This window comes from Mus caroli, unplaced genomic scaffold (genome assembly GCF_978045245.1).
Source record: "Mus caroli unplaced genomic scaffold, Mus_caroli_1 scaffold_4, whole genome shotgun sequence".
NCBI classification, from domain to species: Eukaryota; Metazoa; Chordata; class Mammalia; order Rodentia; family Muridae; genus Mus; species Mus caroli.
Window position 1 is genome coordinate 33,120,556 of NW_028227259.1, and position 121,896 is coordinate 33,242,451.

Consider the following 121,896-nt stretch of genomic DNA (forward strand, 5'->3'; position numbering starts at 1 on the left):
GGTAGAACACGCCTTTAATCCCAAGAGACTGAGGCAAGGAGATTTCTGAGTTCAAGGACATCTTGGAACAAGTCCCAGTTCCAAGCATGGTGGTACACACCTTTAATCTGGGCCACACCTTCTTCTGGAGACCCATATAAGGACATTGGCAGGAGAACGGTTCACTCTTTTCTCCTGGTTGCACTTACTTGCCAACACATCTGTTGGGACCTACTTCTACAAAAGACCAGAAGAAACAACTAGCCTCATGGGAATAAGCAACTACTAGATTCTTGGACTTCCCATCCACAGCTGCCCATTGTTGGGTTAGTTGGACTACAGACTGTAAGTCATCACAACAAATTCCCTTAATATATATATAGAGAGACGCTCCATAAGTTCTGTGACTCTAGAGAACCACAAGACATAAGGTTTGTTCTGTTTCATTTTTAATTTATTCTGTAATTATTATTTAGTTCTTCTTGCTTGTTACTATACTGTTTTGTTTTTCAGACAGTGTCTCACATAGCCTGCTGTGGGGCCAAATGTACCTTAAACTTATTCTCCTGCCTCTGTTTCCCAATGCTAAGTGCTCAATGTCAGGCCTGACACCGTGATGGCCAATTGTCTTCTCATCTTAATGTTACTTTTTATAGTTTCTTATCCAGTTGAGGTCTGCCCTACCAAGCATAGCTGTAGCCATTTTGTTCCATGCCTGCCAGTCACCGATACAGAAAATAACTCGACTCAGAGCAAGGTCGTGCTGACCACATCCCCTGTTCTGTTCTGTGTGAGGTTTGCTATTCCACAGAGCTTTACATAGGACCCATCAAGTTAAAGGTCAACATGAACTGTTACGTCTAAAATGGCTTGAGTCAGAGCCGACCACTAGGCAGTACTTCCTGCACCTGTGTATGAGCTCATATTCAGTTGTGGTGTTTTCTTTTATAAGCTGGCCCTGGATACATGTTTAGAGCTGTGGCTCAGGCCCTGAATTCCAAGCTACAGCCCTGATTGATCAATCTTAGGGTGTGTGTTCAATAAACCATCCTAGACTGACTGAGATTAGTGTTTGTGTAATTTGTGGGGTGACTCTTGTACCCCAACAATTCCCTGCAGAAAGCTCCAAATCTGGTCCCATTTACTGCTTTAATAACATAAGCATAGTTGTTTCCAGGCTGTGTCCGGTGATTCAAATGTCTTGAGTCTCTATGCATTTGTTTCTATACATGGTTTCAGTTAGTTCTCAGGGCTTCTCATGTCTTCAGTGCCTGTCACATCTATATGGGGAGAAAATGTGAGGTCTCAGATGACATCTTCTAGAGAGCATCCTTCCTCTCTCACCAGCTACCTCGAGGCACCGAACATCCAGAACCCTTACATCCTCAAAGGTTTTGCATGCCTTTGAAAAAGTGTCACAAGTCACAATTTCACAGCCCTGCAGCACCAGTATAACAGTCAGAGTGACTGTCATTCACTTCACTCTACAGGAACAGCCAGCTTTTTCCAGGTCGCCTCCTATGCTTTAGTCTCCACCTCTGTGTGTGTGTGTGTGTGTGTGTGTGTGTGTGTGTGTGTGTGTGTGTGTGTGTGTGTGAAGAATGTCAGGTGTCTCCTTTGTCATTCCCCACCTTATTTCCTTGAGACAGAGCTTCTACTGAACCTGGAAGCTGCCTGACCCTCAGCCAGGCTATAGTCAGCAAATGCAGCAATCCTCCTGTCTCTAGCCTCCTCCACCCCAGCACTTGGGACAACTGAGCCCTCTCTCCAACCCCTCATAGATTTTTATTTTAAATCAATTTGTTGAGGATTTAGATTGAAGTATTTGCATGCCTTTGAAAAAGTGTCACAGGTCACAATTTCACTGCTCTGAAGCACCAGTATAACAGTGCTCAGGTCGAGAATCAGACATTTCCAGCTCCCGAGACACCTGCCCTGGGCCCCACTCAAATAGATGTCTGCTTTGCCAAGGATAGTAATCCGATTTATAGATTGGCATGAGCTGTTGTTAGAAGTGGTCAAGGCTATGTTCTCCTGGGTATCCTGCTCTACCTTTGTGAGATCTGTATTTTTTTTCATTCAACTGTGCTAATTCCCATGGCTGTGTGATCACAGCCTACATGAGCCCTGCTTCCTTGGTCTCAAACAATCTCACTTGAAAGAAAAATTTGGGAGAAATGGCATCTGTGCTGAACATATACAGGTTTTAATCTTGTGACTTATTCTCCCAAACAACTACAACAATGATTTACATTGTGTCATGCATTAAAGTAGTGTCGAGATGAGGTTGTGTGTATGGAAAGGTGTATGTGGGTTCTTTGCAAATATTCTGCTTTAAAAACAGCACCAAGTCAGTGCATTCTCCTGTTAGTCGGGCGAGCGCCTTGCTTCAGCTTCCCAACTGCTGACACTGCAGCAGGCGTGCACCACCATCTTTATAGAAGGGACTTGAATCTTCACCCACAGGAGGTCTAGATACCAATTCCCTGTAGGCACCAAGAAACAAATAAAAGTACCCATTGTGTGAATATAACCAAATGTATATATTTTCATTATATTGGACACTTGGATAGGTTCATACTTAAAGCTATTATAAATATAGGACTTTATCCTGCTTTAAAATGTACGAGATGTAATTTTTAGTAAGTGCTTTTCAAATATTGTAAAGAAACCAATTTCAATTAAAAAAATAAAGTCTGAATTTCCACATAATTCTATGGATATATATTTCATGCATGTTTCGGAGAAAAGCCATGGCTAAAATTGGACCTTCAGCCCTTCTGGCAATGGGCATAGAGCTTCATTGTCGGAGGTGGTGTTCTGTCAATCAGGGGCAGAGCAGAAGGCAGGCCTTTGTTCATCCTAGCTTGATGCCTGGCTTGGTGGCCAAGGCTGTTTTATGCCAAGGGCTCATAAAAATCAATTCAAATCCAGGCAGCACAGCATGGGAAGAGGGAGACAGAAACCTGCACACTGCCATGTCACCCACAGACCTGCCCTCCAGTCCATGGAACAGGCCAGCCATTGATACCTGTTTGCCACCACACCACTCAGCATGTATGGAGGATGTTACCTAGGGGCCTGCCAGCGGAGTGGCCATAATATGAGTATGTGGTAGGTGGTCATACAGGGGAGAAAGAAAAGAGGAGTGGCTTGAGCAGTGTGAAGAGAGATGGAACTGGGGACTGAGGGTGAAGAGGAGAGGCCTGCTGTGAGTGGCCAGCCCTGCCACCTGGGGCCATGGTGAGGGCCCAGTCCATTCCATCTTTGCTGTGGACTGGGGGTGGTAAAGAATATGAAAATATCAAGGGATGTTGAGGACTTTAGATAGGGTTTGAGAAACTTGGGTAGGGATGTTGAAGACTTTAGACAGGATTTGAGAAACTTGGGTGGTGAATTCAGGACCATTGACTGGAGGGAGGCTGAGATTCCAAACTGAGGGATGATCTCACAAAGGAAGAGATCAGAAATTAGGTCTAATTTCTCTGACAAGTGTGCTACGGGTGCAAAGGAGGATCCCAGTTAGTGACCCAGGACTCTGAGGGCAAATCCCTCCTTTCCGTTACAGAGGTGGAAGGGACAGGTCATCACTGGCGGTGTGAGCTGGAACCTGAAGCAAGGCCTGTTGGAGCTTTGGAAGGGCTTAGGAATAAGTTTGAGGAGAGGTTCCTGGGTGCAGTCTAAGGCTGCGTCATATAAAGGCAGGGAAAGGAGAGAAAAGGAAGGAACCCAGGAATGATGGAATCTCCTTTTTAGTAGAGGGGACTGCTGGAGACTAGATTAGGTGTTTTCTATCTAAAGTAATGGCTTTGTGGATTGGTGTAATTGTTAATCCCAAGTAGGTGACCTGAGGGGTGGACAATTGGACCTTAGAAGATGAGACTCTATAGCCTTGGCTGGACAGGAAGTTTAGAAGAGCAGAGGTATTACTTTAGCCAGACAGATTGCATCAACATATGAAATAAGCGCAGATGTAGAGAGAGACAGAGAGTAGTAGGTCAGAAGCCACGCCCTGGCGCAGTAAGTGTGGGCCAGCCTGGAAACCCTGAGGTAGCACGGTCGACGTGGGTTGGGTAGAGAAGTAGGTGTCAGGGTCAGTCCAGGTAAAGACAGAGATGTTGTGGCTAGGTAGCCAGGGGAGTAGAGAAGAATGCAGCCCTGAAATCTAGGACTGAGAAATGAGAGGTTCCTAAAGGGATAGTGGAAAGAAGTGTGTAAGGGTTAGCCACAACAGGATGGAGGAACCACTGGAGAATTAAGAAGGTGGAGATCTTGAACCAGGCAATAGGTCTTGTTGGGTTTTGTTCAGTGGCTGCTTTTCCAAAGGACCCAGTTCAAGCCCCAGCACCTACATCACAACCATCTGTATCTCCATTTCCAGGGATCCAGTGCCTTCTTCTGGCCTCTGCAGGCACTAGGCATACAGGAGGTTCACAGATCTTATAAGGGTCCATGATTCGCCGAAGAATGATACCCTGGACTCAAATAGTATGTAAACACAAAGAGTGTTTTATTCTGCAGAAGTCCAGCATGCTGGGGTCTCCCATTACCAAGACAGAGAGACAACCAAGTGAGCTTGCAGGACAGATTTAAAGCACATTAGGGAATTCTGGGGTAGGTGACCTTTATCTTGCTCCATCTCTAAGGATATTCCATTACCAGGGTGTGGGGGCTGGAAACTGCTGCTGACCCATTGTCCTTGCCTCAGGGCAGGGGGCAGGACCCCTTCTGAGGCCTGGACTTGCGTCCTGGCCATTTGAGGCCTGTTGTAGAGCCAGCCTAGCCTTCTCAATAGATTATATTCAGGCAAAACACCCATATTCCTAAACATAAAATAAAATAAACACCATAGATTTTATGAGAAAAATACATTGACAAAACATGTCAAAGTCTAATTCCCCTGTCATGTGCCATCTTAAAAGTGAGGGGTAATTATTTGGAGAGATTTGGGAACTAGTAGTGTATGTATAAGAGCTCTATAAACCTAGAAGAGATGTATGGCTTAATAGGAAATAAGAGAAGATAGACTTCAGTTTTCAAAGACAATGGCAATCAGTGGAGGCTCAGTCATGTCCAGTTTTCTACTGCTCAAATATATTTCAGGATTCCTTGCTATATGCTATGAGCGAAAATAAATGTGGAGATTTTATCTGAGTCTGGGTGAGATGCAGGTTCTGGTGGCGAAGGTTCTGGGTAGTTTTCTCTTTTTTCTCCAATTTTTCCATGTATGTGTACATATGCATGTTTTCATGTATATGGACACGTGGGTGCAACTTTAATTTTTTTCTAAACCTTTTTTTTAATTGTATTTATTATTTAATGTGAATGCTCTGCTACACATATGTAAACCTGCCTGAAGGGGGCAGCAGAATCCCCCTATAGATGGTTGTGAGCCACCATGTGGTTGCTGGGAATTGAACTCATGACCTCTGGAAGAGCAGCCAGTGCTCTTAACCCATGAGCCATCTCACCAGCCCTCAAAACCTTCTTTGAATGATGGTTTTTCAAATGCTTTAACTTCCTTTCTAGCCCGCCACCCATCAGAGGTAGTGGAAAAGAACAGTTATTAGGGTACAGGGGAAGTGGACCTGTGTAGAAATGGTTCTTGTGAAGCAAATCCCATCTGTGTTGTCATGAATTCAGTGGTTCCGTTCACAGGTCAACAGTGGCAGCTCGATCCACTCAAAAGCACTACGCAGATACAGCAGCAGTCAGTTCAGTAGTGTCTGGACAGCGGTGGCAGGACCTATCAGGAACAGCGAGGCCTCAGCTGAATCGGCAGGAGTCAGCAGGAGGGACTCGGACTCGGACTCGCCGGGATGCTACAAGTTCTCTGCCCTGCCTCTTTCAATGAAGCAAAGACCAGCAAAGGCACAAGCCCAATAAGCATGGTAAAGCTAGCAAACCCCTCTTAAAATCCATCCAGTCCTATTTATACTCCCTCCAAACATCATCATGTGTCCTCCCGGGTCTTGCCTCACCAAGTGTCTTCCCTGAGCATGTGAGTCTGACTCATCTGACATCACTCACTCTGTCAATCGACTTGAGTCGGAGGACTGCAGCATCCCACCAAAGCTTTGTGGAGTCCCGACAAGTAGAACTCCACTATGAAATGTAAGGTGCACATGGGTATTGTAGTGAAAACTCCTTCATCACGTGTCCGTTTGTGTGCTTGCTTTAGCAGAACATCCTCTCTCCTGTGTCTGCTTCAGTGAAATGTTCCTTCACGAGTCTACCTTAGTGAAACGTCCTTTCACCTTCAGGAAAACACTCCTTCACGTGTTCGTCCCAGCAAAACACCATCCAACACAATTGACTTTCCAAAGTACCCTTAAGTTTCCGTAATATGAAATGAAGAGAAAAGAAGAGTGAATAGAACATGTCTGGTTTTGTTTTCCTCTGACAGCGGGATAGCCTGGAGTTGACCGTTTCAAGTGGTGAAATTACAAGTGTGTGCCATGCCTCTGCTTCTTGATAAACACTGTGGGGCAACGCAAGCAGCAGGGACTTTTCTGTGATGTATCTCTTTATACGACTTACAGAGACATGCCATACTGACTCAGAGTTGAGAAATGCACCCTGGGAATCCTAAGATAACTACTCTGTGCTTCTCCCTCAGGATGCCTTCCAGGACATGGTGGTAGGTTCTGTTTCCATGACAATGGGGCCAGCCAGGGGAAGCAGTAGAAGATGGCAGGAGACAACAGAGACTATCCTGGGTCAAAGTCTTTGTGAAAACCACAGTAACAAAGCTGTAGATTCTATTTCTTTCCTGGCAGGCCATTGCAGATGTCTCAAGGGCTGGGGCTCTCTGTACCTTTGCAAAGGTACGGACATGAAAAGCTTGGTTTAAAGTCTGATAATATTGCTTCCAGGCTTACCTGGCATTCTTTTTTTTTTTTTTTTTGTGGTTTTTCGAGACAGGGTTTCTCTGTGTAGCTCTGGCTGTCCTGGCACTCACTTTGTAGACCAAGCTGGCCTCCAACTCAGAAATCCGCCTGCCTCTGCCTCCCCGAGTGCTGGGATTAAAGGCGTGCGCCACCACGCCCGGCTTACCTGGCATTCTTATTTCTAGAGGTAAACTCAAAAAGCAGGGATTTCTCAGGTAACATTGTTCCTATAGGCCTGAACTCCTGGGTGACATGAATCTCCATCATGAAGGTACCCATGGTTATAATCTGTACCTTTCTGTGAGGGACCAGAAAATATTCACTAGATGTACCAGGAATAAGCAGATTGGACTTTTTTTCCTTCAGAATTGAGTTTCCAGGCCATCCTTTTTACTTTGCCCCAGTTCCTGAGGGCACTTCCCAGACTTTGGTTCTGCAGTGTTCTGCAACAGATTCACCAGCAAGGAAGTCTCCATGTAAGGATGGTAACACCACACAGGCAGAAAGCACACAGGTCTCTTCCCAGCACTCTCTGGTGTCACTGATGTGCATCCGGCACATTAGGTACCATACTGAGCCCAGAGAGGAGGGTTTGCACAGTCCAAAGGCACACATTGTGCCCATTGATAGCTTCAGCCAGGTAGAAGTCAGACAGATACAATTCACTGGGACAAGTCTGAGGAGGAGGAGGCATGTTTGTGACACTCATAGGAGATTGGAGGGTTCGTCTTTCTGAAGCTGGCTCAGCTCCACAACCTACGAAGACCTGGCTACAAGGGGCTAAGTCTTAGCTTCTTTTCCTATTGCTATGATAAAACATCTTAACAAAAGCAACTTAAGAGAGGGAGGGGTTATTTTAGATCATAGTTCAAGTCTGTCAAGGCAGCAGGGCCTTGAAGCAGCTGGTCACATTCTATTCACAGTCAGAAGATGGCATTGAAGGCATACTATTTCTCAGTCCCCTGTCTTCATTTAAACCGTTTAAGATCTCAGCCAGGGAATGGTACCACCCAGAGTGGGCAAATCTTTATGTCTCAATGAATGCAATCAAGATAATTTCCTACAGACATTCTCAGAGGTCCATCTAAATCCTATCAATGTGTCATTTAACACTAGTCATCACAGGTTATACAAACCCTCTTGGCTTCTATAACAAGCTGTAGCATCATGAATCTCCCAAGACTAGGAAACATAGCAAATGTGCATCCTACAAAATTGCCTCAGAAAGCAGGTTACACTAGGGAGCTTGGGCCTATAAGAATACCAGGTTCTGACAGAGTATTTATACCCAAAGATAACCGCAGATGTTATATTCCCTAACATGTAACAGTTTTCCTAGAGAAAAGTCAGCCATGAGCCAAACAGCTTATGGTATGTTGGGGTGGGATGGGAGGTGGGGGGAGGCCCTGGAGACTGAAAACATGAATCCTGAGCCTTCAGCCAGTAGAGGGAGCCATGCACCCTTAAGATCAGGGGAGCAGTGTGCATATGTGTGTCTACATGTATACACAGGTGTGCTTGCTGATGAATCCAGTGATTGACACCGAGATATCTTCCTCTATCACTCTGCACCTGTTTCCCACCCCCAATGGGCTTTATTATTTTATCTATCTGCCTATCTATCTATCTATCTATCTTGAGGCAGGGTCTTTCACTGAACCTGGAGTGCTTCATTTCTGTTAGATTGGCTGGTCAGCAAGCCTCAGATCTTCCTGTCTCTGCCCTCTATGCTGGGATTACAAACGTGCTCCACCGTGCCCGGCTTTTAAGTGGGAGATGGGGATCTGACCCTGGGTCTGAACGCTTTTATGGTAGGCAATCCCCGGACTGAGCTGGCTCCTCACCCAACATTGAATTCTTTGCTCTCATGGCTAAACAAGCCATTCGATGCTGATGTCAGTCAGTTGTGTTGGGTGTTTTTTTTTTTTCTCCCAAACTCCTGTCTCTGTTCCCCCTCATTACATCAGCACAAGGCTGGCAAGTGATCTGACCCCAGCATATAGCATGTGATTAATATAGTGACTGAAAGGCTAAGTATTTGACCCTGGTCCTTACGAAATCAAAATTTAAAAGAAAAGGTGTAGTCACTCCAGAAGGGTTTGTGGCAGCTGGAGACCACTTGGTCTACCACTCATCAGAACAGCAATGAGCTACAAGGGAAGAAATGGCCAAGAAGGCATAGGTACCAGCATGCAGGCAACTGTTGGTGATCAAAGATGTGCCAAGCTACAAATGTGGATAGATGGATTGGAAACTATCATTGCAGTAGATGACACTGAGAGATGGCCTGATGCTTATGATAGCACAGCTATGGCAGGAGCAACTGAAGCTGTTAAAGACCATACACTGGGAAGCAAGGACAATATAAAATCCAAGATTACTCAGTAATCCAGGATTATTAGATTTTATTACATGGATAAGAGGATGAGAGAAGCTGTAGATGTGGAAGAATATGAAGACTGCATTGGTGGAGACAGATGGTTGTACCCAGATACCTAGTAATAGTGTGGAAAGCTAAAAGTGACAAGGGGTAAGGGGCAATTTTGCACATTGGAACTTATGCCTAGATGGCACGACCGTGGCTGGTTGGCTACAACAAGCGACCTCAACCTTTGCCAGCTAACTGCACAGATGCGTGAGAGCCTGATTGAGGTCACAGGAGGAAAACAGTGACTACTGAAAGTGATGGCCATCACCCCTGTATGGTTTCATTCACCATATGACCCGTATGGCATGGTGAAAGGACAAAGGGAACCACTGAGAGCTTCGAGGAGAGAAATTGGGCTGGAGAGATGGCTCAACAAAGGTTAAGAGCACTGATTACTCTTCCAGAGGTCCTAAGTTCAATTCCCAGCAAACATATGGTGGCTCACATATATAAAATAAATAAATCTAAAAAGAGAGAGAGAGAGAGAGCATGCTACCCATACCTGTGTTCAACTTTCGTTTTAATTTGGATTAGCTATTATTCTAGCAATATACTATGTAAGACACCACACAATATGAAGCACAAGCATGCAGAAATTATTATTATTATTTCTGATTATCTTGTTTTTGGAGACAGAGTCTCACTCTAACCATAAATGACTTGGAACTCACTGGGTACCTCAAGCGTGGTTCTGAATTTTAAAGAATTCATACAACCTCTAGACGTAACCACTAACCATACTCACCAATATGAACAATTTCTCTAATAAAGAGATTCCTGTGTTTATGAATTGCTACGAGAGAATAAGCCATCAGTTACAGAGAACCATACACAGAGTGCCCCAGACCACAGCACAGAAAGAAAGAACTGCTACTGAGTGTTCCTGATTGCAAGCAATGGCAGCAGAGAAAACAGACTGTACATCCAAGGAAGTGCACATGTAAGGGGGGGGGGTGGATAGAGATAAATCTGGTCTATTAACTCACACTTATATACCAGAGAACTGAACACACAGCTCCGCCTTTGATGGTACCCCTGTGCTTACTTGCAACTTTTCGTGGAAATGACAGCAAGGAGCAGGGAACAGCTACCATCAAATAAGAGCCAGATTCAACCACAAAAGGCAAGAGACACTTCATTCAGTGCTTTGAATTGCAACCTGTTCAGGACCAGTAAGATGGCTCGGAGGGCCACGGCTCTCACCTGGCGAGCCTGACATCTGTATTTGTCCTGGAACCCACATAAAGGTGGAGGTGAAGAACTCGCTCCGTACAGTTGTCTCTGCCTCCACATGCAGGACCATGGCACAGGCTCCCTCGCTCACCCACTCCACACAACGGAAAATAAATAAAAATTAAAATTAAAATAATCCAATACCCCAGCTTCAGAATACGCTCAATGTCATACAGCTGAGACACAGAGCCATGCCTGAGCCTCCCCTCCCATAACTTGTTTGCTCTCTGCCTGGATCCTCTACCTCAGTGGATCTCACTCCTCCAAATGCTGCGACCCTTTAATACAATTTCTCATGTCGTGGTGGTCCCCAAGCATACAATTATTTTTGTTGCTACTTCATACCTATAATTCTTCCACTGTTATCAAGTGTAATATAGATATCTGGTATGTAGGATATCTGATTTGATCCCCGTGAAATCATTCACAGACCCCAAAGGGTCGAGACCCACAGGTTGAGAAAAACTGCTTAACTGTCTGGGCACTGGCTCATCACTTCCCAGAGTGGTCTATTCCTCAACTCTTTCTAACCCTCTCCATTGAGACACTACAGAACAGACCTCATTCCTCTCCAGCACAATAGGCATCTATAAAAACCAAACGACCCCTATGACAGCTCCCATAGCACGCCATTCAACTTGTCTGGGGAGAGAAGGCACTGGGAGAGAAGCCAAGCCCTCCCTGTCTTAGTTATGGTTAGCACTGCTCTGCAGAAGCACCGTGACTAACAGCAAGTTGGGGAGGAAAGGGTTGATTTGGCTTATGCCCCCATAACCATAGTCTATCACTGAAGGAATCAGGACCAGAACTCAAACAGGGCGAGAGAATCTAGAGGCCTGCTAAGGAGGGGTGCTGCTTCCTGGCTTGCTCAACCTTTCTTTTCTTTTTAAACTTTTTATTGATTCTTTGTGAAGTTCACATCATGTACCCCCAATCCCATTCATCTCCCCATCCCTCCATATCCACCCTCTGCCCTTGCGACCCCTCCCCCCAAAAGAAAAGCAAAACAACAACAAACAAACAAAAATCTCACAGTGGAAGCTGTTATATGTCACACAGTATACCCTTTTGTCCACAAGTCTTTACTTGCAAAGGTTTATCGCAATGAGTCATTTGTTCTGGTTCGAGGCCTCTGGCTTCTGTTACTCTGTCAATATTGGATCCTCATTTGGACTCCTCTCAGATAACCTGTTGTTGCCCTGTATCATGGAGAACCTTTGGTTCTGAAGGACTGGCCCTTTTACCCACTCCAGCAGTTTACAGATGAAGTAGATGTTGGGGTAAGCCAACTCGAAGCCCTAGATTTGGGCCTGGGTAGCAGCTGACTTGGTCAGCCTGCCAGCTCTCCTGGGTCATGGGGGCCAACTCACCCATTTTGCCCACAGTCTGCTTTCTTATAGAATCCAGGACCACACGCCTAGGGGATGGCCCTACCCACAATGGGCTGGCTCCTCCCCTAGCAATCACTAACTATGAAAATGCCATATAGGCTTGCTTAAAGCCTGATATTTTCTCAACTGAGGCTCTCCACTCTAATGTCTCTAGCTTGTATTAAGTTGACCTAAAGCTAGCCAGCACAGTTCCTAAAAGAAAACATACAATGTTGGTCTTTCTGAGTCTCACTTCCTTTTTTTTAACAGGATAATCTCCAGTTCTGTATATCTTCCTGGAAATGACAACATTTTATTTTACTTCATGGTTGAATAAAAATCCTTTCGTATATTACTGCATTTTCTGTGTCCATTCAACTGTTAAACTGACAGACTGATTCTGGGATATGGCTCTGTGAGCAGGGCAGCAATAAACATGGAGGTGGAAATGTCTCTGTGCTGTGCTGACTTGGAGTCCTGAGAAGACGCTCGGGAATAGTAGAGTTGGGCCATATGCTAGATCTATATTTAGTGGGTTTTCTTTTTTTGAGGACCCTCCAGACTGATTTCCATAGTGACTGCATGAATTTACATTTGCACTAAGAGAGTGCAAGGCTCCTTCTTCTTCACCAGCCCCTGCTTCCTCACCAGCAATTGTCTGTGTCTGTGCGTGCATATGAGTGACTGTCTGTCTGTGTCTGTGTGCCTTTAAGTCTCTATGTGTGAATCCATATCTATTTGTCTATGTGTGTGTTTGCTTTTCTGTGTGTGTGTGTCTGTCTATCTCTCTCTCTCTCTCTCTCTCTGTATCTGTCTGTCTGTGTCTATCTGTGTGTTTCTCTGTGTGTTTGTCTGTGTCTATCTCTGTATATGTCTGTCTATATGTATATGTGTATGTATCTCTGTGTGTCTGTCTGTATATATGCCTGTCTGTCTGTGTCTTTCCTTGGCAAATGCCATTCTAACTAGAGATAAAATACCCTAATACAGTCTTGCTTTGCACTCCCTGATGGCCATGACTAGAGACAAGGAGAGGAAGGGTATTTGGAGACGGAGGGAAACATGATGACATGGGTCGAACATGGCCACCTACAAGCCAAGGAAGCACTCAGGAGAAATCAGCTCTGATAACACCTCAGGCATGCGGCCTCTAGCCCTGGACTTCTGCATTACAACAGAACTCTAGTTCTGCAATTCTTCTTTGTGGCAGCCTCAGGAGACGGTGACACAGCTCCCACCCCACCACCTGATACTACATAGTGTAGAAGCAGCCATAGAGACCACATGAAGTGTGTGCACAGAAATGGACCCTGAGCCATCGCAGAGTCTCTGTGAGAAGAAGTAAAACCTCACCCCAGCCACCATGAGGCAAGTGGGTCCATGCAAGTGAAGACCCCAGCAGGAGAGCTGGGCCCTGAGCCCCTGTGAGGAGGGAGCCCAGACTCTCGGGGGGGGGGGGGTAGAGGGTTGTCCTGCTGGGACCTGTAGAGAAAGGATGCTGTGTCCAGTAAGGGAACTGAGGAACCTGGAGTGAGACAAGAGACCCAAGATGCTGCTGCTTCACCCTAATTCCACTGTGACAAAGGCCACCCAGTGGAGAGCAGAGGGACAGGAGATGAGGGGGTAAATACAAGCAAAGCAACACATGAAAATGTCATCTGGAAACTCGATTTCTGTGCTTTAAATTTTTAAATTCTAATCTAAAATTTCAAACAAAAAAAAGGGGTGTGTGTGGGGCGGGGGACACAACATCAGGCCACATGTACTAGAAGAAAACAAGCCCCATTAGACACTTCACCTTGGCAGTAGCCATTAGTTAACAAGAATTGTAAGAAGGCCCAGGCTGAGCGCATTAGCTGAGAACCTTCTGTGTTTCCAGAACTTTCTTGTGAGCCAATCTCTTTCTTCCCAATGACAACTGTGAGAAGATGTTAAGGGCCAACCTTTCCAGAGGAAATAATGAAGCATTTGAGTGAAAAGATGGAGCCCTGACTTTGACCTGAACAAGGGTTCCTCTTCCTTAATGAGAGGCCCTCCCCGCGGGAGTGGTGTCACTCACAGGAGAGCTCTGGAAAGCGCCTGCTTTCTTCCTCATTGCTCTGTGGCAGGAGAGTTTGAGGTAGTTCCCTTAGGCCAATTCAAGTGGATCCAAGCTGTGGGGATAATGACCAGGAAAAGGCTGGTGAGATGGCTCAGCAGGAAAAGGTGCTTGCCACTAAGCCTGAAAACTTGGGTCCGATCCTCAGCCAGACTCCCACAAGTTATCCCTGACTTCCACACACTGGAGTGTATGCAACCCTCACATATAAACATCTACATATGAATACATACATACATACATACATACATACATACATACATGTCATAGAAGATAATAATTACCAGAAGAGGACAGCCTGGGATGTAGCATGTAGCAGGTGTAACATAAGCAGGTGTCTGCCTCAAAGTGCCTTCCCAGGAGCCTTGTTTTGGGGTCACACAGGGAAGCATAGGGCAAGGAGGACAGGCTCAGAGGCAGGAACTCAGGGGGTTTAAGCAATTCAAAAGATTGTCACTAGCTAAGAACAGGATTGGTTACCCTAAAGAGCAAAGCCGGGAGAAGAGATATCTTGAATTTACTTGGTGCCTCCCTGCTGAGCACATCAAAGGACTTCAAGATAATTTTTCCTACACTTCTCAAGAAGAAGCTGTTTGGTTTGGGACCCCAGGACAAGGGAGCATATTTTACATATCAAAGCAAACCTGGCTCCAGGTTCTCCCAGCATCCCTCAGCCCCTCAGTCCCTACCTGGCACACCCTGCCCCCAACCCTGAACTCTCCAGCCCAGGGGCTGGGCTGCCTTCCCCCAGGGGCTCATCCCTACATAATCCAGACATTTTCATGCATTGTCTCTGTCTCTCTCCCACCCCCGTGTCTCTGAGTGTGTCTCTCTGTCTCTGTTTCTCTCTCTCTCTCTCCCCCCCTTCTTCCCACCCCCATCTCCCTCTCTCTTTTTCTTCTCTTCTCTTTCATGTACCTTTTTCTCTTCCTCCTCCCTCCACCCCTCTACCCCTCCACCCCTCCACCCCTCCACCCCTCTCCCCATGGTGACTCCCTGGTCTCAATTCTTGGGGCCAGTGAACTTGCCAGAGAGCAGCTTCCCAATCAACCTGCCTGTAACATAATCTAATCTGGGTTGAATTGGCTCATTTCACCGGTGGAGAAACAACCTATCAGCAGCCACTGAGGACAATTTCACGTCATCTGCTGACTACCTTAGCTATCAGAATAGCCAGCACAGTGTGACAATCTTTCCTGGTTTCCAGAAGGTCCTCACATGTGTCCTTGGCAACACCCTGGGGAAACATGCAGGTAAGGCTGGCTCCATTTTCCAGAAGGGTAAAGCAGAGGCCGAGAGCCTAAACTAACCAACCCTCAATTAGGGGGATAGGCCCTTAAGACCCCTAGTCCTCGAGGAGAGACAGGACTTTGGCTCCGCACAGGGGTCTTTCTGCGCTCCTTGGTGTGTGTGAGTGCTTCTCTCCCCCCCCCCCCCCCTTAAATAACTTTTCCACATCTGTTTCTTTCGTCTTGCTGAGATTTCTCCTGCCTTTTGATTCTTTAATTGGCAGTGAAAACTGACCTGATCTAGACAGCAAGATAACAACAGGCCCACTTCTCAGTCTTGGCTTCCTATACCCATCCCATCTTCCCAACCTGAACACCTCAGTCAGCCACATGTCACCAAAGCCTTCTACCGGCAGCATCACAAGAAAAGCCACCTTCCCTGAATGGGCGTCCCTCTTCCCTGCTGAACTTGTTTGTGTGGCTAGTGGCCTCCCCTTGGTGCCTGCCAGTCTCATCAGGAAGAGCTGAAACTCCCAGCTGGATTATTTATTTATTTATTTATTTATTTATTTATTTATTTATTTATGTTTTCTGAGACAGGGTTTCCCTGTGTAGCCCAGGCTGTCCTGGAACTCACTCTGTAGACCAGGCTGGCCTCAAACTCAGAAATCCACCTGCCTCTGCCTCCCAAGTGCTGGGATTAAAGGTGTGCACCACCACCGCCCAGCTTCCCAGCTAGATTTTAATGTTGGTAAAGCACCTAGCACAATGGTGGTGGCCATATTTATATTTATTACAGGCCAAGATATACCAGGCCCCATCTACCCTAATCCATACACCGGGGCCTCAGCATTGGGAATGTCTCTGTAACAGGAAAGACAGTGATGCCCAACTTGGGTCATCTGCAAGGGGAGATCCTAAGACACAGTGGTATACCAACGGGAGGTAGAGAACCGTGTGCTTGAGAAGGAACTCCATCCCAGGCAAATAAGCAAAGCCTTTGTCTTAGGAACAGAGAAGGGCCAGGGGCAGGTTGGGTGGCTCTCCCATTCCACAGAGGCTGAGCCTATAAAGGTCCTCCTTGGGCCGGTTATTGTTCCACCTAGGTGCTCTTAAAGGCTTGACCAGGCTAGCTTTCTCTATTGTTGCCTACCAATTCTGAGCTACAGCCAGAAGGCCTTCTCATCACCTCCCATACCCAGCATGGCTTCAAGATCCCTTACAGAGAGTCAGGGTTCCCTGGGTTACAGACACACACCACTATGCCAGGCCTTTGACATGGGTGGTAAGAGTCCAAATTCAAGTTCCCATGCTTGCATATCAGTCTCTTGGCCAGGCAAGCCACCTCCAAAACCTCAGAACTCAATTTTTACTCCAGTTGGAGACAGCAGCTCAGTGTTTGGGAGTTACGGTTCTCTGGGGTGAAGGCTTCTCTCGCCTAAGTTTTATCAGGGTTGTCTGCTGTTCATCATGGGGCTGTCTCTGGTACCCACAAGAGCAGCTCATTTCTGCCACATGTGAAAACCTTTGTCCAAGGATGAACACTTGTCACCTCTGTAATCCTCTGAACCCACTGGTCTTCAGCACCCCAACAGCAGAAGGTCACCCCCTTCTGTCTGCCTTCTTTCCCTGGGAAATATTCTTACAGCATCTTCTCAGGCACAGCTGTCCATGATTAAAGTAAATAAAAACCACTCCTTGATTTTGCCCTTCATTACGGTCATTTATGTTCTGGAACAAACTGACACTGGAGGATGTGGGTCACCCAAAGGTCCTCGAAGGAGTCCTCATGACCCTCTTGGGGGGTCACGGGGTCAAAACGACTTTCAGAATTATGATAAGACATTGATTCTTCCCTCTTACTTTCTTTTGAGCATTGATTGAGAATATAAGACTTGTCAGAAGTGAGACAGCATGCCAAAGCCGACCTGTGAATCCAGCGGCCTTCTGTGCAGCTGCCTGTTCAGGAAATATGAAAGGCTGAAATGACGCCACATCTTATTTTTGTGGAAAACAATGTATTTTTCATAAAATATATATTAGTGTGCAGTGAGTTCATCATTTCCAACAATTTTTTTTAATTCTGGATTAATTTTTTGTGTTTATTGTTAGTAAATGTAGCCCACATAAGCAAAAGCTCTTTGACACACTCAATAATTTTTAAGGTATGCACAAGGTCCTAAGACCAAAATGCCTGGGAACTGCTCTATTGGGAAAATCGACTTTCTTTCTTTCTTTCTTTCTTTCTTTCTTTCTTTCTTTCTTTCTTTCTTTCTTTCTTTCTTTCTTTCTTTCTTCCTTCCTTCCTTTCTTTTTTCTTTCTTTCTTCCTTCCTTCCTTCCTTTCTTTTTTCTTTCTTTCTTCCTTCCTTCCTTTCTTTCTTTCCCTCTCTCTCTCTTTCTTTCTGCCTTTCTCTCTCTCTCTCTAAGTATGCACACATGGTCTTGGTTTTTCCTTTTTGGTTTTTGTGGGGGGGTTGTTTGTCTTTTGGTGATGGTGTTTTGGTTTTTGGTTTTGTTACTATCTCTAGAATGTTATCAACTGTACATATTAATGATAGCTGATAGCCAAAGTAATTTCTAATTTACAAAGAAAATTCATGGCTGGAGCACTAACACATGACTGTCACATACATATTTTCTGAAGAATACATATAACGGCGCAGCTGAGCATACCCCTTTATACTTTTGAAAGTGACAAAATTACATATCTTCAGCCATGTGTGGTCGAGCCTGTCAGAAATCCCAGCTCTCAGAAGGTGGAAGTAAGAGGAGCAAAAGTTCTCAGTTATCCTTGGCCACACAGCAAGCTCTAGACCAGCCTGGGCTCTGATGAGACCTTGTTGCAGACAGGTACACAGGCAGACAGGCAGGCAGGCAGGCAGATGGACACCCTCAGCTGTTGTGTTAGTTTTCTCCTTAGCAAGGCAGGGTTTGTTTTGGTCTGAGGGGCTGCAGTCTGTGCTGATAGAGAAGGCAGGGCATTGCCAGCATCATTGTGCCTTTAGGAAGTAGAGAAAGGGAAAGCCCTGGCGCTCATCTAACTCTCCCCCCTTCTCCCCGTTGGTCAGCCGGTAGGATGGAGAGCACAGACTGAGGGTGAGTCTTTCCCAAGTTAACTTTCTCTGGGAATTCCCTCACAGATGCAGCCTGAGGTGTGTCTTCTCGGTACCACCAAATCCAGTTGACAGTGGAGACTAGTCACCTCACACACCTCCAAGCCAGAGCTTCTCCAGAATACACAGAACATTAATCCCTATAAAACACATACAAAGTGCTCACAGTGTCTGACTGTAGAACTACATAGCCAGTATTCTATATTCCTTGGAATTAAGTAATCCATGGCTACTAATTAACTATTAGATTTTAGCCTAAGGTTTTAAACTACCTAAATATCATGATAAAAATATATTTAAGATTACATCTACAGAATCCTAATGCCATCAGTGTGAAAGCTCAGAATTGTTTACATGTAGATTCACAGACACATACAGCACTTGGAATAGCTTTTGTGACAGAGCAAGAGTGCATGGAGGGACTGGCATGTAACTCAGTGGGCAGAACAGTTACCTCAAGTGCACCAGTCTCTGGTGCTACCTGATTGATTGATCGGTTGGTTGGTTGATTGCATGTTGAGCAGGAGCTTGACTCCAGAACCTTGTACGTACCAGGCTGGTGCTCCTCCGCTAAGCTCCAACCCCAGCCCAATGCTTAAGGCCCCAGGTTCCATCACCAGCATCTCAAAAAAAAAAAAAAAAAAATTGTACTTATTTTAATGATGATTAAAACCGTTGCAAAATGCACCAGTTTTGAGGTCAGGAGAGGTTTTCCTTCCCAGTAGGCATGATTGCCTCGATTGATTTGTGCCCAAAACAGCCACATAAACAGCTGTGAGATATAGGCTGCTGAGGCTGGCTTTTGCTGGATATATCTACCTCTAATCCCAGTCTAGACCTATCTCCCTGACCTATCAAGACAGGAAGCACCAACTGCCTCACAGCTGTGCCACTGCAGAGAGAGCTGCTCTGCACACCCACTTTTTGTCACCGTCATGGCCTTGCACTTTAAAAGGATCAGCCCCAGTGTGATGGTTTGTATATGCTCAACCCAGGGAGTGGCACTATTTGGAGGTGTGGCCCTGTTGGAGTAGGTGTGCCACAGTGAGTGTGGGCTTTAAGACCCCCATCCTAGCTGCCTGGAAGCCAGTATTCTGCTAGCAGCCTTCAGATGAAGATGTAGAACTCTCAGCTCCTCCTGCACCATGCCTGCCTGATGCTGCCATGCTCCTGCCTTGATGGTAATGGACTGAATCTCTGAAGCTGTAAGTTAGCCCCAATTAAATGTTGTCCTTTATAAGAGATGCCTTGGTCATGATTGTGGGGCCGTGGAGTGTGGGAAAGAGGGGAGTGAGAGAGAGTGCCTGCGACCCATCAGAGTTCAATGCAACACTTGGCCCTGGAGATAAGGGAAGAGGGCAGAGGGAGAGGGGGGTGCTGGGTGGTTCCCACGCAAGCGAGAGTCCTTCAGAGACAGTCTATGGTTTTAGAGCTTTAATGTAGAAAGGCAGGGGGAAAGAGAAAAGGTAGAAAGAGAGAGGGAGAGGCTGGCCATGGCCATGAGGAGAGAAGGGGGAAGAGAGAGAGAGAGAGAGAGAGAGAGAAGGCTAGAGAGTAAGAAAGCTTAAAGAGAGTGAGGAGGGGCCAAGCAGTCCCTCTTATAGTGGGCTTGTTATCTTGCTGTTGCTAGGTAACTGTGGGGAGGAGTCTAGCCAGAAGGCCAGAAGCTTGGGACATTGTCTATGTGACTGCTAGCTACATGCCTCTCTTGTGGGGACTATGGGGTTGGTAACTTCGTCAGGAGCCAGGGGTCCAGGAGACATGATTGAACACCTTCTGTCCCATGTAGGTGGAAATCACCACCCATCGGGTACCACCAGGGTTCAAGACCTCAGCTCAACTGGAGACCAGGCTGTCTGTGCATAGCCCATTGCCCCACACATGATGTCTGTTCACAGCAGTAAAACCCTAACTAAGACACCCAGTAAATCTCCCACAAAAGTCACTTCTGCCAGGTGTTTGGTCAGAGCAATGAGAAAAGTAACTGAGTCTAGGGGATCACTCTGAAGGCCAAAGAGAGACGGGCCTCTCACAGCAGCCCTCAGGTGAGCATCTCTGGCAACAGTTATCTGACTCTGACAGGTGACTTCACCATCAGACTGACTGACAGGCCCCTTGGCAAGACCCCAACAGTCACTAAAGAACAATGGTTAAAATACACTTTCAAGCAACAAAATCATGACTCATGATTGGCTCATCATATAACAGGAACACATAGCAAGCAAAACCATAATTTACATAATTTGGGTCAGAGAGAAATCCTAAAGTCAGAAACTAGGACTACTGAAAAGGATTTGCTAACAGAGGCAAGACTGCTTTCTTCCATGGGACCCAAGTCAGGTTCACTGCCGCAGACCCTCTGGGCCCCTTTGTCTGCGTGGAACGGGTCTCTGGGGCAGGTGGACAAAGCATCAGATGGGATGAATTGACAGACAGATGCACACAGGAGAGGTTGTATTGGATCTGAATGTATTTTGTCAAGTGGAGCATCAGACTTTTTATGCAGAAGACAATAAGGAAGTTGGGTGACATACCCACAAGTTACAAATGAGGTAACCGGAATCTTACATAAAACAGAGGAATGCAAACACAGAAGGTCTAATGGAAACCACCTGGGATAGAATTCATTGTTAACAACTGGGATCAACAAGGGCTCCACCTAAGATTCACTTAATCTTGGAAGCCAGGGTCAAGGGCTTCGTGCCCTTGCCATAGTTCCTATTTTAGTCTACTGTATAGTCCACCTTCCCCTTAGGCCATTGTAAATATGTGTGTATGGGTATAACTCCGCTATAGTTCTAAGTATCTATTCTGGTTTCTCCTTCAGTCTGAAACTTCCTTCTTCCTTAATGATGGTAAACTCCTGTGTAAGGGAGTGACTTAGCTTTTACATTCTTACTGAATTCCAAGCCCATGGTCTTGCTCAAGGACGTTCTAGGACTGTCGGAACACTAAGGCTTTAGCTATGTCAGAATTCAATCTTAAAAGGCACTTATAATAGGATAATACTGAAAGAGAGCACGTGGATCCATACACTAGACTAACTCAGGAATGGAAAATTAATGTATGGGTTAGAGAGAACGCCAGACTCCAGGAGGAGAGCTTCCTTGAAACTTTTTGCCTCATGAGCAGCTTTTAGGCATCCCTGCCTGACAAGCTGACTTGACCGGAGTGCTGTGGCAGTTCACTTTTTTTCCAGATAACACTCATTTGCTGCCCTATGGCAGATGTCCTTTACATCACAGTTTGTACCCCACCAGTGGGTTTCTTTCCTTGCTGAGCTGAACTATCCAGAGACAAAGAATAGTGCAGGTTCTTGGGAGCTGGAGAGATGGCTTAGCGGTTAAAAGCACTGACTGCTCTTCCTGAAGTCCTGAGTTCAAATCCCAGCAACCACATGGTGGTTCATAACCATCTGTAATGAGATCAGATGCCCTCTGCTGGTGTGTCTGAAGACAGCTATAGTGTACTCACATATAATAAATAAATAAATCTTTGGGCTGGAGTGAGAAGGAGGGAAAAAAAAGAACAGTGTAGGTTCTTAACAACTGGAGGACCTAGTGATAGGTTATTTCTCTGAGCTAAAATGAGTCAACTTAAGCCAGATTAGATTATATTAAAGGCAGGTTTATTGGGAAGCTGCTCTCAGGTGGGCAACTTCATTGGCCCTAAGGACCAAAGCCAGGGATGGGGAAAGAGAAGGTAGGGGACAGAGAGAGAAAGAGAGAAGGGGACACTTGTGCATAGAGAGAAAAGGAGAAAAGAGGCAGAGAGAGAGAGAGAGAGAGAGAGAGAAGGAGGAGGAGGAGGAGAAGAGGAAGAGGAAGAGGAAGAAGAGAAGAGGGGGGGGGAGAGAGACAAAATGTCTGGATTGTATAGGGAAGGACCTGTAGGGAAAGGGCAGTCCAGGCCCTGGCTGGAAAGTTCAGGTTTGGGGGTAAGATATTTCAGGTAGGCACTGAGGGACGCTGGGAGAACCTGGAAGCCAGGTCTACTTTGGTACATAAAATATGTACCTCAGTCCCTTGCCCCCCCCCCCCCAGCCTCCTTCAGAAAACAAACACCTAGAAAGCCTTGTCTAGAATTCTGGGTCATGTCTTTAAAGATCAAAAGACACTAATTTCAAGAACATGGCATGGTGTTAAACCCAGAGGCTCCATGCAGTATCATTGCAACATGGAATTTGTAATGCGTTCCTTTCTGTCACAGGGTCCCGAGCAGCCTTTGTAGCTCAGTGTATATCAGATTCACCGTATCTCAAGTGGTCACTATGGTTCGCAGCCTGAGAGCAAGTACCCAGAAACAGCATCTCAGCCCAACAGAAGAAAACCCCACCCAGCATTTTCCATACTTAAAAGCCACTCAGTCTTTTTCTGACAAAAAAAAAGTGAGTTAAGACAGAAATGTCATTTAAAAATATAATCTCATTTTTTTAATTAATGAGAAAAAAATGTGCTAAGAGAGTGGAAAAATAAGTTAGACAAGCCTGCTCACACCTGTAAATGCAGCATTTGGAAGGTGGACACAGAAGGGTCCAGAGTTCAGGATCAGCATTTCTAGGGTGTTTGAGGCCAGCCAAAGCGATGTGAGATTCTGTCCGCAAAAAATAAAAGAGCACGGGAGAGATATGATGCCAAAATATTTGCTTCTTTCTGAAGAAGAGAAGTGTGGACTTTTTTTAAAAAAATGTATTCTCTATAACTTTCCCTCAGCAAATAAACCTAAGAGTATAATAAAGAGAAATCAATAAAATACAACGGTGAAGAGATCCCATTTTAAAGCTGCCAGACTGGGTTGTATTTACTGTGAGCAAATTTTAATGCAATATTACGTGCTCCCAGGCTATTTATGTTTCTAGAACATTCTCTGTAGTTATTCTTCAACCATGAGAAGAAAGGCTCAGAGAATGAAAACAGAATGTTCTCAGAGCGACATGGCTGCCCGTGAGCTTCCTCACACAGGTCAAATAGCACTGAGGGTCAATGTCCCGCTCTTGAGCACTATCCTCCTTGGTAGACCATTCTGGCCTAGAGTCTGGCCTCTAATCTTACCTAGATCCCTTCAGGTGTTAAGCATCTACTACAGGAACTGTTTTATTCCCCAGTACCCTGTCCTGTAAGCCACGGGATAAGGTACACACCCAAGGTCCCGCACAGAAGCTTGGATCCACACCAACTCCTTTCTCATGGAGAATCGGGCCTCCAGATAGAGATCAGGGTTACCGTGCACTTCTGCACACTGAGCGCATCATGAACCACCATGAATTCTTGCTGGGAGTTAGATCTGAGGGGTCTGAAGCAGGAGGACCATAAATTCAAGACCAGTCTGGGCTAGTAAGATCACGTGTCAAAGCAACCCGCTTCGTGGTGAGTCCCAGTGTCGGGCACCTTGCCAGCTGTTAAGAACATTTCTCCTTTCATGGCAAAACCACCTCTGCTCTTTTCCAGCCTAGTGTTCTCTTTCCCCACGTTAAGTCAATATGGGACTGTGTGGGACAGAGTTTGGCACACATAAAGACGCCCTCAGTGCTGTGTTCTTTGTACAAGAGAACCCTCTGTATCAGAATGAGAGGGCGAAAGCTTGTGTGTTTTCCCGTGAGGAATGGTACCCGACTTCTCCAGTCGTCGTCAGAGAGGCTTTCTCCGGAAGCAGACGGAGCTGGCGCAGAGACGCACAGCTAGACATTATTCTGAGAGAGAATCTACACTGGAGCTCTCCACCGGGTCCCTGCCCTCAGAGCTCAGGGAACCCCAGGGCTGGGGGAGATGATAGGAGTCAGAGGGATGGAGGACACCAGGAGAGTGCGATACCACTAAGAAGGGCTGACCTACACCCCGTTTCCACCCAGCCAGCAGCCCAGTCTGGGGGTCACCTTTTCTGGAGTGAGTTTCACAGTAAGGATGGAGTGCCAGCATGAGGTGGCTCTGCAGCCTACATTGTATAATCACCAAACCTAAACTGAATTTGATTCTCATAACCCACATGGTGGACAGAAAAGCTCAACAGCTGCACGTATTCCCAGGCGTCCACATGTGCACCACAGCACGTCTTCTCCACACACAAATAAGCATTTTTTTTTTAATTTGAGGGCATATATGATTAAGATACATTGCATACACATATGAAAAATTTCAAAGAACAAAGTTTTAAAAAATAGCAAGTGGTCCAGTGTTGGTTAGTTTTTGTTTGTTTGTTTGTTTGTTTTATCCATTTGACACAGCTAGAGTCATCTGAGAGAAAATGTCTCTATCCAAGCCCATGGGGCATTTCCTTGAAGTATGTATGTCAATGGAACAGACTAGAGCCCAGTCAGACAAACCCACACACATTTAAGAAACTAATCTCTAGCAAGAAGCAAGGAGAACTCAACAGGAAGTGGACAGTGTTTTCAACAACGTCACTGGGGCGAATGGGCATACTCATGCAAGAAAAAGAAAAATAGAGACACGGGTATTATATCTTCAACAAACATCGATTCAAAAATGGACCAGAAGCCAGGCAGTGATGGCACACACCTTAAAGCCCAGCATTCTCAAAGCAGAGGCAAGCGGATCTCTATATAGACAGGCCAGCCTATCTATATAGATAAACAAAACAAAACAAAACAAAAAGGACCATAAGTGTAACTGTACAGTCTACAAAGTCATGTAAAATATTCAGATTGCTGAGGTCTGGGAATGGCTGCACAAACCACTCAGATACCAATCTCGGTTAAACAAGGCTGATTTATGGAGCACCCCCCCCCCCAAAAAAAAAAACCTGATCAATCAGGGGGGCAGTATAGACTTGGAAACTAAACTGTGACCCTTCATGTTTCTTAGAGCCAGCTTATATAGGCAAAACCCACAGTGAGCCCATGTGCAGGAGCAGGAAGTGCTGCCCAGTGGTCGGCTCTGACTCAAGCTATTTTGACAAGCTAGACAGGACAGTTCTAGCTGACCTTTATCCTGATTGGTCTTAAGTGGATCTCATGGTTGTGGAATTTCTTAGGACTAAGAAACCTCAAACATACAGAACCTAACAGGGTATATGGTCCACATGACCTTGCTCTGAGTCAAGCTATTTTTTTCTGTGTCAGTAACAATATGAAATGACTGTCAGGCATGTAACAAAATGACTACTGCTATGCTGGGGGAGCAGGCTTCACACAGGTGACTATAGGTGAGTGAGTTAGTGTGTTAGTTAGTGTGATGTTACAAAATACCTGACAGAAGTTAATGAAAAATGGAGTTTATTTTGCCTCTTAGCTTGAAAATTAAATTGTGGAAGGGAAATAGCTAGTCACATTGTTGGGCTCACAAGAGAATACATACACACACACACACATATATATTGTATATGAGTACACTGCTGCTGTCTTTAGACACACTGGAGAGGGCATCAGATCTCATTACAGATGGTTGTGAGCCACCATGTGGTTGCTGGGAATTGTACTCAGGGCCTCTGGAAGAGCAGTCAGTGCTCTTAACCGCTGAGCCATCTCTTCAGCCCAAGATTATATCTTTATTACTGTTGTCATTTCTCTGTCAAAATACCTGACAACCACCCTGGAAGGAAGAGAAGATTTATTTGGGCTCCCTCTCAGTTTGAGGAGATGCAGTTTATCAGGAAGGAAGGCGAGGCAGCAAGAACAGCTCCTGTTGCCACAAGAGTGTGAGACAACTAGTCACACTGCATCCACACTGCGTCCACACTGCATCCACACTGCATCCACACTGCATCCACACTGCATCCACACTGCGCTCACACTGCACCCACACTGCACCCACACTGTGCCCACACTGTGCCCACACTGCATCCACACTGCATCCACACTGCGCCCACACTGTGTCCACACTGGGTCTACTGTGTCCATACTTCATCTATACTGCATCCATATTGTGTCCACACTGCATCCAAGTTAGGAAAGAGCGAAATGCTCCTAAAAAGTTTTTCCTCCTTTCTCTGGCTCATGAAATAGCACCACACACACTCAAGACAGGTCTTCCCTCCTCAGCTAAACCTTTCTGGACACTCTCTCATGGACTCCCCTAATGTGTTTCCAATGGCTCTGAGTGCATTCAAATTGACAGTGAAAATTAATCATTCCATTAAACTAGTCAGAAAGTAATATATTCATTAACACTTAAAAATACAATAAAAATTTACAAATAGGACCAGAGGGTGGGTTTCTTTGCAATATTCTCAGCTCCTCAGGGATTAGTGAGCCAGCGTGCTGTGGGGTTGTGACAGGTGCAGGGCAAAAAGATGATGAAATACCTCTTAGCCCGTGTTCTCTGCGGTGCTTGTCGGAGTTGCTTTCCCCCCTCATTATTATTCGTGCTATACCCAAGTGGATTGTGTTGATGGAGAAAAGATTGTAAAACAAAGCTTCATTATCCTTGTCTGGATAATGCTGGCATTGTGAGGCTCCGCAATTTCTAGGTTCCTTAAAGTCAGAACTTTAAGAATCTCTGTGTGCGTGAAATAAATAAATGCAAGTTTGAAGTGGATCTCAAAGACCGGGCTAGAGCAACTAGATTCTTAGCAACTGTGGTTCTTCCAGGATGTAGGGTTCGAACAGTCTGATTGGAAAAGAAGGTTTTATTTCAAAATTGGAATTAAAAACAAATATAATAAAGAAAAGTGTGTCATAGTCTAGGGGGGATTTCTGGAGTGTTCCTCAGCATTTCAGACCGTGTTGACACGCTAGAACTAAGTTTGCTGTTTTCATCTAAGCTCCCACCTCCAGCCCCCTCTGGATCCCCTCTCCTGTGTCTTTTGTGTCAGGCTGGGTGGCCTGGGTCTCATTTCCCACTGCCCCTGCTTTTGTAACTGATTGCCTCTTTGTTTGCTTGTGCTTGTTTATACTGTCGACTGAATGCAGGACCTCACACATTCTAGGCAAGAGCTAACTCAGCCCTTGACTCTCCCGAAACCCCATCTCTGCAGATCCTAAGATTTCTCTCCTGTTTTCTATGTGCATTCTTCCTCTCCCAATATCCATCTTTCTGCTTTCTTGTCCCTGTTTTGGCTCCGGCTCTGTGACACTGACCTAGATACACAGGTTTGACTCTCTGCTCACAGCTATTTTAATGACTAAATAGAGCTCAAGGTGTTGTCCATATAGGGTTGTTGCTGAGAAATGTGGAGAGAGAGAAGATGAAAAGAGAAGGCCTTCTCTGAAGGTGGGCACTGTGCAGTGTTGGCTGTCCTGCAGCTACAGACCAGGCTGGCCTTGAACTCACAAAGCTCCTCCTCCTTCTGCTTCCCAAGTGCTGGGATTAAAGCTGTTTCCCACCACGCCCCCCTCAGAGGAAGAGGACTCTCACTTAACACAGAGCCTCTAGGAGTCCTGGAGACTCCCTTTCTCAGAAGGAAGCAGAGGAGAAAATGTTGAGATGGAAGGGGAGAGATGGTCTGGGGCCAGTGGAATGTCAATAAGCTGTCCAGGAGTCATTTACAATTTGCTCTGGAGGGGATCTCCTGGGATAGGAGGAGGGGAAGCAGAAGCAGGAGAGGTTGGTTTGGTGTCAAGCAGGCAGCCTTTAGAATTCTGCTTCTGCTCCTAAGCAGAGTGGGGGTGACTTCTGGGCGCCCCAGAATAAGATGAATTGGTAAGAAATGAGTACTGTTACCTGCTGGGTGAATCTGTAAGGATCGAGGATGTGTTGTAAACTCTCTGACCCTGCTTATAGCTGGAGTTTTAGAAAGCCTCAAATGGGTTTCTTATTCTCATTTGTTAAGGGTATTTCAAACCTAGTGTATGAGGACTTGCTACACCCAGTAGCCTTTGGGATCTCTGGGGTCTGGCCCCAAACTCTGCCTAATCTCCTCTTTCCACCACCTTCATTCATGAATGGTCTTGACTTCCAAGCTTTGGGGAAGTTCTCAACCACCTCCCAGACATCTCTAGGTTCCCCAGTCCACAGCTTGTACTCCTTTATCCTGGACTTAAGGACCAATCAGGTCAACAGCCACCCAGGTGAAACTCAAATCTAGCTCCTCCATCCCACGGTGATGGTTTCGGAACCCGTTTCTTCTGGTTTCCTCTACTTTTATCTGACCTTATAAATGAGCTGAATAGAAAGCCACACCAAACAGACTTTTGTGGCTATTCTTACGGTGTCGTATGTTTGTTATATCCCTCCCGTTGTTCTACAACTTGGAAGACATTAATAATAGTTACACTTGTGAGTGTGCACTGTGTATGCTAGGCAGTGGGCTGTGAGTTTCACACGGATTTCCTCATGAAATGCATGGTGATTGTGGGAGGGATATGAGGAAGCAAAGAGTCAGGACGGGCTTTGCCAAAGTCAAGAAGCTGTCATGTGACAGGAACAAGGATTCCAATCCAGATATAGGGGACTCTAAGTTCTAAATTTCTTTTTAAACTCTAAAAATCAAGTACTGAGGGTACGTGAAACCTCAGGCTTGGGTAGGATCTTTATCAGTGTTGAATGCTAACTAGCAAGCAGGAGGGGGGGTGGGGGGGTTGGCTGGAGATTAGGAACGCAACTGAAAACTGCAGAAACTATTCTGGCCACTAGAGGGCTCCCTCCACCTTAGGCAAAATTCATCAGAGCCCCTCATTGCACGGAGCTAGCTGGGTGTTCCAGAGGGGCGCATTTTGCAAAAATTTCTCTGGACAGTTTGGGGAGACTAGACAGGGCCTTCAGCTGGAGCAATTTTACACACACACACCTCTCTAGTATTAGGAGTGTTTTGAGGATGGCCATCTAAGCTTGTCTAGAGGTTCTTTGCTCAAGCTCACTACCAGAAAAAAAAAAAAAAAAAATCCACTCTTAGAGTGGAATTGGAGACCAACCGGGCGGTGGTGGAGCACGCCTTTAATCCCAGCCCTTAGGAGGCAGAGGCAGGCGGATTTCTGAGTTCGAGGCCAGCCTGGTCTACAGAGTGAGTTCCAGGACAGCCAGAGCTACACAGAGAAACCCTGTCTCGAAAAACCAAAAAAAAAAAAAAAAAAAAAAAAAAAAAGAAAGAAAGAAAGAAAGAAAAGAAAAGAAAAAGAATTGGAGACCAAATGTAGTAACCCCGCACCCCCAGGGGCACGCCTGTGTGGCCCTAAACGCATCCAGGAATGGATCACAGAGCACATGACCCAGTGGGACCCACACTTTGGAGGATTGGAGCTTAAGGTGCAGGCTGTACATTTTGTTAAAATTCAGAGGATCCTGCTCCCTCCACTCGAAGTTATAGAGTATGATTTTCTTTGAAAATAGCCTTAGAGAAAAGCACTTCAGGAAAGCAGCCAAGGGACTCACATCCCCATCTCCACCCCCGGAACTGAGGGGAAACCCTGGAAAGAACCAACTTCTTCAACAGCAGTTGTAGATCCCCAGGAATCCAGGGGCGGGGGCAGTATTAATGCTGCATTTCCACACGGGTTTGCAACACCATTGGGGTGACATCAAGTGAAGAGATTCAAGTTCTGAAGCTATATTTAAGCTGTCACAATAATGACAGACTAACACGGAGCTCAGGGAAAGGCCTGAGCCATAAATTAGTTAAGGAAAAAGAACTGTCTCGCTCCATTTACAGGATCGTTTGTGGTTAAGTCAAGTGTGTACTAAAAAGGTGAAACTGGACAAGGTGTGGCGGTGAACATCTGTAATCCTACTACTCGGAAGGCAGAGGCAGGAGGTTCACTTCAAATTCTAGGCTAGCAGGGGGCTACCTAATAAGACCGTCAAAACAACAGCAACTGGGAAATAAAGATGGTGGTGCTGATGTGAGATGAGTTTAAAACACACACACACACTCTTTTAAAGGAGATGTCAAAAATAGGATAGGACCTGGGCGCTGGACGTCGACGACCAAGCGCTGCTCTGGACAAAACGGTGGCTTCGATATCTCAAGAGAAAGCAGGTGCGAAGTGAGGCGCCCAGAGTGGCCGTTCCCTCGGTCTATGAGAACAGTATTCCTGTACTGACCACCCTCGCCCTCTACAGTCTGCAATCCCATCAGTCTCAGACTCGGTAGGACGCTAATCCGATGGCGCAAGTGGGAACCCGCAGCCTCGGAGAGACCCCGCCGCCGCATTGTTTCAGCCCCTCGGGTGGGGTCTTGCAGGGGGAGGGGAGGCGATGTGTCCTCCGGGGACGCCCTATACCCTCCCAGGGGACTCGAGCCATACCGCCCCAGCGCCGGGGCTTTGTGAAGTGTCGCTAGTTACCATGGGACCAGAAAGGAACGCTGAGAATGGCGCTTAGATGGATGGGGGTTGTCGAGGTCCTCGGGCTATGCCCTCTGTCCCTTCTCGGACCCCGGGCCTGCAAAAGGGACTGTCGGGATTTGTAGTCCCAAAGGCGGCGGCAACGCAGAGGACGCGGGGCGCTGCTGGTCCCGCCTCCGCCTAACCTGCTAGCTCGAGGTGGCGAGCACTTGGGGCGGAGCCCTCGGATCCCTGATTGGCCCAGGCGGCTCCCCGCCCCCACCCTGGTCCCCACCCCCGCTCGCCACTCGGGACTCCTGCTCCAGGCGCGCAAGGCGGCCACCGAGAGAGCGCGCTAGCAGCCGCTCCCGCCCCGTGCAACCGCAGCTACCGCGCCGCGGCGAGACCCAGAAACCGACCGACGGACCCGCACAATCGCAGCATCCTGGAGCAGTGGGTGATGGCAAGGGGAGGGTGGTGGGTTTGATCTTCCCGGGCTGCAGCATCCACCCCTCTTTCAGTTTCTCCCTGAGGCTCACAAAAGGGAGGGAATTGGGTTGCGCCTTAGGCTCCTCCAGCCGATGAAAGAGATGTTGAGGATTCGGGCAGATCCGGACTAAGGTGGGGCGCAAGTCTGGGTCTTTGTAATCCCACAGAACTCGGCTTGGTGCCTTGCGACGCCTAAGGCATTAATGTGTGCTGGAAAGATTTACAAATAGCTAGAATAAGGAGGCAGCTAAGTTGAAGGGGTTCACGCCTAGCACCCAGTAGTCGCGCAGCCGTAGCTGGTCGACGTGCAGTAAATGGCTAAAAGGTGGGAGTGTAGGGGAGTGTTTCTCTGGTGGCCGGACCTGCCCTCTTGTGCGTCCCTGGATCGCCGCGGTCCCTAGTTCCCACCCACTGCGCCTCTGGTCTGTTATCTGCCTAACGTGGTCCTAATCCCGACCGTTTGTATCCTCTGTCCCTAAGCAGAGCAGAGGCCCTAGAGGCACCTGCCGAAACCACAAAGGCCTCTGCATCTGCCCAGCCCCTGGCGGCGCGGCACTAGGTCCCTCCGCTGGAGCCGTGTCGCCTAGTCTGCCACGCAGCATCGATCTTGGTGGGTGAGGGATATCGATGCCCCGGGCCTGGGGAGATGGCTGGAACAAACGGGCGTGGAGGCCTGGATTTGAGCAGAAACGGGGAGATGGGTGGGGACAGGTGATCGAATCTGGGGGAGGAGGCGGTGGTTTGGGAAGGGCTGACAATTGGGTGGGAGGCGGGTCTGAAGCATCGCGCAGGTGGCGCGAGGCGAAGCTGCTCTGAAGAATGAAGAGGGGCGGGGAGATGAAGGGAGGATGGAGACCTCCCGGGTTTGGGGAGAGTAGACAGGCATGGGAAGGGGACTGAGGTTGTACAGGGGATGGGTCTTCCTCATGAAGGGGGTGGGGAGGTTCTCCATTGGGGTAGGGCAGGCAAGCTGAGGAGGGGAGAGTCTTCGCCTGAAGACTCTAGCTTTAGGCCAGTCGCTGTTTGGGCTTGGTCTGGCTGGGCGTGGTCCTTGGACTGGGCCAGGGAGCTCGGGTGGCGGGTCCCCGACAAGGCTGGGCTGGCTCGTCTAGGAGCTTTGTTTCTAAGCTTGGAACCACCAAAGGGGACTCGTTTAGGATTTTATGATAATCCGCAGCGCCCCCCGGCGCGCCCTGTTCGCACGGAGCTGAAAGGCTTTGCCTAGCGGCAGATGCTGCCCGGGAGGCGGATGGGGGGGGGGCGTCTCCCGCCCCGGAGACCCTGAGAACAATAGCCTGCATAGGGTCTACCCACGGTCCACGCAAGACCCCCCGCCCCAGAATTCAAGTGTGAGGTGTACTGGTGCAGAAAACGCTCACCGAGAAACCTCAGAGCACGTGCTGTCTCTGGGATTTGTCTTAGGGCACCTGGCACCCCTGGGAATTCCGAGTGGGAGTCGCATGTTTCCCCCCAGGCTGTGGAGCCCGGGGACAGCCGCCTCCCCCAGCTTCTGGTGTCGCTGGCTGCAGCGTCTCTTGTTCTCCGCACGCTGTTGACGAGTTTAGATAGTGGCGCGGAGCAGCACGACAGAATGCAAGTCCCAAAGGCCTAAGGTCTCGGCGGTGCAAAGCAGGCTTTGTCTGCCCAGACCGCCTGAGCCCAAGTCTAGGAGCTGCTATGCTTCTTAAATGAGCCCACGGGGCTAGTGAGGTTTGGGGTAAATTGGGGAGAAGCCTTAGTTGTCGGCAAGGGCGCGGCTCTTGGTTTTAGAACTTGGAACCAGGGATTTAAAGCTTCCGTTTGTCCGTGACCACACCCAAGCGTATGGGCTTCCTTTGCCTTCCCTCATATCGTCCGCTGACTTACAGTGGGATGATGATGATTTAGGTGGTGGCTGCTCACCCATAGGAAGGCTAATGAGCAGAGTCTTTAGTCTAAACGCCTTCTCTGTTGCTGAGTGTCTAAGCACCTTGTGTGTCAGCAGCAGCGCCCTGATAAGTGAACAGCCAAAAGCGGTAATTCTTCTGGGTTTGTTTGTTTGTTTTTAATTTTTTCCTTTTTTGGTAATAATTGTGTGACTGATAAGCTAAAGGTGAATCTTTGGCATAAAGTTCATTTATCGCTGATTTGCAAAAGCAAATCAGACATGTTTTTACAGCCAAAGTGAAAGACTAGATGTCAAACTATAGACCTGATGTTCTTTAGATTTGCCGTCTAGTTAACTGATGAGCCATTTGCATTAAAGTATTATATGATTGCTGGTCATTTCGCTGGAGGTGGATGGTCATCCGCCTGAGGACTGCTTCTTTCAGGACCTAACTAACTATAGGAAATGGGGAATTTAGAGATCATTGGTTTTAAAAGGTAATTTGGGAAGAAGATGTTTCTTGGAACTTAGAAAGCTAGTCTCCAAACGCTAGCTGGAGTGTTTAAGCACAGTTAAATCACAGGGTGTATCTAAGTACAGTTTCATTAAACCTTAAACAAAACAAAACAACACACACATCTGTATATATCCCCATGTATTTATATCTGAATATGTTCATCCAGGTATATGGAGACTAGAATTCCAACATTGCAAAACCACAAATCTGACAATAGAGAGCTTTTCTTGGGAAAGGATTTTTTTTCTTCTTTTCCTTTTCCCAAAACGAAACATTTTGAGAACCATTTTATTGTTTTGTTCTTTTTGTAATAAACCTATGAGATTTGGTTTGGTTTTGGTTTGTTTGTTTGTTTGTTTTGAGACAGTGTTTCTCTGTGTAGCTCTGGCTGTCCTGAAACTCACTGTGTAGACTAGGTTGGCTTCAAACTCACAGAGATCCACCTGCCTCTGCCTCCAGAAAACTGGGACTAAAGATATGTGTCTCTACCTCCTGGCTCCAGTATGTTGGGATTGGGTGGGTTTTTTTTGTTGTTTTGTTTTGTGTTTTAGGCAGTAGAGTTGAAACTGGCTTCAAACTTGCAGCAGTCCTTCCTCAGACTCCCTAGCATCAAAATTATAAGCCCGTTTCTTATTGAGACCCCTAGAAAATAGAACCAAGGAGGAGCAGAGACATGTGTGTAGTCCTTTCCCCAGAAAAGGATTCCTAGGGTGCCATCCTTAACTCTCATTTCCATGAACCCAGAGACCTCAGTTAACTACCCAATTTTGTAGTTGGCCTAGGAACCCCAGGGGTGTTTTTTAGCACGGTCTCGAGGTGAGTCTGGCTTTGGTCTATGTGCTTGATCCCCACGGGCTGCATGCTTCTGGTTACATGGGTTTACACAGCTGACCAAAGTTAGCTTTGGAAACTGGGTGTAGCCTTCATCCGGGTTCTCTTCTGGGTTCTAGTCACCTCTCTCCACACTCCTGCCTCTTCAGCTCACTCTGCACTCGACTCCTCTGATGGGGACTTAGAGCCTCTGAGCCCATGGGCAAAGGCAAACCATGCTCAGGGATACTTTTCTTTTGAAGTAGCTCCTAGAAAAGCCGTAGAAGATGGCAAGTGTAAAACTTGGGAGATTTGAGACCCAGGCTCTCTTTTTCACATAACAATAACTTCCAAGCTTCTGATGGGATCCGGTATCTTCCCTCTTACTCTATAAACCACTGTTTCAGGAAAGAGAGTTGTGGGGATCCTTTAGAGAAATCACCCAGAGCACCTTGTCAGTGTGAAATACTGTAAAAGAAATTAATGCATATGAGAGAGAGCAAATAAAAACATGCGCGTTTCATTATTTTTTTTAAGATATTTGACTTATTGCACTGCTAGCGAGTGAATAAGACTTTATTAAGATTGCTCCGAGAGGTTATATAGGAAGACAAAGGTTGGAATGCTAAGTAAGTGTTTTATAAATTTGATATGTACATATGAAAGCTGCTGTCAATCTAATGGGGTAAATCCAGGAGGATATGTTTATCATTTGTTCCTCTTCAGTCCTTGAAGCTTGGCTAGCCCTCAGCATCACTAAGTCTGTGAAGGTCTGGCTTGTTTCCTTAACTCCTTCCGTAGAGACCTGTTCCTATAACCTGGGCTCAGAGTTAGTGTCATGGTGGGGAGAACAGACCCTTAGCCTTTTCCTATCTGTCACCTTAGGTGAGTGTCTTTCAGGAACTATAAGTGTGGTGGGTACAGTACATGCCAGAGAATGAGGTGACTTGGTGGGTGTGTAGACTGGAGGGCAGTGTCTGGCCTGGGATAAGTAGCCCACAAAAATGATATCACTGCCATCACATCACGCTCCCCCCCATAATCTGTGCCCACGAGGCAGCATTTGAACCCCCATTTGGTCTCGTTCCCTAGAGCAGGCTCGTTTCTCTAGTGGGACCACAGACTGTGGCTAAGACTCCTTTTTGAGGCTCCACCCTTGCAAATAGCAGGAATAGCATGTCTGTAACACACAGCTGCCTTGAGCAGCTGAGAACTTGGAGAGTTTAGGAATGTTCCAGAAGTGCACTGATCTCAGGTTTGGTGACCTGAGCTTATATGTGGGGTAGCCTGCTGTCTCATACATACCATCCAGAGGAGTACTTGAGCACCTTTTGGTGAGGGCTGTTGTTCTGGTAAGTGAGATGTCCGGCCATGCTTAGTTAATGGTGAAATGTTGAACAGCCTAGCTCTAGCTTTCCAGCTAAGACCCTGTGGCTAGGGAGATGGCTCTGTTGGTAAAGTGCTTGCTGGGCGAGTGTGAAGGCCTTATTTTGGATCCATATAAAAGCTGGATGTAGTTGGTAACCTGGGGAGACAGAGACAGGTTGACTCCTGGCCAGCCAGTCTGGCTGAAATGGTGACCTTCAGCTTCAGTAGGACTCTGTCTCAGAAAATAAGGTAGAAACCCATAAAGGAAGATACTTAGCACTTACCTTTGCACACCCCCACACATGTATGCATATCCATCCAAAGTATATGTGTTCACATCCACACAAACATGTACACACACACACATGCACATACACACACACCATATAAAGAAATGTAGGGGCTGGAGAGATGGCTCAGCAGTTAAGAGCACCGACTGCTCTTCCAAAGGTCGTGAGTTCAAAACGCAGCAACCACATGCTGGCTCACAACCATCCATAATGAGATATGATGCCCTCTTCTGGGGTGTCTGAAGAGAGCTACAGTATACTTACATTATAATAAATAAATAAGTCTTTTTTTTTTTTAAAGAAAAAAACCAGAAACATAGATCTCATTGAACTGTTAACTTTCCAAACATGTTGGAAGCATTTTCTCTATACAGCAGTCGATCCTTTGATTGTGCCAAGTTTACAGTGAGGCCACACAAATAGAAAGGGTCTCTCACCCAGAGAAGGGAGTGGTCGTCGTTGCTCAAACCTCAGGGGTCTGTTTAGCGCTTGTGTTATCAAATGGTTTGGGTGTTGGCACACCTGGTCATTTGTAGGGTAGGCCGATGAGTTAGAAATATGGGCCCGAGCCAGAAGTTCAGTCGTAAGCTAAAATTGCTGCTTGTTTTTCCTCAGGGATGTCAGCCTGGCTTTTTTCTTATTTAACTGATTAGATGAGTGTTGTTCTCATTGTTGAGGAACGTCTCCTTTGAGTATAGCCAGCTGATGGGCAACTTAGGTGATGAGCTCAATGTGTGGACATGGTACCTAACTGTGGCGACACAAAATTTGACTGTCTGGGTATATAGTTTACATTTAACGAGCATTTTCACGGGTACCGTGACACAACCTGTAATCTCAGCTCAGCGCGTGGTCAGTAGACAGGAGAATCAGGAGTAAGGTGATGTATCAAGTTCAAGGCTAGCCTCAGCTGCATGAGACCTTGTCTCAAAAACAAACAGACAATAGAGACTACAGAGATGGCTGGTGACTAAAAGTGTTTACTGCTCTCGCAGAGGGCTGGGCTGGTTCTCAGCACCCACACTGGACCGCTTACAACTCCATATCAACTCCAGCTTCAGGGGATCGGATGTCCCTGCTTGGCCTCCAGGAACATCCGAATGCACACACATAGAAATAAAAATAGATAGATTTTTAAAGAAAACAGAAAATAAACATAGTAAATTGAATGGCAGGCTCTGAGATTGCACGGAAGTACACTTCACCATGTTTAGAGTGGAGTTTGTTCCTTTTTTGTCATCCCTATGTCTTCAACACCAAAGTACTAGCCAGAGTTAAGCACAGCCTGGTTGATACTGATGGAGCATCTGGCTGACCCATTTAGGCAATATTTCATGGAATCTTTCCAGCCACTGAGACCTCTGTCTCCTCATTTAAATTTGCAGTCATTTGAGCTAAATGAAGTTAAGGTTTTGTGAATGGCCAGTTTCTCTCAGGGAGGAGAAGAGAGCATCCTGAATTGGGCATTGTCACTTCCCGCCCCCTGACATCTGTCCAGTTTCATTGCTTTGGCACAGTGTTCTGGGGCTGTCACTGTCTCATATGTGTGTGTGTGTGTGTGTGTGTGTATGCATTTCTATGTGCATGCATCTGTGTGTGTGTGTTTGTGTGTGTGTGTCCCACATATTAGCAGTACCCAGCACTCAGTCACACCACCTTTGTGTCCCACCAGGGTCCATTTCCAGCCTGTCCCTTTGTTGATTTCAAATCCGCCATTGGCTTGCAGGAATTTCTCCGGCCTGGGGTCTTTATTCTCTCTCCTTTGTCTGGTCTTGTGTTTCCCTTTGTCCTTCTTCAGAGCAAGGCACTCTATTGATTGAGAAGCTGCCCTCCTTTCTCCTTTTACTAATTTAGATTTCCGTCCTCGAGGATTGATGCGCTCATTTTGCTCTGCAAGCCAAATGCCCCTCAGATTTTAAAATCAAATCACTTATTTCTAGCACGTACAGAATCCCCCTCAGCTTAGTGAAGTTACTTGGATTGGCCGAAGTTTGCCGAGTTCCCAAGTGGCAAAGCATATTCATATGCTCTGGTGACTTTGGGAAAAATAGGTAGAGTGGCTAAGGGCATATTTAAAATGCATATGTCGGGTCCCTGGAATGGAATTTGGGTTGTCAGTCTTAGTGCCAGGGACCTTTAACTCATTAGCCATCCATTGCCCCCAAACTCTTTGTTCTTGAGTAAAACGTAACACCTTAGGCTGTGTCTCTGGGTCCACAGTAGCCTGTGCTGGGGGCAGGGGTTATGTAGGGGAGTACAGTTACATCCGTAGTAACTGAGCGAGGTTTTCTTCTCTGTGTTTGTTTTAAAATAGGACATCACTATGTAGCCCTGGCTAATCTGGAACTCTCTATGTAGTCCAGGCTAGCCTTGAACTCAGAGATTCACCTGCCTCTGCCTCCCAAGTACTGGGATTAAAGGTGTGTGTGCCACTGGGTCTAGCAATGACTCTTAAATAAAGGGAAGCTATAAGTTTATGTTAGTTTCTTTCTTTTTTTTTTGTTTTTTGTTTTTCGATTATGTTAGTTTCTTGAATCAACAAATCTGTCTGATTAGAGATCTGTCTTTTCAAATCTCTAATCCTAGATGGTGCTAGAGATGGAACCAACCCTAACCCTGAGCCACCTCCCCAGAAAACGTGTCCTAGTCAGGCCTAGTCAGCAAGCTGGTCATTAAAGAGTTTGAGAGAGAGTTGGCACGACGTTGTCTGAGGTGGAGTTAGAGAGATGGTTCAGTGGTTAAGAGCACGCATACCTCTTCCAGAGGTCCTAAGTTCAACTCCCAGCACCCACATGGCAGCTCGCGGCTATCTCTTAACTCCAGTTCTCTGAGGTCTGTGCTTTCTCCTGACCTTCACAGGCACCACATGCATGCAGTGCACAGATGTACATGCAGGTAAAACATTCATACACATACAAATAAATAATAAAGCTAAAAAAATTTGTCCGAGGTAACCAGTCAAGACCTGCAATAAGAATTTGGAAGGCAGAGTAAAAGCTGATTTTTATCAATACGTTCTATCTAATGATACTATCTTTTACTGACAGATAGTGCCTAGAATTGGCCACCGTGAGAGAAACGAGATGATCTCTGTTCTGTGGAGAGATGAGGCAGCTCCGAGGCTTAGGCACATTCACAGTCTTTGAGAACGCAGTGCCATACTCAGGAACAGGAGTGAATGCTGGCACAGCCTGGCAAGCTCGATAAGACCTTGGCTCTGCTTGGAGCCAATGTTCGAGATGGACTTGAACTTCCTTTCTCAGGAGTGCCTGTATTTGCTGAGTGCCTATGACAGGCGCTGGTCCCTCGAAATGAGTTAGCACATGGGGAAGAGAGATGGATGGAACATGCCCATTCAGCCCCCTGAGCCTCTTTCTTTGTGAACTAGGGATTGTTCACATCGTCTTCATAGGTTTGAGGGGCTAATGAGATAAGGTGCTCAGAGCTGGAGGGGCTTTGTAAGTGTTTAGCAAGTGGAACTAATGGTACTGTCTAGGTGGTAAGTTGAAGACTTTGAGATGTGGAAAGATGGAGGTGAGTAATGACAGAGGGCTGGGATGCAACTGGGGAACAGGACTCATTAGAAGTTTGGTGGTGTGGCTAGAACTCCACGGCGGCCTTCTTCACTATGCAAACCCTCCCAGGAGGTGTTCCAGTCAGTCCTGAGTTGCTCTCCCTGCGTTGTGTTTGTGAGAACTTAATGTGTCCCAAGTCCTTTTGGGAAAGCCCCTGTGGCATCCGGCCCGTGGGCGCTGAGTTTCTCTCCACTCAGGGAGGCGATGTCTCTTTTTCCTACCCTCCATCTTCGTAAACATCTTCCACAGAAATCATCTGGGGAGCCTGGCCATTTCCCACATGCTACATGGAGGAAGAAGGTCCTTTCCATTCACCCACACCTGTCACTTGAGTCAGCTCATCGTATGCTTCCGTGCCAGCTCAGCTCTGTCACACCCATGCTCTTCGGTGCCTCTGACACCGCTGTAGGCTCCAGATTAATCCCATGAAACAGTTGTAGGATCTGGGCCCTGGGCCCCCTTCACACTGGTTCTGTTTCAGCCACTGATCATGAGCAGTGTGGACAGCCTTGACACTCACCACCCTCACTCCTCTGTCTTGATGCCTCCTGATCCCCAGACCTCTTTTACTCTTCACCCTACCACTAAAATACATCCCAGCCCCAGAGCCTGTTTTCTTGGCTTGCCTAGGCCAGTCTGGAGCTTCCATATTTTCCTATTACTGCTTAAAGTTTGCCCTGAGCAGTCAAGGAAAAGCTCAAAGCTGGGGAGCCAGGCCTGGCCTGGAGCAGCAGTCTATTCAAAGGCCTTCTAGTCTCTTGATTGAGACGTGATGTGAATGCCATAAAGTTGGCCCGAGTGTAATTCTGTGGGCGTCAGTATGTTCACAGGCTGGCACAAACACCACCATATTTTCAGTTGCTCAAGAAGAAACTGCAGGCCCAACAGCACCCATTCTCCGTCCCCCATACATCTCCCCTCTGCCTCTGTGTCCCCTGCAACCATTCGGCCACTTCTGTCCGTGTGGTTTGTCCATTCTTGGCATTTCATACAAATACAGCTACAGAGCACTTGGGCATTTGTGTCCTTGGAAGTCCCGTGTTTTCATCCCTGAACAGTACTGTAATGTCTATACTCTGGTTCACAGTACATACTGCACCCCCTTTTTGCTTTAATATAAAAACTATAAAGAAATTTGGGAAATTTCATACTGTTAAATAGTTGCCCACCAAGCGTGCTAAGGCTGGAGTGTAACTCAGCTGTTGAAGGCTTGTCTGTCATGTGTGAGGCCAAAGAAAAGGGGGAGGAGAAGCCCAGTTATCTGGTACCACACTCAGAAGGACGGCTCATAAGACATTTGGACCTCTTTTTGTACAGAGCAGGAATAAATCTTACAGTTGAATTTATCAAGTAGATGATGGGTCAATGACTGACATCTAAGTAGCTCAGCTTTAAGGAGGATGGTTTGTGGTGGGCTGGCTCCATTTGCTTTAGGCCTGTGGTAAGACAGAATTTGTGGCAGCAGGAACACATGGCAGGGGAAGTGTTCACCTCAGCAGAGTGACAGAGAACATAGGGAAGGACAGGATAAGTTCATTCATGGAAGGCCTGCTCCCAGTGACCCTCTTTCCCTAACCAGGCCCACCTCCTAGTCTTCACCCCCTCTCAATAATGCCATCAGATTAAGAACCCATGAACTGATGGGTCATTGATGTACAATCATGTCTCCAAAGCCCCACCACAGAGCAATTCATTGCTGGGGGCCCAAGCCTTCAACAGGTAAGCCTCTTGTGGAGAACACTCCATATCCCAACCATAACAAATTGGATGTGGAGGTAGCAGCTGGAGGATGCTCAGCTGACTTCTGTGTAGAGCCTGCAGCTGGTAGTGTGTGGCTGTGCATGGCATGGCCATAGGGCTGCCACCAAGAGGACCTACTTGGCTGCAGGGACCCAACCTATGGCTTCCCTGACCTGGTGTTGGGATGGATTTGGAAGGGGAAGAGTTCCAGCCAGAGGGATGGATACGAGGTACCCACAGGTCCGAGAAGCTGGTGGGATCGGCGTGGCTGGGAAACATTTACTTGGGCAGTGGAGAGAGAGAGGCAGATAACCAGAGTGGTTGGAGGCAGCTGAGACCACGGCCATTACACGGCCTCCGTTTCCCCCTTGGCTCTTCCTTGCTGGCATCTATCTACTTTCCAGAGTCCAAGGCTGCTAGGCATGAAGAGTAGGCTCGAGAGGTGAATTTAAGCAGCTCTAGGCTTCATCTATATTCGTTTATACACGCCCAGCCATTGCCCTGAGTGTAGACTGCCTTCAGCACCCTCCTTCTCCTGCGAATTAAACCCAATGACAATATGTGGACAAGCTCAGAAAACTTTTAGTGTCTGTGTATGTTTGAGAAAATCCTGTGCATACATGCAATGTGTTTATTTCCTGTCGACTTGTATTACAATAACGCCACACATTTCTCTTTCCCCTGGGAACCTTTGTTAGGTCTTTTGTGCTCCAAATAGCTAGCAAATAGCATGAAACACGTGGCTTCTCCTTGACTATAGACTCTTGTTCCAAGGTAAGATGTAGTGATTTTGTGTTGTTTTACATTTAGGCTAATCTTGGGGTCATCAGAGCATATTATGACATACAAGTTGTATCATAATTGGTATGGACCACAAAAAAGTCCCTGTATGGAAAAGAAAGCAAGTCCAGAGCCTAGAAAATGTACCTTATCTTGTGTGTGTGCTCACATGCATGTGTGTGTGTTCAAAACTAAGTAGTAGTCAATGACTATTTACAAGGACCCAAGTGGGTAGGCGAGTATTTGCACCCATGTTGTCACTGAGACGTCTATAACACAGTCCCCTGTCCCCTAGTCACCATAGACTGAAGTGCTAGCAGTCATGAGATTATTGAAGGCAATGACCTCGCAGTATCCATTTGAACTCTGCCATCACATATATTAAAGGCCACCATGTGTGTCCTCACGCTTAGATCTTGGCTTGCCATGTTTATTATTCATGTGTGTGCTATGGGGCAAGCCACTTAACCTCTCTGAACACAGCGGCCCTCATTCATTGCAGTGTTGCTATGAGAACTAGAAATTAAGTGTTTAAATTAAGCCCTACATCCTGAGATTCAGTCAGCTGCAGACTGTATTCTACATATACACACGTCACTATAGTTTACTACATATACACACGTCACTATAGTTTACTACATATACACACGTCACTATAGTTTACTACATATACACACGTCACTATAGTTTACGACATATACACACGTCACTATAGTTTACTACATATACACACGTCACTATAGTTTACTACATATACACACGTCACTATAGTTTACGACATATACACACACGTCACTATAGTTTACGACATATACACACACGTCACTATAGTTTACGACATATACACACACGTCACTATAGTTTACTACATATATACACGTCACTATAGTTTACTACATATATACACGTCACTATAGTTTACGACATATACACACACGTCACTATAGTTTACGACATATACACACGTCACTATAGTTTACTAGGTCTAACAACCACTTAAGCGGTGTTAAAATTATATTACAAGAGTATAAGTAATCTAGAGAATACTTATTGTGTAGTTGTGCACTTAGTGGGTGAGGGTGAAGGGTGTTTGTGTGCCTATGGAAGTTAGAGGACAATTCACAGTCGGTGGCTCTCTTCTGCCATGGATCTGAGGGATCGAGCCCAGGTCCTCAGCCTTGGTAGCAAGCACCTTTCCCCACTGAGTCATCTTGCCAGCCCGAATGTCTAAAGTATACAGGAGAATGTGGAAGCATCCTATAGAAATATTAGGCCATTTGTTAATAAGCTACTTTGGCATCCTCACATTTTAGTATCTTGGGAAAGGGGGGATCCTGGAACCAGCGTCATTTGGAGTTAACCAGATGACAGCATAGAAAACATACGGTCTGAGCTCAAAATCCAAAGCCTGGAGAGGGTAAGTAGGTCACATAGTCACCATGTAACAAACGTGTGGTAAGAAAATATCACGAGAGAGGAGGAGATCAGGAAGCTGGTGAGCTTCATCTCATTGCCCTGGGATAGCCCCCATCAACCGTGCATGCCAACTGGCGTTCATTCACTCACTGTGCAAATGCACACATACAAGCTTCACTCTAATTTTGGAGGGTTTTTTTTTAAGATTTATTTTATTTTTAAATTATGTGTATATACATATCCATGTCTCTACAGCCCTAAGTTCACTGTTTTAATGGTTAATATTCTTTCTTTATAAAATGATGAATCTTCTCCGTATGACTCAGTAAACATGACCACCCTCCCTGAAGTGACCAGTACGGTGTCTCAGTCCCTAGTCACTCCCTGCGAGTGTCAATGTGTGTACCTATAGGTAGGAGGGCAGATCATCTTTGTTGTTACTCATTTGTGAAGATGAACAGTTTGCTGCAGATGTCAAGGGGCCTGCGCTGGGTTTCCGTTTCAGTGAGATACTGCTTGGTCTGGTAGAGATCACTTACATATATAACATTCAAAGGGATGATGGCCACCACGGTTTATCCAACGGTGGCCCACTGATGGGCATCCCATCTGCTTCTGGTTGTTTAAGTTTGACTACCAGCAGCCTTGCTGTGGCCCTCTCTGTAGCTGTGTCTCCAGGTTCCAATGGCTTTGTTTCTGTGCTTAAAATCCTAGGGGTAGAGCCACAGGTCTTTCGGAAATCTTTTTTTTTTTTTTAGGATTTATTTTATTTATATGGCCACACTGTAGCTGTCTTCAGACACACCAGAAGAGGGCATCAGATCCCATTACGGATGGTTGTGAGCCACCATGTGGTTGTTGGGAATTGAACTCAGGACCTTTGAAAGAGCAATCAGTGCTCTTAACCACTAAGCCATCATCTCTCCAGCCCCTCAGAAATCTTAATAGAGATATCTCCTGACTTTTCCAGAAAGGTACAACACTTCATATCTCCATCAGCAGTGTCTGTCCTCATCCTGAACCCACACTCTCAACTCCTGGTAATGTCAGAATCACTTCATTGTTACTTCTGCTCACATGCCCTTGACCGCTGCAGAGGTTGGACATTTAGATTCACTTCTGCCTTAGGATTTCATTGCTGTGAATAGACACCATGGCCAAGGCAACTCTTATAAAGGCAAACATTTCAATGGGGTTGGCTTACAGTTTCAGCAGTTCAGTCCATTATCATCATGGTGTGAAGCACGGCAGTATGCAGGCAGACATGGTGCTGCCAAAACCAAGACGAAGGCAGCCAGGAGGAATCTCTCTTCTATAGGCAGCTAGGAAGAGGTTCTCTTCCTCATTGGGCACAGCTTGAGCATAGGAATTCAAAGCCCACTCCCACAGTGATGCACTTCCATTTCAACAAGGCCACACCCACTCCAAGGCCACACCCACTCCAAGGCCACACCTATTCCAACTAGGCCACACCTACTCCAACAAGGCCACACCTCCTAATAGATGCACTTCCCGTGGGCCAAGCATATTCAGACCACCATAGCTCCTATGTGCATTGTCTCAGACCTTTTCTCTTGTTTGCATGCGCTGTTCTGATCAGTATGGTAGAGCACAGAGCTGTTATATGACCAGCACGTGTTTACCCAGACCACTTAAATCATTTATTTAGTGACTTTATTTCTGTAGCACCGTCTCAGTTTCTTTTCCTGTGGCTATGATAAAGTACTCTGACAAAATGAACAAGGAAGAAACTGTTTGAGCTCACAGTTCAAGGTGGGGACATCTAGGTGGCTGGAACCTGGAGCAGCTGGTCACATCCCAGCTGCAATCAGAAGCAAGCAATAACTGTGTGTGTGCTGTTTCTTTTCTCCATTTGTACAACCCAGGGTCTCTACCCAGGGAAGTAGACTCACAGGCCCATTTTCCAGGCCACACTAGACCAGTGGTTCTTAACCTGTGGGTCTGGACCCCCACGGGGGTCACATATCAGATAATCCTGCATATCAGATATTTACATTATGATTCATAATAGTAGCAAAATTGCAGCTATGAAGTAGCAACAAAATAATTTTATGGTTGGGGGTCACCACACTATGAGGATTAAAGGGCTGCAGCAATAGGAAGGTTGAGAACCACTGCTCTAGACTGTCAAATTGACAGTTAACACTAACAGTCACAGGTATCTTTTACTTTATCAAGTTAAAAATAAAGAGTATACAGTATCAGAAGGCTGTCCTGCCCTTGATGGCTTAGGTTTCCAGATTCAGTTACAAAGTGTCCCTGCCCCTTGGTAGGGCTTCTTGTTCTGTGATTGTTTGTCTTCTAGTATTTTTAGTGTTTTGTGTTTTACATTCAGATGAATTCCAAATGTATACTGTGTATACTGTAAGGTGGGATGCAAATTTAGTATCCGTCCTGAGAGTGGCCCGTTACGCCTCTGTTGGTGGCACATAGTGAGGCTTTCCTCGTTTCTATCAGAGTGCGGTGGCCTCTATCCAGTACCCTGTTCTCCACTGACTCTATAGAGACCTGACACAGTGTGCTTTTAGGATTTACATTGGTAGTCCTCTTTTTTTTTAAATTTTTTTATTAGATATTTTCTTCATTTACATTTCAAATGCTATCCTGAAATTCCCCTATACCCTCCCCCCTGCCCAGATCCCCTACCCACCCACTCCCACTTCTTGGCCCTGGCGTTCCCCTGTACTGAGGCATATAAAGTTTGCAAGACCAAGGGGCCTCTCCTCCCAATGATGGCCAACTAGGCCATCTTCTGCTACATATGCAGCTAGAGACAAGAGCTCTGGGGGTACTGGTTAGTTCATATCGTTGTTCCTCCTATAGGGTTGCAGACCCCTTCAGCTCCTTGGGTACTTTCTCTAGCTTCTCCATTGGTGGTCCTATGTTCCATTTGGTAGTCCTCTTTAACAGTCCCCTATGTTAAATATGCTCTAGAATATCTCCCTAGAATATTTCTTCTCCATGTTTTGAGGAGGTTTTATGCTTTTTTTCTTTTCTTTTTTCCCTTGGAGGCCTTTCCACCTTACACTTGAATAAGTTAGAATTTTTACTTGAGGTGGCTTTTTAGAAAACTTTTCAGAATTTATTATTTTGACTACTTGCCTTTTGGGGGTGGATTTATTGATGTAAAGAATGGTGTTCCATAATCATGAATTTCCGTTATTTTGGGGAACACACCCCAGGAGAGCACAGCTTACATATAATCTTTTGACAGGTTGATGTACCTTGTTTGCTAGAACTGTGTTTATTCCTTTAGTACCTCAGCATCTTTGTTGGAACAATCCACCCTCCCCTGGAGGTTCTGTTCCAAGGCTTCCTTCTGTGTCTTGCCATGCGTGTTGGCTCTCACACCGGTACCACACTGCCTGGCCCTGTAGTTTATAGTAAGTCTGTAGATTAGCATGCCTTCCAGTCAGTTTATCACTGCCTACAAATGGCCCACTGGGACTTTGATTGCAATGGGGTAGATCTAGTGATACGCCTGGGGAGAACTGACTCCTTGCTAGCAAGTCTTTATAATCCCCATAAGCATTGTGTTCCATTTTGTTTTTCTTGACTCTAGGGTTCAAATACTATAACTTTTCATTGTATAGATTATATATATCCTGTTAAATGTGTCTCTTTTTAAATATTTTGTAAATGAGATGGACACATTTTAACGTTGAAACTGATTTCATTCTGTCAGCTTTCAAACTGGCAATAGATTACTTGATTATCTCAACAGAATAAGGCCAGCTGGTACAAGCCAGGCATGGAATAGATTTCGTGTGGTAAAGGGATAACAGGTGACAAATACTGGAACAGCATCCCTCTCCTGGGAAGAACACCTGTGATGGGAAGGGGACAGCTGGGAAGAACACCTGTGATGGGAGGGGGGACAGCTGGGAAGAACACCTGTGATGGGAGGGGGACAGCTGGGAAGAGCACCTGTGATGGGAGGGGGATAGCTGGGAAGAGCACCTGTGATGGGAGGGGGACAGCTGGGAAGAGCACCTGTGATGGGAGGGGGACAGCTGGGAAGAGCACCTGTGATGGGAGGGGGACAGCTGGGAAGAACACCTGTGATGGGAGGGGGACAGCTGGGAAGAGCACCTGTGATGGGAGGGGGACAGCTGGGAAGAGCACCTGTGATGGGAGGGGGACAGCTGGGAAGAACACCTGTGATGGGAGGGGGACAGCTGGGAAGAGCACCTGTGATGGGAGGGGGACAGCTGGGAAGAGCACCTGTGATGGGAGGGGGATAGCTGGGAAGAGTACCTGTGATGGGAGGGGGACAGCTGGGAAGAGCACCTGTGATGGGAGGGGGACAGCTGGGAAGAGCACCTGTGATGGGAGGGGGACAGCTGGGAAGAACACCTGTGATGGGAGGGGGACAGCTGGGAAGAGCACCTGTGATGGGAGGGGGACAGCTGGGAAGAGCACCTGTGATGGGAGGGGGATAGCTGGGAAGAGCACCTGTGATGGGAGGGGGACAGCTGGGAAGAGCACCTGTGATGGGAGGGGGACAGCTGGGAAGAGCACCTGTGATGGGAGGGGGACAGCTGGGAAGAGCACCTGTGATGGGAGGGGGACAGCTGGGAAGAGCACCTGTGATGGGAGGGGGACAGCTGGGAAGAACACCTGTGATGGGAAAGGGACAGCTGATGGATGACCTAGGTGGGCATGTGGTATGAAAACAGGTGGGTCATCAGAGTGGTGATAAGAGTGATGATGATTGCTTAGGTGCAGGGAGGGAGGGAGGCAGGCAGCTGAGTCAGGAAAGAGCCAACAGAAGTTTCCCAGACAGGCAGGCAGGCCTCATCTCCCCACCGGAGGGAATGGTACCAACCAGGCAGTGCACTCCACCTCACAGGAAATAAGACACTAGGAGCCATGTACAACCAGACCCAGGACCAGGAAATCAGCACATGACTAGGGATCTGGGGTCTGTCTGTCAGGACAAGAATTGTATAGCACTGTATCAGGACTTGTCTAGCAGCAGGTGTCCCAGTCTGGAATCTAAACTTGGATTCTAAACTTGTCCTTAGTCTCAGTCCAGGACATCCTGGGAGTCAGAAAGCAGCTGCAGGCACCAGGAAGACTGGCCAACTCTTCCGGGAGGTCAAGGGAGATAGATAAACACTAATTGATAAGAAAGAATTCGAGTGTCTGCCCATCTATCTGTTCAGGGTTACATCTCTCCTAGCAGGAACAGTGAAGGAGAGGAAGTGCTGGTGTTAGGTATGTGTGAATTACACATGCAGAGACTCACACCTCTACCCCACATTGTACTGACTTTCAAGGTACAACACATTCATCTCATTTGATGTAGCACGTTCATGCTCAACACATTTTTATAACCCTGCCCTTGTCTGGAAGGGAAGGCTCTGGAACACTGTAAGGTGTCTCTCCCTTTCAGATTCAGACACTAGGAAAAGCCTTGGAACTCCATTCTATTACTTACCTCTCCCCCAGTTTGTTCACGGAAGGCAGCAGCCTGCCCTGGCACAAACTTCTGTCACCTGTGTTTTTGTGCTACTGTGCCCTAGGCAAAGCTATTGCTGATTCTTACAATAGTAAGAATGCCTGCACAGCCAGATGGTGAAGCAGGGCTGTGTCCATTGTGACAGTGCCTCCCTGTACATATAACTTTTATATAATTTGCTATGTATATTATATATATATATATATATATATATATATAAAACATTTTAAAGAATTATTTTGAGAGGGGTCCCATGTCACCCTCAACTGTCCTCAAACTTACTATGTCGCCTGGGATGGCCTTGAACGTCTTACTCTCTTGCCCTCACTTCCCCTGAGCATTGGTATTCTAAGCATGTGCTGCCATGCCTAGTTTTGTGATATTCTGAGGGTCAAACCCAAGGCTTTCTGTGTGTACTCTATCTAGTGGACAACATCCCTGATTCTCAGTCTTTATTTTTTTTAAATTAAGATGCCTTAGTTAGCATTCTAAATAATGTTTTCATTATGACATTTCCATACTTATATATTATTTTTCTTTGTTCATAATCGCCTTATTATTCTCCTTTCATGTTATATGTGAGTGTGTGCATTAAAATGTGTGTGCACACATGCATCCATATGTGTGTGAGGGCACACATTGCATGTGTGTGTGCACGCGTGCATGTGTGTGTGTCTCAGGCAGTCTTGAACTTGCTGTGTAGCCCTGACTGACCTCAAACTCATGATCCACGCTGTCTGCACCCCCCACCCAGGTGCTGGGATTTCGGGCGTGTGTCCCCACACCTGTCATAGAGCTTGCGGGCATGTGTCCCCACGCCCGTTGTAGTGCTTGCTTTTCTCATACACCAGGACATTGTTCCTTTTCCTCTGTACCATCAGAACAGATGTAAAATGGAAGCTCATCTTGATTTGCATTTCTTTGAATATTAATAAAGGTGAACATGTTTTCATTTCTTACTAGCCATACGTATCCCCTCTCCCAATATCTTGGCTGCTCAGATTCTTCACCTCTTCTCAATTGGAGTTTTTCTGTCTCTGAAGATTTAAAAGCAGTCCTATAAATTGCAAATGTTAGTCCTTTATTACGTGTTGGAAACCTGTCAGGGCCAGCTTTGATTCATTTTTATGGAAAGTAATTTGTTGTATCTTTTGCAGTATTACAGCTTCCCAGTATCCTACAATCTTAGCTAAATCAATCTTATTTTTCTGTTTTTGGGTTATGCAGTGAAAAATCTCAATTACGTTTATAAATAATACACTCTGGTTTTCTTCTGGTCCACTTTATTTTTTTATGTAAAATGTAAATATAATGATGTCACTTCTTTGCTCAAGACACGGATTGGCAAACCTTCCTGATGCTCTGAGAGTCTTGACTCCCCTCTCAAGCTATGTCTGAAGCGTCAGAGGAAGTGATCCCCGCCCTTTACATTCCCATACATGGCATGTGCGGTGAAAGCGTGGGGCCAAATTGCCTCGGGGCTCCTGTGTGGAATTCCATTCCATAGCCTCCCCCACGTCCTGGGAAGCTGAACACCCACCAAGGTTCAACTCAGAAACATTTCTGAGAGGGGTCCTCCCCTCCAGTCAGAGCTAAGTGTGTGCCTACCTTTCTCAGTGCTGGCATGGCTCTTCCGGCTCCCTTCTCAATAGGAAATGTCTGACTATAAACTTCTGTCAGTGCTATCTGTCACCTTGTACACAACCACCTTGGGTGTTGCTTTTTGTTCTACTATGATAAAAATACCCAAAAGAAGCAAGGGAAAGGAAATTTTATTGGGCTCACATATGGTCTGGCATTAGGGCAAGGGCATGGTGGAGTGTGGGGCACTGGAGCACCAGGCTGCATGCTCTCAACTCACACATCAGGAAGCCAACTGCTCAGGCAGGACGCTGTTGGCTATCACCTTCAAGGCCCACCTCACAGTGACCCAGTTCTCTAGAATTTCCACCTCCTAAAAGTTCCAAAATGGTGCCACCAACCTGGATACCAGGGACTAGTTATCCAAACACATAGGGTGGGGAAGGGAGTGTCGGATCATGGTGGCATGGGGGTGTTTCCATCAAACTCTAATTCCCTGCCTCTGTAATCTGGATTGTAATTTAGCAGGCTCAATATTAGAGCAGTGTAGAGAGCCAGGCACCAATTAGAGGGTGACTATGTAAAAGCAGTGACATTGTTCAGGGAAGCATTAGGGGTAGTGCCTGAGCACCACGGGACAGATGAGGCGCATGTATTTAGTAGACAGAAATGAGTTAAAAATGTTTGAGCACTGTGCTGGGTTTGAGGTGTCTCCTAAATATTCTACAAGAAAGAGGGGGAGGGGAAGGGGGAGGGGGAGGGCGGAGGGGGGAGGAGAGGGAGAAGGACAGGATCAATATGTTAGCCCAGACCTTTGATTCTTATATAATTGTTTAGAATTACTCCTCCTCTTGTCCCTTCTCTCAAATCATGTGACCTTGCCTGGTTATTACTGCCACATTATCTGTCAAGTGAAATTAGCATACAGCCAAGGCCAGCCGTGGGGAAGGTTTCCTGACATGCCGGATACTAAGAGTAGACTGAGGGCCAGCTCTCTGTTCTCTGTCACCTCCTTACCCTCATAGGTTAGTTGCCATCCCCTAATTGATCTAAGGGATTTCAAGAAAGAAAATAAAATTCAGCTTAAAAAAATTTTTTTAAAAATTGTATGTATTTCATTTTTGAGACAGATCCTAACTATGTCCCTGTCTATTCCTTCCCTACAAACATTTGATTCCTTCCTCCCTCTGCTGCTTCCTTTTCTGTTCTGTGGAACACTTAATTAAGTCAGTGCGCCTTCGGTCCTGATTGCCGTAGACATGGAAGCAGCTAAGAGATGCTAAAATCTCATCCATGACCATATCCTGGCTTCTGTGCTAGCTGCTGCCGACATCGTGTGAGCTGTGGTCACAGAGTCTCTACTACAGACTCTGAACTCCGGGACTCTACTCCATGTCCTGTCCCATCTCTTAGCCCCAAAACTACAAATGTTCTTGCCATACCTGCTTCTTCAGAAGGTGAGAGAATGCCTGCTATGGTCTTCTCCCGAATCCTTGACCCACCACTGGCTCACAGGACTCTCAGTGAGGAGCCTTCTGGTCCATTTCTGTTGGCTGTTCTTATGGTCACCTTGCAGAGTGCCACCATGCCAGCGTGTAGTCAGCAACTTTATTTCTCTCAGAAGGATAAAGTGAATTCAGTAAGGCTCAACTCTCAGGGGGCTGCGGCCCGGCTCCTAGGACTTCACTCAGCTCTCCTCAGCCGCAGCAAGAGTCATGCCGTTTACCTAAGAGGGCTCTTGTAAAGTAATTGAGGCTGACATGCAAGGGGGCTTAAGAGGTAGGATGCACTGATTGTGATGATGTCACTTGACAGCCACAGCCACATGCTCAGAGGGGTGAAATCCAACCTGATGCTCCTGGCTCTACCTCATGCTGAAACCCACTCCATTTCCCCTCACACACCCTCTGGGGCCTTGACATTTTACTCCCTTCCTGTTTACATCCTTCTAAGATGGGTGCCATACTGATTTCCATTTGTTTTAAATTTTAAATGTTTAATGAAATATATATATAAGAATTCAGAAAATGCACATGCAATTTAAAGATTAATCTGAAGTCAGTGTCTACGTCATTTGCACCCAGGTATGGTACAGGAGGTCTTGAGGAGACCGCCACAGTCCCCTCTCCCACTCGACAGAGACAACTACTATCCTGATTTCTTCACTGGTCATTGTGCCTCAGTTTTTCTTCATATTTCCCCACAATATACCTAACCTCTCTAGTTCACTTTTGCCTAGTTCGATCATTATATTAATGGATTCATGTGTTCATGTCTAGCTTGTCCCTCTATTATTGTTTGCATGTATTGCATATGGCTATAGTTCGTTCATGCTAATTTTCAGTCTAAATGAGAAAAAAATGCAATTCCTTTTCATATTCCATTTCAGTCTAAATCTAGATTTTTAAAAAGTAGCCTGGAAATTTTGGGTTTTAAATTATATGTGTGTGTGTGTGTGCGCGCGCGCGCGCATATATACATATACATAGACATCATCCATTAGTGTATTGCCTGCACGTATGTCTGTGTGAGGGTGCCAGATCTCCTGAGATTGGAGTTCCACAGGAGTTACAAACAGTCGTGAGTCATGAGCTGCCCTGTGGGTGCAGGGAATTGAACCTGGGTCCTCTGGAAGAGCAACCAAGTGCTTTGCCATCTCTCCAGACCTGTTTGTTGCTGTTCCTGCTTATGACTTTCTGCCCTCATTCAGAGCTAGGTCTCAACTTGAGAAGAGTCTTTGCCTGTTCCCCCTTGGCTTGGGAAGTCTGTCCCTCCACGCTGTGGCTGGAGTCTGGGAAGCAGCCATTCTGGGGGTATCTGAGCAGCAGCTGCTTCCTTCAGAGGGTGCTGCTGAAATTCTTTCTGGGGTCTGGAGACAGCTGTCTGGGGGCCTTGGAGAGCTCAGCAGAGCTAAAGAACCCGCCAGAGAGCGGGGAGGGGATCGTCGGGGGCATGGGCTGTAGATCCCAGAGAGTGGGGAGGGGATCGGGGAGGGGATCGTCGGGGGCATGGGCTGTAGATCCCAGAGAGCGGGGAGGGGATCGTCGGGGGGGCATGGGCTGTAGATCCCAGAGAGCGGGGAGGGGGTCGTCGGGGGCATGGGCTGTAGATCCCAGAGAGCGGGGAGGGGATCGTCGGGGGCATGGGCTGTAGATCCCTGGCTGGTTATGTGTTCTCCGTCCAGTTAGTCTCAGGCAGGGGCTACTGTCTTTGTCCCCCATGTTTACACACCTCTATCAGCCCTTCTCTGGGGCCTGGGGAACCAGGCTTGTGAATGTGCAGTTTCAACACAGTGATGTTTCTTGAGAATACTTAAAAAGAGCCAGTGTCTGCCTACATGTGCAGGGCTGTACCCAAAATGTACAGGGTACCCATGGGCATCGACACACAGTGAAGTTAAACTGTTCCAGTTTATCCCACCCTACCTTCAACACACACACACACACACACACACACACACACACACGGGGAATGGGGAGGGAGGAGAGGCGAGAGTCTTGAACTCTGGCTTCTGACAGCTGCCAGTTTCTCTCCCATGCCTTACAGCTAACCTTGCTAAGCAAGTGCTCTGTGATCCCACCTCTTCCCACCAGCTTACAGCTAATCCTTGGGAATGTAGCTCCTGTTCTCAGCACACTGCTGCTGCTAGCTCATTAGGGCCAGCCTCACTGAGCCAGGCCAATCCTGGGGGATTAAAACCTCTTACTTGATTTTAACCTGTTAAGGACTCAGTGCCCTTGGATTCACACAGGCCTTCCTGAGTGACTTGTGACTTGATCTCTTCCCTGGCCTAGGGGGGAAGGAGGCAGCTGCCCTTGGGTGAGGTTTGTAGCAGCTCCCTTGCCCTGAGTTAGTTTTAAAACTTTTTCAGAAACAAAATACCTGGTCCAGACATCATATGGACATCCTAGGAGCAGGGGCTCTTCCTGAAGAGCCCCATAGGGGGCTGACTCTAATTCCAGCCACCTTGGGACTTGCCTACCTTCGTTGTAGCACAGTGACACAGGAGGACAGTACTGTGGGTGCCCAGCTTCAAGCCCTGTGCCAGCCCTTACCCTAAATGCTAACACACCATCTGCAGGCCCAAAGCTTCCTGGCCTCCAGGTTAATGAAAGAGGGCCTGGGGGGGGGGGGGGGGAGTCAAAGGGCTCTTTAGGAGCCAGCCTGCACTGTAAGTAAGTCTGTGCAAAGGAACCAAGTGTCACATGTTGGATATAAAATTTGTCACAGTTTCTTTCTAATTGATGTGTCCAGATACCCTCTTCTGCCTTTCTGGTCTTTCTTCATGACCAGATCCCTGGTGTCCTGGTTCCCAGCTCGTTATGGAGGTGACTGAGTCTCAGAAGAGCTGCCCCTTGATTGACCTTCCCCAGCTTTTCTCCCCATGGTGAGATTTTGCTTGAAGGATCCCTCAAAACATTTTACACGAACCTCCCAAATGACCCAAATGAGGTCTGTCTCTCAAGCCAACTATCCTGGGCAGTCACACTGGCCTGGGGCTCCTGGGAAAGTCCAGGCATCTGAGAAAAGTGACAGGGATAATGACGTTTGTTATGGACAAACCTGTGGCACAGTTCAGAAGGGGCTGCTGGGTACCTGGTGTTGTGTTTTATAAAAATAAAGAGGGGAGGAATGTGTTTGGTGGAGGTGCAGTCAGGTGTGGGGAAAAGGGGAGCCTCCACAGGACCCGCCACACAACGATGGAATGATACAGTATAGAATGGAATGTATTCAGGGCATGGGGAGGGGAGTTGAGAGGGTAGTAGAGGCAGAGAGAGAGAGAGAGAGAGAGAGAGAGAGAGAGAGAGAGAGAGAGAGAGAGAGAAGGAAGAAGAAGAAGAAGAAGAAGAAGAAGAAGAAGAAGAAGAAGAAGAAGAAGAGGAGGAGGAGGAGGAGGAGGAGGGAGGAGGAGAGAGGAGGAAGAGGAGGAGGAGAGAGGAGGAAGAGGAGGAGGAGGAGAGGCTGGCTATGAGCATGTGGAGAGAGAGGGGAGGGGAATGGAGGGGGAAGGGGCGGGAGGAAGAGAGCTAGGAAGCAAGAGAGAGCAGAGGGGGCAAGCAGCCCCCTTTATAGTGAGTCTGGCACACCTGGCTGTTGCCAGGTACGTGTGGGGCAGAACCTAGACAAAATGCTAACACCTGGATAATAAGAAAATGAGCTCTCATTGACATACAACGGGTTTGTAGATTCCTGCTGATTTGTTGGGGAAAGAACTCAGTCCCAGGGTAGGTGATGTTTGTTTGTGGACCATCAGGGAAAACAGATCATAGGAGTGGGACTTTTTTCCCCTCTCCTGATCACCTGGTTGCCATTGGTCATGACACTAAAGGAATGCTTACCCATGATGCCAGGATTTGTTTGATGACCGCGTTGAGCCCACAGCTCTCCTGTCATTGGCTGTATGCTTTATTTGTATGTCCCAAGTATTATTCTACAAGATTTTAGTTTGGTGCTAGAGATTGAACTCAGGGCCTCCCATACACTAGACCACTGAGCTATACCTCCAACCCCATAAATATCATTTTAAATCTACTCAATAGTTGATTAAAATTTTAATGAATTAATTAGAAAATTTTACCATTTTATATTAGTTAAGCACTTTTTTTTTTCTTTTTAAATTTAGAAATCAGTTTACTTACAAAATATTGGGGCTGAAGAGATGGCTCAGTTATTAAGAGCACTGGCTGCTCTTCCAGGGGTTCGACTCCCAGCACCTATGTGGCAGCTCACAACTATCTGTGCCTCCAGTCCCAGGGCGTCTGATGTCTTGTTCCTAGTGTTCTTAGCCAGGAACAGGCAGGATCTTTAGCTCTGCTGGGCTCTCCAAGGCCCCCAGACAGCTGTCTCCAGACCCCAGAAAGAATTTCAGCAGCACCCTCTGAAGGAAGCAGCTGCTGCTCAGACACCCACCAGAATGGCTGCTTCCCAGACTCCAGCCACGGTGTGGAGGGACAGATTTCCCAAGCCAGGAGGGAACAGGCCAAGACTCTTCTCAAGTTGAGACCTAGCTCATGCCCATGATACACAAACAGGCAAGCTGGCCATATACAGTATACAGTAACTTACCATTTTTAATTTATCAACTTATGCTCGGCCTTTCCCACTTGCTGCCAACTTCCCCTCTGGTTTTCCTGATCTGTTGAAGGTTTGATTTATTATGCATTTAACTCAAAAGAAGATCCTGTTCCCAGAGGCTCCAGGGTGCGCTGTCAGCCCTCCCAACACTCCCTCTTTTTGGTGATTTTCAGTGTCAGGACCAAATCAAGAGCCTCACATCCTAGGCAAGCTCCCCCACTGCACTGTACCCCCATAATCTCACCCCCGCTGAGAATGGCTCTCCCATGGAGAAAGCTGCTAAATGCTGTCTCACTGTTACTTTCTTTTGTGCTCCTCAGAAGGAAACTAGCTGCAGGGTTTCTGCTCATTTTAATCTGAAACAACTGCTGAGGGTTGCCCTTTGCCTTTTGATCTGTGACAAATGGTGACTACTTAGCACCACCCCAGCCAGCCTAGAGTGTCAGCTTCGAATCACACCAGCCTCACCTCACCCCTTTAGGTGTCACCCAGTTGGGTTGGCTTAAATGCCATGGGAACTTCTTGTCTATTGTTTTGATGTCCCAGGGGCAAGTTATATGACAACTCACAAATCCACATTCTCTCTCTTCTCTCTCTCCTCTCTTTGTAAAGCAGAAGTAGGCTTTATTAATAATCATCACAGAGAAAAAAATGGAGAAATTGAGAAAAAGCAAGAAATCAAGGAAAAAGTCAGAGACATCCTTCAGAGTGGGCGGGGTTCTCAAGAGAGGAAAAGAAGCCACCATACACTTTTGTGGGGAATCTCACAAAAGAGGATTGTGAGCCAACCAGTGACTGTGAAAAATAGGAATGTCTTAAATGTCTTAAAAAGCCAATGCCACATTCACGGTGAGACCCTTGTGTAGGAAGGAGCCCATTGCACCCATGTGCCTGTGCAGCCTCCAGCTGAGCTGTTAGGTGGTGGGGGTGTGGTAGAGGTGGGGGGGTGCGGCAGCTGTGTGGGACAGACTGTGCAGGCTCCCCTTGTCTGGCATCTCTCCACAGGCACAGGGAACGGGAGAAGGTGATGACAGAAGTAGACAATTCCAAAATGCAGGCTTGGGTTTGGCATTTCCTTGGCAGAATACTGCCGACTTGGAGGAGTCCAGGGTGTGTGCTTTTTGCCCATGCATGCTGCCTTAACCTTGACTGTCTCTGTTGAGCAAGATGCTCCCGGTGCGAGTTCTGCATTAGGAACGCCCGCCTACGGTGGGGCTTCTGATATTCAGCAACACTGTTGCTGGAGAGCGGTAATTGTTGCTATTTTGAACCTGAAGAGGCTTTCTCTGAAAGACCTCCCTTCCTGCTCATGGTGTTGCCTCCCTCCCAGGAGGCCCTTATCCCAGCATGGCACATCCCCTTAGAATTTAACCCTGTACTGGCTAAGGAAATACAGACTCCAGCCACAGAATCAGGAAGTCTGGGGATGCAAGCTGTGTAGATAAATGTTGGCACATCAAGATATGCACCATCTTGCTGTTGAAGGCCTCGCTGCTCCTGAATGAATTTTAGAATTCTTTAAGAGGCCTCAGTGTGCAGGGAGCACTACGCTGCCCCTCCTGGAGAGTCCTCCTTTGTTGATGAAAGTTCAGAGGCTGGAGGGAAAGTCACCGCACACCGATGATCTGTGCAGTTCCGGAGTCTGTGCTTTATTCTCGATAGTGACTTTAATTATGTGACATTTTTATCATTTCTGCCTGAGAGAGCCATGTGTTCTGAATTATTTTGCCTGAACAGACAAATTGCTGTCTGATTAAAATTTTTGTTGTTGTTAAATGCATGGGCCAGAAGTCTCTAAAAGAGGTGACATTTCTTTTGGGGCCCAGTTTGTCCCTTAATGGTGATTTAATTATAATGCGCATTTCTGTCTCATGTGATGCTAGTCTGTTCAGACTGTCAGAAGGATAAAAGCATTGATTTGGCGATTTGACAGTTCTGAAGCCTAGGGGTGCTGAGGTCAAGGTACCCACTGATTCCATATTTGATGGGGGCTTTATTTCTGGCTTTAGGGGACAAATGCCATTATGTTGTTTATGTTCACGTGGAGGAGAGGGACACTCCTGTTTCTTCTAATAAAGATACTAATCCCATTCGTAAGGGTTTCACCTTGTAACCTAATTACTTCCCAGAGGCTCCATATCTAAGTACCATCCATATTCCTGGAGATTTGGGTCTCAAGCTTGGAGGAAGACACACTGTGTGCACTTTACAGTGTGTAATAAACCTGTGAGCCAGATATGAGCTCTTGTGTATGCAGTTGCAAGTGATTGGGGAGTAAACTAGGTGATCTGGTAAAATCAATGCTAACATCTGTACAAGGCTTCTGTTCTGAGAAGATGCTGCCTAGATCTGCGGTCTCCACCGGAGCAGAGGGGCAGACGAGCCAGGAGCATGGACGGTGTTAAAGAGCAGATATTACAGTTGCCTTCCCTTCTGGAGACTCTCTAGAGGACAGGCACATCCCCACAGACTCCATTCTGTCCCAAACCCTTCCACATGCAGACGGCTGGCAAGGCTGTGGACAGATGCCAGGAACACACTTCTGTTTAGTTTAGCAGAGAAGAGCAGGGCGGGCGAGCTGTAGATACAGGTGCTAATGATGTTCCGGGGGAGGTGAGAGGCATAATGAACATCAACAGCCAACAGTAGAGGGGTAGAAGAGCTTGGCATCTTGGTGACACAGACTTGGAAACATAGACCTGTGGGAGGACACTGATGCCACGAGGCTTTCTCTTTCCTGTCATCAATAAACAGTTGGTCTCACCCATGTCAGCTCCCGGTCTGAGAGACTGGCAAAGGCACCCAGTTTAAACCAGTATCTGTCAGTGTTTTATCTCTTTTCCTTTCAGTTCCTCTGTGAAGTGGATACTCTCCCTCAAGCTGTAGGAAGACAGTCCAGTAAAATGGAACAAAATTAGAAGCGAATACAATGTTGCTTTTAAAGAAAGTCTCCAAATGTATGAACAATGAGTGTATTCAGCAACCTCGCCTCAACTTTATCCCAACAAGACAGAGCAGCAGATTAAGGGTGTTCCATAGTCTTGGTCATCCCCAAATGCTGAGCCCCATGGATGGTTCTGGTGACAACAGTTCTCTGTGCCTCTTACAGCTAGAAGCAGAAGTCAGGACAGTGTTCGAGGCACTGGGTCCAACCCTGCCCCGAGGCTAGGCTGTGATTTAGACAAAGTGGCTCCACTGGGCAGCTACAGATCATCCCACTAACATATTGGCAGCATCGCTTAAGGATAAGAGTGTGTGCACTGGTATGTGTATGCCAATGATGCTATAACAAAATGCCCCATCCTGGGTGGAGTAAACTGGAAACTACTTGCCTCTAGCTCTGAGGCCGAAAGTCTTTTGTGTGGGGAGGGCCTGCCCTAGTTGGTAGATGGCTACCTTTTCACGGTGGTCTCATATGGCACTCTGTTTTTAGTTTTTAATATCTTCAGAAAGAAAAAGAGAAAAAGACCATCTGGTCTTTCTTCTTACAAGAGTACCAACCCCATGAGGTCAGGCTTCCACCCTATTTTTAGCCTCATTTAACTTTAAAGACATCTCCAGATACCACCATCTGCTCCTGCGGGTTAAGGACAAATTCAGCGTATACAGTTGAAGGTCGGGAGACATAGGGTGTGGATGAAATCCTGAGTAAACGTGTGTTGTTGACAACAGGAGGGTCACGTCGGAGACAGTAATGCCTCAGGCTCAGGGTCCTAGCAAGGCCTTCCTGTGGTTCAGATGCTGATGTTGTGCGGTAGCATCAGCAACAGCGCCCTCCCAGTGAAGGAATTTCCGTTCCAGTGTTCTAAGTGTACAGTCCAGCCTGACTATCCAAAACTGACTCAGTGTTGTAGTAGTGGGGTCTCCAGACCAGGGTAAGTGTAGGGTTGCCTGCTATCCTCCAGGGGAGTGGATGTTCACTGGGAAGTAGGGGAAAGATCTGTTTTTGAGACAGTGACAACTCCGAGAGAAGGGGAGGGAGGGCTGGAGCCCCGTGAACAGTGATGGCTCCTCTTCTGAGAAAGGATGGCATGGGCTGGATCCTGCCAGCTGCCTGGACCAGCTGGCTTTCTTCCTGGCTTCTTTGTAACAAAAAAAGAAAAGAAAGAAAAAGAAAAAAGAAAAAGCCTTTAATCTCAGCACTCTGGAGACAGTGGCAAATGGATCTCTGAGAGTTCAAGGCCAGCCTGGTCTACATAGGAAGTTCCAATTCAGCCAGAGCTACACAGAAAGACCCTGTCTCAAAAACAACAACAAAAACCCAAACAACAAAACTGAAGCAAGCATATGAATGCCCCTATTGTGAAAACAAACACTTGGAAAATACTGAAACTATGAAGAATATAGCAGTCACCTGGGCTGAGTTCCCACTGCTAACTTCCCTTCAGTTTGCCCATCCTGAATCTGAAGTATATCCCTTCCCCAGTCCCTGTTACTTTCAAACTTCTGTTTCTTCCTGTTCAACCCGAGGCTGACACTTCGTGCCATATTTGCTCTTCACAGGATTGCACAGTAAGGGCTGGGCTCATGATATTAATGTCCCAACAGTCCCGTGCCCTTGCCTTTTGATCTTGGTGGCAGAACTCAGAGCAGAGCTCTGTGCCCCCTGTAATTTATTCCCGCCACCCTATCCTTCCAGGTTTCCTGCCCTGCACATGAGCGCTGTGAGCGCCAAGGCAAACCAAGGCAAACCGGTATTGTCCTTTAAAATATGACTATGACTATGTGATATGTGGCAGGGTCACAGTATTTGTGAGCCTTAAAGCCACTTGGAAAGGCAAGGGTTATGTATTTGCATCTCTTCCCCTCTGCCCTGCCACCACCACCATCTTGTCACAAACACTGGGCCTGTCCCTTCCTCACCTTACATGGCTTTGTAAAAAGGGAAGAGGTGAGAAGGTGAAAGGAAGAATTTGGCCAGAATAGTCCCCCCCCCCCGCCCCCCACCGCCACCTATGAACCAAACCCATGTTCAGATTATTACTTATAAACTTAAGACTCCAGTGTCCGGTGTGTGGGACAGAAGTTTCTGTCTTGTGTCTGACCTTAGATACCCGACTTGTCCCCATCTTCTCCAGTCCCTCTACTTCAGCTTCCTCCCATGGCCTGTTTGCCAGTACCTTCCACACTGGGGAGAAAGGCCTCTTCCCCCCAGAATAATACCTTTCAGGGGGCAGATGTTCAAGGGTCACAGCTGCCAGTCCCTGCCACCTGTCTTGTGTCCCCAGGGCAACAGCTCCTGAATGCCAGTTTTCCCCCAACGGTTCAGGAGCACCTGGTGGCCAGGCTTAGGGGGCATTGGATCCTCTCTTGGGGTTGTTTCCACATGAGACCCCCTGCTCTAACAACTGAGAGAGCAAGCCACACACTACAGGTTGCTGGTGAGTCTTCTTCTTGCAAGAGCTGTTTCTTGCACAGTGATAGGTTATTTTTCTGCTGGTGAAATGAACCAATTCAAACCAGATTAGATTATATCAAAGGCAGGTTTATTCTGAAGCTGCTCTCCGGCAAGTTCACTGGCCCCAAGGATCCCAGCCAGGGAAGTCACCATGGGGAGAGAAAAAGACTGTGCGCAGAGAGAGAGAAAGAGAAGGAGAGAGAAGGAGAGACCAAAATGCCTGGATTATGTAGGGAAGATCCTCTGGGGAGAAAAGACTGGAAAGTTGAAGGTTGGGGACTGAGGGATGCTGGGAGAACCTGGAGGCCAGGTTTGCTTTGATATGTAAAATATGCACCTCAGTTCCTGTCCCGAAACCAAACACACAGATCCCATGAAACTTCTGCTTGTGACTTGCTTGGTGGCAGGCAACGTCTCCTTCATGCTATAGTAGTTTGCTGTGTTGGATGCATGATCTTGTGTCCAAGAATAACAGATGTCCCAGAAACTTCTGGAATGGGTCTCCTGACCACACTTGAAGCCGAGCTATTAGTAGCTGAGGTCCTTCGCCATTTACTCTCTAGGTTCCTGTATCATCATAGTGAGTTTCAGTTGTCTGCTTGGCATACCTGGAAAAAGGAAACCCCCACTGAGAAATTGATTGGCACGTGGGCATGTCTGTGAGACATGTTCTTAGTTGATAATTATGTTGGAGGGCTCAGTCCATCGTGGGTAGTGCTGCCTCTGGGCAAGCGGGACTGAGCTGTCTGAGAGAGGAAACAGGGCAAGCCATCTCCTCCATCGTCTCTGCTTCAGCTCCTGCCTCCCACCCGGTTCCTGCCTGGAGCTCCTGCTTTGGCTTCCCTTCATGGTGGACTTTAAGCTGTAAGCTGAAATAAACCCTTTTCTCCTCCAAGTGTCTTTTGGTCGAGGTGTTTATCACAGCAACAGCAACCAAGAAAATACACGTAGCCTCTACTGGACACTGGGGCAGGGGAGAGGTGATGCCCAAGGTGACTGACTGAGGAGTCTCTGCTACAAAGTCTCGGACCATCCGTGGGCATGGAATCCAGTGCCACGGAAGCACTCAAGTCTGTGGAAGATACAGGGAGAGTCAGAGGCAGGAAGGCACTTCATAGAGAGGACAGCAGAATCCAGCCCTGAAGGATAAGACATTTACCATGTATGAAAATGACCTTAAAGCTGGGCATAGCAGCACACGCCTTTATCACGGCATTTGGGAGGCAGAGGTAGATGAATCTCTGTGTTCTGGTCTACAGAGTGAGTTCCAGGCCATCTCAGGCTACATACTGAGTTCCTGTTTAAAAAAAAAAAATGTTTCGAGACTTAAATCTCTGGGTACTTGGCCGTAGGTTATAGGGGTTTTTCAGTTCAACAAGCTTACTCTGCAGCCAGCAGAGAAATTAGAAAGCTCCCAGGCTTCGTGGGTAGTTTTCTTTTGAGACTTATCCAGGGGCATGAGGGCCATTGACTAAATGAAGAGTTGGATGGCTGTGGGGTTTGGAGAATGTGGCTCTTTAAGACATGCCCCAGGGCCGGGCGTGGTGGCGCACGCCTTTAATCCCAGCACTCCGGAGGCAGAGGCAGGCGGATTTCTGAGTTCGAGGCCAGCCTGGTCTACAAAGTGAGCTCCAGGACAGCCAGGGCTACACAGAGAAACCCTGTCTCGAAAAGCAAAAAAAAAAAAAAAAAAAAAAAAAAAAAAAGACATGCCCCAGGATCCTTCTTCACCATGGAGGGCTAGAGAGACACTGGTCACATGAGCCAGTTTGACTGACCTGGTTATTTGGTAATCACAAACATCTTAGCAGTTTCAGCTTTATCACCTGTAAAAATGTGGCTCCCAGTGAAATTTTGGAAATAATATTAGGTAGTAGGTATGAATGCTTTACAGCAAGCTGGCATAAATTACATACTGGTAATCCCAGTACTAAGGACATAGATTGGAAAGAACAAAAGTTCACAGCCAGCTAGGATTTCAGAGCTATATAAATTCAGATAGCATTTTAAAAAGGTAAAGAGCGCTGTCTTGGGGGCTGGGAAGATGCCTTGGTCAGCACAGAGCTTGCTGGAGAAGCATGAAAGCCCAAATTCAGTCTCCAGCATCCATGTGAAAAGTTGGATGTGGTAGTACACACAGATAATCCCAGAGCTGGAGGGCAGAGACAGGAGAATCTTGGGCCCTGCTGACCAGCCAGCCTAGACTAAAGGGAAAGCTCCCGGTCCAGGTGAAACAAGGGCGTGTCAGGAAATGTGTGGCAAACAGGGCTGGAGAGACGGCTTAGTGGTGACAGCACTGGGTGCTCTTTCAGAGGACCAGGCTTTGAGTCTAGCACCCATATGGTGGTTCACAATTATCCTTCCTGAGATCCTACAGCCCTCTTCTGACCTTCTTGGACACCAGGCACACATGTGGTACACATACATATATGTAGGTAAAACATTCATACACATAAAATAAATAAACCGAAAAAGAGGAGTAATGCCCAGGGTTGACCTCTGACCTCCACATGTGTTTTTTCACACGTGAATACGTGCTTGTACACATCTAAGTGATGTTTCTGTGAGTCCCAGTCCCCCCATCCAGATTCCAAATAAAACCCTCTGTGAGGTCAGGGAAAGGCACATGGCTAAAGCTTCCCATACAACAAGGGTTTTTCAGGCTTCCATCTCTATTCACCCTGGCTGTGGAACTGAACTCAGACAGAAAGGGGTGGGCGTTAGTGACTCTGAAATGTCCCTGGGTGATGTGACCTTAACCAGATCCCCACTTCTCTTCCCCAGGAACATGCTTGCCAATTCAGCCAGCGTGCGGATTCTCATCAAGGGAGGCAAGGTGGTGAACGATGACTGTACCCACGAGGCAGACGTCTACATTGAGAACGGCATCATCCAGCAGGTGGGCCGTGAGCTCATGATCCCCGGTGGGGCCAAGGTGATTGACGCCACCGGGAAACTGGTGATCCCGGGAGGGATTGACACCAGCACCCACTTCCACCAGACCTTCATGAACGCCACGTGTGTGGACGACTTCTATCATGGGACCAAGGTAACTTTGTACCCAAAGTTGCTTTCTCCTGTTTCTGCTCCAGATGAGATCCACGTGAACTAGTGCTTCCCTGGGCTGTACAGGAAGGGGCGTTTCTCTAGAGATGGATGTAGCAACTAGACTAGGGGTTACGGCTAAACATCCTAGATCATTTAAAGGGAAAAGGACGTACGTCTGTGTCACTGATTGAACCACCCGTGTACCAAGTAGGGGCTGACTTTACGTTTGCTTTTTTATGCCCTGTAACACAGACCTAGGGGAAGATGAGAATGAGCGGGTGATAATTGCCGTGTATGTTAATTTGGTAGACTTGTTTATGCATGGTAAGCTAAATTAAGTCTCCAACGTCTGCGACAGATTGTTAAGTCACCTCTTGATGTTTCAAATGGCAGAAAGTGCGAATGGAAAATAGCTATCTTTTATAATTCTCCCAAGTTTGTTCATTTGTTTTTGAGTTAGGGTATTACATCATAGCCCTGGCTAGTTTGGAACTCACTTTGTAGACCAGGCTGCCCCAAACTCACAGTGGTCCACCTGCCTCTGCCTCCAGAGTGCTTGCATTAAAGGTGTGTGCCGTTATGCCCTGCTTTTTTTTTTTTTTTTTTTTTTTTGAGATAGGGTCTACTCTGTAGCTTAAGCTGTCCTCTAACTCAAGACAATCCTCCTGCCTCAGCCTCCAAAGTGTTGGATATGGCCTCCAAGCCTGGTTGAGTCAATTTGGAAAGTATCCGTGAGTTCGCTTTTCGGCATGGGTCATCACAGACACAGTTCATCTACAGAGCTGGATGTGAGCTACTGTCTGCTCCCAAAACACAAAATTCAGAAACGCAGACTTGTAAGACAGAGAAATCAAAAGAAAACTGCATTTTACAAAAAGAGCCCCAGGTGGATGAAACCCTGACCACCGCTGCCATGGCTCACCTTTGTAATAGCTGTCGGCCACATGCCAGCTTCTCCATGGACAGCAAGGCTGGCCCACACTGCTCTGCTCCCCCAGAGCCGGTACTGTCTGGAGCTAGAGAATCTGCCTATATAGGACCCCAAGGCCTTAGTATTGAGTGTGAGACCCCCCCCAAAACATAACTTGACGACAGATCGCTGCAATGGCAGGAAGTTTATTGTTCCGACATGCGTGGGGTTGCTCAGACTCGCAGGGAGAGTGAACCCTGAATTCAAAAAGCACAGCTCCTTTGTACACTTTTTATGGTGGGTTATTGTGATTGGTCAGCAAAGCAACAGTACATTTTGAACTTATAGGTCAGCTATTAACGTCACAGCTATTAACGTCACAGCTATTAACGTCACGGGGGAATTCTAGCAAGGTCAGGGCGGTTTGTGGTCTTTCTTGGGATTTAGAGCAAGGCGGGGCAGGGGGCTTTTTCTGGGAACTGCTAATCTTGTTTTTGCAGCCTCGGGCTTAGTGTGGTCATTTTGACCGCAAGTTTGGAAAGTCCCTTCGGGTGGGTGGGGAAGGGGCTAGGTGGTCTAGAATTTATTTTGGATTCTACACCTACAAATATCTGCCCAGTGACTATGTAAACATTGCTTATCTGTGTGGATCTCTAAACCTAGCAGGTTTTAGATTCACTGTGGAGCTGTTTTAAAATCCAGAACTCCTGAAACACAAGTCCTTGCCATGGCTGCAGTTCTTGAAGAGTCTGATTTGGGAGGACTCATCTCTAACGCTTCCTGAGTGAAAGTGATGCACCAGTTTCTAGCCCTATGTCTGCAGTTCTATGTCCTACTCGGGCCTGCAGCCCTAGATCCCTGCCCTCATGGTCTTGTGCCTTAAATTCCCTAAGCTCAGGACTCTGCCTGGGGCTCAGGTGTTCCTGCCACCAAGCAGTGATTGACCGATTCCCCAAGCTCACCTTGAGAGTTCTGGCTGGGGCTTTAGAGATGGGAGAGGCTGGGCTCTGGAAAGACAGCCCTATAGGCCTGTCCTATAGAGCAAAGCAGATGGCCTAGAGCTCTCTCTGGGGTAAAGAAATACCCACTTTCAAGCCCAGAGGCTTCAGAATAGATACTTGGAGGACCTCGCTGTGACTGATCACAAGAGCCACTGCCTGACCTCTGAACAGAAGCTCTGAGGACTCTCAGCCTGGGGAAGAGAAAGGAGCAGACATCCTGGAGTTGAGAAGGGAGTTGATACTGCCTTCTGTTCTAAGAAAGCCCCTGCATTCTACAGGTGGTGTCTCACTAGTGAGATAGGGGACCCCATCCTTATAAACTTGGGGTCCTTTTGCAAGATGTTGTGGTGGCACTTGGGGTTCTTCTTAAAGGCCATTAGTATCACTCAGATAAGTATATCCACAGCTGCCACCCTGAGCGCTCAGACCAGCCCAACCCCCCCCCTTTCTCTCTCTCTTTCTAGTTTTTCAACGCAAGGTTTCTCTGTTTATTCCTGGCTTTCCTGGGACTCAGATCCATCTATCTCTGCTTCCTAATTGCTAGAATTAAAGGCGTGAGCCACCACCATATCCAGCTGTCTGTGGCTATTTTCATTGTCAACTTTATTAAGGTACAATATACACACAGAGCTGTGCCCAGGCACCCAGAGTTGCCACACCTGATCCTACTCTGGTCACCAGCTTGTTTTCAATGAACCAAGACCCCGAAGCCCCACCCTGTCTCCACCAGGGGTAACCACTATCCTGACTTCAGATACTACAGATTTTGATAAAATGTAACAGCAGTGTGATTCATAAATCATATCATTCGTTATCTAAAGTGTACAAGAGCCAAGGGATGGGGGACATGCCTGCAATCTTGATACTTGAGGGACTGACATGAGAGGATTGTTGCAAGTTTGAGACCAGACTAGGCTTCGTAGAATTGGGTCAGTATGGACTACATGGATAGAGACCTGTCTCTGAATGAATGAATGAATGAATGAATTAAAGCCAAATCAGTTGAGTCAATGGTTTTTAGTATATATGTGGTAGGTTGGTTTTGAGTACTTACCTAAGGTATTATATATAAAATACAGTAAGTCTTTCACTCAAAACTCTTCCCAAGTTGTTGACTAGTTGAGTGTCCTGGCTTTGTGGCACTCCACATAGAACTTATCCACCCTACTGTCAGCGAGCATCTGGCCCTTCCAATGAGAGGTCACTACAAATACTGTCGCTGTGGGTGTTTCTGTGACTGCCTTTTGGCGAGCACGTATAGACACAGCTCTGTGCATGTCCCTGGGGATGTAATTGTCAGGTCATGGCATGGTTCACAGACATGTTCAGTATTTGTAGATACTGCACAATAACTTCCAGACTGCTTAATACAACTTACACCCTGGCAGGTAGTATAGGGGGCGCAATGATTAACCTTGACATGGCTGATAACCATTCAAGTCAGCCTTGGGACCCATTCTGTAGTGTGCTCAGGCCTTGAACCAAAGATTATAGCTTGCTGTTTGCTGCCTCTGCTTTTGGAAGACCTTTAGTCCTGAGTCACATGCTACCCTGTCACTGTGCTTTCTACCAGCCTGGAAGAAGTCAGGCCAGCCTTCTCTGTCCTCTTTTCTACACTGTCTGTGGCAGGAGCCTCATTAGCTAGGATGACAGATTTTTTTCTCCCCTGAGAATTTTCAGCTCTTTACAATTGATGAAGAGTTCTGTGTGCAGGCTCACTATGCAAGGTGGAAGGGAACCCTTGATCTTTCCCAGGCTGCTCACCCATTAGGACAGAAAATACCAAAGAACAGCCAAAGACCCCTGTTGGATTAAAGGCCTCGGTTCTTCAGATGTGGGCCTCTGCTGACACCTTAACTCTGGGTAATGTATTTTTGGGAATTTAAATCATAAGTGCCCTTCCCCCAAGCCATCTTGGTTCCTGGTGACAGTGACACCTAAATGTGTGTGTGTGTGTGTGTGTGTGTGTGTGTGTGCGTGTGTGCATGTAGAGGGGGAGGACAACTCGGTATAATTGGTTCTCTCCTTCCATCTTTACATGGGCTCCAGGGATCGAACTTGCATTGCCAGGATTGCATGGCAAATACCTTTACCTGCTGACCCATCTCACTAGCCTCTAAATGAATAGCCCCAGCCTGCCTATTTTCTACCATTCAGGTAACAAATTCCCTGACCTCCTTAGAAGTTCTGCCTCAAGTCTCCCAAGAAGGGACTACCTCTCTGCGGTCTCCTTCACTTAGGCTCCACATCTGCCCTCCAGTTGCAGCTCCTACAGCAAACATTCTGATCTCCACTGGTCCCTGGTAGAAGAAATGCTCTCCTGTTGGTACTGGCTAATGGGGCCTGTGGGTCTTATGCAACTTTGACCTTCATGCAGAGGCTGTATGTACACTTGGGATGGATGCCAGGAATCTGCTTAGCTCTAATCAAAAAGGCCGATTGACTGTGAGGATCCGGGTTTATAATAGAATCGCAGTCCGGAAGAAAAGCTCCTAGTGATCCGCCAACAGAGAGGGAGGGATCAAGCTGCATCTCTCCCTGCTTGTCAGGCTGACCCACTTGGGTCTTAAACCCTGCACACCCAATGCATGCCCGCCTCAAAATTTTCATGCTTGATGTTTGGAGACAAGCCATCAGACTGGAGAAAAAAAAATAGTTGGAAATCTGGCTTTGCCAGGGGCATCTGGGTCTCCATTGTGCTGGGTCTGAAGGGAAATCTCTACAGCACTGTAGCAAGGCCGGTGGCAGGCTCTGCCTTGCTCCCCCACCCACAGCCCCATCACTCAATCCACTATTCTCCTGCCTGCCCCAGGAACCACCTGACCCCCTGCAACCCTCCCCCCACAGACTTCCCCTCTAGTACCAACGACTAGCAATAACAGAGATCCCATTCCTGAAGGCCATTTCCCCACTGTGGGGAGGCAGATGTAGGGAAAGAAACATCCAGCAACCCAGTTGTGTGGATTGAAGGTTAGGACTGTCCTCTTGTGAGTAACTCATATTGTGCCACCAAGACCAGTCACGTGGATGTTTGTTGTCGATCAGTGGTTTTCAGGCCAGGTGAAATAATCAGGATCATTTTTTTTTCTTTAATTAAAAGTGTGTATGTGTGTGTGTGTGTGTGTGTGTGTGTGTGTGTGTGTGTGTTCTACATGTGTGTCTGTAAGTCCTTTGGAACTGAAATTAAAAGTGGTTGTGAGCTGCCATTTGTGTACTGGGAATTGAACCTGGATCTTCTGAAAGAGCAGCTAGTGCTCTTAACCACTGAGCCACCTCCCCAAGCTGGTTGGTTAGTTTGTTTTTTGAGCAGGGTTCCTCTATGTAGTAAATCCGGCTGTCCTGGAACTCTTTCTGTAGACCACACTGGCCTCAAAATCATAGAGATCCATCTGCCTCTGCCTCTGCCTCTGCCTCTGCCTCTGCCTCTGCCTCTGCCTCTGCCTCTGCCTCTGCCTCTGCCTCTGCCTCTGCCTCTGCCTCTGCCTCTGCCTCTGCCTCTGCCTCTGCTTCTGCCTCCCAAGTGCTGTAATTAAAGACATGTACCTCCTGTGTGCCTCTCATGCCTTCTCCAAAAAAAAAAAAAATAGTATAAGAACCAGAGCCTAGACTGAAAGTTTAGTCCTTGGAAGCAACTTTCATTAGGACCACTTGGGGAATTGTTAACAGATGCCAGTATCAGGCCCTATCCCAGACCAATTAAATCAGGTTTACCCTGTCCCTCATCTATATTTTGGTGCAGTGTATCCTGGTGATTCTAAGTGCTGGCAGGAAGACTGTTGGGGAACTTTCTTGGCTATCTGGAATGGCACTGTGCCTTGGCTGTGCTCTGATGCCCATCTGACTGGCCTCGCCTCAAGCGCCAAGGCTGACAGCTGAATTCCATTTGTTAGCATATCTCCTGCCAATCTTATCTGCATCTGTTTCTCCACTCACATTCCAGGCCCGTAGAGGGAGGTTTCCAAGCCCTAGCCTAAGCCTGCCATAGTATACTTTCTGCGCACCCCTGGCACCGTATTCTACCTTTCTATATGTCCTCTGCAGAAATCATTATAGAGAAGTGGGCAGCTTGTTAGAGTAGTCATCAAACAGAGTACTGGTGGGACTGGCCCTCTTCTAGGAGCCCCAGAGACAATTTCTTCCTGTGCCCATGGCTGTCAGGTCACAGAGGCCACCTCCCATGGAAAAGTCACCATCAAGAGGTTTTTACAACCGGCCTATGAGAAAGTGCCTGGCAGGCACTGAACAGGCTTAGGGACTTTTGAGTGGCGTAGACTAAAATGGCCTGTTATATTCTGCCTCCAGTGGGGAGGGTCCCTGCCCTGCCTTCCCATCTCCCACTACAGAGGATCCTATCTGGCAGGATCCTGAGAGATGCCAGGCCCTGAGGCTGAGCTGAACTCCTCTCGTGTTCAGCCTTGCCAGAAGCCTTCCCAAGGAACCCATTTACCCACTGGGTGGGCCGTTTCTGCCTCTGAAGTTTGGAATTAAACCTTTTTAAGTGTCTGCTTATTGCTGTTCTTCTTTTTCTTTAACTCTAGTTCCTGTCTAGTTCTGGCGAAAATAATGTTTCTCTAGTCTTTGAAGTGCTACAGTAATGCTTCCTACTGGTGCAGACCCAGACCCACGTGGCTTTGTTTATTAACTGATGTTCCTAAATTCACATATTTCCTTATCCCTGTGCAAATCTGGGAGAGACCTTTGGAGTCATGTAATTCCATTTCCCACTGACACAGGGACTGGGAGAAGGGGAAGGATTGCCACACACACACTTGCTCAGCTCCAAAGCTAACCAGAACAGACAGCCCTGGCTGTCCTGGAACTCAAAGTGTAAACCAAGCTAGCCTCAAACTCAGAGATCCACCTGCATCTGCCTCCCAAGTGCTGAAATTAAATGTGTGTGCCACTACACCTGGAATAATCAAGTGTTTTCTTTTTCCCACTAATGTTTTTAGGAACGCCTTAAACCACTGGTTCTCAACCGGTGGGTCAAACAACCCTTTCACAGGGACCACACATCAAATATCCTACATATCAGATATTTATATTATGATTCCTAATGGTAGCAAAATTACATTTATGAAATAGCTCTGAAATAATTTTATGGTTGGGGTCACCACAAGCATCAAACACTGCATTAAAGGGCTGCAGCATTAGGAAGGCTGAGAACTGCTGGTTTAAACCAGACATCTCTTTGAACAACCTTATAGTCTCTTAATTGATCACACACAAATAATTTCCTTGGAACTTCATGACTTTTAAATTGCCTGGACCACATAAGGATGTCACACAACTGAGAGATTTCAGGCACGCTGTGGAGCCCTCCACCCACCCAAGATGGCAGCCTAATGTATCCCTGTGTTCGGATCATGTGGATGTCAGCACTTTGGGGCAGGATGGTGCTTAGGGGATGCTAATGAGTTAGTACACAACAAATGCTTGAGACTGGACACACGTGAAATAAATGTTAGCCTCCGGGTAGGCTTGCTTCTTCTACGCTAGACCTTCTCCCAGTGTCTGCGGTTCCTTGAGGAAAGATCCATTTACTTTGGCTGCCTTACAACGGAAATGTTCTACAATCTTTTTTTGAGGATTTATTTTATTTTATTTGTGTGTGTGTGTGTGTGTGTGTGTGTGTGTGTGTGTGTGTAATACCCAAATGAAGCCAAAAGAGAGCACAGGATGCTCTGGAACTGAAATTACAGGTAGTTGTAAGCTACTGGTATGAGTGTCGAGTATTAAATGCAGTCCTCCTTGAGAGCAGCAAGCACTCTATGTAACTACAGAGCAGGTCTCTCTGGCCCCTCTTCTGCCCTTTTAAATATCCCCACTCATTGCCTGTGTCTCTTGCTCTGCCATCTTGGCTCCTTCACTGGCCTTCTTTGGGCAACATCCCAGCTCCTTTTCCTGGCTCAGTTGCTGCCACACAATGCTGCCCCCCTGGCTGCCTGCTGTCCCTGTGACCTGGCTGTACTGGTTGGGCTCAGCATAGCTCAGGCCCTGCTTTCTATTTTGCTGTCTCTGTACCTGGAAGAAATCCTTTCACCCTTTCCAGGAGGGGGCTGGTCTACTTGCAAGGAGTTATGCTAATTTTCTTCTGTGTAACTAATTACTGTATTGGTCTCCATTTACAATAACCATTCATCAGCTACTTGGTTGGTGGGAGGTTTGGGCACAGGTCCTCTGCCACCCACAGTGTCACAGGCTATCATCAAGGTGTCGCTGGAGCTTAAAAGGTGCTCTGCCAAGGTCTTATGCTAGTTGTGGGATCTCATTTATTGTGGCTGGAGAAGGCTGAGGTTCCTGTTCTTGTTGGTCTCAGCTCTCTAGAAGCTGGCAGCAATGCCACGCCTCACGCCTTACGCCCCACTCCGTCTTCAAAGCCACTCTCATCTCAAATCCCCCTTTCTCCTCAAATCCCCAGCCAAAACCTCTCTCATCAGGATAAGCCCTGACCTGAGATAGGTTCACCTAGTTAATTGAGGTCCACTTAAATAGCTGACTTCCTTTCTGGAAGACAGGGTGACATCTTCTTTGCTGGGTCCCTTCCTTCCGCCATAGAAGGGTGCGTGTGCCAAGGTGTGTATCACTGTGAGCGCAGTTATAATTCTCCCTGCCACAGGCATTACATACACAACCACAGCTCCCCTGTTGCCATTCTGCCCTCTGCTCACCAGTTTTGTTAACTACTTAAACTTTAAAGATGCTCTCCTTGTGCTGGGGAGACAGCACGGTGGATAAAGTCTGAAGACCTGAATCTGATCCTCACCCTCACATTAAACTTAGGCCCAGCAGCACACATTTGTAACCCAGTGCTGGGCTGAGTCAAATGTGCCCTGAGATGTTGCTGGCCAGGCCAGTCTATCCAAACTGCCAAGCTCCAGGGTTCAGTGAAGTGGGGTGACAAGCAGTGGAGAGAGACACTCAACATCAGCTTCTGGCCTCCACACCATGAGTGAGTGCACTGGTGCACACGCTTGTGCAAACACACTGGTGGACACACAAGCTTATAGATAAATAAGATTGTACAAATACATTTCAAAAATTTTTAATTAGATTTATTCATTCATCTCATCTCGGCCTTACAGCTAAGGTCAAGTGTAGATTTGTTCGTGTCTTTATGTGTGAGGGTTTTGCCTATATGTTTATTAGTGTACCACGTGCATGCCTGGTGCCAGGGAGGTGGGGTAGCAGAGAACACTGGATTCCTGGAACTGGAGTTGCAGGTTGGGAGTCACTATGGGGGTGCTGGGACTAGAAATCCAGTCTTCTGCAGAAGTAATCAGTGTATTTAACCCCTGAGACCTCCCTCCAGCCCCTAGCATATACATTTTTAAAGTGAAAAGCCACCCCACCCCTTCCCCAGGAGCCCCTCTCTGCCATGACCACATTCCGGCTTTAGTTACTGCTGGGGTTCCCCGATTGTCTAAAGCCTTGAGTTTACATTTCTAGACCTTCCTTCCAAATGCCTCACATCTGACCATGCCTTACCTGTCTGCCCCTCATGGCCAACTTCTTCCTGGCCATCTGTGGCACCTTCCTCAGTCCTTCCTGCAGTTCATTAGGTCCAGCCCGCTCCGCTCACATCTATAGTCATTTGCTATCCTGGGCGTTGAGATTGCCTCCTGAGTTAAGTTTGTCTTTCAGCCAGGTAGAAGGGACTCCGGGGGCCAGAGAGCATGGTTTATGTTTGGTCTGTGATTGCCCAAAGACTCACAGCTTTTACCACACAACAGACACCCACACAACAGCTGATTGTCAGCTCAGTGTAGTGGTTAAGAGCAGAGCGGAGGCAGGCTGCCGGAGATTCACAGACTGGGATCTGCACGAGTTAATGTCGCCTGGCTGTTCCACGTCCTCATCTGAAGATTTATGGTGGCCCTTCATTTACGTTTATTAAGTTACTATTTGTGAAGAACTTAAAAGAGCACTTGGTGCTTATTAAGCACTAAATAAGTATTTGTTGAATATATGTGTGTGTATATGGTGTGCTGATTGAAGGCAGAGCTTTGAAAACTGACTTGTGGCTGGGCAGGGGTGGTGCACGCCTTTAAATCCCAGCACTTGGGAAGCAGAGGCGAGTGGATCTCTTGAGTTTGAGGCCAGCCTGGTCTACAGAACAGGTTTCAGTACAGCTAGGGCTACACTGAGATGAAACCTTGTCTTGAAACATAAAACAAAACAAAAAAGAAAAAAAGAAAGAAAACCAGGTCACGGCAGCTCTCATGAGCATAGGCGATATCAGTTAGGAACTGAACATTTGGATTCCATTTGTGCTAGTACGGTGTTCTGTTTAACAAAACCTTGCTGGCAGTTTTCAGTCTGCCTGAACATTGATTGGCAGTCCAAAATGTAGTAAAGCTAGGTGGAGCCTTTGTAGTAAAGCTAGGTGGAGCCTTTGTAGAACAAGTGTGAGGGCGAGCTGTCAGTTCTTACAAAATTCTTACATCTATGGTTGGAAATTACCTCCTGTGCTGACCTCCTCGTTTCCAGAATAAAAAGTGTTTGCAGAAATGTTATCAGTACAGAGAGATAATTGCATCTTAAAGTCTGGAGATCAGAGGCAGCTTTAAAAGCTTTCAGACCCAATACAAGCGTTCCACTTGTGTGCTGCGATTTCCTTAATGACTGTAGATGAACGCTTTGCCATGCTCATCTGCCCATGTGGATCTTTGGTGACATGTCTTAAGGCTTTTGCCGGTTTTGACTGAGTCATCATCGGAGTGTGGTAATCAGGTGGCAAGGGTTGTTTATATGCTCTAGGGATGAGACCTCTGTTGGATATATGCTTTGTAAATATTTTTCTCAAATTGCTTACTTAATTTTAACAAACCTTGGGTGTGTCAGCCCTTGCCTTCTATCTTGCTTGAGACAGAGTCTTACTTGTCACCCTGGATGTTCTCAAGCTCGCTACATAGACCAGGCTGCCTTGGAACTCACAGGGATCCACCTGCCTTGGCCTCCCAGATGCTGGGATTAAAGCTGTGTACCACCATAGCTGGATGAAGGATTCTGCTGTCTCAGTCCCCATTTTTCCTGCATAAACATTAGGATTACAGATGTAACCGACTTCTGTGTGGGGCCTGGGATCCAAACTCAGGTCCTATGCTTGCACAGCAAGCCCCTTTCCTCATTAGCCATCTTCCAGGCCCCTCAACAATGACTTTTTAAATTTAAATCTTTTTTTTATATATATTTGAGTTCACTGTAGCTGTCTTCAGACACACCAGAAGAGGTCATCAGATCCCATTACAGATGGTTGTGAGCCACCATGTGGTTGACTGGGAATTGAACTCAGGACCTCTGGAAGAGCAGTCAGTGCTCTTAACTGCTGAGTCATCTCTCCAGCCCTCAACAATGACTTTTAAAGGGCAAATGCGTTTTATTTTGAAGTTCTTTGTGTTGATTTCATTTTCATCTTTATTTCTTTGTGATAAAATCAAGAAGTTTTTTTATAAAATCCACAGTCAGTAAGATTTTCTCCTATATATATTTTTGATGTGTTATTTTTATGTATATGGGTGTTTTCCTTGCATGTAACATATTTGTGCACCATATTCTTGCCTGGTGCTCAAAGAAGCCAAAAGAAGGCGTCAGATCCCCTGAGACTGGAGTTACAGATGGTTGTGAACCATGGCATGGTTGCTGGAAATTGAACCCCAGGTTCACTGGAAGAGCAGCCAGTGCTCTTTAACAGTTAAGCCATCTCTCCAGCCCTCCTGTATTTTCTTTTAGTCCATTTTCTGTTGCTTGAACTAAATGCCACAAACTCGGTAAAGATAGAGATGAGTTGGCTTGTGGAGGTGAGAAATTCCAAGCACGTGGCACTGAACTTCTTGCTACAACACAACATGGCAAAGCCATGGCATGGCCAGAGAGAGCACCAATCATGCACTGCTCATTCTTGGCCGTTTTAGAAAGCCACTGTTTTAATAGGGGGATCCTGTCTTCGTGGCTCCATTCAGTTCTGGTTTATTTCCCAGAAGCTCTACCTCCAAAACCATCAACTCAGGGATTACACTTGAAGCACAGTAACTTCCCTTTGAGACAGTCTTGAACTCTCAGTCTTCCTGCATCTGTCTTCTAAGTACTGGAATTATAGGTATGTACCAGTACATCTGATCAGCGTGTGGCTTTGGAGAGACACACTCAAGCCGTTACTGTTTTCTTCTCTAATTTTACCAGGAGGTCTGTAGCTATTTTAAGTTAGTTTTCTGCATAGCGCATCCAAGGCGGGGGTTGGTGTTTGGTTTTCTTACGTATGAATATCCAGGTGCTGCAGCACCACCTATGTAAGAGATTGTTTACTCCCTGTTAAAAGTCAGCTGATCATAGGTATTTTGGGGCTTTTTTTTCCCCCTGTTCCTTCACAAATTTGTCTCTCTAAATCAGAACCACACACCTGATTATAGCAGCTTTAAGTAAGTTCTTCAGAGCAGGTAGCACTAAAGTTTTCAACTATGGTCCTCATTTTCAAACTGGTCTCTGCCCATCAATGTACACAGAAGCCACCATTTTTACTGCAGGCCCTAAGCCAAAAACCCTTTAAGAACTGTGAACTGAGATTAATTTTTTCCTTTTCTTCCTTCCTTCCTTCCTTCCTTCCTTCCTTCCTTCCTTCCTTCCTTCTATTTTCTTTTTCTTTTCTTTCTTTTTTTTTTTTTTGACAAGGTCCCCTGTAGCTCAGGTTGGCTTTGAACCCACCATGTACCTGAGGATAACTTTGATCTTCTGATCCTTCTGCACATACCTCCAGATGCTAGGATTCAGGTGTGTGCCACCATGCTTGTTTTCCGTAGTGCTGGGCATCAAACTCAGGGCTCTGTTGTATACTGGGTAAGCTCCCTACCAACTGTACATTCCCAGACATTTTTTGTTTGTTTGTTTGTTTTTGGTTTTTCGAGACAGGGTTTCTCTGTGTAGCCCTGGTTGTCCTCACTCTGTAGACCAGGCTAGCCTCGAATTCAGAAATCCGCCTGTCTTTGCCTCCTGAGTGCTGGGATTAAAGGCATGCGCCACCACGCCCAGCTCCCAGACTTTTTTTAAGTCTCTCATGTTACTCAACAGGAAATAATATCTCTGGCGTGATTATAGATATTATATATCTATATAGGCATATATAGATAGATATAGATGCAAATGTATATATGGCCTTTGGATCACCTTCCAGTTTAAGTGTGAAAGCAAGACAGCAGCATGGGAGGGAAGGGGAAGCACTATATTCTCCATGTTCTGCACTCAGGGTCTGGGGGTTGACCACTGGGTTCTAAGCACTGTTAACTTTCCACCATCTCTCTCTCCCTCTCTCTTTTTTAAAGATTTATTTATTTATTATATATAAGTACACTGTAGCTGTCTTCAGACACTTTTTCTTCTCTCTCTGACCCCACTTGCTCTGGCTAGAAGATTTATTGTCTTATTATATGTAAGTATACTGTAGACACCCCAGAAGAGGGCATCAGATCTCATTATAGATGGTTGTGAGCCATCATGTGGTTGCTAGGATTTGAACTCAGGACCTTCGAAAAAGCAGTCACTACTCTTAAGCACTGAGCCATCTCTCCAGCCCTTCACCTTCTTTATAATAATTTTCCCACCAAACCTGGGCTGGCTTCTCTCTTCATGCTCACTGCTTGCCCCTCCCTCTTGCTTGCCAGACATAACACACTTGGACTTGTGTCTGTAATCTCTAGCCCCAGACCAGGTAGTCTGTTTTTGATGCCATGTAAAAACCAGTTAAAAATGAGATATATTCAGGACCAACAGACTGGGGACCCCAGACCCCTGCTAGCACTTGGATACATGTTGCTTTCCCCAAAACCTTTCTCTTGCTTTCCTTTGTACCCCCTTGCTTCCATAGTAGGGCCCCTGACCCATCTGAGCCAGCAGACTCTGACTTGCTGTTCAGAGTACCTCAGGCACCTGACTGAGTCTTCAGAAGGCAGCTCAGGCAGATCTTGCAATCTGTCCCTCCTTCCTAGGTGGAAGACTGGGTCTCAGAGGTTACATCATTTGCCAAGTTAATAAATGCAGGGCATGCTGAGTGGAATGGTGCGAACCCTTAATTCCAGCACTTGGGAGGCAGAGGCAGACAGATCTGAGTTTGAGGCCAGCCTGGTCTACAGAGTGAGTTCCAGGAGAGCCAGGGCTACACAGAAAAATCCTGCTTCAAAAAAACAACACACACACTGGCATGCACACACATACACATGCAGGGCACGCCTGTCATCCTCCCTTAACAGCTTCATAGTACTGTCGCCACTTGGCTGTGGGTCTAAATGGAGGCCCTGATATCATTGAGACAGACCCTGGGCAGAGAGCAAGTGGGGTTACATGCACTTCATTCTGGATTGCCTCTTCTCAGGCATTTGTGCACAGCTTGGACTTTTACAAAGCATCCATGTGGCCTGCTGGTTGGTAAACTTTCCCACTTTGAGATCAGAAGGGGCTTTGCTGAAGAGCAGGGTGACAAAGGTTCTCTGTGGAGCTCTACTTTAGAGCCGTTTCCACAGGCTTCTTGAGCACAGACAGCCATGATCCTTCTGCCGCACAACTCCCTTTGAGGATCATCTCCAGTCTCCATGGTAACCGCATGTCGGGGAGACAGTCTGCACGGGCTTTGTATTAAACACAATGAATTTAAATCGTGTGCTCGGCAGTGAGGCAGTGAAGATAATCATTCTGGATCAGGGAGAGGCCTCGGGCTCCTCATTTCATAAATTTAAATGTTGGTACGGTTCTTGATGTTAGCCTTGTAATTCAGGCGCCAGCCACACCCTCTTCTCTATGTCAGCTACAGCTAGGTCTAACTTCACTTGCAGTCTTTTCCATTCTTTGAATTTTGGAAGTGAGGAGCCCCTCAGTCATTCAGGGCCAGCCCAAGCTGAGGGATGACTAGGCTGGAAGGAGCCTGGGGCCGTGATCAGATGGTCTCATTCAGTTTGCCTGTGTGATGTCCTCTAAGCCCCACTAAAAAATAAGAGGTGTCACCCCTATCCTACAAGGATTTTTAAAAATTATGTTGGCAAGTATAGCTAACATAAATTTTCCCACTTTAACCATGTCTGGGTATAGGGTTCTGTGGGATTGGGCACCATTATTTGAGCACATTGCCCCCAATGTGTCCAGAGACTTTTGTCTGAGCTGCAGCTTCACAGCACTAAGTGCTCACCCATCTCCCTCTTTCCTCCCTGTACCCACCACCCTTTTCTGTCTCCACGAGTGTGACTGCTGGAGCCCTGCATTTGAATGGCACTAGACACTGTTGTTAGCGGCTACTTCTTTCACTTAGAATGCCTTCAGGGTCCATCCGTGTTGCAGTGTGTTGGAAGAATACTGCCCAGTATACATACAGCACACGGGCACACGGGCTTACCCACTCATCTGCAACTGCAGATGGACTTGGGCTGCCTCCACTTTTTAGCTATTATGAATGCTATGGACAGGAGTGTATGTGTGTCTGTTCAAGTCCACACTTGTAATTACAGAGCTTTTTCTTCTTCTTCTTCTTCAACTAGGTATGCAGTGCTGGCTGGCCTGGAATACACAATTGTGTGACAAAACACAATTGTGTTTCCTTGGGGAGACAACACACACATTCACTTACCTTAGAGAGAGATCCTAGGACAGACTAAAGTTTAGATACCACCAAAGCCCAACTTCATACCAGTGAGTTTTACTGGGGTTACTTACAGACGTGACTCAAAGACTGCTGCATCCCCAAAGCCCACTCCAGCCTGGGTGATAGCTCCCAAAGGGAACCTGGAGCATACTGCACAGCCTGCAGGCAGCTTCGCAGGTCAGTACCCGTTCCTGTGCCTCAGTTGCTCTAAACCAGGCACCTCAGCTGGTTTGTTTCCTCCAGGCAGCTCGTCTGATCTTAGTCTTCTTAGCAGCTTTGCTTGTCTGAGCATCTTCTTTGCAGCTTCTCCTGCTTCTCTGACAGGGAGGGGCCTAGTGACTTTGGTCAGTTTCAGGAACTTTCTGATGCTGTTTTGAGTGTTTTTTCACCTTTCTGTTTAAAGAGCTTCCTTACAGGTCGGAGTATTTCAATCTCCAGGAAACTGTTATAGAACAACTAAGTAGCCGAGGCTGGCCTCCAACTCACAGGAACCCACTTCTGTGGGAAGGTGTAACCACTACTCCCAGTTTACAGAACCTTAAAAAAGACAGACTATCTTTTATGTATTCTTTGGCAATCTCTTACTAGCACACAATGTATCTTGGTCATACTCACCCCAAGTCTTCTCCCTCCCCTTTCCCCACCTCTCAACTATCTCTCTCCCACCTTCATGACTTTTTTTTTAACAACTGGTTGAATCCAGTTGGTGCTGCCTGCTGGAATGTTGGCTGAGCTTGTCAGTCTGAGTGTGTGTAGGTTCCCACAGCTGCAGTGAGCTCATGAGGGTGACAGCCACACTGTGCCCAGAGGACAACATTTACAGCACCCCTCCCCATCTTCCAACTTTTTCTCTCTTTTCACACATTCTTCCACCGTGTTCCCTGAGCCTTGGGGGTGGGGAGTTGGGGAGTGAGTCAATACAGACGTCCCCTCTAGGCCTGAGTCACATATTTTCACTACTTTGGCCAGCTATAAGTATGGAGCCATTTTGAGGATTAAATATGATAGTTAAGAACACTCTACTGCACATAGTAGGCTGTCAGGAGTATTAAATGGGTTTTTTTTTCCCTTGAAGTTAAACCTAGGAGTTAATGTCATAGTGGGCTGATAACTTCAGTGAAGGTGATGACGTCATGCTACGCTAGTAACAAGCTGTGTCTGTCTACTTGATGCCTTGTGGAAATTCATTCATGCTGGGACTTAAAGGGAATGTCTTAACCATGAAAATATGTGTCATGAAAAACCATACATGCTTTTATATTCCTCCCACCAACTGAATTTCTAACTTCCAAAATTGGAAGAGGGAAAAAAAATCCCGTTAGGCCCACTGTGTACACTGCCTTGTTAGCAGTCTATTTTAAGCACACCCTCAAGGAACCCCTAAAGCTAGGGTGGGACAGCTTAAAGCTGAAGGCTCTCAGCGGCTGATTCAGCAAATAGTACCTCTTCTCAGTAGCGCAGGAGAGTGTAGGCTTGGGAGTATAAACACCTAGATTGCAGCCTGGCTAGCCTCTGGAAATCTGGGGTAATGACAGTGCCTGCCACGTGTGGTAGCAACAGGGAAGATGAAAGGGAGACCTACCCCTGAATCCATCCACGAGTGGAGCAATAACGGGCAGGGGCCCTGGGATGGTTTGGGGGAGCCCTCCAAGTGTGAGAACCTCAGACTTTGGAACCATCTTTGCCTGTGGGCTGTGCGGTATGTCTCGCCAGGCTCCTGCCAATGGTTCTACTGCCAGCCAACCTCTCTGCAGGCAACAGCCCCAGCTGGAGCCAGCCAGCTCCCTTTGTGTAGTGGAATTTGTGGTGGACAGGGAGGAGAATAGGAGCCCTTGTCCAGCCCCCTAACCAGTGCAGGGCCTGAACGCCCCACAGTACTCCTTATTAAAAGACAAAAGATGCTGGAAAGCTTGCGTTTCTTGGCCGAGCCTAGGATCTCCTTTAACTTTGCAGCGATCTGCTGCAAGCTATGGGTGTGCGCCTGCCAGCTGAACGCAAGTGCTCATGGTCTCTGAGTGACAGAGGCCTTGCTTTTTAACCTCCAAACTCTCTTAGAAGCCCCTGAGTCCAGAAATAGCAGTGCCTTGGTTTCTATAGCTTCGTGCCAGCTGAGGATGCTCAGGACTCCTCGAGGCTCCTCACGACTTCTTGGGGCTCCTCAGGGCTCCTCGGGACATCTCCGGATTTCTTGGAACTCCTCGGGGCTCCTTGGGGCTTCTCAGGGCTCCTCGGGACTCCTTGGGACTCCTCCGGGATGCTCGGGGCTCCTCGGGACTCTTTGATGCTCTTCAGGAATGCTTGGGGCTCCTCAGGACCCCTCGGGGATCCCTTGCTAGTCTCCCTCCAGTTTTGTCTTCACCTTTGACCCTATACTCTTTGGCTGTCTCTTGCGTCTAAAATCAGGCTGTCTTTTTCTTCTGAACCCAGTCTTTTCCCAGAAAAATCTATAACCAATGACTCTTGTTTAACTAAGTCTGACACCTGTGGGCTCCAACTCAGACCCCCCCCCCAAACCAGCCGAGATCCTCACTTGTAGCATCAGACATTCTTCAACCAGAGATACCACACCCACCCAGGCCTAAGCTTCCTTACCCAGTGTCTTAGATAGGGTTCCTATTGTATTGAAGAGACACCATGAGCAAGACAACTCTTATAAAGGAAAGCATTTAATTGGGGCTGGCTTACAGTTGAGAAGCTTAGTGCATTATTGTCATGGCAGGAAGCATGGTGGCATGCAGGCACCATGCATGGTGCTGGAGAGGAAGCTGAGAGTTCTACAGTCCTGCTCAGCAGGCAGCCAGAAGAGAAAATGAACCACTGGGCCTGGACTGAGCTTCTGATGCCTCAAAGTCCACCCCCTGTGACACACTTCCTCCACCAGGCCACACCTCCAGTAACACCACTCTTTATGAGTGAGTCTATGGGGGCCATTTTCACTCAGACCACCACACCTGAGAGCAGAGGACACCTCACCGCCATGGCTGAAGGTCTAATTCAGGCCTCTAGTTCCTTCCTTACTATCCTTGACTCTAGCCCCACACATCACCAATGCAATGCATTTGAGAGCACAGAGGGGTCTAGCGATAGACCCAGTGGTAGAGTGTCTGTCCAGACTGAATCTCTGAGTTCAGTCTGCAATGATTTATAAACCAGGTGAGGTGACATACATCTGTCACACTAGCACTAGAGAGGGAGAGGAGGGGGTTCAGAAGATCAGGGCACCTTCTGAATCAAATAAGTTTGTGGCCAGCCTGGGCTGGCTGTAGGAGACCCTGGTTGAAGTGAGGGGGGAAGTGCAAAAGACACCTTCAGCTCAAACCGAGTTTAACCTGCCCCCAGGGCCCCTCTTCACCGTGTCAGAGCTAGGTTTCTGCCTGGTTCCGAGACCCCTCTGAGGGTCAGTCATCATTCCTGCCTCTCTCCTTGGCCATCTCAGCCTGCTCTCCCTTGCCCAGGCCCTGGCTTTGGATGAGCCCTGGGATTACCTTGAAGTGAATTTTCATGTGCTATTCCCGGACCTCATCTTGGCTCACACCAGCTCTCAGGGGATTTGGCTTCACTCCCTGTTCTGCAGGGAAGTCTGTGCTGCCTCAGCCTTCTTGGTGGGTCTCTGATGGTCTCCTCCTGTATCCACAGCACCCCTCCCCCGAGATGGATGGCAATTAGTATCCCAGTCTAATAGCTATGAATAGAAATTTAGCTTCCTCATCTGACAGTAGGATAGTGCACCTTCTTCGTAGGGTGATTTCATACACAAGCAAGTACGTATAGTAATTGCGTCATTATGTTAGCATCAGCAGTTCTCACCTCCACCTGAACGCCCCTTTATCAGCTCTGTTATCTGAAGATTCCCTCCCTCTGCACATTTCACCCCTCCCCCATGTTTCAGCCGCTCAGTTCGCTCAGTTCGTTCCCCTCTCCCACTACTTAGTTTTACCCCGCTCCCCCTCCCCCGCACTGTCAAAGCTTGCTTCTTCAGGAAGCTTGCTTGCATACACCCTTTCCAGCCCAGTCCCAGAGTTCAGACTGGCCACCCCCACACTGCCAGAGTGACATTCTTTGTCTGATTGCCAAGGTCTTCCTCTGTCACTGGAGGCTGGCCAGCCGTGGCTGCGGACAACTTATAATCAAAACAGCCTCTTCCTGGGCAATAGACATGCCAAGGGATGGGAGGGAGCCCGGCGTTCTCTCTACAGGAGCTCCTAGGCCTACAGTCCCCGAGCCCCCTCATCACTATCTCCTGCATAAATACAAGTTGACAACCTTGCTAATTGCACGGAGTCCAGGCTAATCAAGGTTCATGCACTCGGTCCTAGTCAGACTTTCCAAACAGGTCCATCAGAACCCCTAACTTTGCTCTTCACACCACCCCCTACTCTGAGTGCCATGCCTGCCTTCCTGTTCCAGGGTGAGCTCCCCTCCTTACATCCTCTTCTGAACTCAGTGTTCTCTATCCTCCCTGAGGACATGGTCTTTCGATGGCTTGTGTTCCCATAGTATCCGGAAGTCATTTCTGTTGGGAATGAGCATCTCCCCCTCGTCCTGTCTGCCAATTGGACTCTGCTCCATACGATATGTCTGTTCTTACTTCTGAGGCCCCAGCTACACAGCACAGAGGACAGGTGCCGCTGCTCCAAAGTCACTGCTGCCCACAGGCGGCTTACTGAGCCCCTCCTGTGCAGGCACAGAGCTGGGCACTTGATATGCACAGTGTCACTTAATTCATTTTCCCTACAATAGTGCATTATGTGTGGTCAGCCTTGACAGCAAGCACGTAAGCCCCCTCCACCATCTCTCCAGCCCCACCTCTTTTTTTTAAAAAATATTTATTTATTTATATATTTATTATATGTAAGTACACTGTAGCTGCCTTCAGACACTCCAGAAGAGGGCATCAGATTTCGTTACGGATGGTTGTGAGCCACCATGTGGTTGCTGGAATTTGAACTCAGGACCTTTGGAAGAGCAGTCGGCGCTCTTAACCGCTGAGCCATCTCACCAGCCCCAGCCCCACCTCTTAATTCTCACAGTCACACACAAAGGCTGTATTCCTACCTCCAGGTGTAAATTGAGTTCAGAGTGATTAAATAATGCTCAAGGTCTAACAGCTACTACGTTACAGAAGGGGTGTGTTGTATTGGAAGTTGGGGGCAAAGAAAGCCAAAAGAGATGAAATTTGTTTGTTTGTTTGCTTGTAGAAGGATTTCTCTCTGTAGCCCTGGCTGCCTTGGAATCACTCTGTAGACCAGGCTGGCTTTAAACTCAGAGATCACCTGCCTCTGCCTCCCGTGTACTGGGATTAAGGGTGTGCGCCACCAGAGCTTAGCTGAGAAGAAAAATTTTAAAGTAGAAAAGTAAAGCAAAAAGAAAGTCGGAGTTGCAAATAGTCCAAGCCAGTCCTAAATGTACTATTTAGCCAAGGCTGTCCTTGAAGTCTTCCCCATCGCCCTGTCTCCACCTCCTGCTTACTTAGGCAGAGCGCAAACATACGCCTGCCTCTGAAACTAGGGTTTAAGCCTCCAGATGTCCCCATCCCCTCAGACACCCCCCCCCAAGTTTGATTCTTGTCCAGGTAGTGTTTGTCTATGAGTCTAGCATTTGTGTCCTTGAAGTGTCTGGCACACGTGTGGGAAAGTGTTGTCCCTGAAGTGTGTTGTGAATTGAACGTGGCCTGTTTTCCCGTGAAGAACACTGAACAACTGAGGTGTGAGTTTCAGATAGAGGAACTTTCTGGATGTGTACCCCAGGTCGTGACGTGATCTACCGAGTGAGCTTTAGGACAGCCAGAGCTCCGCAGACAGACAGACAGATACAGTGCAGGGGAGGAGCTGGTTTCCAAGAAGGCCAGAGAGTACAGTGAGCCTTAGCCAACTGTGAGTGTGAGGGGTGTTACCCCAGTGAGATAGAGACCCAACTGTGAGCGTGAGGGGTGTTACCCCAAGTGAGATGGAAACCTCTGAGCTGGTGAGTTTTTCAGTACTTAGAATGTGAATTTTTTTAAAAAAAGATGATTTTAATTTGAAAAGAAAAAATAATTCAGCGATTCTTGGAGACGCAGACCCACGTGAACAAGTGATGGCTTTAGCAACTGCTTGACGATAAGTTCCCAGTGCAGCTGGGGTGCTCTGTGTAGTGTTGCTTTCATGAAATACTGGAGGCTGCACAAGTTATGCTCAAAAGAGGCTTGGCTTGGCTTATGATTCTGAAGGTCCAAGGCCAAGGGGCTGCATCTGGTGGTGACCTTCTTGTCAGCAGTGTCCTGAGAGACTACAGTGTCACACAGTAAAGGACATCGAATACAAATCTTTGGTGACATATTCTCTCTTTTTTCTCCCCATAGGACCATCAATATTAAATGATGAGGCCACACTCCAGGACCTTGCCTTAATCCCCTCCCAAAGCCCTCTCTCTACACTTGATAACGGGAACGTTTCTACCCTTTCCAGATCTCTCAGTGGGGATTATATCGTAACACACAAGCCACTAGGAAGTGATGTTCAAATTATATCCAAGCCATAAAAACATTGGATACTTGTCATCTGAATCTCAGTGTTAGCTCCCTTTAAAGTGAGCTTTTCTCAGGCCGTACATCTTCATAGGAGAATCTGAACTGTTGGCTTGCACACACACGCTGTGAGCCTGCACCCATGAGTATATGCTCTAGAGACAACCATGGATTGGCTCTGCCCATGTGCCTTCTTGACAGCAGGAGACGTTTTTGCCTGGACCTGTTAATACTTGGTCTTGGAGCAAAACACCCACATTGACTGGGGAAGCATTGTGAGAGGGGTGTTGGAGGCATCACTGTAGGAAACAGGGAGACAGTAAGATCTGTAGCAATGTGAGACAGTAAGAGAATGACCCCTTAAAGCCCTTTGTCCTGATAAAGCTAAGAAGAACCAATACATTGTTCCCTCCTATCTAAGTGACCGTAGTACCGACACGGTTTGCTGAGTAGGTGTCTGGTGAGCATGCAGATACCTGCATTTCCCCAGTCGATGGTCTGATGGAATGGACTTCTGAACTCCATAGATGACATGCATAAAAGGTAGAATTTTAGGGTAGGTTCCTGCTCTCGGCTGAGACCATGCCTGGAAACTGTGTTGTCAAGTGGATTATCATTAAGTATGATTGGTCGTTTTTTGTTTTTGTTTTTAGATTTATTTATTTATTTTATGTATATGAGTACACTGTAGCTGTCTTCAGACACACCAGAAGAGGGCATCAGATCTCATTGCAGATGGTTGTGAGCCACCATGTGGTTGCTGGGATTTGAACTCAGGACCTCTGGAAGAGCAGTCAGTGCTCTTACCCGCTGAGCCATCTCTCCAGCCCCATGAATGGTGTTTTTAATAAGGGCGGCATTCCTGGGCATCACATAAAATCCAGATCAGCCCAACAGTATGTCATACATGTCAAAAACAAAATATCAGTAGCCTTATTGAAGTAGTAAAATTAATGTTTCAAGCCCAGCCAGATGTGCACAGTGATGTATTGTGACTACTGGTTAGATACGTGGTTTTGTGTCCACGTTAATTGATAGAGAAGTGAAATCCAGGTCCTGTTTGGGAGTTTGGGGGGGGAGCATGCTTCTACAAGAGCTTCTGCATGTGCAAGTGTGTGTGTGTGTGTGTGTGTGTGTGTGTGTGTTTGTGTGTGTAAAAGAAGACAAGGTTTGGATTGCTAGATGGATAATTTTGGTCAGCCACCAAGTTCAATGAGGTCCTGGTGGGTTCAGCTCTTTCCTGATCAGGCCTGGGGTTGTTGTTGGAGGTCTGCATGAGCAGGCTCCATGACGCTGCACTTCTTCTTCCTGCCAGTGTGCACTGAGCGTGGGCTCTGTTCATACATGCATGAGGATGTTCAGGCGTGAGGTGAAGCAGTTATTGTAGCCAAAGACTACGGACAGCTTGATAGTGTCATGTACCGTTTTAAAATTCACTAGATAAACAGAGCAGTATGTCAGCCTCAGAGCAGGGAAGGGAGGGAGTAACATGGGGCATGCCAGAGTTAATATTTCATTTAGAAAGTACCTCAGGCTGGAGAGACACTCACCAACCAAGTCACTTGCCAGTGCGAGGCTTGGAGCTCAGCTCCCCCAAACCACAGGAAAGCCAGATGGGTGTGTCAGCTCTCCCACATTCTCAGCATTTGAGAAATGCAGTGACAAGAAACCCTGGGGCAAGCTGGTTAGGTCGACTAGTCAATCAGTGAGCCCCCAGCTCAGCTAGAGACTGCCTCAGGAAATACCATGGGGAGCAATTAAGGAAGAGACTTAACTGATGTGAGCCTGTGGCTTCCACATGCAGCCACATATATGCAAATATACATCAGAACATGCAGAAAAACACATGAGAATACATACAGATGAACAGGAAGGCACACATATGAAAACGCACATGTCTGAACATGCAGACATACATATACATACCTAAATATGCAAAGAAAAAAACCTCATCTGGGGGCGTATCTCAGTGGTAAAGCAAGGATTTAACATATGAGCCCCTGGATTCAGCCTCTCAGACAGCCCCCCCACAAAACAGTATTTTTCTTTATGTTACGTGCATTGATGTTTTGCCTGCATGTATGTCCGGGTGAGGGTGTTGGGTCTTGGAATTACTAGATAGTTGTGAGCTGCCAGTGGATGCTGGGAATTGAACCCAGGACCTCTGGAAGAGCAGTCAGTGCTCTTAACCACTGAGACATCTCTCTAGCCCCACAAAACAGTATTTTAATAAAAACAAAAAGTTTAAAATATCTGAACCAAAAAAGTAAAAATTAATATCTGATAAGTGTGTGCGGCAGGTCGCATGAGCTTTTTTTTTTTTTTTAAATCTTCTGTGCCTTTACTCTGCATCTGAAATCTATAACTGTAACATCTTTTACACGTGGAAATATAGCTAACTAAATTTAGTTTTAGCTTTTTTCCAGGCTTATTTGTGTAGTGCATAGTATAAAAATGACATTGCTTTCAGCGTATGTTGTAAAATTAGTATACTAATTAATTAATATAATAAATTTTAGAAAATAAGAAAACAACTCAGGACCAGTCACTTCAAAACAGCCGTCAATCACGTACTTGGCATTCTTCCTCCTGTGTTGCTTGTGTGTGATTTAACAGAGCTCCAAGTGTCTTAGGAACTCGCTGAATCTGTTCTTCAGTCACGGCAGCGTTGCCCTGTTACGTTCGACTTAGCCCCTGGGCTGGCTAGTGTCTTTTTTACTTGACATAAATAAGCTAGACTCCTTTGGGAAATGTCCTGCCAGACTGGCCAGTGGGCAAGCCTGTGGGGCATTTTCTTGATTACTGGTTGGATGTGGGGGGCCCATGCCACTGTGGGTGGTGTTTCCCCTGGGCAGGTAGTCTTGAGGGTGTATTAGAAGCAGGTTGAGCAAGCCATGAGGAGCCAGAGTGGCCTGTATGGAATTCCTGCCCCTACTTCCTTTGTTTGAGGATGGACTGATGTGGAAGCCTTCCCTCCTCCGGCCACCTTTGCTCCTGTGTTTCATCCCAGCCATAGAAGCCCTAAAACAGCCTCCTAGAGCACTGTGTTGTGTGCTACTACCGTCAGCTCACCTAAGTAAAAGGTGGTGGTCTAAGTAGTCACGACGTGTGGCAGGCCCACAGCCACTCATCCTTAAACACGTCCTCCTTAAACATCAGGGACAAGACAGGACAGTGCATTGCTCTGCTGCTGACCTGTGCAAGGCTTTCCTGTGGGGTGACGATAAGAAGATCTGTCACGTCTGTGATGTTCTCGTGTTCACAGAGCCGGCAGCTGGTGGGAGGAGGATTTGCTGAGCCTATGAACTCTGGTTTGGAGGCCCAGAGTCGCAGTGGTATTAATAGTAATGTGTGCTCTTCTGAGCTCCACAGCTGTGGCTCTACAGGTACAGATGCACATGTGTGGGGCTGCATGTATAGCTGCAGAGGGGGCTTGTGGCTGCTCCTGGGTAACAGCCAGTAAGATGGGGAATTCAAGACCGCTGCTCAGCATGCTTTCCAGAACTCTTCAGTTCCTATGGCTAGGCTCCAGAGGATGCTGCTTGGCGCTTCTGATAGCCTGTACTGATTCCCCACCAGTCTCAGAAGCTGTGTCAGCCTCGAGTCCCCTAACCTATACCCAGACCACTGTTGGTCTCTGGAATTCCCTGCCTAAAAGCCAGGAGCCCTTCCAGGATCCACACAAGGCTGGACCTCTCTTCTTAGTGATCCAAACACAAATGTGCACACACTAGGTCCAAGGCATTTTGTAGCAGTGGACAGAGTTTGGATCTGTGTGCTCAGCATGCATCCAGGGTGGAAGTAGGGGTAGGGCGGGCTCCAGGGGAAGCCAGTTTCTCTGCACTGTAGCTCCGTTTCAGGGGAAGATAACGATTTATTAGCTCGATCTGTACTGGCGAGTATTTGGAGATTAATACTCCAAATTGTTAAATGAATTGTCTTTTCTACCCTTGCCTTGGGGTACTGGGCGTTAAAAATAGTTCCAGGTCCTTTATCATTAGAGTCTCCACGGGTCCCCTCTTTTCTACCGACAGCTGCCGCTGTGCTGAGAGGCACAAAGAACAGCAACTGAGAGCCAAAGAACTGAACAGTTTAGGCTATGCACTGCTAGTAAATCAGACTCCCCCATGTGCACGCGGACAGGGCAAAACAGAGCACATCCACCTGCTGTAAGGATGAATCAGCCTCGCAGGCTCCAGCGGAACCGGGAACAGAAGCCAGCTAGTAAACTACAATCTGCGCAGCCCCAGCTCCAGCCCCACCCACACGCCTACATGTATTACACGGAGCTACCGCCCTCTGTTGGCTGCATTTAAGCAATGCAAGAAGCCAGGCCATCCGGGCTCTGAGATTTTTTTCCTTCTTAATTGTGGTTTGGCTGCTTGACTCATTTTCGCGGCCTTAGTCTCCAGGAGTGTCTCTGGTTTGTGATTAGGGAATTTGACTTTATGGAGAAGACGGCTTCATCGGGCTTTTTTCCTCCAGTGGAAAGCAGAATGAATCAGGATATTTATTTTATTTATATGGGTACATTGTAGCTGTCTTCAGACACACAAGGCGAGGGAATCAGATCCCATTACAGATGGTTATGAGCCACCATGTGGGTGCTGGGAATCGAACTCAGGACCTCTGGAAGAGTAGTCAGTGCTCTTAATCTCTGAGCCATCTCTCCAACCCCAAATCAGGATAATTAATCAGAAGGCTACTTTACCATTCTTAGTGATACTTGGCTCTCTCTTCCAACACATGTGAAGCTATCCCACACGTGAAGACCCCTCTCTCGGTTATTTTAATCTTAACAACCCGGTTTTATTTGGGAACAGCACATTGACCTGACCTTTGGGTAATGTCACTTTGGACGATCACAAAAGTTACCTGTTCAAATAAATCGAATTTGACTCCCAGAACCCAGCCTGGAGAGACAGAGTCAGGAGACCCCAGAGCAAGCAGGCTATGCAGACTGACTATATCAGTGAGCTCTCGGTTTGATCGAGACACCTTGCTTAGTGTTAAGATGGAAGAGCAATTGAGAATAATTCCCAACATCCACCTTGAGCTTCCTCCACATGCATATCCCTGTGCATGCACACACACACACACACACACACACACACACACACACACTTTACATACATGCAAACACATATACACATGCACAAATATACACAAGATGGGGAGAAAAACCTTTTTAAAGTAATATCTTGGGGAGCCTGTGAATTCAGTCATGCATCTAAAAGTGCTCTATCCCAGATAAGACAAATTATGCTCATGAACTCAGGGAGGGGACATGAGGACAAAGGGGCTGATATGGAAGATGCGGGTGAATTTTTTTTGGACAACTCTCACACCAAAACAGTACTTTACTTTGTGAATTTGACCGACTTATTATTATTTTTTTATTATTATTATTTTGTTTTGTTTTGTTTTGTTTTGTTTGAGACAGGGTTTCTCTGTGTAGTCCTGGCTGTCCTGGAACTCACTCTGTAGACCAGGCTGGCCTCAAACTCAGAAATCCACCTGCCTCTGCCTCCCGAGTGCTGGGATTAAAGGCGTGCGCCACCACTGCCCAGCCCAACCCATTTATTATTATTCCCAAGTTAAGTAAAACTGCTTCATAAGAAGTGACAGAAAAGCTGGTCAGTGGTGGCGCACGCCTTTAACCCCAGCCCTCATCAGGCAGAGGCAGGTGGATCTCTGTGAGTTTGAGACTAGCTTGGTCTACAGAGTAAGTTCCAGGACTGCCAGGGCTACACAGAGAAACCCTGTCTGGGTAAATACACAAACAAAAACAAGTGAGAGAACAACATCTTTAAAATTCCCTATTAAAGCACGCAGTGCTTTACTGCATGTCTGTAGCTAGCTCACCATATTTTCCATGTGAACACTTGATTAGGCTTCCCACTGTAACAGGTATATACAAACAAATCCTTGGGCCTTTGATTTTGTTGTCTATATACTGGAGTTAGCCAAAAATCACTTAGAGGGAGATCTCACTGGGAAGGTAATAGCCATGCTTGGGCTCCCCAATATGCTAAGTGCTTTTTCCAAAGACCCAAGCTAGAACCCCACATGAGGAAGAAGCAGGTTTATTTGTTGAACCCAGAGTTCTAAAGAAGATCATGTCACAGCTCTGACCCTCCCCTGGGCAGGCCTTACTGGGTTTGATCATCCATGGTTGTTCTGGGTGCACCTGAACACTGTGCATCATCATGATGGCGACTTAAGTGCAGGCAGGGCTGTGACAAGACCACCTTCCCTCCCTCTTCCTTCAGGCGGCCCTCGTTGGAGGCACCACCATGATCATCGGTCACGTCCTGCCAGACAAGGAGACCTCCCTCGTGGAAGCCTATGAGAAGTGCAGGGCTCTAGCTGACCCCAAGGTCTGCTGTGACTATGCCCTCCATGTGGGGATCACCTGGTGGGCACCCAAGGTAACAGTACTGATGGGACCCCCCCACACATCAAGAAGGCACCAGAGGGCTGGTGTCCAAACAGGTGTGTGACTGAGCTGGCTGGGGCCTGAAGCTGTTTTGTATGCAGGAACCCTCACCCATCACCACTCCAGCTTCCCCAGGTCTCAAACAAAACATTTAGGAGTCCCTGAAGATGGTGGGCAGACCTATCCCACCTAAGAGCCCATTTCTCAGCATACACAGTAAGCATCAATTGCAACAGAGTCCAAGGCCTTGGGCCAGACTCGGGAGCACTGCGGTGCTCAGGATATCCCGATGAGGTACCAGGAACATCTAGTGGGCAGTACTGCTGAATGGTCAGCTCAGGCAGAGAGCTGTGGCCTGTGTGTACTGGGAATTCACAGCACCAACCTGAGACCCGAGACACAGTTGGTCACAGCCTGCCCCATCTCTCCACTGGGCCAGCACCTGCTTGTTTTACTGGACACTGACTTTGCATTTTGTTCTCCAGGTGAAAGCAGAAATGGAGACACTGGTGCGGGAGAAGGGGGTGAACTCCTTCCAGATGTTCATGACCTACAAGGACTTGTACATGCTTCGAGACAGTGAGCTGTACCAAGTGTTTCATGCCTGCAGGGACATCGGGGCGATCCCCCGGGTCCACGCTGAAAATGGGGAGCTCGTGGCTGAGGCAAGTCTGCAACTGGGGTCGTTGTGTGGGGGTAGAGCCAATGGATACTGCCTATCACTGTCCTTCAAGGGTCACTTCAAGGGTCACTTAAACCAAGTAGTAAAACAAAACGCTGTGAGGTGTGGACATCTGGGGTACCAAATCTTGGTCTGAAATACAAACTTTATATATATATTTTTTTTTCAAGAGGTTCCTAAGTCTTAGATGATAATTGTGAATATTATGATAAATTCTATTATAGCAAAATAATTTAGAACATCTCTTGAGAATATTTTTTGAAAAGAACCATGCAAAATAAACAGCAGTGCTCCATTTCCCCGCCTCTCTGTCAGAACTGTTATGCCATAAACATCTGTTCTCTGGTACAAAGGATGGACCCCTTGATTGTCTTGGGTGGAAGCTAGTCCTAGGAGTCGCTGATACCAGATATCTGTTGAGCTTTCCAGAGAATCAGCTATAACTTTTAATAAACTGACTAGTGGTGTTTGTCTTTGGTGCCTGCTGGCTATTGCTTGATGACTGGACTGTATTTTAAGAATAAGAGATATCGCACAGTCCTTAAGAAATGAGAAGAGAATCAGATGTTTCCTACATGAGGCCCCAGCTCCTCCTTTGGAAAATGTACATTGCAGAAAGAGGCTTAGGAGCACCCTTGACTGGCCCTGAGGTTGGGGAGTTTCTTGTACCTCTGTAATTCTGTTGTCTTTCCCCCACTGTTATCCAGGGTGCTAAGGAGGCTCTAGACTTGGGTATCACAGGCCCAGAAGGAATCGAGATCAGCCATCCAGAGGAGGTAGGAGAAACTTCCTGTGTCCACCGTCAGCTTCTTTACGCTCAAGTAGACTTCCTGTATTTGTTAGCTTTCTGTCACTGAAAATAAGGCTAAGAGGGAAAAAAATTATTATTATTGTTGTTGTTGCTTATCATTGCTCATACCTATAGTTTCAACCAATTTAGTGGACGTTCACATTGGGCAGAATCTCATAGTGACAGGAACTGTGGCAAAGGAGGACTGATCACCCGATGATCAATCAGTAAACAAAGAGTTAAACAGGAAGTGGCCAGAGAACTACCAAGGGAAGACACCGCCCCACCCCCACCCCCACCCCCAGTGACCTTCTTCCTCCAGCTCAACCTTGCCTCTTATTTCCAGAAATCCCACCACTATGTAGAGACCAAGAATTAGTAGTACCATGAGACTATGGGAAACATTACTTATTCAAACTGTTAACAGTCATGGAATCTTTTAGAAGAGATGTCAAAAATATGTTACATGGCGAGTTTGGGGCCAGCCTGGGCTACATGAGACACTCTCTCAGAAAATAAGTAAAAGAAAGTAAAACTCTGTTACCCCATAGGTGAGATTCCATTCTGGAAGCCTCCCCCACCCCCGCCCCCAAATGGCTTTCTTTATGCTGAGGCCACCTTGGCTTTCCTTGGAAGGACACGGTAAACCCTGCCATGCTCCACTGAATTCTAATTTCAAGGCATTGGAGAGACCATTTCAGGGGTCACTTCATGCAGAATTGAATGTGGACACAAGAGAGACGGACATTAGAGCCTTTAGTGTTAGAAGAAAATTAAGCTCAAAGTCGGGACTCTGCATTCTGGACACTAGATTCTAACTGAGGGAGAATTTGAACCCTTCCCACCAGCAATGAGCATGTGCCTGTCCGCACCCTGTCGTTCATACGTCTCACCAAGGGGAAGGGAAAGCCTCTTGTCCTCTTCTTGTACCCCTGAGTGCATTTTCATAGGGCACTAACTTGGATACCCAGTGATCTACCGCTGAGAGTCTGCTCTGGCAGAATCACGGTAGATAGAGAATGCCTTCTTACTCTAGAACCTTGTTCAGACATTCTCACCATTTACAGCAGAAGCAGCCTCCCCTTTCTCCAAAGCCTAGAACACAGAGCAGTGGAGGGTGATGTAGAACCTGTATTCCCAGCTCTCACGAAGTTGAGGCAGAAAGGGCTCAGGGTCCAGGCCAGCCTGGGTTACATAAAGAGCCTATCTCAATCAATCAATTACAGTATGGAGGTAGTTAGATCTCCAGGAGAGCCAGTGTGGTCTACACACATTGGAAGAACCCAGTGATGGCCCTACCATCACCCAGGAGCCATTTGGCCTGGCTGCTTCCCACCCTCATCCTGTCCCTGTCGGTTGCTGACTTAAATGCAGCTCCTGCTTGAGCACCTCAGAATCAGTAGAGAAATCTGCACCAAGGCTGGGAATGAAGCTCCATTGGTAGATGTTTGCCTGGCTCATGTGAAGTCCTGGTATCCCAACGCTGCCTAAAACTGAAATGGGGTATACCCCTGCAATTCTAGCACTTGAGAGGCAAGAGATCACGAAGTTCAAGGTCATCCTCAGCTGTGTTGGGAATGTAAGGCCTGCTGCCTAGGTTCCTGGAGACTCAGAGCACTTGATTCACAAGGTGGTTCTGTGACAGCAAGGTTGACAAAGGGCTGACTCAGACTGGGCCATAGCTGTCTGTGTCAGGTAAGAGAGGATGGGTGATAACAGTGATGATTGCTGCCATCAGCATCTGCTGCTTAAAAGCAGGGACCTGGGTCAGTGCCAGGGCAGACTGACCCTCCAGAAAACATTCAACAGTGTCTAGAGATGGTTCTATCTGTCTCAGCAGGAAAAGTGGGCAGACTGACGCTGAAATCTGATGGATAAAGGTGGGGGGTAGGGGACACTGCAAACATCCTTCCGTGTACAAACAGTCCCAACCGCAGAGAATACATAGACTCTGGTGTCAGGAACGCTAGGGCACAGGAACGCTGCTCTGGGCTAAGCTCCAGCTTGATCTATTTAGAGCATTTCTGTGATTGCTACTGGGAGAAGACACTAGCTGACAGGGAGAAGCGAGACTCTTAAGTTGTTTACTATCCTTCCATTGCCTTAAAACGTGTGTGTGTGTGTGTGTGTGTGTGTGTGTGTGTGTGTGTTGGGGGGGGAGTGCTATAGCACACTTGTGACAGAGGACAACTCTGTCAGTGCCAAGCAACCAGCTCAGGTCACCAGGCTTGCCCAGAAAACACCTTTTTTTCTTCATTAATTTGTTTATTTACTTCCCCTCCCACCTCTCCTCCTAGACCCTCCCTCTTCCCTTTCTAAGCCCTGCTGATCATCCACTAAGAATGTACCCAGTAGCCTGTCTCCTGGGATTCTCCTTCAGTGGAAACCCTGCTGGCTGGGGCCCCTGCCAGGGTCTTGCTCCTATCCACAGCCAGCCCCTCTGCTGTGTCAGCTGCCCCAGCTGTACAGAGAGCCCTCAGGCAGGTTCAGCCGCTTGGAGGAGATGGTACCAGTGTTTCCTTCTTTGTTTTTAACAGCTGGAAGCAGAAGCCACTCACCGTGTCATCACCATTGCAAACCGGGTAAGCAGCTGCCATCCTCCTGGGGCCATGGTTCTTATGTGAGTACACCATTACTCTCTTCAGACACACCAGAAGAGGTCATCATATCCCATTACAGATGGTTGTGAGCCACCATGTAGTTGCTGGGAATTGAACTCAGGACCTCTGGAAAAGCAGTCAGTGCTCTTAACCACTGAGCCATCTCACCAGCCCAGGGCCATGGTTCTTGTCTAGAGGCCAGTGCCATAGGTGGCTCTCAGCACCCTAGCCAAATGGACAAGTTAGTCCCAGAGATGTGGTGTGCATCCTGCCCACCCCAGTTCTCTCTCCCACCCCTTTATATCAATGAAGCCGCTGAAGCCGAGAGTGTAAATGGCTTACTTATAGTTAACATGCCTGCCGCTGGGCCTTTGTTTTCAAGCTTCTTTCTCTGGTTCTGTTCAGGTAAAGCCATTAACAAAGCACTGGCAGAGCGTGTCTGGAACCAGCAAGAGAGGGTGCCAGAAATCAGAGCCTTGTTCTTTACCTAATAACTACATGCTTTCCCCGGCCTGCAAATCACAGCCCCTCTGATCCGATACTTCATTATCTGAAATCACAGAGATAGGATCACACCGCTCTGCCCTGGACAGGTGCTGGGGCTCAGAGGGACCAAAGCAAGGGAGAGTGCTGTGTGCCTCGGAGAGGCCATCCTTCCCAGCAGATGTCACTGAAGGACAGATTCCCAATGGCATTGGTTCTTGGTTGACCATATCAATGTTATGTGTCAAAGTTACAGTCTCAGAAAAGTGAGCTCTCAGGTTCACCCACAAAATCAAAAACTGGGATAGGGCCCAGCAATCTGTACTGAGAGTATGTCTGCTTTCCCCCAACCCTACAATTCTAATGAGGGATCTTGCATGGGACCTTCCCCTCTGAAATGACCTTGATTGAAATGACCTTGACTGCCCTGAAGGATGTAAACACAGTTAATGGTTTAGGAATATGGAAGACAGGGAGGCTGGATATCAACCAACCCTAGGATTAATCAACTCGGCCTGTTAGCTTCTTAAATGTCTGGACATTGTTCCATAGTTATACCACATACTTCCTGATGGTCACCCAGTCCATAACAAGGAAGAGTCTGACCAGCCTTCAGCTCCTTGCTTCTTGGCTCAAATGTGCCCAAATTAGTTAGGCTGTGAACTACATTTGCCCAGTTCTACACACTAGCTGATCATATGACAGTTTTTGTCTAGTCTGGACCCCCGAGCCTGGCTTTTCTCCTGGGTATGTATATTCTGTCTATGGATAAGGTGACCTTCAGACCATAGGCATCAAGATGTCAGGTACAGAATGTCATATGTGACTGTTTCTGGGTCATCATGCTTATGAACAAAAAAATAAAATAAAACAAGAAAAATAAAAGCCCGTGAGATCAGAGAAAATCTGAGATTTACACTCATTAGCTGCAACCTGAGGTCACCTCCTGGGTTGCTGGTGAACCCCAATGCTGGCTTCCATCTGCTTCTGCCTTGCTCTGCACAGTTCTGCATCCTGTTGTGTCCTCAGACCACAGCCCTACATCCCAAGTGTAAACTATCATGTACTGGGTATGGAGCAGCACACAGGGATATGTGTTGGCGCTGGCCTGATAAAGGGGTGGTTGGGTGCACGGCAGCTTTATGGGGGTTATTGCTACTTCCTGCTGTCTCTTGCCTTTAGACTCACTGTCCCATCTACCTGGTCAATGTGTCTAGTATCTCAGCTGGTGATGTCATTGCAGCTGCTAAGATGCAAGGTGAGTCCAACCTAGCCTTAGGCACGCGTGGTGCTTGGGATTGGAGACGAGTTAGAGTCCATCAGCTATGCCAGGCTGGGCTGCTGAAACCACAGATGGCCTCGGATTTCCTTGTCTGCCTCGGGGTGCCCTGCTCTAGCCTGGCTCAGTAGGAGAGACCCAGTCCTCTTCGTCACGCATAGCAGCTTTCCAGAAATGTCTATTACTTTGACTAGGTCAGGTAAAATGATCTAAGTCGTAAGTGGTGGCTTTTTGGTCTGTTATGTTGAACTAACAGTTACCTTGGCAACTAACAAAATGCTAAACTGGTTCCAGTGGGCATGTGGGGGGCAGGGTGGTGGTGGAGGAAGACAAACTTGAAATAACTGTGTGAGCCCGACTTCCCTTCCCCACCTTGAACCCTGCCTGCATCTGACGCCAGAGGAGCACTTGTGACTCTGAGTGCAGATGCCCTGGTAGTGCTAAAGCCTAGGGTGCTGGGAAGGGTCTGGTAATCAGAGAAAAGAATCCAGGGTGGAACCTTGGGAGTGTTAGCCAGCATGCGTGCCTCAGCCTTCCTAACATTTTGACATCTGAGGTACCTTGAGGGGTCTCAGCCAGATTGTTGGCCCAGCTTGCTGGATGAACCCCTCTTCCGACTTCCTACTCTCTGAATCTGCTTTGGATTTCACCCCAGAAGCTTGCAAGCTGTCAATTCACCTGCCTGCCCAGAGAACAGGCTGGGCTGCCCCCTAGGCCTGGCACCTCATGCCTGCTTTATCATTACCCTGCCTTAACTACCACAGCTGCCCATTACCACATTAGAAGTCCCAGAATTCCCTTCTACCGCCCCTAGTCTCAGAACCATTGTCCTTTGCCCAGGGTCAACAGGATGGGAAAGGCTCAGGGCTTTTACATGCCCAAGGGAGCTGGGACAAGCCTTTCCCGTTTACTCAGCTCCTTTAACTTTGTCACAGCCCAATCATGTCATAGACCAGGGACTTCCATGTTATGCTTTTGACTCTTCTTCCAGGGAAGGTGGTGCTAGCCGAGACCACCAACGCACACGCCACGCTCACGGGCTTGCACTACTACCATCAGGACTGGTCGCATGCAGCCGCCTATGTCACGGTGCCTCCTCTGAGACTGGACACCAACACTTCCACCTACCTCATGAGCCTGCTGGCCAAGTAAGGTGTTTGAGCTGGACAGCACTCTGCACAGACCCTAGAGGTTTTTAACATGACATCCTCTAGTTCTAGAAGCCAAACCTGACCTGGGTTTGGTTCTGTTGGCCCACGTGGGTGATTTTGCTTGAACCTCCTTCTCCAGAAGTCACTTGCTACTGCTGGCTTCTCTGACAAATTGATTTGGAGTGAGAGCACTGGCCAGCATTGCAGAGGCCACTGGCTCCTTACCCTGAAGTCCTGTGGGGAGCCCTGGGATAGGACTCATCTTTCAATATGGGTGGTCCTCTTTCTTCCAGACTGCATTAGTTACTTTGTTACTGTGACAAAATACCCAAGGGAGCAGCTTTTAAGAGAGGAAGGTTTTATTTTAGCCCCTTTCCAGAGATTTAGTCCTCCATGAAGGCTTGGCAGCAGGCAGCTAGGACTTCATCTCTCAGTGCAGGAGGAGACAGCGAGCAGAACCCTGGCAGTCGCCTGCTTTGCTTTCCTCTGGATTCAGTCCAGGCCCTCAGCCCCTGGATGGCACCACCCGCCCGTATTCTTCCTCCCTCGGTCCTTTCTAGAAAAGCCCTCACAGACACACACAGAGGTGTACCCTACTCATGCCCTGGCAGTTCCTAATTCAGTCTAGTTGGCGTGGAGATTAGCGGTGCTCACCTTCACCTCTCCCCAGTGTTGCCTCAGTTTCTCTATCCTGTGTGTTGCTTCCTCCTTCTGTGCTTTCCTTCCTTCTTTCTGTCCCCTTTCCCATCTTCTTTCTTGTTACACCGCTTCTGAGCTCCATTCTCAATCCCTTCTATGTCTAATGCTCAGCCTCCACCTGGACAAAACAGACCAAGGAGCATTCTGATTGGGCAAGGCACATTCATGGAAAAGTTCCTTTTGTTTCCATGACAGCTTGAAACCTCTTTATCTTCTGCTAGGGACATCCTGGGGAGAGACGTTACCGTCTCTTCTCTTTGACGTTTAAAGTCCTGTTTGGTTTAGAGTCAGCTCCTTGTCCACATCCCTAGCTCTCTCTGCTCATGTTGGGGCAGATGGAGGAGAAAGAAAGGTGGGAGCATCTTCTCCACACCCCAGCATGTTCTTACTCAGCTGTCTGCACCAGCAAGGACCGGTGAGGCCGCGCTTACACCAGGCCACTTCCCACAGTGCCCCAGCCCACAGGAAGCCACAGGGCTTGACCATCCCTTTGGACCACCCGTGTCTCACACGGAATTTGGACGTAGGGAAAACCTGTGGGGACAGTATACAAAAGCACCTCTGTATTAACCCCTGGAAGACAAGTCTGTCCTTGGGTCCTGACCCAAAGTTTAGGTTTCTGGGAGGTAAGAGGCACACATAACTAAGCTATACTGGTCAAGGCGTGGTCTTGCCCATCCCTAACCCATCACTGCCTAGCTCCAGGCTCTCCTTAAAAGACAGTCTGGTAAGTTGTCAGATCTGTGTGAAGTCGCTTAGCAGAGACACATTTTTGCTTTTGTCCCATTCTTCTGTCTCTTCTCTCAACCCAAAGCTTCCTAGGGAAATGCTAATTGAATCTCGGTGCCCAAGTGACCCCATAAAAAAAGAGGAGAGATTGAGAAAGGCTCTCGATGGCAGCTCTGGGCCTCCACATGCATGCATGTATACCCACATACACGCAAACATGCACAACACCCAGACATGCATGTTTTTACAATACCATGAGAAAGGCTTGATCAAATTCAGAGACTCTTTTGAAACACTATACTTGTCACAAGCTAATTTACCAAAGGAACAAAAACACACAAATAGGAAAAGGAAGCTTTCGTTATTCATTGAATAATTTAAGTCCTTATATATAGCCTGGTTTTCTACTTTAATTATTTAAATAAATTCTCATGTAAGAATTATGATTTAATATGGTAGAGAGATTGTCTTAGTTCCTTTTTAATTAATGAACATTGTAAATATGTGCTATTTTACAGGATTTGGGGCACAATTTAACTATTTATAGGAATTTATGATTACTATAAATTTCTCCTATAACATGTGATTGGTATAATTTATGTGATGCAGAATACCGACTGGAAAAAACATCAGTCACCTTTTTCTTCAAAGAGAATCCGAGGGTCTGGAAAGATGGCTAAGCAGTTAAGACCACTGGCTGCTCTTCCAGAGGACCAAGGTTCAATTTCCAGCACGGCACAGCAGCTCACAACTGTCTGTAACTCCCAGATCTGACACCTCACACAGACACACATGCAGGCAAAACACCGATGCACATAAAAAGAAAACTAATCTTTAAATAGGTATAAAAATGATAATAAAAAAGAGAATCTGGGTGGCTCACCCATCATTTACATTCTGGTATAATTCCTTTGGTTAAGCGTGAATAAAAAGTACAATTCATATTTGTCCCTTATTTTATAATCTGGTTTCCTGGGCAGGTGAGATGGCTCAGTAGGTAAAAGACAATTGTCCCCAAACCTGACAACCTAAGTTTGATCCTCATAATCCACATGTTGGAAGGAAGAACTGACTCCTGAAAGTTGTCCTCCGATCTCCATGGTACATGCACATATGTGCATGCATGACACACACATATACAAATAAATAGATGAATAATAAAGAATTCACTACCATTTGTTCCCACCAGACTAGTGGCACCTGCTTCTGAAGCAGTGTGGTGCTCATTTGAAGGTGGAGGTTGAGCCCAGGGCTCAGGGTCTCTGGCCTGCAGCCCATTATCCTGTATTGGAATCTCCTTTAGTCTGAACTGCACCTGGGGTCTCTAAGAAGAGAATAAACCCTGAGATTCCATCATTTCTCATGGCTTCTGCAGGTCCAGAGAGCGTGGAGAGCCTTAGGGGAGACACAGAACACTTCTGTTCTGTGGATGTCTCTTCCTGTCTCTACAGTCCAGGGCAAGGTCAGCCTTGCCACCACAAGAGCTGAGTCATCACGCCATGGATTTGCTGGGGACATCAGTCTTTGGCAAGAACACTTTAAGTGATGGGCCTCCAGGTCCCAGGAAAGAGTCTTCTGCGTAGCTTGACTGAAAACTGTTCAGGAGCTTCAAAATCTGTTCACACCACATGTGCTGTTCTGATCCCAGGGCCCCTTCTGAGTGGGCAGGCCAGTTAGCCCATGTGCTTATCTACAAGGGACACAAAACCCTCAGGACCCCCAGTGGCCAGTTCCAGCAGTGTTCCTGGTTCCACATGATCTCCTTGCTGCAGCCAGGTCCCTCTTAGGCTTGCTTTGCCCTAGTGATGTAAGCATTCTCATCACTGTGGCTTCTGGTACAGAAATCTCTGACTGTGGGTAGTCATTCTGCCTCCATGTTTGGCAGACAGCAGACCACAGTGTGCCTCTTTGGCTGCCCTTCCCTGCTTCTGTATCTGTCTGAGGTCCTGGTTGAGTTTGTAGCCCTTAACCCTCTGAAGACCTTGGCTTGGGTGCTAACTGGTGACAATCCCCTCAGCTTCCAGACAGTGACTGTTAAATCTTGGTAATCTTTCTCTTGAGTGTTGTGGCTCCAAGTCACTTAGCAAGTTTAGCATTGAACTTGGAAATTCTTTGTCAAACACCTACTATGTACTTCCTGCTGGGACAGTGTGGGACAAGGAAGCTAGTACAAACAAGATGGCATGTGTGCCCTTGACATTAAGACCACCTCTACCATCTCAGCCCAGCAAAACCCTCAGTGATGGGCAAGTTGTCCTCTACCTGTATCGGAGAAATCACCAGCTTGAGCATTTTCCAGAGTCTCTGGGAACCCCACTCAGCACATATGCCAATGCTGTACATTGTTCATTTAAACAAAAGCAACAAACCATAGAGGTGGCCCAGCAAATAAGCAGCAGAACCAAGTTGGAACTGGATTCTCTACATCCCGGAGTCCAGGCTTCCTCCACCACTTGCCCTTCCCTTCCTGTCCCCTCACTGGTCATTTCTCTCTCCCCAGTGACACTCTGAACATTGTGGCATCCGATCACCGGCCATTCACCACAAAGCAGAAAGCCATGGGCAAGGAAGACTTCACTAAGATCCCCCACGGTGTGAGCGGTGTACAGGATCGAATGAGCGTCGTCTGGGAGAGGGGCGTGGTAGGTCTGCAGCCTTGCCCATGCAGAAGATCTCAGCAAAGTCCATGCTTACGAGGTGTAGCAGGATTCTCTGGAGGAACAGGACTGATAGAATGGACATGGAGAATGGGCATCTCTAAGAGTGGCGGACAAGCTGATCTGACAATCTCTGCCTCTCCCAAAGCAAAGTCAGAGAATCCAATAGTTGTTCAGTCCGTGAGGGTGGCTGTCTCAGCTGATCTTTAGTTTTATGTTGGAATCCCAAAGAAATAGGCTTTAATATCAGTGAAGGAACACCTCAGCAGCAGTGTATATGAACTTGCCAGGGAAAGCGAGGACAAGCAGGCAGACAGCAAAAGCTTCCTTCTTTCATGTCATACACACACACACACACATACATGCTTCATACATGTTAGGTTAGAAGGCTCATCTTAACTCTGGATACTTTGTGATTGAAAGGTCCATCCTAAATCTGAGCCACACTTTCTGGTAGCAGTGTGTGTATATATGTATACATGTATGTGTGTTGTGTGTATATGTGTGTGTTGTGTAGATATATGTATATGTATGGGTATTGTGTGTGTACATATATATGTATATGTATGTGTGTTGTGTGTATATATATATGCATGCATGTTGTGTATATATATGTATGTGTGTGTGTGTTGTGTATATATATCATATTATATATATATATATATATATATATATATATATATCACATTATACACACACACACACACACATACTCAGTCTTCCAACCTCTTATGATCCAGTCTAACAAGAAAACCCCTTGCAGCCACTGCAGGAGAGCTGATCCAGGCACATCACAGCTCCTCTTTTAGGCAAGAGGTCAGTAGTATCAGAGGTCACCCTTAGCTAACACAGCGTCACCTCACACATACATGGGGAGAAAGGCTTACCCCGTAACATTACCTGTTACTGTAATGTTAAAAGTTCAGAAAAGCATACGAAAAAAATCCTTACAATTTGATTCCTAGAAATTCAGCATTTCAGCATATGTCTTCCTAGTTCAGTGCACGATGGCATGGTTAGTCCTTGAATGTTCAGTGGTCTTCCTGCTTCATCCTCCCAAGGGCCAGGATTTTAGGTGTGAGTCACTGTGTTTGGCTAACATACATTATTTAGTGACTGGATTCATCTTTTTTTTCTTCATATTTTAAGTCATGAGTGTCTTCTTAAAGCACTAAGAAGCGGTGATCTTTTTAAAACACAGTTTTGGGTACTTGTGATCTAGCCCAGCCTTAATCCATGCTAGGCTGGAGCTCCGCCTCTGCCTACGTCCCTAGTCTCAGATGTCTTCTTTTAATTGCTACGTAATGTTCCCTCCAGTGGAAAAGCTGTATTTAGTTACTCCTTTGAAACTCTCGGCTATTTCCAGTTTTCACACTTCAGATGATGCTATGAACAAGTCCTTGCTTAAGGATGTCACCATTTCTAATTACTTCCTTAGAACAGATTTCTAGAAGGGGATTTTTGGGTCAAGGGATATGAATATAATATGCTGGGTATATTTTGCCTAATTGAATTTCAAAAAAGATAGGGGTGGGGATTTCATTTGAATATCACCTGTTCTGCCCATGAAGAGTAGGGGGTTTTGTTTGGTTAGTTTTGTTGTTTTGTTTTGGTCTTGATCTATCATGGAATACACTCTACACTCGGTACAAGAGCAAAGAGACTGGAAGTACTGAAAACTAAGCCACCAGCTCAGAGAGAGGCCAGGAGGTAGCTTAGGACATGTCCCTGGAGAAAGGCACACAGCTGCCCAGCGCAGTACAGGTAGCTAGCTCTTTCAGAACACAGGATATACAGTAGTGTCTTCCATCTATCCACCGTTTCAGGTGGTCCACAGTCCACAAAATATTAAATGGAAAACTCTAAATATCATTCATACATTTGGGGAAGTTGTTTGTTTTTCTAAGATGGGTTTCGCACCCTGGGCTAGCCTCAAACTCACCATGTAACCCAGGCCTTAAACTCATCAGTCCTACCTCAGCTTCCCCAGAGCTAAGGTTACAGGCATGAACTCCCATGCCTTATACTGTAAGTATTACATTTTGTTACAATGTAGTGTTAAGTTATTCTATTGTATCACTTGTCCTTAGCCTCCTGCTGTGGGAGTTCACTTAGTTCTAAGTGTGCGTGTATAGGGAACAAGCCTACTATGTATAGGTCTCAGTTCTCTGTGGTCTCAGGCATGCTGTGGGGGTCTTAGAAGAAATCCAACGAACAAGAGGGGATGTACACTCTTGCACATGAAGGGAAGCCTCTTCGTCATCCCAAGTGGACACACAAGTGGAGCTGCTCTTAGGAAGTGCATTTGCCCAGGCAGGCAGCCTTTGGCACAAGTCACCAGGGTGGCTGGGTGGCTGGGTGGCTGGGGAAGAAAGGAGCAAGCAGATTGCCAAGCCCCACCAGTCGACTACGGGAGATAGTGCATGTAGCACTGCTCCCCCATAAGACCACAGATGCGACCCTCTGAGATAAATGACCACAGCTGGGTAGCAAGTGTCTGGGGCAGCCACACCCTCAGAACCAGGCTGATCTGGAACTTCTGCCACATTCCAGGTTGGAGGAAAGATGGATGAGAACCGTTTCGTGGCCGTCACCAGTTCTAACGCAGCCAAGATCCTCAACCTGTATCCTCGCAAGGGCCGTATCATCCCCGGAGCTGACGCTGATGTGGTGGTGTGGGACCCGGAAGCCACAAAGTAAAGCTCGCCGCTAGTCTCCTGGGATTAGGGGGTTAGGGTTTTGAAAAACTTGTATTTTCAGAACTGCAAAGGCGAGTAATCTTTGCAGCATTTCAAGTTTAGAGAAAGGTGGTGGTGGCGGTGGCAGTGGCGGTATGCAGATGACCATGTTCCTCTCATGCTCATGTGTCTGTCCATCCCTACATGTGCCCATGTCCAGTGTCTCATCCCTTCTTCTAAGGACACCAGTTAGATGGGGGAAATATACACTTACATAGCCTCCATTTGCATTAATTCTCTAAAGGCTCTATGTCCAACCGTGGCCTCGTATTTGAGATGCTGAGATGTTCGGGGTAAAGATTCCAAAACAAGGATTTTGAGGGGATGAATTGAGCCCATATCAGACAGTTCTGGGTACCATTCCTTCCTGTTGGGCGGCATCTCTCTGTCACGATGTGCTGTCTTTAGGTGTGCTATAAGAAGCTCTTGTTCCACCCTCATTCCCACCAGGACCATCTCAGCCAGCACCCAGGTGCAGGGTGGAGACTTCAATCTGTATGAGAACATGCGCTGCCACGGTGTACCGCTGGTCACCATCAGCCGGGGACGAGTCGTGTATGAGAACGGCGTCTTCATGTGTGCAGAGGGCACTGGCAAGTTCTGTCCCCTGCGGTCTTTCCCAGACATTGTCTATAAGAAGCTGGTACAGAGAGAGAAGGTAAGAAGGGCAGGAAGGAAGATGTGTGGGAAGAGGTCAAGGCCCATATTGGGGGCATCTTCACTCCCCCCTTTAACTCTCAGACATTGTCATCTTGTATATTTTGTTATATATATATTGATGTTATATTTTGTTATATATATGTGTGTGTATATGTGTGTGTGGATAGATAGATAGATAGATAGATAGATAGATAGATAGATAGATAGATAGATAGATAGATAGATTGATGTTATTTTTGCATCAATTGACCAGGATACCTCAGAAGGGGAAAAGTTTCAGAAACTTTAAAGTGACTGGGTGTAGCTCATAATGAGAGGGATGTGTGGAATGACTGTCACACACAGCAGATGGGGAAGAAGCCAAAGTGAGAGGCCAGTTTAATAACCTTCAAAGGCCAGCCGTGACCCATCTCCTAAAGATTCCAGGGCCTCAGCCAGGGACTAAACATTTAGAATGTGAGCCTGTGGGGAGACATTTCAGATTCAAGCCGTAACACAGGGATCCTCTGGATGCTATCTGTCACCTTCTAGCCAGAAGAGTATGCAACAGGGACAGTAGGGAAGGTGGAATTGGAAAATGCTAGTTTCCACTTGTGATTTTGCGTACACTTGTTATAATGATGGTGGTGGAGGTGATGGTGATAATGATGATGATGATGATGGTGTGTGTGTGTGTGTGTGTGTGTGTGTGTGAGAGAGAGAGAGAGAGAGAGAGAGTAAGGGTGCCAATGGAGACCAGAAGTTTCAGATGCCCCTGGAGCTAGAGTTACAGGCAACTGTTAGCCACCTCACATGGGTAGTAGGAACCAAACTTCGGGCCTCTCTCTGACGGTCTCAATAGATAAAATGTAAGTGTGCAAGCAGATATGGAACCTGGCAAATGTATCTTTGACCAGTGAGGTCCTCCTGATACACAAGTTGATTGCTCAGTTCCTTTCCTGTCTTGCTAATGCCAAGGGAGCCTTCAGAAATCTCCTGTGCCTGTTGTTTCTCTCAAAAAGACTGTGGGCAGACAGTGTGTAACATTGTAATTGAGGTTCCATCCCAAAGGATACAGTGCTCATATAGCTGCTGCTGCTGCTGCTGCTGCTCCCTCAGCCTCCTGCACATGCTCCAACATGCTTTCTCCCCCTCACAGTAGCACTTTTAATATAGCGAATCGCCATAACTGACCTAGACCAGGACAGCTCTAAGTGACAGAGATTGGAACCTTGGCTATCTTGTGTGTGCAGTATAACTCCTAGCCCTCTAGTACTGCTTCCAGCAGTGGCCCATGTCCAAACAAAGTCTATCTAGGGTAGGGTTTTGCTGGGTTGTCAGACCACAGGAAAAGGTCTGGCCCATTGGGACCTTGGCAATTGTCAGGACACCATTGTATGTGTCAGAATGCTCACCAGGGATAAGATCTCCAACCGTTACCCTGCCAAATTCCCCAGGAAGGATTCTACCCATGTGAAGGGCAGAGACCAAGGCACTTCCTGCACACAGGCACTTACACATGCATGCACATGCTCATTTCATGTAGAAGCAAGAATGGCATTCTTCAGTGCTTAGACTATGGAAGCAAGAAGCCTGTCACCCGTGTGTCTCGGGTCCTGTGCAGAGTGGCAGCTGTCGGCGAAGGATGCTGCAGCTGTGTGTGCACTTGGCTCTGATGTGTCTGTCTTTTCTCTTCACTAGACCTTAAAAGTGAGGGGAGTGGACCGCACTCCCTACCTAGGGGATGTCGCCATTGTTGTCCACCCTGGGAAAAAAGAGATGGGAACACCATTGGCAGACACGCCCACACGGCCAGTCACCCGGCACGGGGGCATGCGGGACCTTCATGAATCCAGTTTCAGCCTCTCTGGTAAGAGTGAGGGTGTGGTGGGAGCCAGCAGGCAGGATAAAGGCCCAGGCAGTGGGCCTTTGTATTGCTATGAGCGTGTACTGTTGGAGACACACAGGCTGAAGGGCCCAGGACAGCCAGGCTTGCTCACCAGCAGCTGGACAGGCCACAGGCCACAATTCTCCCTGTTGATGTTTTTTGTCCCTTGAAACATCTTGAGGACATTGCACACAGGGTGCCCCACAGATGTCCAGGGCTCAGAAGGACAGCCCTCCCTCCTTTCATTGTCCCCTCTTCTTTCCTGCCTCACTGGAATCTCTGTCCCCCTCACTCCTCATTTCTGCTCTCTGGCCTTGACACATCACCTGCACCCTTCCTCCACTTTCCCTTTTTGTCTTCTAAGGGAGATAAACATTTCAATAACTTTAAGTAAAATGTTTCTTTCTTTTGGCTCTGACTCCCAGTTAATCTCTCTATCTCCATCCCCCTGGCGCTTGTCTATTTACAGAATGCCTTAGGTCTGTCTGTCATGTTCTGGCCCTGTTTTTAATATCATGCCCTCCCAGTGACACCAACACTGAGCCTGGGTCCCTTTAGACCATGCCCGTCTGTGCAATTATACCTCACATGCCTCAGATGTCCCTGGTAGGGAACATTGCCTCATAAGTGGTGAGGTGTTCTCTATGGAGAGCAGACAGAGACCGTGAAATATGTTAGGTCCTTCATGATGCTTTGTTGGGAAGCACCACCACCACTTGAAAGGCAGTGACCCAGCTTCCCTGACCCCAGGACTAGCCAGAGAGAATCTACGCTACAAGACCTGTCTCTACTTGGGGAAGAAAGGCAGGAGGAACAAGAGCATAGAGTCCCAAGGGATAGAGAATGAGCACCACACAGAAACCATCCCAGGATGAGAGGCAGAGACCCCACCTCTGAAGCCCCACCTACTGAGGTCCCTAGAATCCCAGTTTTGCGCTGACAGCAGCTTGTGCAGGGACCTGTGGTTTCCACTGAATGAGCTGGTAGCCTGTGGAGAGGAGTCCTCCAAAAACTTGCTCCCAAAGGGCTAGTCCTGTGAGCATGACCACTGGGTGGTGTTTCAGGAGCACTGTCCAAACACACCGATGCAAAAAAAAAAAATAAAAAAACAAACAAACAAACAAACAAAACACACCGATGCTTTGCCAGTCCATGGTGTGGATTCCTAGGACCTGGGCACACAGCCTGCAAAAGCTGACCCCACAAGAAATGATGGGACCCTGGGGCTATGGGGCCCGACTAGCCAGTGGCCTCTTCTGCCCCAGTCTGAGAGCCATGACTTGACAGTGACTCCTTCAGACACAGCAGACCTCAAGTTGCCTGGCATCTCTCATCTAGCCCCAAGTCTTGATCTGTTGACGATGGGGAACACTGGTGACTGACCACTGTGATCTATGAGACACTAGACCCTCCCTTCTGAGTCTTAAAGGTGTGGGCCTTTGGTTATATGGGTTTTTCATTTTCCAAAACAGTTACTGGTTTCCTGTTTTATTCTCTGGTCTACTCCCTGAGAACTGTGTCTGAAGGTCTGTGTGATAGCTGGCTAGTCCCTTGGTGTGACGGTACAAGAGAGCCTGAGTATGCTGTCCTCGAGAGTGAGTGAGGAGGCTGTAACATTGACTCTGAGTCAGAAAACCTGGGTTCAAACCCAGGCTCTTCAAAGCCCTTTCAGTGCAAAACGTGGAAATCGTATAATGCCCTGGTTTTCTCATCCAGAGACTGGGATAGAGGCACGAGGATTACACCTGGAACTGGGGTAATGGCTCAGTCAGTAAAGCGCTTGCCTTGTAAGCCCAAGGACCTGAGCTCAATCCCAAGGCAACATGTTTTAAAAGCCAGGCATGGGCTGGAGAGAGGCCTCAGCAGTTAAGAGCATGCACTGCTCACCCAGAGGACTGAGTTCAGTTCCCAGTTTCCCAGCACTCACTGCCTGCCATCCAGAAGCTCCAGGAATCCATCACCTCCTTGGGCTCATGCTCCAGGCCTGTCTTAAAATGGGTGGACAGCATTCTCTGGCCTCCGCGGACACATTAAGGTCCACATACACATTAAGGGAGAGAAGAAAGAACACACTCACAGAAGGTTTAACTCAGCCCCTGGGCCCCTTGGTGTCAGGGCCCTGTTAGCCCAGGCAGCCAGTGCCTGATTGACCGACCCTCCCTGCTTCCTTCCTGCAGGTTCTCAGATCGATGACCACGTTCCAAAGCGGGCCTCAGCTCGGATCCTTGCGCCCCCTGGAGGCAGGTCGAGCGGTATTTGGTAAAGGCTCTGACCAGCCCCACCCTCAACAAGTGAGGATGCTAAACCACCACCTGCCTGCAAATGTTCCAGCCAGAGCTGCAGTGGGTGGGAGAGGTTGGGCAGGGCAGTGCTCCACCGGTGGGGGCTCTAGGAACCAGGGAGCCCTCCCCTTGTCTGAACGTGATTCACGGGGCTTTGATCCACCCCTAACAAGGCACTTTGAGCTGTCCCTCCTGCCCTGCTCCTTCCTTCCTTGGCCCTGGGGTTTCTCTGGGCCCCAGAAGCCCACACTATGCACAGCAACCAATGCATAGCACCTGGCCCTAAACCCTCCTCTCACCGTGACCTCCTGTGCTGGCTCTGGGAAGGCCCAGACTTTAGTGCTCTGCCCTGCTGCCCACCCACACAGGTGTCCAGAGCACTTTAGCAGATGTGTTTTATAAGTAAGGGCCTTCCCCCTTCACCCCTTAGGCCCCATGGTGACATTTTCCCAAGTCAGACAGGTGTCAATTCCACAGCCATGCCCAAGGTGTCCCATCTCTCCTGACTCATCCCAGCTGTACCCTTGTGGGTACAGTCAGGACACCCCGGGTGTGGCTGTGCTTGGGACACCCTGTGCTTTCTGCTAGCCTCTTTCATTCCCTACCCACGCCCTCTGGGAGTCCCAGGCCCCAGAAGGGTAGCTGGGTGGGCATGTGGCTGGTGCCAGGCGCGTGTAAATGGTTTTGTTTTGCACGTTTGGTTTGCGCAGTGGTTTGGTTTGACTTGTTTGTGCACCCTGTGGAAAATAACGGTGCTTCGTGTCACTAGCATAGCATAGAATCTGGAATAGATTTGGTTTGTAGGAGATGCTGCACTCACCACCAACCAGACAGTACAGGGCAGGGGCGGGGGCAGGCTGGACCCCTGGCCCCTTTCTCCCAACCCAGGGTCCTTTTGCTTCCAGAAGCCCTGTACCATGCCTCCCCTATCCCACACCTCCTGCCACCCCCTCCTACTTCCCTACATTCAAACGATGCTGGATGCTGACCCTGGAAACCTTCAGGCCGCATCTCTGCTCCTGGTTACCCCAGCACTAACCCCACATCCACACCCTCATACCCCAACACAGCTTCCTATAACTTGCCCCTGCTGGGCAAGGCCAGGCTACTCCTCCTGGGTGACTAGTAAGAGGCCTCATACTGGCTGAGAAAGGGGGAGTAGGGGAGGGTTGCCTAGGCAACTGCCAGGGAAGGGGCTTCAACCCACAAGGCCTAGCTGTAGCATCCACCCCCACTGCACAGGTGCTATGGGATCCTCAGCACTGAGCTCTCCTTGAGGACTGGTCGGACCCGCCCTGTCTTAGAAGCTCCTTAGAGGTTCTCATAGGAGGCTACACAGTCTGCAAAGTGGCTCAGCTGTCTGCCTTTGATAAGCCTCATCCCTGCCCTTCTTTGGCAAGTGATCTCACTTTTGTTGGAGCTCCACAAACCTGTCAGAGGATCCCCAGAGCTTGTCAGTCACCCCTGCACGCTTTTGTCCTGCTTTGGGTCCATCAAAGAGCTCAGCTCTCACTGAGTGACAGGTAAACTCCGAGGGGCTTCTGAGATGGGGTGGGACTTACCACTGTCTCCAACTTGCAGATAAAAACTGAGGCCCCAAGAGTTTAGGCACCAGAAATGTCTGTCCATGACTGCTCTCATGGCCTCGGCAGTCTAACCTAGTTGTGGGAAACAGTTGTGGATTGATGTCAGGCCCACCAGGAGTTTAACCAGACAGAGTGCTTTCTTCCTGGGGGCGTGTTCTGCTTTGCTTTGCGCAAGCCGATTTTATCTTTGTCATGAACTGACTCATGTATCCTCTCGGTTCGAGCCTGGACTAGAAAAGTGTTAGGAACCTGCGTGCGGTTTTACTTGCACCCAGTGTCCTCACTTAGGAGCTGAAGAGACAGATAACCCAGAGGACTGAGATAGCCCTGGGAACAGTAGGTAATGACCCTAGAGAAGCCTTCACAGGTATCATAAACAGTGACGCTGACGGTGTCTATCTCTCTCTCTCCCACTCTCCTTCTCCTACCTTCTCCTCCTCTTCTTTTTTCTCCTCCCCCTCCTCCTCTTTCCCCTTTTTCTTCTTCTTGAGACAAAGTTTTGCTTAGGTAGCCTGGCCTTGAACTTACAGAAATCCTGCCTTCGCTTCCCCAAGTACTGGAATTATACACACAAGCTAACCACACCTAGCTATACATCATCTTTGTCTATTTCTGCCCTTGCTGGGTCATGGGCCTTGGGCAGATGCCAAAGATCCAAGGGGTGGTAGGGCCAGCTAGGCAGACTACCTGGCGTGGGCCAGGAGCGCGTTACCCTCTCTGATCGCCTCCACCTGAGAAGTGCATCACCTGAAGTGGTAGGAGAGTGCACATACAAGGGGCCACTGTGGGCCTTCTACTTCATCCACCCCGCCCTTCCACAGACCCAAGCCCACCCTTTCATAGCCTGTGTGCTCACCCAGGAGCTTCTAGATGGGATGCTTAAAGAGCCAACCAAACCCGTCACTCCCTTGTGTCCACTCCCTGCCCCATGCAGAGCTCCCACCACCCCATCCCAGGTCCGGTGGCTGCCAGCTGGAGCGAAAGGGGTCTCTGGTTGCCCCGAATGCAGCTCTCAAACTGGTCTTGTACTTGCTGAATAAACACTGTTGTTCTTGCCTTAGCTGCTCTCTAGGTTTGTGGGGTTAACTTGCCAGAAAATTGTGCTACAGTGTGTGTGTGCGTGTGCGTATGTGTAGTGCTAGGAGTCCACAGTAGGTTGCTTGTCAAGCCATTGCCGTGACAATGGCATCTCTTATATTGACCCAAAAACCACAGAACCACACGGAAGCCAAACCCCCTCCAGCTGTTGAGGTGGCAGGCACAGCCTGGGGTCAGAAAGGAGCTGTCAGCACCCCAGCACCCAAGTGACTTCCTCACTCTGTAAATGTCATGGTGCTAAGGTTGTATTGATCCCGAGACGACACATGGCCCTATGCTTTGGCCACCGTCTGAGGCAAAACAAAACAGCCCAACACGTTGTGTTCTGGTGCAGGTTTGAATTAAACTGTAGCTACTTCTCACTCGGCCTCTGTTGTGTTTTTTTCAAGAAGAGGCAGCCTGGCAGAAAGTCTTCTCTGCAGCAGTTATGTGTCGCTTCCGTTGCTAGGAGAACAGCTTTGATCCATTACTCTGATCAGTGGTAGCTCACTGGGAGGTCTGGACAAGGTCAGGAGATACAAAAATAAAAAGTATAAAAATAAACATTTGTGATGAGAAATGTCCTCTCCCGAAAGACCAGGATTTCTGATGGTGGAAAGAAAAATCTAAGGCAGATTCCTTGGGACAGTTGGCATGTTCTCTGAAATAGGAAAACTCAGAGGAAACTCTGTAAAGGCAGACATTTAATTCAGAGCAGTTTACAGCTTCCGAGGTTTAGTCCATTGTCATGGAGGGCAGTGGCAGGGTGCAGGCAGACGTGGTGCTGGAGAAGGAGCTGAGAACTTTTTCAGATGTATTTATTACCTACAGTGTTCTACCTGCATATATGCCTTCATGCCAGAAGAGAGCACCAGATCTCATCAAAGATGGTTGCGAGCCACCATGTGGTTGCTGGGAATTGAACTCAGCACATCTAGAAGAGTAGTCAGTGCTCTCAACCTCTGAGCCATCTCTCCAGCCCAAGTTCTACATCTTACTCTGCGTGCAAGAAGGATGTGTTTCACACTGAGTTTAGCTGGAGCACTTAAGGCCTCAAAGCACTGCCTCCTCACTTCTACCAAGGCCACCCCTCCCCATAGTGCCACTCCCTTGGCCAAGCATTCAAACACAAGAGTCTATATGGGGTCCAAACCTATTCAAACCATCACTTTCCACTTCCTGGCCCCAATAAGCTTATAGCCATAATATAATGCAAATGCATTTAGTGCAACTTCAAAAGTCCCCATAGACTATCATAGTCTCAACAATCATTAAAAATTAAGTCTTTTCTGAGATTCATGCAATCTCCTAACTGTAACCCCCTAAAATATCAAAATTTAAAAAAACAAAAAGATCACATACTTCTGACAAATCATCACATCCAAAACATAGGGAAGGGAGGACAGTGAGGAAAGACTGAACCAAAGCAGGACTGAAAACCAGCTGGGCAAACTCCAGACTCTGCATCTCCATGTCTGATGGCAAAATGCTCTTCAGATCTCCAGCTCCTTCCAGCATTGTTGGCTGTAGCACGCGTCTTTCTCTCGGGCTGGTTCTACTTCCCTGGTAGCTGCTTTCCTCAGCAGGCAGCCCACAGCTCTGGCATCTCAAACCTCTTGTGGTCTCCAAGGCAATCAAAAGTACGCCTTCACAGCTCCGTGCAATGGGCTCTCTGGGCCTCCATGCAGGGACACCCTTGTCATACATTTGGCTTCAGCAACTTTCCTTAATCACAGAGGGGGATCTCGACTCTAAACCCAGAACCACAGGGCCAAAGCTGCCAAGGTCTGCTGCTTGCGCAGCTGGAACATGGCCCCCTTGCTCAATCACATCTTCACCAGATGTTTGTTTTTGATGGTTTCCTTCACTACCTAAGCTTGACTGTCAACAGAACTTGCTCTGTAGACCAGGCTGGCCTTGAACTCAGAGATCTGCATGCCTCTGTCTCTTAAGAATTGGGATTAGTCATCCCAAATTCTCAGTGTCTTTGAAGGGCCTTTGACTGCTCACTTGCTTTCTAGAACCCTACTGTTGAGTATGGCAACTAGACCTCAAAAGCCACTGAATGTTAGGGGAGATTACCTGGTTAAGCTCACACTAAAATGAGTGAAGCACAAGCTATAGTCACAGCATTTGGAAAGTTGAGGCAGGGGGATCATGAGTGTGAGGCCAGCCTAGGTCAGATAGACATAGACCCTGTCTCGGAGTGAGTGTATTGTTAGTTTTAGTACTGTGGGGTACCTTGTGATGATTTCTTTTTTCTTTTTTGTAAAGATTTATTTATTTTATGCCTATGAGTACACTGTAGAGGTCTTCATACACACCAGAAGAGGGCATCGTATCTATTACAGATGGCTGTGAGCCACCATGTGATTGCAGGGAATTGAACTCCAGGACTTCTGGAAGAGCAGTTAGTGCTCTCCACTGAGCCATCTCTCCAGCCCTTGTGGAGATTTCGTAACCCTCAGAGATACAACCCTAATGAAGAGATTCTAGATGGTGGAGAAAATCAGGAGAGTACCCTGGGGAGCCAAGCACATTCCCACTAATCTATGCTAAATACAGGGAGTGGAAGGGAAAAAGACACAAGCTTTAGTCCCAGCACTCAGAAGGCAAGGGCAGGCTGGGCTACAGAGCGAGACCCTGTCTCAAAAACAAAATGGAGAGGAAAAGGAACGGTCACATATGACAGACCGTTGCATGGTCCGAGGCAGTGTACAGGTGCGTATGTGTGGCTGAAAAAGAACCACAGTTTTGGAAACTGTGAAAACTAGGATCAGACAGGAGAACCAGCAATTAGAACTATGCAGCCATCAGCCTTGATCTCTAAGAATTACAGGTTGTCTCACATTCAGGCACAAGTGGCTTTAGGAAGTGTGGAAGGGGCTCATGGGAACCCTAGGTGTGAAGAAGAAACCATGGTACTGGGAAGGGTAGACACTATCATCCAATTGATTTTTTTTAAGTTATTTTATTTTGAGACAGGATTTCACTAGGCAGCCCTGGCTAGCCTGGAACTATGTAGACCAGGCTGGCCTCGACCTCACAGGGATTAAAGGCATGCACCACTACACCTAACAGTGGAAGCTATTACAAAACATTGCCAGCAAGCTACACATTGAGCTTACCACGCTGTAATAGTTTGCTGTAAAGCCACCCCGCTCTTCTCAGTGTCTGCTTTACAGTGAGATCAGCTTCCTGGATGAATGAGCACTGTTTTCTGCTAAGTCACATGAATGCATTGGAAATTTCCTTGATATGCGATTTTTTTCACATTTTTTTTTTTATTAAAAGGAAACCGTTTGTTTTAGATGTGATTTCCTTATGTCACTTCTGAATGGACAGACTAACAGCATGGTTATAGGAACTCAAGCTCTCCAAGGCCCTCTGGGGGCAACTCCCCGGAAATCCAAGCTCACCCAACGGAAAACTTCCCGACAACTCTGTGTGCTTTGGTGACATCTTCTAACCAGTGCCTCTGTGTTGCTGGAATTCTTCATTGCAAACTGGCTTATGTGTTGCAGATCGGGGACCCTGGAGTGCTCCCCACCCCCGCAGCACCAGATTGCCATATTTCCAGGCACTGAGGAGTCAACATCACAAACAGACTTTTGGGAAAGGCTTTGACACCTTCATGACTGGGGAACTGAAACTACTGGGAAAGGATTGACCGGGTTTTGAGTGTTTTGAGTCCCAAGGACAAGACACTTCAGTAATGCTGCGTTACTGCCATGGCAGTGATCATCAGAATTCCTGGTGGCCCCTAAGAGGAACTTGAGGCCCGCTGTAGTCATCTTAGTCTGTTGCCATGTGGGGGCTGCTGTTGATCAACAGCCAGGTCTCCAGAGTAAACTATCTGCGACGTGGCCCAAGGAGTGGCTTTCTGCAGATTGCTCTGTGATTTCTCCCTGCTGTCTGCACTGTGGTTGTGAAACTCCAGGGAATTGGTAGCAGGGGCATAAAAGAATGCTGCCTTTCATTCTGTTTCTCAGATACCGCTTTCATCTGTCATCGTGTTTAGGAAAACTGGTATCCTAATTCCAATCTATAATCAAAGCCAATACTTTGGGGATTAATGGTTTAACCTAGGTGAGCAAAGTGGGGCTCCCTTCTAGACTGGAGGTCTGAAGTTATTCATGGAGCCCAATGGCTCTCAGCCAGGGGCAGTTTTGTCCTCTAAGAGACAAGAGTAGGAAATCTTTGGACATTCTTTTGTCTGTCACAATGTAGCAGACTAGCACTACATGAATCTATTGGATAGAGCTCCAGGACCCTGCCTCGCCATCTACTCGGGATGCATTCGGGGGAGCCACCTCAACAAGGAATTCTTCCACACAAAATGTCAACAGCGACGACATGCGGAGATATCTGAGAACACAGCTTGATAAATCTGTGTGAAGCTTAATGATGGAATGGGATCATTGCTTTAGAAAATTGTATAAGGAAGTTTTAAGGAGGGAGGCAGAGCTAAGTTTACGATGCAATTCTGTGTGGCAAGACATTCAGGATGCAAAACATCACCACAGGGTTGGACCTCAGCAACCCAGGATCAGTCAAAGGCAGGACGCCAAGGAGTCTTATGACATGCTTCCCATGGCGTCACCTATCAATCCAATGCCACGGAGATCAGGAATTGTGTTGTACCAGGTCCTGCTTGGCCACTGTGAAATGCTCCAGGAAATGGAGGGCCAATTGTAGATCTGACTGAAGCTCAAAATGCAGACAGAGGGGACACAGCAAGTGGAAGCGTAATCACTGTTACACTTCAATTCTTTAATTATCAAATATATAGCATTTCTGTTATACCTGGGTGTAAACTAAGCCTCTCTCCAGGAAATATCTTGTGGTGGGTGGAGAAACGGACCCTTTGAAAACTCAAGCAAAAGGAAGTGGGCATTGTGGCTAAAAGGAAATTCAGAAAGAGTCTGGGAGTGGTTGTTGACACACGACATCTGATGGGTCAGATAGTCACTGAGGTAGTCCAGTCTTAACCTGTTTCCATGACATCGATTTCTCAAATGTCTGGGTGTAAGTTATACAAGCAAACTCCCAGATCTAAGTTCACAACCTGATAAATCTGCACTAAACCAATGTACAGCTGGAGACAGAACACTGCCAGCGCTGGGAAATCAGCTCTGTGACTCTCCTGTCCCATCAGCGCCCCACCCCCATGGATAATAACTATGTCCCCGAAAAATGAGCATTGGCTTGAGTTGAACACTACTTCATGGACTCACACAATGCATACACTTTGTCCTGACTCTGTTTCTCAACAGTAAGTTTTTAAGATATAATGTGCACATCTTCTTGTCTGTTATGTGCAAGACTGTCTACCATGGAGGGGCAACTTTATCAGCAATGTGCGCACACAGGGGACCTTACATACAGCGTAAAAGCACATATCTGTGTGAAGTGTGCATGCAAGGTCCTTTCCTTCTGGTGTAGAATGAGACCTGTCCAATTCAAAAGTGAAATTAAGAAAGCAATTCCAGTTATAGTAGCATCAAAAAGAAGAAAGTGAGGGCTGGAGAGATGACTCAGTGGCACTTGGTTCTCTCTCAGAGGACCCAGATTCAGTCCCCAAACCCCAGTGGGGCAGCTTGAAACCACATGGGACAGCAGTTTGAGGGAATATGACACCCTACTCTGGTTGCCTACATATATGCACATACAGTTGTGCACACATACAGGTAAAGTAAATATTTTTAAACTTATAAACTATAAAGTGTTTATTGAAACAGGTACAATTGTGCTCTGAAACACATGGAACTGTTGGAAATGTTTAAAAGACCTAAATAAATGAAAGATAATACCATGGTCATGAATCAGATGACTTCATATCACTAAGGTGGTCATAGTCCCTCAAATGGATCCATAGATTCTGCATAACCCCCCAGCAGAATTCCAGCTGTAAAGGTGGAGGGCTGGTTTTAAAATTCATTTGGAACAACAGAGGACTCAGAGGAGTAAAATCAGGAAAACCTTAAAGAGCTGGTGAAACAATCATGAAGACGGAGCCCCAGGCAGGAGATTACCTCTCAGTAGGCCTCCCTCTCAAATATCCCTCCACACCACCCCTCCAACCAACACAACAGACTTTGGGAAACACACTCAGACCTTGTACAAAGCACGCAAACACGTGGCAGGCATGAAGATAAGGGGGCACATACACACAAACACACATGTACACACACGCGCAGTCCCCTGCAGCTAGCAGTCTGCTAAGACAATGGCCTCTAAGGAGCTTACATTTCCTCGACCAGTCTCATGCTGGGGAAGGAAAAGCTGGAGACCTTTACATCACCCAGAGGGGAATTTGTCTTCTGGAAAGAGTCTGCACTATGCTGGCATTGACTCAGGACAGACTGAGAGCCAATGGCAGCAGTCAGCATTGGGTCCGTGAGGGCCAGAGCCACATCTTGGGCCAGAAATGTGCAGTGAAGCACACCTCTTGCTCTCTACTTAAACCTCATGTCAGTTCTCAGACCATGGGCTTGGGAATACCATTGACCCTCCTTACTGGTTCTCCCAAGTGACATGCAATATAAATCTTTTTCTGTCTGTTACTATTATTTGCCTGTGCAGGATGGTGGCCCAGCCTTGCTTGTTAGAGCTGCAAAGGCCTAGACTCTGACCCTAACAATGGCAATTTTAAGATAATTCAGTGGAGAAAAAGTTAAAACCAGTATTCTCAACAAATTGTGTTTAGACACATAGATATCCACATGCAAAACAAATTGGAATTGGAATTTTGTCTCACAATCTGGAAAACGCAGCCAGAATGGGTCAAAAATGTAAATCTAAGAGCTAGAGCTACATATTTTTAGGAAAAAAAAAAGAATTGAGGTACATTTTTAGAGCTTTGATTATCAAATCCATACATATGATACTGAAAGCACACACACATATACATATATATGCACATATATATATAATATCAAATGAGATTATCACACACAGAAAGAAATGAGAGGGGAGGAGAATCTTCATGCCTTGGAGAATGTAAAGATCAACTGGAAAAGCAGAGGATTCTGGGAGAGGAAAGCACTCAGTGTTAACCTCCTGTGGCATGCCTTCATCCTTAGCTACAGCAGCAGCTGCCAGAAAGGTGTGTCTTCCCTTGAGCCATCCCTGTCCATCCTTATCTGGACCTCCTGGTCTACCACGGCTTTTCCAGGTTGAGTAAGGTGGACTCCATTCATAGCACT

The 121,896-nt window shown here is 47.2% G+C and overlaps 1 protein-coding gene across 1 annotated transcript; it reads left to right on the forward strand.

The window, feature by feature from the left end:
* The first annotated feature begins 30,543 nt into the window (after positions 1-30,543).
* Dpysl5 (dihydropyrimidinase like 5) lies at positions 30,544-115,090 on the forward strand. Its single transcript, XM_021163502.2, has 13 exons — positions 30,544-30,949; positions 64,672-64,936; positions 93,242-93,400; positions 93,894-94,073; positions 94,798-94,866; positions 97,418-97,462; positions 99,146-99,221; positions 100,234-100,390; positions 104,322-104,463; positions 107,032-107,174; positions 107,667-107,874; positions 109,557-109,725; positions 111,921-115,090. The coding sequence occupies exons 2-13, from the start codon at positions 64,676-64,678 to the stop codon at positions 112,004-112,006; spliced, it is 1,695 nt and encodes a 564-aa protein (XP_021019161.1). The 5' UTR covers positions 30,544-30,949; positions 64,672-64,675; the 3' UTR covers positions 112,007-115,090.
* The last annotated feature ends 6,806 nt before the right edge of the window (positions 115,091-121,896 follow it).

What these genes read in the sequence shown, in the direction of transcription:
- Dpysl5 (XM_021163502.2), top strand. Translation starts at nt 64,676, where the DNA reads ATGCTTGCCAATTCAGCCAGCGTGCGGATTCTCATCAAGGGAGGCAAG. An exon ending in ATGGGGAGCTCGTGGCTGAG is followed by an intron (nt 94,074 to 94,797) that starts GCAAGTCTGCAA and finishes ACTGTTATCCAG; the next exon opens with GGTGCTAAGGAGGCTCTAGA. An exon ending in AGCTGGTACAGAGAGAGAAG is followed by an intron (nt 107,875 to 109,556) that starts GTAAGAAGGGCA and finishes TCTCTTCACTAG; the next exon opens with ACCTTAAAAGTGAGGGGAGT.